A 144,179-nucleotide genomic window follows, 5' to 3' on the forward strand; every position below is an offset into this window, starting at 1 on the left:
AAACATGTTCTGTATTTTTGATCTTTTGGATGAATTTTCCTCATTTCTTCTGGAAACCGTGGAAGTATAATTTATTTGTTTATATTATAGACCGATTATTGACCGACCTATTCGAGGTCGTGGTGGTCTTGGAAGAGGTCGAGGGGGCCGTGGACGTGGAATGGGCCGAGGAGATGGATTTGATTCTCGTGGCAAACGTGAATTTGATAGGCATAGTGGAAGTGATAGATCGTAAGTCTTACTGGTTTTTATTTTACTTTAATATTTTAATCTATTTAATAAACAAACTTTGAATTTCTAGAACTAAAGAGTATTATGTTAACTCAGTTTTGTTAGTTCTTTTTCACATTACAGTGGCCTGAAGCACGAGGACAAACGTGGAGGTAGCGGATCTCACAACTGGGGAACTGTCAAAGACGAATTAACGTTGGTATTCTGATTTTCTTAAAAATTCTATACCTAACTAGAGGTTAATCCATACCTCTGTCAAATTTTACTTGTCTCTGGATAAGAATGAATGCTCTCTTCTGAGAGTTACTATATTACCAGATAATGTCTTATGGGATGGGTTTGGGTTAAAGTATATTGAATGACCGGTTTTTTTATATTTCGATATATTTGTTACTCATTTTTCCCCCCCCATATGTATTTGTAGCTTTTCCTGAAACCCCACAATAAGGTTATTTGGGTATTCTGATTATCTTAGTGTCCTTAATAGTTCCTATTCTAGCTTTTGACTTTGTTGTCATTACAAAATTTGATAAGCTAGTAAAGCTTCATTTTATAATTAACTGCCTTGTTCTGTTACTTTTTAAGTATGAAGTATATGAACTAACTAGTTTATATTGTTTACTTTTCGACGTCTTCTGGGGAGTATGTTTAGTAAGAAAGGAGTTAGAGAATGTGAGAGCTTATGGTATTTTTGTATGAAGAACTTTTCAGCTACATGTAAATGGACCTAGATGCCTTTCTTTTTCTTTCTTTCCTTAGAGAGTCCCCCAAATACATTCAGAAACAAATATCTTATAATTACAGTGACTTGGATCAATCAAATGTGACTGAGGAAACACCTGAAGGTGAAGAACATCATCCAGTGGCAGACACTGAAAATAAGTAAGTGGTATTGCGTGTAATAGTAATGACCCAGAATTGAAAGCACTGGAGTTTTACCAATAAGATAACCCATAGATTTAATGCTGTTACTTGATGGCTTTTTGTTTTTGACAAGGGAGACTTACTGTACCCTCATCCCTCAAAGAGTATTTAAAAGAATGCTTTTTTTTTCTTTTTTTTATAGAGACAGGGTCTCACTATATTGCCTAGGCAGGTCTCCAATTCCTGGGCTCAAGCGTTCCTCCTGCCTTGGCCTCCCAAAGTGCTGGGATTACAGGCATGAGCCACTGCACCCAGCCCTTAAAAGAGTGCTTTATGTGTATATATTTGACTCTAATGCTTTGAAAAATAGAATATTTTAATGTGGTTATTTCTGTTTGATTAGTCATTTTACCATTGTCATAGAACTGTACAAATTTTACTTTGAGATAGTTAAAACTAGAAAATGTGGCCATTTTAAGATTAGTTCTATCTTGAAGTTATTTCCAATGTAGAGTTTGGAACATAGCATTACTGGCCTGTTTTTAAATGTATGAAGAGAGCAAAGATCAGAGTATGTTATTCGCAATCTTTTTTTTTTTCTTTTTTTGAGACAAGATTTCATTCTGTTGCCCAGGCTGGAGTGCAGTGGAGTGATCTTGGCTCACTGCACCCTCCGCCTCCTGGGCTCAAATGATCCTTCCACGTCAGCCTCCTAAGTAGCTGGGACTATAGGTGCCTGCCACCAGGCCTGGCTAATTTTTGTATTTTTAATAGAGACAGGGTTTCACCATTTTGCCCAGGCTGGTCTTCAACTCCTGAGCTCAGGCAAGCCACCCACCTTGGCCTCCCAAAGTGCTGGGATTACAGGCGTGAGCCACCTTGCCCAGCCCTTCACTAACTTTTTTTTGTGTGTGTGTGTGAGATGGAGTTCGCTCTTGTTGCTTAGGCTGGAGTGTAGTGGCACTGTCGGCTCACTGCAACCTCCGCCTCCCGGGTTCATGCGATTCTCCTGCCTCAGCCTCCGGAGAAGCTGGGATTACAGGCACCCGCCACCATGCCTGGCTAATTTTTTATATTTTTTAGACCAGCTGGCCAGGCTGGTCTCAAACTCCTGACCTCGGTGATCCACCCTCCTCGGCGTCCCAAAGTGCTGGGATTACAGGTGTGAACCACCACACCCAGCCCTTCACTAGCTTTTAAAATTACTTGGTTTTTTGTTTTGTTTTGTTTTGTTTTTTTTTTTTGGAGACATTCTCGCTCTGTTGCCCAGGCTGAAGTAACAGTGGCGCTATCTTGGCTCACTGCAACCTCCGCCCCCTGGGTTCAAATGATTCTCCTGCCTCAGCCTCCCTAGTAACTGGGATTACAGGCGTGCATCACCACGCCCAGCTAATTTTTTGTATTTTTAGTAGAGACAGGATTTCACCATGTTGGCCAGGCTGGTCTCAAACTCCTGACCTCAGGTGGTGCATCCGCCTTGGCCTTCCAAAGTGCTGGGATTACAGGCATGAGCCACCACGCCTGACCTAAAATCATGTTTACTTTGCCAGTTAATTTGTTACAGTATTGTGGTTTAAAGTCTTGGATTACAGGTTATTTAGGACAGTGATTCCTAACCAGAAGCACATTCAAGTTAGTTGGGGGGTGGGAGGGGCAGATGTTTTCTAAACTTTTTCTTTTTTCTTTTTCTTTTTTTTGAGATGGAGTTTTGCTCTTGTTGCCTGTGCTGGAGTGCAATGGCGTGATCTCGGCTCACTGCAACCTCTGCCTTCAGGGTTCAAGCAATTCTCCTGCCTCAGCTCCTGAGTAGCTGGGATTACGGGCATGTGCCACCATGCCCGGCTACTTTTGTATTTTTAGTAGAGATGGGGTTTCTCCATGTTGGTCAGGCTGATCTCTGACCTCAGGTGATCCGCCCTCCTTGGCCTCCCAAAGTGCTGGGATTACAGGCGTGAGCTGCCGCACCTTAAACTTTTTCTTTTCTTCAGGAAGAATTTGCTCTTATGGTGAGCACTGTTAATGATGGGAATATCATATTCCGTGGATTTGTTGGGATAAGGAAAAATGATATACTATTGGAGGGAGTAGATAAAAATACATGGTATTGGGTGATGTTTTGAACTTGGTAATAAAAATTTATGCAAAACTATAATGGAATCAATTTTGCATAATAAACAATGAAATTGTGATTGGTGCCTTAACAAATGAACCCTATGCAACGTTAAGTTTCTCATAGTGGTCAACACAACTTTTTTTTGTTTGTTTCTTTGAGACACAGTCTCCTGTCTCCCATGCTAGAGTGCAGTGGCGCGATTTTGGCCATTCTGAAGTTCAAGCGATTCTCCTACCTCAGCCTTCCGAGTACTGGGACTACAGGCATGCTCCACCATGCCCGGCTAATTTTTGTATTTTCAGTAGAGACATGGTTACACCATGTTGGCCAGGCTGGTCTTGAACTCCTGGCCTCAAGTGATCCTCCCGCCTTGGCCTCCCAAAATGCTGGGATTACAGGTGTGAGCCACCATGTCCAACCACAACTGTTTAATAGAGCCCATGTTCAATCACTCAGTGATCTGCAAAGATTATAACTGTTTACCAAAAGGTACTAATGTATTGATAGGCTATTGGTAGCAAATCCTTAGCTCAGTGCCCAGGAGTGAAACTGAGGGTGTTTGGTTTAAAGAAAATAATTATCCATCACATTAGAACTGTCTGTAATCTTACTCCAGACTAGGGGAGAATCTGGGCATAGCATATGGAAGTATAAATTTAAGAAACACAACATTGGCTGACTTTGATGAACTAACTTATATATAGCTTCCAGAGCTTCTGTTTGGTTTTTATTTAATCCTTGCAGTAATTCCTGAAAGGTAGGTGTCATGCCTCCATGATATGATAAAAGGTATGCTAAGTTCTATTCCTGGCTGTGTCATAACATATGGGTAACCAGGACTTTTTTTATATTCTTTAGATTTCTCATCTGTAAAATGACTAGGTGGACTCAGTACCCAAGATCCCAAGATCCTGTCAATTCAATATAAACTTGCTCTAGGAAGTTTTTTAGTTTTTTTGTTTTTTTGTTTTTTTTGCAGCATAGATGTAACTGGAGGAACTTTTAAGATAGCATTTGTCAAACAGTAAAGGGCAGCATCCAGGGAGATATTTGAGCTCTAAGGCTAACTGAATCACCTGCTATCTTTGGAAAGAAGCAGGGCTCCCCAAATAGCAAATGACTTGTTTGGTGACAATTGCAAATTGAGATTATACTAAAATAATGGATCCTTAGGCCTGTGCTTTGTTTCTGTAAAAAGAGGAAAGGATCATATTCTATAGTTATGACCTGAGAATTATATTTGGAAATAAATGGTTTAGTATTAAATAATGAAACCAGTGTGTGTTTGTGGATAGTTCTATTAGTAGTGAACCCGTGGCCTCCTTTCCATATACAGGTTGGTTTGAAAATTGGAGTATAAGGATTTTAGGATTTGTAGAAACATGGCTATTGTTTTGATTTGCTCTAAGTGCTAGGTGCTGAAACAAAGCATAGAGGAACAGTTCTTTTATATTCCAAAATTTGAACCCTGGTTGCTGACAGACATCCTAGAGGATTACCTTCTTGTATATTATTAAGAGTTACATATTGTGGGGATTATGGAAATTAAAAATGTGGTTTAGGAGAAGATAGGCTGAGGATTTTACATAAGAGGGTAGTTTTTAAACAAGGTAGTGTTTTTAAGAAATGTATATTTTAGTATTGGTAAAGCCAGTTCTAGATTGTATTGCTGATAAATGATCATTTAAGAGTTCATAAGTATGAATTCCATATTCCTTGCAAACACTGAATTCGTGGTCTCTACCAAGTTGCTTAGTTACATAGGAAACTAGGATACCCTCATCCTTGAATAATCTTTCTCTAAAAGATTACAAGGTTAATTTTCTCAATTAAAATCATAAATTTAAAATACTTTTATGTAATATCAGCTCTCTACCAGGTATAAAACTTGAAAACCTTTTCACAGGGAGAATGAAGTTGAAGAGGTAAAAGAGGAGGGTCCAAAAGAGATGACTTTGGATGAGTGGAAGGCTATTCAAAATAAGGACCGGGCAAAAGTAGAATTTAATATCCGAAAACCAAATGAAGGTGCTGATGGGCAGTGGAAGAAGGGATTTGTTCTTCATAAATCAAAGAGTGAAGAGGTAAAACTAAGTTTTGTCGTGTTTGAAAATGTTCAGATGTGACTTGAATTGTATTTATAATTTTTGTTTTAAAATTTCACATGGGTTATTTGTCTGTAAAAAAAAGGTTTACATAGGATCATTTGGGGCAGATAATTTGCTTTATAAGGAAAATAAACTGTATTATCACATATTCTAAGAAATTTAGTCCTTTGATCAATTTGTAATTATGTTTTATGTGGTAGAGTTACTTTTTCCTAAAAAGCTGTTAGTGGAGTATCTTGTAGTTATTGGTGTTCAGAAATATGATAGTTCTTTTCAAAGTTGTGGTTGTATTTTTGAAATCTTGCCAAACTGGGGATCATTAAAGGGCTGTGGTATTATGGTGTTAGGTTGAAATCTTGACATTTTCATATGGTTTAACCTAAAATGTAAGTGACTTCATTTAGAATTCAACTTTTGAAACTGTCTGCCTATACCATATATAATGGCCAGGACACTCAGTAAATGGCAATGTGCATTTTGTCTAAGGAATGACGACTTTAAAAACCAAAGTATATGTGGGTTTTACTTAAGAAACATGGAAACTAGTGAAAATACAATTGACTTGTTGAACAACATGAGGATGCTAGGGGCACTGACCCCGCAGATCAATGCACATGTAACCTTTGACTCTCCCAAAACTTAACTACTAATAACCTGTTGACTGAAAGTCTTAGTGATAACATAACCAGTTAACACATTTTGTATGTTGCGTATTATATACTGTGTTTTTACAGTAAAGTAAGCTAAAGAAAATGTTGAGAAAATATATTTACTGTTCATTTAGTGGAACTGGATCATCACAAAGGTCTTTATTTTGGATAGGAAGAAAAGGGATTGGGCTTGCTTGTCTCAAGACTGACAGAGGCAGAATGTTGAAAGCCACGTTGTTCAAGGGTCAACTGTATTGGAGAAAGTCACATTGATGGCTTTTGATCGGTAGCTTCCGTTTAAGCTTTGGGGTGTGTTCTTAGAGGAATGTTTCAGTGCGGCTTCCTGTTTGGCTTTAAAAACTCATACAAGCCCTAACTATATTATTTCTTCTCCTAAATTCATTTTCTCTGTCAGCTTCCTTTAACCTTTTGACATTTGTGTTTGATTATTCATATCATAAATTGGGCTGTGCCAGAAATCCAGACTGAGTTTTATCATCCTAAGGTAAAGTTAAATTAAAATATTGTGAGGGCAAACCCTTTCAATAAGGTATTAGTTATTTTTATTTTTTTTGAGACAGTCTGGCTCTGTCGCCCAGGCTGGAATGCAGTGGCACCATCTCTGCTTACCGCAACCTCCACCTCCCGGATTCAAACAGTTCTTGTGTCTCAACCTCCTCAGTAGCTGGGATTACGGACACTCGCCACCACGCCCGGATAATGTTTGTATTTTTAGTAGAGATGAGGTTTCATCATGTTGGCCAGGCTGGTCTCAAACTCCTGGCCTCAGTGATCCCCGCCTGCCTCAGCCTCCCAAAGTGCTGGGATTATAGGCGTGTGCCACCATGCCCAGCCAATAAGCATAATTTTTTAAACTGCAAAATGGCTATAAGACAAACTTGGAAACATTTTAAAATAAAATGGAAGTTAAAAGATTAAAAGTTTTTTTTAGGTTTAGAGATGATTTTTAACATTTACTTCATATGAGTAGTAAATGAGGACATTGTCTTTTTTAAGTCCTGTAGAAAAAAAACTGCATTAGAACACGTGGTTTCAGCCAGGCGCAGTGGCTCACGCCTGTAATCCCAGCACTTTTGGGAGACTGAGGCGGGCGGATCACCTGAGGTCGGGAGGTCAAGACCAGTCTGACCAACATGGAGAAACCCCGTCTCTACTAAAGATACAAAATTAGCCCGGTGTGGTGGTGCATGCCTGTAATCCCAGCTACTCAGGAGGCTGAGGCAGGAGAATCACTTTAACACAGGAGGCAGAGGTTGCAGTGAGCTGAGATCACACCACTGCACTCCAGCCTGGGCGACAGAGCAAGGCTGTCTCAAAAAAAAAAAAAAAACCAAAAAAACAACTCTTTAACTTTCACATGTCTTCATTCTCCTGACAAATGTGAGGTAGTTAAGGGGAAGGAAGAAACTATTTACAAATGGAGAACTGTGTTACCGTGTTATTGACAGAGCTCAGAGTTTTTGTTTTCTGCTCCTCATTCTCTGAGTGCTCTAGAAAAAAGGTTGGACACAGTGGCTTACACCTGTAATCCCAGCACTTCGGGAGGCTGAGGTGGGCAGATTGTTGAGTTGAAAGTTTGAGACCAGCCTGGGCAACATGGCAAAACCCTGTTTCTACAAAAAATATAAAAATTATCTGGATGCGGTTGCATGCACCTGTGGTCTCAGTTACCTGGGAGGCTGAGGCGGGAGAGGATCACTTGAGCCCAGGAGGCAGAGGTTACAGTGAGCCAAGATCGCATCACTGCATTCCAACCTAGTTGACAGAGCAAGACTGTTTCAAAAAAAGGAAAAAAGAAAAAAAGAAAAGGATCCTCCTGCCCTGACTTTATCCCAGTACAGTTTCTTGGTATCTGCAGGGGATTCGTTCCAGGACCCAGAGATATTAAAATTTTCAGATGCTCATGTCCATTATATAAAATGGCATAGTATCTGCATATAGCCTAAACGCGTTTTCCCTATACTTTATTTTTTATTGTTTCTATTTTTTAAAATATAGAACAATTTACAGTTTTGCGTGTCATCCTTGTGGGGATCATGCTAATAATCTTTGTATTTGTTCCACTTTTGGTATATATGCTGCCAAAGTGAGCACTCCCTCATACACTTTATTTTGAGACAAGGTCTTGCTCTGTCATGTAGACTGGAATGCAGTAGCATGGTCACAGCTTACTGCAGCCTCAACCTCCCCGTGCTCAAGCGATCCTTCTAGCTCAGCCTCCTGAGTAGCTGGAACTACACACCTGTGCCAACTCCTGGACTCAAGCAGCCCTTCTGCCTATGCCTCTCAGAGTGCTGGGATTACAAGTGTTAGCCACCACACCTTCCCTACTTTTTATTGTTATATGGTTGGTTGGTTTTATTTTTTTCTGAATATTTTCGATCTGTGGTTTGCAATAAATTGAAAGCATTGGTTTGAAATAGCGAACATTTAAAAATCACACAATTAGTATATATAATTGATTCTAATTTGCTGGTGTTTTGTGAATTTGTTTTTATGTTTCTAGCCTCCTTTAAAATTTGTATTAGAACATTCTATTGCCTTACAGTGTGTTGGTGTGGTACAAAGGAGTGACATTTAATACTAGTATGAGTTCATGTAAGGGGTGAAAACATGGATAAAAACAAAAATTTATTTGTACTTTAAAGGCTAGTTATTAACAGCTGTAATATTTTAAGTTGAGTCTAATGGAATTGTAATAGTACAAGTTCTAATGAAAGAACAAAATGTTCTTTATCCCTTTAGAAAAGAAGATTTCTTACATGTATTTAGGAAAAGAAAGCTGTACTTTCAAGTCCTATAAGTAACAGTTTTCAACTAGAAGATTAAAACCCATCCCAAGCGTACAAGAAGACATCAGGCATGAAGCAGTATAGAATTGTGTGGCTTTTTGCTTTTTTCCCCCAGACTGGGTCATGTATCTTAAACACAAATAGAAAAGAGGATCTGAATTTCACAAACATGACTTCATTTTTAAGAAGTTTCTAGCTGGGCATGGTGGCTCATGCCTGTAGTCCCAGCACTTTGGAAGGCCAAGGCCAGCGGATCGCTTGAGCCTAGGAGTTTGAGACCAGCCTGAGCAACACTGTGAAAACCTGTCTATAAAAAATACAAAAAAATTAGCCAGGTGTCATGGCATGTGCCTATAGACCCAGCTACTTGGGAGGCTGAGGTGGGAGGATCACTTGAGCCTGGGAGGTGAAGGTTGCAATGAACCCAGATCATGCCACTGCACTCCAGCCTGGGTGACAGAGTGAGACCCTGTCTCAAAAAAAAAAAAAACAAAGGTTCCTGTGACACATTTAAGGTGTGGTTTTATTTGTGCATAGCTTTACAAGATTCCCCTCTTTATGTAAAGTGTGTAGTGTTTCACTTGAATTTGTAGCTCTCCAATTTGTGTAGAAAAACATAATGGTTGTGTATTAACAGAAAATGCTTCTGAGAAGTTTATATGTAATAAGGTCTTTACCCTAGTTGTAGTTGGAATAGTGTAGAACAGAGGTTTTCTTTTTGAGTGTTCTTTTTAACTTCAGTGTTAGTGCTAGTAGTAACCTTATATGTCATCTCTCCAGAGGTCTTCATCAAGGATTCACATTGGAGTCCTGATCTGAAGGGCATATTTAAAATGTACTTGTCCAGATTTCACTGCTAAAGATTATGATTCAGTAGGTCTAGGATGGGCTTCAGCCATTTGGGTTGATTGTGATAGCATACATGTCTTTAGTTGAGGACTGCTGATATTACCTGCAATTTTGAGATAGAGAAAAGTGCAGGAAAATCTTCCTCCAGGATCACTAAAGCTGAGCCCTAGCTTGTTACCTATGGAGGCATTGAGACATTTGTTCACAGAAAGTACAGTTTGGATTTTTGGTTTTTTTTAGAAGAAAGCTCATTATTTAGAAATTTTGCAATGTTACTTTTCTACTAATAACCCAATCATCTTCACTTATATTTTTAGGCTCATGCTGAAGATTCGGTTATGGACCATCATTTCCGGAAGCCAGCAAATGATATAACGTCTCAGCTGGAGATCAATTTTGGAGACCTTGGCCGCCCAGGACGTGGCGGCAGGGGAGGACGAGGTGGACGTGGGCGTGGTGGGCGCCCAAACCGTGGCAGCAGGACCGACAAGGTAATTTAAGACTTTCTTTTCCTTTTACATAATTTAAGGACCTCTTATAAGTCACTGGCTGGGTCAGACTTATGTCACTTTTGGGAACATAAGTAGAAGTAGTAGCAGTGTCTTTAAGAAACCGCATGTTAGGTTATATTTATGTTTAAAGCACTTAAATGCCTTTTTGTGTAGTGCTGTTAGTAGTGTTAAGTTACCACCCTTTTGAGTTCTTTCTAGGTGCCGATCATGGTGCTGGGCTAGGCATTTTATGTACTTAATGTCATTTAATTCTTGTTACTGTGATGACATTCTCATTTTCCAGATGAGAAAATTCTGGTACAGTGAATCAGGTTAACTCTTGGCCTTTGCTAAGGCTTACCTGAAGACCAATCTGTTCACTTAAATAATTCCTAACTGCTTTTTAAAAGGTCTCCACTTAATAACCATTGTGTTCGTTGTATAATTCCTCTTACGACACTTAGGATTGTTGACACTTTTTTCTTTTACTAGACTCTTCTGTGAGAGCTGGGATTCATTTTTGGCTTACTTTCTATAATCTCTCCAATGCCTTGAACAGTATGTGGCACAAAACAAGTTCTTAGAGAAATATTTTGATGAATTCCCAAGTAATTGATAGATATGAACTCAGATCTGATGCTTGGAAACAACCATAATGTCCTCCTAAATTCTCAACACCTTACACACAAATTTGGGGACCCACCTGCTTGATTGAGTCTGTTTTTGATGATTACAAGGGTAACTTACCATTGCCAGTGTAATGATACTTTGTTCCTCCCTCTAAGACCAATCTTTTTTTTTAAGGTGGTGGTTGTGTTGATGGGCTTTTCCCATACTTTCTTTTTTAGTTCTGTTATTTATACTTTAGGCTATAAAGAGCAGTTTGGATTCCTTTTTTCAGACTTTCAACCTTGATGATTATTGCTACTTAGATATTAGTTTCTTAGCATGCTTTCACATTGGTGCCATTCTTATTTAGCAAGTGGAAAAAGTATAAGACTACTGAACAATGCGAATTCACATACATAATTGCTTGTGAATCTACTTGTATGGTTTATTGGAAAAAGTAAAACAACTGGGCTGGGTGCACTGGCTCATGCCTGTAATCCCAGTACTTTGGGAGGTCTGGGTGAACAGATCACCTGAGGTTGGGAATTTGAGACCAGCCTGGCCAACGTTGTGAAACCCTGTCTCATTAGCCAGGGGTGGTGGCACACCCCCGTAACCTAGCTACTTGGGAGGCTGAGGCACAAGAATCACCTGAACCCAGGAGGTGGAGGTTGCAGTGAACTGAGATTATGCTACTGCACTCCATCCTGAGCAACAGAGTAAGACTGTCTCCAAAAAAAAAAAGAGAAAAAGAAAACAACCCATATTATTACTCTGGAATGAAAATAGGCCTTGGTAGAAATTTAGGACAGGGCTCATTGCAAATACATGTATTTTTTTTTCTGATCCATAATTTTGTCTTGATACATTTTACCTAGAATTTTAACAGTAGGATTTTTTTTTTTTTTTTGAGATGGAGTCTCACTCTGTTTCCCAGGCTGGAGTGCAGTGGCACAGTCTCGGCTCACTGCAACCCTCGCCTCCCGGGTTCAAGCGATTCTCCTGCCTCAGCCTCCTGAGTAGTGGGATCACAGGTGCCTGCCACCACACCCAGCTAATTGTTTAAATTTTTAGTAGAGACAGGATTTCACCATGTTGGCCAGGCTGGTCTCAAACTCCTGACCTCAGGTGATCCACCCGCCTTGGCCTCCCAAAGCGCTGGGATTACAGGTGTGAGCCACCGTGTGTGGCCAACAGTAAGATTTTTTTAGAGTTCTGTCTTAATGTAGACACTAGCTAACAATGTAATTTTGAAGAACTGAGAGAACTGTGGTTAATTTTGGTTTTTCTTTTTCAGTCAAGTGCTTCTGCTCCTGATGTGGATGACCCAGAGGCATTCCCAGCTCTGGCTTAACTGGATGCCATAAGACAACCCTGGTTCCTTTGTGAACCCTTCTGTTCAAAGCTTTTGCATGCTTAAGGATTCCAAACGACTAAGAAATTAAAAAAAAAAAGACTGTCATTCATACCATTCACACCTAAAGACTGAATTTTATCTGTTTTAAAAATGAACTTCTCCCGCTACACAGAAGTAACAAATATGGTAGTCAGTTTTGTATTTAGAAATGTATTGGTAGCAGGGATGTTTTCATAATTTTCAGAGATTATGCATTCTTCATGAATACTTTTGTATTGCTGCTTGCAAATATGCATTTCCAAACTTGAAATATAGGTGTGAACAGTGTGTACCAGTTTAAAGCTTTCACTTCATTTGTGTTTTTTAATTAAGGATTTAGAAGTTCCCCCAATTACAAACTGGTTTTAAATATTGGACATACTGGTTTTAATACCTGCTTTGCATATTCACACATGGTCAACTGGGACATGTTAAACTTTGATTTGTCAAATTTTATGCAGTGTGGAATACTAACTATATGTATTTTAACTTAGTTTTAATATTTTCATTTTTGGGGAAAAATCTTTTTTCACTTCTCATGATAGCTGTTATATATATATGCTAAATCTTTATATACAGAAATATCAGTACTTGAACAAATTCAAAGCACATTTGGTTTATTAATCCTTGCTCCTTGCATGGCTCATTAGGTTCAAATTATAACTGATTTACATTTTCAGCTATATTTACTTTTTAAATGCTTGAGTTTCCCATTTTAAAATCTAAACTAGACATCTTAATTGGTGAAAGTTGTTTAAACTACTTATTGTTGGTAGGCACATCCTGTCAAGTGAAGTAGTTTTATAGGTATGGGTTTTTTCTCCCCCTCCACCAGGGTGGGTGGAATAAGTTGATTTGGCCAATGTGTAATATTTAAACTGTTCTGTAAAATAAGTGTCTGGCCATTTGGTATGATTTCTGTGTGTGAAAGGTCCCAAAATCAAAATGGTACATCCATAATCAGCCACCATTTAACCCTTCCTTGTTCTAAAACAAAAACCAAAGGGCACTGGTTGGTAGGGTGAGGTGGGGGAGTATTTTAATTTTTGGAATTTGGGAAGCAGACAGCTTTACTTTGTAAGGTTGGAACAGCAGCACTATACATGAAATATAAACCAAAAACCTTTACTGTTTCTAAATTTCCTAGATTGCTGTTATTTGGTTGTAAGTTGAGTATTCCACAGAAAGTGGTAATTATCTCTTCTCTCTTCCTCCATTAGAAAATTAGGTTAATAATGGATTCCTATAATGGGAGCATCACCACTTATTAAAACACACATAGAATGATGAATTAAAAAGTTTTCTAGGATTGTCTTTTATTCTGCCACATTTATTGATAAACAGTGAAGGAATTTTTAAAAAATTTTTAAGAATTGTTTGTCACGTCATTTTTAGAAATGTTCTACCTGTATATGGTAATGTCCAGTTTTAAAAATATTGGACATCTTCAATCTTAAACATTTCTATTTAGCTGATTGGTTCTCACATATACTTCTAAAAGAAACTTTATAAGAGTTACTTTTTGGATAAGATTTATTAATCTCAGTTACCTACTATTCTGACATTTTAGGAAGGAGGTAATTGTTTTTAATGATGGATAAACTTGTGCTGGTGTTTTGGATCTTATGATGTTGAGCATGTTCTGCACTGGTGCTAATGTCTAATATAATTTTATATTTACACACATACGTGCTACCCAGAGATTAATTTAGTCCATATGAACTATTGACCCATTGTTCATTGAGACAGCAACATACGCACTCCTAAATCAGTGTGTTTAGACTTTTCAAGTATCTAACTCATTTCCAAACATGTACCATGTTTTATAAACCTCTTGATTTCCAGCAACATACTATAGAAAACACCTGCTACTCAAAACACAACTTCTCAGTGTCATCCATTGCTGTCGTGAGAGACAACATAGCAATATCTGGTATGTTGCAAGCTTTCAAGATAGCCTGAACTTAAAAAGTTGGTGCATTAGTTGTATCTGATGGATATAAATTTGCCTCCTAGTTCACTTTGTGTCAAGAGCTAAAACTGTGAACCTAACTTTCTCTTATTGGTGGGTAATAACTGAAAATAAAGATTTATTTTCATGCTCACTTCTTAAAAGTCATAAAAACAATCAAATAGGATCATGTTTATTGTCCTGTGTTTCCTGGTTTCTGACCTGTGTGCACACCCCTTTGTGTTTATAATTTTTAAATTGAATTTTATATGGGGTTTTTATTTGCTAAAAACCAGGCTGTTGAATCACATTTGGGAAGGGTACTTATCTTAATGACTAATGACTTAATTGGGAAAGTTGAATTCTTGTAAAATACAAAATCCAAGGACTTCTTGGATTTAATCTAATTGTCACTTCTTAGCAGATCACTTTCTTGATAATGAAAGTTAAGCATACTGAATGCTACTTTTGATTGACAAACTGGCTATGATAGTCTAGGGGAAAAAATCCCTAAACAGATAAAGATTCCTAAAGTAATGGTGGCAGCTGATGTTTCAGTGAACTTTTATCTTGATGCGTTTAAATGGAAGTAATGCCAGAGCTGACATTTTTAAGGCATTTTTACAGCTTGTATTGAAATGATTGGAGACATGATTTCTTTATTAGCTATTTTGAGACCTGTGGAGTTAAGCAAGAATTTTAAAAAGTGGCACCATATACATCTAGTTAGTTCCTTTACTCTTATTTTTTTAAATAAAAGTAGTACACATCATTTCCAGGGTTGTAAATATATTTGGGGCTTGTTTTTGGTATGGATTTAAAAGGAGGATATTAAGTATTCATTCTAATTTTGTTATTTTTCTAGTTGCCAGAGATGGTTGCACTGAAATAGAACAGGGAGTTGCATACAAAGCCTAAATGTGTATTGGATTTCAAAAATACTAGGTTGGTGCAATTGGTTTTGTACCAACCTCACATGTCTTTAGGAAAGTACCATCATGTGGAAGGAAACAACAGGTGTTAAAAGGTTCAAAGGAATGAGAAATAGGAAGTTGGTAGAACCTAACTGATGTTGACCTTAGAGGTAAGATTATTCAGGTATATTAGTGGACCTCTAGTCCAATGGTATAGCAAATTCCAGGGATCTCAGGTGCATGCAATTTTACTTTCTAAAGTAAACACTTAGAAAATAGATTATAACCCAGACGTTTTGGATTATACTGAGACAAATACGTAAATAAGTTTTAGCAAGTCTGAACATGTACAAGCGAGATCTTCAGGTTAACTATGAAAAGCCCAGAAACTTCATTATTTACTGTGCTTTGTATGGCATAACTGGTAACAAGGCAGTAAAATGATACATATTTGAACTGGACCATAGTAATTAAATGATTTATCAATATCATTTGCAAGATAATTGTCAGGTTGAGTTAATAGTAAGTGGCAGCTTCCCAGAAATTTGGGGTATTTGGCCTAAGCTGTGCCCTGGGATTACCTCTTCATCTTCCTTGACTTTTAAGTTCAAATTTGGAGGTTATGTGAAGTGATTGAAATAAATCTTTCAGGCTGAGGAAGTCGGTAATTTCAAGAATATAGTGAAAACAAGGTTGTAATCAAAACATGAGAAGCTTAAGTTTAGGAAATGGTTAGAATATAAATTGCTAAAGCCATCAAGATTTTGACCACAGATGAAAATATGAACACTGGAAATGAGCGCCATTTAAATGAGATGCTGTATGTAAGCCAGGGGTCAGCAAAGTTCAGCCTGTGACCTGTTTTGTGTGTGGGTGTGTGGGTGTGTGTGTGTGTGCGTGCATCCCTGAGTTAAGAATGGTTTTTAGGCTTGTATAGGATTAAAAAAAAAAACCCACAGAAAAATGTAGGCAGCCCAGCATAAGATACCGCCTTTCACAGAAATGTTTGCTGACCCCAGAACTGTCACTCTCGGGTTACAAGGGTTTGTTTTTTTGAAACAGTCGGGCTCTGTCACCCAGGCTGGAGTGCAGTGGCATGATCTCAGGTCACTGCAGCCTCCACCTCCCGGGTTCAAGCAATTCTGCCTCAGCCTCCTGAGTAGCTGGGATTACAGGTGTGCACCACCACACCCAGCTAATTTTACAGGTGTACACCACCACACCCAAGAATCACTTGAACCCGGGAGGTGGAGGTTGCAGTGAGCCAAGATCATAGCACTGTACTCCAGTCTGGGTGACACACACTGTCTCAAAAATAAAAGTTTAGTTCTAGGTACAAATTAAGTGGTCTACCCAACAGGAAGCTGTGAAATTAGAAGTAATTTTAAAGCAAACTTTACACCTCTATATAATCAAAGTAAGGGCAAGATAAAACTTGTTAGTAAAACATGTTTTGTTATTTTTTAGATAGGTAGCCTGCAACATAAAATATATTTTGAAAGCTGTTAAGGGGTGTATAATCTGTTACAAAAATACCATGATTATAGTTTAGTATTTCACATTTAGTGACCCACATCCCTTTGTGTAAGTCCTTTGCGTTGTGCAAAGAGGTTTTTCTATGAGATGAGAATTATGAACACTTCATATAGGTAAGTAAACTCCATAGGTTGAGCTGGGGCAGAAATTAATGGCTCCTGGAGATTGCATCTTTTTTTTTTTTTTTTTTTTTTTTGAGCTTAGAATTCCCATTTGGACAGAATTTAGCTTTTGTGCTATTGATTACCTCTGTACTAAACTGGTAGCCAATTGTTCACTTCTAAATGGAAGGGAAAAAGTTACCCACACAAGTTAGAAAATGATTTACCAAATTTTTTTTTTGAGTTAGTATGTATATACTGTTTTAAATCAGTAATGTTTGTTCCTTTTGCTGACCATTTGGGAGTATGTGGCAATTCCTAGTGCTCTTGTATGACATTACTCTTCTTGAGACTTGTATATGCAAGAAAGTATATATAAAAGATACCTGGTGGTAACTTTGTATCTGAGTTCTGATTCATTATGGACTTTTAGAAATCTATTTAGATAATTGGTTCATACTAGGTGCTCAATTACTCTGACCTTGTGTGGCTTAATCCTTAAATAGTTGCTTTAGGTGTTGCTGGGTGGAAGCATGGAAAGTGAAGGGCTAATATTAAGGATTTTTATGTATTACTGAGTAGGGAAAGTGGGAAGTAGCTTATCTTTGGACAGTTGTATTACTTTGCACTAATCACCTTGTTTGCAGTTGTAGCTGATTCAGTTCTAGATTTTAGGACCAAAAGATCTCTAATTTAAAGAAACAGTTTTTATATACCTAGAATGAAGATTCTGTTTAAACCGGTCTTGGTTAACTTGGTTCTTGACATTTGCCTAAAATTTTGTTGGATTGGGACTAAAATGTTCTATTAGCCAATGAATAATGTCCAAGTAAATTTTTGTTTTATTTTGGGAACTTTGTATATTGAATTCTTTGTTTTACACGTAACCCACAAAGAAATGTTGCTTCATATGGCAGCTGCGCTCAGAGTACTAAGATAAGCATGTGTTTAGACATTGTCAGAGTGCTCCGACTGCTGGGTTTCTTTTGGAAAGAAATGGACTGAAAGTGGGTGGGTTTTGTATTTTTCCCATTACATGACAACATGTTTATTTAGGCCTTCATGATTGGTGTGAACTAAACACATATCTTTGTTTAGAGATAAGATAATTGGTTTGTTTACTTACCCTGAAAATTCATAATTTCGTGTTTTTTGTTTGTTTGTTTTTTAGATGAGTCTCACTGTTGCCCAGGCTGGAGTGCAGTGGCGCGATCTCGGCTTACTGCAACCTCTGCCTCCCGGGTTCAAGTAATTCTCCTGACTCAACCTCCTGAGTAGCTGGAATTATAGGCACCCGCCACCACGCCCGGCTAATTTTTTGTGTTTTTAGTAGAGACGGGGTTTCACTATGTTGGCTAGGCTGGTCTCGAACTCCTGACCTCAGGTGATCCACCGCCTTGACCTCCCAAATTGCTGGGATTACAGGCATGAGCCACCGCACCTGGCTGTTTTGTTTTTTGAGACAGGGTCTTGCTCTGTTGCCCAGGCTAGATTGCAGTGGCATGATCTTGGCTCACTGCAACCTCTGCCTCCTGGGTTCAAGCAGTTCTCATCCTTCAGCCTCTCAAGTAGCTGGGACTACAGGTGTGCACTACCATGCCCAGATAATTTTTGTATTTTTGGTAGAGGGGGGGTTTCGGCATGTTGACCAGACTGGTCTGGAATTCCTGGCCTTAGGTGATCCACCCGTTTCAGCCTCCCAAAGTGCTGGGATTACAGGCATGAGCCACTAAACCTGATCAAAATTCAGAATTTCTAGTGAAACTTCCACTTTTTTTAATAAAAAGAACTTTTCATTAACAACTACAGATAATTTGGTTTTAATTTGATTTTGTGTTCTAAGCTTTGTAGTATATTTCTTGCATATTTGCCAAGCCTTTAACTTAGGTGCTAAAACCTAAATCAGGATCTTCTGAAGAATGTATCAGAAGCCTGGACTGGATAAAGCTTTTCTTAAGGCAGATGTTCATTGGTCACTAGTCACAGGCAAATCAATACACATGGCAGGTATATTGTGTGTGCTTCAGACCTCTGTATTTTGTTCATAACAGTATACGTTGAAGATGGAGTGGCACTTAGTCACAGTATATCAACGAAATTCAGTAGATTTTGTTGATACACAATCCAGTATTAACAATTGGACTGACCTCTTGCATCTTTAGTCAAATGCTAGACCTGGAAGTCATGTTGAATTAAGAAATGCTTTGTATGCTGAGTACTTCTAAGTGAAAATACAAACAACATGAGAGGTTCTCTTCAGGAGAAAATTGACAGTTTATTAAGAGAAAATTTCCAGTAAACTTGATTGAAGAATTTAACCAGCACTTCTCAGTTACAGGAGAACATGGATGTTTCCTTTTTTCAAGATCATCAATCTCTTGCTGCTGAGGGTTATTAAACCTTAAAAATAACTGCAGATTTTTAGATGAAAAATTTTGAATTGAAGATTGCAGCTGTAGCTGATAAATGACTTACTGATTATCCTTGCAAATTATTTTAATCTCACAAGCAGGTTAAAAGTGGGTGTAATTCTTTTTAAGCCATCTCTACAGCTACTCTGCCAAAGACAGATTAGAGTCGGTAAACTAAATTAGAGACTCTGAAGTGTTTACAGGAAGGCAAAGGAATCCAGTCAATTTAAGTATGAGAGTTGGAAAAAAAAACTTTGGAAACAAGTGTTGTGAAAAGAAGGAAATGCTCTTTGTTACTAATTTTCATCCAATTTTGTAAGTGTTTTTACAGTTTTTCTAACTAGTGAAAATGCCCTGAGGGTGAGTGGGTGTTCTGCCCTTCCTTGAAGTGTTTCCTTGGGTCCTATTACCTATAGGTGGTAAAACGCCTGAAATTGGAAGGTATCTTGAACCTCACCTGTCACGGTCTTGCATAGGCAATGCCAAGGTCTCTTGATGGAAGAATTCCTTAAAGTTGTGGAACTTGAAAAGAGGCCTGAATTGACCTACAGGGACCCTTTGGCAGCATATGAGAGGTTTGTATCTTAGTGATGTGATTGAAGTCTCAGAGGAGCCAACTTTAGAATAGTGTTGACACTTGTAAATAAGAAGTGACCACTAGCAAAGTATGGAGCCAGTTATCACAGAATGAAGGAAAGGCACTTATTTGTTTCAACAGCTCAGCAACAAAATTGAGTTAAATACAGCCCTAATTCCTTTTTGTTTAAGAAATAGCCTTAATTTTTAGAAAAAGTCAAGTAAATTGGGTGGAATTCTAGATATTTCAATTAAAGAGGGAAGAGCATATTTTCTGGTTCCTGTTTAAAAGAATGTTTTTATTAATGACTTAAAATACTCCATTTATCAGTTTACTTCAAATAGTTCTTTTCAAGGAGTGGTGCTTCCTTTTTCGTGGCCTACCTGTACCTTGTATTATAGGATTTAGATTACCTGGGTAGATAAGTTAGCAAATTCAAGAGTGCCAGATTTGTCCTGGTGTCAATTTGTTTTTAAATTTATCTGTTTTTTAGGTTGATTTCTCAAGAGCCAAGAATGAACTAGAACTTCAGAAGTATGGAAACACCAGTTTTTGGTTGCCTCATAAAAATAACTTTTTTTGGTCTGAGTTTATTTCAAAGGTTTTTTGGAGACTTCAAAGATTTGTACAGAATCACAGTTACAGTCAACTACAGTGAGAATCCCAATTGATGTAAACTTGTACAACATTTGCATAGAATGGAATTCGAGAGTATTTAAAAGTTACGCTTTGAAACTAGACTGTCTGGTATAAGGTATTAGTTGTGTGAATTCCATTATTATTTAACCTTTGTATTTGTTCCTCACCTGTGTGGTGGTCAGAACTGATTTACAGTCCTTAAAAACTCTATGCACTAAGTACTGTTAGTGTTACTGACTATAATTAACAATTCCTATTAGAATAGGAATTGGCAAAAATTGGCTTATTATATTTTTTTTTATTTTGAGACAGTTTCATTCTGTTGTCCAGGCTGGAGTGCAGTCACATGATCTCACTGCAACCTCTGCCTCCTGGGTTCAAGTGATTCTCCTGCCTCAGGCTCCTGAGTAGTTGGGATTACAGGCATGTGCCACCACGCCCAGCTAATTTTTTTTTTTCATTTTTAATAGAGACAGGGTTTCACTGTGTTGGCCAGTCTAGTCTCGAACTCCTGACCTCAAGTGACTCATCCGCCTCGGCCTCCCAAAGTGCTGGGATTACAGGCATGAGCCACCACGCCTGGCCTATACATAAATTGGATTTCAAAGACTGATGACCTCAAATACTACCTTAACACTCCTATCCCCACATCACTTGATTGTGTCATGTGCTTTGCCTTTTCTTGGTCTGACAGAAGCACTAAGGGTCAATGCAAGTGCCAAACACAGAAGGCAGAGGGCAAAAGAAACATGGGACAGGGCCACAAAGAAAGTAGTCAGCAGTATCTGTTTCTAGACCCCCTGTCCCAGGTCTTTGAAAAGAAATTGGTAATATTTTGAGTATCCAATTATAAGAGTAGTGAGTAGGTGTGATTAAAAGAATGCAAAAATTTAGTTAAAAACTATGGCTAGAGGTAACCATGGTTAGCATTTTAATGTGTATTCTTTACAATTTTTTGCATTGATTTATGAAAGTGAAATGATTCTATTCAGCCTTTTTTCCTTTTTCTTATTTTTTCCAGACGTCATTGCAAATATTCGGCCTTTTGTAAATGACCATTTCCATGTCAAATATTGATATAGATATAGATATAGATATTTTTTTAAAGAGACAGGGTCTGCCAGGCATGGTGGCTCACTCCTTTAATCCCAGCAGTTTGGGAGGCCTAGGCGGGTGAATCACAAGGTCAGAAGTTCGAGGCCAGCCTGGCCAACATGGCGAAACCCCATCTCTACTAAAAATACAAAAATTAGCTGGGCATGGTGGCGGGCACCTGTAATCCCTGCTACTCGGGAGGCTGAGGCAGGAGAATCACTTGGACCCGGGAGGCGGAGTTTGCAGTGAGCCAAGATTATGCCACTGCACTCCAGCCTGGGTGACAGAGCAAGACTCTGTCTCAAAAAAAAAAAAAAAAAAAAGAGGTCTCACTCTTGCCCAGGTGATCCTCCTGCCTCCACCTCCCAGGTAGCTGGGACTACAGGTATAAGCCACCATACCCAGCTAATTAAAAAAAAAAAAAAAACTTAGTAGAGATGGGGTCTTGCTATGTTGTTGCCCAGGCTGGTCTCGAACTGGCTTTAAGTGGTCCTCTGGCCCTGGCCACCCAAAGAGCTGGGAATATAGGCATGAGCCACTGCACCTGGCCTTGCTTATACTAAAAACAAAACAAAACTGCATAGAATGCTTTTTATCAATTCTAAGATAAATCCCAAATTTAAGGCGTATTAACATGTTAAATTGTGCATCATAGATATCAATGGCATATTATCGTTTTATTGGCATTTTTTTCTACTTAGAACATAAACTAATGAGATGTCTTAAAACTGCTGGAGTCTTAGATTCCTTGAAATTCAGTGTTTCATTGTACAGATATATCATGATTTAACCAGGTCTCTACTGAAGGGCATTTAAGGCTTTTCCCCCTCACTCCCTGCCCCTCACCATTTTATAAAATCAAATGCTGTTGAGGAATCCTGTATTCAATTTAATATAATTATACTGTTCCTTGGGCTATAGTGTAGGAGTGGAGTTGCTTATTCAGATTTTATCGAATATTGCCCATCTGCCCTCCACAAAGGGGCCAACTTACACTCCTGATTTTTATTTATTTTTATTTTTATTTTTTGAGATGGAGTCTTACTCTATTGCCCAGGATGGAGTGCAGTGGCGCAATCTTGGCTCACTGCAACCTCCGCCTCCCAGGTTCAAGCAATTCTCATGCCTCAGCCTCCTGAGTAGCTGGGATTACAGGCACCCACCATCATGCCCAGCTAATTTTTTTTTTTTTTTTTTTTTTAAGTAGAGACAGGGTTTCTCCATGTTGGCCAAGCTGGTCTTGAACTCCTGATCTCAAGTGATCTGCCCACCTCGGCCTCCCAAAGTCCTGGGATTACAGGCATGAGCCACCATGCCTGACCTGTTGCAAATATTTGTGTGTGTGTGTGTGTGTGTGTGTGAGAGAGAGAGAGAGAGAGAGAGAGAGAGAGTTCTGCAAGGCTTTAATTTTAATCTATTTTGGAAATTCATTCTAATTAGGCTGTGATGTAATGATCCAATTTGTTTCCATCAGCCAGCAGATTGATTGAATTGCTTATCTTTTTCTAGGGTGGGAAGAAGACCCTCTGATCTCTTGAGAGGTGCTTTACTCATGAGGGTTCACCTGTAAGCCTTTCATAAAGGTGGATAATGTGAACTTCCATGAGTCCTGCAAGTTAGGAAGAGGAAAACATGCCTCCTTTAGAGGGCTTGAGTGGTGCTATTGGGACAGGTGACAACTGCATTAGATGCAAAATTTTTAATTTAGATTAAAAAGAGTAGAACCTGGTGGAGAAAAACCAAGAATCGTACACGGGGAGCTGACTATAATAGAATGTGCCTAGTTTGGCATTGCTTTCACAGGTCTCAGGGGATTGGTGACTTAATGCTGAAGCTGAAAGGCTATTAATGGAAGCTGAAAAATTGGGATAATGTGAAGAGAAGGAAGAGAAAAAAACTAACACTAGTTTAATTTTCCTATTGCCTATAAGGTAGACAGAAACCCAGAAAATAAAATCTCTGGCTTCAGGGAAGGAGAGGTCCTTCAAAGATACCCATGGTGACGATCTCACAGTTGATGGTGAGGATTTCCATGAATTCATTAAGAATGAACTCAAGGGCTGGGTGTGGTGGCTCACACCTGTAGTCCCAGCACTTGTGGAGGCCGAGGCAGGCGAATCACTTGAGTTTAGGAGTTTGAGACCAGCCTGAGCAACACTGCAAAACCCTATCTCTACAAAAAATACAAAAATTAGCTGGGCTTTACTCTCAGACCACAAATAAATACAGAAGCAACTTCTGTGACCAGATGGTGGACATCAGGGGGTGTTTCCCCACACCAAGCAGCAGACGTCATCCGGGTGTCCTCTAATTCAGTGCCAACACTATTCTGGGTATTGGGAACCCAGAGATAGTGTCAGATCCCACAAGTTGCGGGCTCAGTCCCCAAGACTGTCCCACTCCCACCGGTTGTAAGTCCAGCCCCGTGGAACTTCTGACCGATCAGCTTCAAGTTGTTCCCACAGCCCCCTCTTTGGGTTTGATTAATTTACTGGAGCAGCTCACAGAACTCCGAGACACGACTTTTACTGGTTTATTCCAAAGGATACAGATAAAGAGATATGTAGTGCAAGGAATGGGGGAAGGGGCATGGAGCTCCCATGCGCCACCTTTTAGGAATCTCCACATGTTCAGCTATCTGGACGCTCTCACGCTCTCTGAATCCAGTCCTCTTGGGTTTTGCTTTTTGTTGTTGTCTTTTAAGACAGTCTTGCCCTGTCGCCCAGGCTGGAGTGCAGTGGCATGATCTTGGCTCACCCCAACCTCCACCTCCCTAGTTCAAGCGATTCTCATTCCCCAGCCTTCCAAGTAGTCAAGATTATGGGCATGTGCCACCATGCTTGGTTAATTTTTGTATTTTTAGTGGAAATGGGGTTTTTGCCATATTAGCCAGGCTGGTCTCGAACTCCTGGCCTAGAGTCATCCACCCACCTCGGCCTCCAAAAGTGCTGGGATTACAGGTGTGAGCCAACTGCGCCTGGCCCTCTTGGGTTTTTATGGAAGCTTCATGACATCAGCCTTCCTTCTCCCAGGGTATGGGTGGGACCCTCTCATGGGAGGGTCTTAAGACTCACAATTGGAAAGGCAGGGGAATGTTAGAGTGAAAGGAGGGTAGGAGAAGGTCAGAGGCCGGTCCCTGAGGCCTGACACACCCAACATAGCAAAAGACTAAGGAGGGCTACGGGAGTTATTGTTATGGGACATCCATAGCAATGGATGGAGTCCCCATCCAGACCCCAAGAGGGGATTCTTGGATCTTGAGCAAGAAAGAATTTGAGGTGAATCCACAGAGTAAAGCGAAAGTAAGTTTATTAAGAAAGTAAAGGAATGAAAGAATGGCTACTCCATAGAGCAACAGCGTGGGCTGCTCAATTGAGTATACTTACAGTTTTGTTGTTGTTGTTTGTTTGTTTGTTTTTTTGAGACAGTCTCGCTGTGTTGCCCAGGCTGGAGTGCAATGGTGCAATCTCGGCTCACTGCAACCTCCACCTCCCGGGTTCTAAGCGATTCTCGTCTCAGCCACCTGAGTAGCTGGGATTATAGGCGCATGCCACTATGCCTAATTTTGTATTTTTAGTACAGATGGGGTTTCACCATGTTGGCCAGTCTGGTCTGGAACTCCTGACACCTCAGGTGATCCACCCACCTCAGCCTCCCAAAGTGCTGGGATTACAGGCGTGAGTCACCATGCCTGGCCTGAGTTATTTCTTGATTATATGCTAAACAAGAGGTGAATTATTCATGAGTTTTCCAGGAAAGGAGTAGGCAATTCCCAGAGCTGTGAGTTTCTCCCCCTTTTAAACCCTGTGGGGTAACTTTCTGACGTTGCCTTGGCATTTGTGAACTGTCATGGAGGGAGTGTCTGTTAGCATGCTAACATATGCATATTACATGCTAAGTATATGCATTATAATTAGCATATAATAAGCGTGAGGATGACCAGAGGTCACTTTCGTCACCATCTTGGTTTTGGAGAGTTTTGTTTGGCTTCTTTACCACAACCTCTTTTATCAGCAGGGTCTTTGTGACATCTTGTGCCAACCTGTCTCATCCTGTGACTAAGAATGCCTAACCTCCTGAGAATGCAGCCCAGTAGGTCTCAGCCTTATGTTACCCAGCCTATATTCAAGATGGAGTTGCTTTGGTTCAAACACCTCTGACATCAGGAGCCCGCAACCATGGATGGAAACCAATATATATCATTATAAGACCACAAAATTGCAATTTTCCTGAGGAATGAAAGCCTAGCTGTAAGTTGGTGAGTATCACCTAGATCTGGTGAACCTAGCAACTTGGTTTGGGGTTTTTACTAGTGGTGGGGGGCAGGGGGGAGAAGGGCAGATTGTGAAAACCGCTTGGGGCAATGGCAGAACAGAGTTACCCGTCTTCTGTCATTTATGGAAAGAGGACACCTTATCTGGCAGAGTGAGCTGCCAAAGACATGCTCAAATACGTCTTTAAAACGAGAAACACCCCTCCATGCATCACAATGGTTCTGTCAACAAATGGGAGAGAATGGGGTTTGGGAAGGAAAATGAACAAATGCAAACAATTGTTCCAATAAGGAGGAAATGGGCACAGACGGGCTGGCTTCTGGAATAGAAAGAATAAGACAAAGCAGTGGCAAGTGATACCGCTGCGAAAAGAAAATCAGTCTAAGCCAAAGGGAAAAGTCAAGCTGGGAACTGCATCAGGCAAAGCTGCCTCCCATTTTATTCCCCTTCTCCCCTGAAAAACTGCATACTTTCCTCACAATTTGCCTACAAGGGCTTCAAGATCTTTACTCTAAAACAGTTCTGTTGAATTTCACCATAGCTGATCTTCACAAGTGTGGGACAAAGGATACACAGAACTCAAAGTCATCCCTCTGTTCACCTGAGCTACCTCCTTCTCACATGTAAATTGTGTATTTAGTAAAAGGCTGATCAAAACCCCAAAAGAATGCAATCTTTTGTCTCTTATTTACCTATGACCTGGAAGCCCCCACTTTGAGTTATCCTGCCTTTCCAAGCCCAACCAATGTACATCTTACATATGTTGACTGATGCCTTATAACTCCCTAAAATGTATAAAACCAAGCTGTGCCTTAACCACTTTGGGCACATGTCCTCCGGACCTTCTGAGGGTGGGTCATGTGTGTGTCCTTAACCTTGGCAAAATAAAAACTTTTTAAATTAATTGAGACCTTTCTCAGATACTTTTGGGTTCATGATGCTTACTTTTTTATTGGTAGCTACTATGGACCAGGCATGATGCTGGTGCTTGGGAAACACTGCCAAAGTTCCTGCTTTCAAGTTGTCTGCAGTCCAACAGAGAAAGTAAGTATATGGAAATCATGCTGAGGAGGCCTCAGCATCCTTAGGAGTCTTTAGGAGTCAAGGAAGGATTCCTTAAAAAAAAAAAAAATTCTTTTTTTTTTTTTTGGGAAGACAAATGAGGACTACAGTATCATATGAGACTTTAAGGGAAAGAAAAGGATGGGGAGGTTAAATGGGAGACTTGGTAAAATGGGGTGTTGTAGACACAAGGGAGGGGAGGAGAAGAGTGGCTGAGATGGATGAGAGATAATCAAAAGGAAAACAAAGATAGGAAAAGCCAGGTATTGTAAGAAAACAGTGAAGTTAGCTCCCATTGCCAAAAGATAATAGGTTGTTCCGCTTCTGAGGAGGTGGCCTTGTCTGTCATGGTTTGTGCCAGTCAAGGGCATGTCTGTCACGGTTTGTGCCAGTCAAGGGCATGTCCTGGGTACAGGCAACCTACAGCGATGCTGAGAGGAAAGAAACCATTGGGGGTGCCGCACAATAATAGCTAAATAGAGTGGAATAGAAAAGAAAGGAAGGAACTTTTCAAAAAAAGCCTGAGAAAACTATAGGTGTTAAGTTTGGAATTTCAGGAAACAAGGATGTATCAAGAGTTCCAACCTGAAGAAGCAGAGCAACTGTCCATCGCTCAGTTTCTAGAGCTCTGAGGGAAATCTGGAAAACCTAAAGCCCGAGAACAGTTATTTCTACAGGACTGGGGTATGCATGGACAAGTTTTTAGTTCCACACGTTAGGCAAGAAGTACACATTTACAACAAGTACTTTGTTAAATGAAAATCCAGACGATGATGGGGAAGCCATCTCAGTTCCAGTGTTCATGTGGGAAGGGGTAGGGGGTGGACCCCAGGCTTGACAGGAATTTAAGAAAAAGTATTTTGGATCTTTTATCCTGTTCTTTAGGGAAGAGCATTATTAGCAGTTTAGACCAAGACTTTTCTCCACTAGTTTGGCAGAAGTGCCTAGGGTGAAGAGACAGAGGCAGCAATGGGCTAGGGAGGGTGGCAAGCCAGGGGCCACAGCTTTAAAGAGCAAAACATGGATCATGTTCCAAGTCCATGTTGTGGAAAAGAGAGTTATCTTCCAGCCTCAACTTGAGCTGGCAGAGGACCAGCTCAATATCTTCTCTGGGAATGAAAGCTGTGCCTTTGGGAACAGGGGACAGACAACTTCTGAGGACAACCTCAGAGGTTGGGGTCTTAGACCCTGAGACAGCCCTGGTCCTGAAGGCAGGGCCTGCTGCAGCAAAAAGGAGAGGAAACAAGGGTTCAGGGAGCCTTTGGTCCAGCCCTTTACAAGACACCCGAGATTCAGAGGGGGAGGCTGGGTTGCCCAAGGTACTATGGTACTATGGTGAGTTTACAATATAGGTCTTCACCATCCAGCTGCCCTTGATTTGCTGAAAGAGGATGAAGCCAAAATAAAACAATAAACCAGCAAATCTAGGAAAAAGGTACACTCTTTTTTTTTTTTCTTTTTTGAGACAGAGTCTTGCTTTGTTGTCCAGGCTGGAGTGCAGTGGCTCACTGCAAGCCCCACCTCCCAGGTTCATGTCATTCTCCTCCCTCAGCCTCCCGAGTAGCTGGGACTACAGGCGCCCGCCATCACACCCAGCTAATTTTTTTTTTTTATATTTTTAGTAGAGATGGGGTTTCACCATGTTAGCCAGAATGGTCTCGATCTCCTGACCTCATGATCCGCCTGGGATTACAGGCATGAGCCACCACGCCCGGCCAGAAAAAGGTACGTTCTTAGACTTCTACAAATGAGACCAGTCATGACCACCTTGGGGGCCCTTTTACATTGGTGTTTACCAGTGTCTTCTATGTCTTCATCTATAGAACTAGGTTGATTTGTTTTGAAGGCTCTCAATAATCTAGGAGCCATCTAGAGCTGTGCTCTCCAATACAGTAGCCACTAGCCATGTGTGGCGATTTAAATTTACAATCAAAATTTAATTCCTCAGTGAAGCTAAACACATTCCAAGTGATTAACAGCCAGTGTGCCTAGTGTCTAATGTACTGGACAGTGAGTGCAGAGGCAGAACATTTCCATCATCTCAGGAAGTTCTGTTGAACAGTACTGATCTGCTGTGTACAGCCTGCTGTGTAGCAGGTGCTTTAGAAATAGTCATTGCATGAATGGTCCTCTAGACTGTATGCTGTTACTACTAAGAGCTGTGGTTTCTACTCTCCTCCTCATTTCCCTTTCTGGCCAGCATACCAAGAAAGTTACTAGGAATTCAAGTTGGAGTCTCTAGGTCCACACAGTGAAGGATGTAATTTTAAGGCCCTGGGAAAGGCAAGATGAGGCATCTGGGTGAAGACCAACTCCCAGTTCCTAAGACTTCCCCAGAGCTGGCTTGCCTGTCCTCTAGCTGCAGCCAGACCGATGGTGGCACCCAGAGATGACAGCTGCTGAAGCAGGGGCTGGGGGAATTGGGGCAGGCTGTGCTGGTTGAGGGCACACTGACTTTAAGGCTTCAAGCCTCACCACTCAGAGCATGAGGGAGTCACACCTCATCTTTAACTGATCCAGAGTCAGCTTATCACCACAGGAGAAGGTGAGTGGGTGAAGAGAACTTGAGGGGAAAACAGAAAGGGAGATGTGCTGAGGCTCCAGTTCTTCCAGAGAGTCAGCGAGAGGCGCCTCATGTGAGGGGAGGTCATCTATGTTGGAGGGTAAGTAGCCATCATGGGTGGGAAGGTCACCTGCTGGGAGCACCGTCCAGGGACAGGCTGGATTTTCTGGCTTTGGGTCGGAGCCCCTGCTCTCCAGCACCTTGTACAGATCCACCAGTTGTCTGCTCTCAGCTTGGAGAGCTCTTGGAGGTGGTGGGCTTGAGGCACTATGCATCATGTCTTTCTCAGAGGCCTGATGACCTTGGATTCCTTTTTCCCTTTGTGGCCAGTTGGAGCCGGGGGGACGTCTGAAAACTGGGGTCACTTGATGAAGGACTTCACTGATGACCAGCGGTTCAGGATCTTCAGGCGTGGGCCAGTCTATCAGGAGCCTGTCCAAGGGCAGCTGTGTCTTCTCCTGAGAGAAAGAAGGAGGAAGAGGCTCACACTGCTGTAGAAGTGACCTTCACAACCTATTTCTCCAGGGTTCCCAAAGGCCTCACAACCTGCACTGTCTCCTCAGCCCTGGCTGGAACATGGTGGGCACTGGAGTTTGCGAGGTAAGAGAAAGAGTTAACATTGTTGGGGAGGCAGAGGGGCAGGAGACGGAGACTCCTCTCAACCCCCAGCCAGTGAGTGATTCACTGCCCTGCTCAACCTTCAACCTGTTTCTTTCTTTCTTTTTTTTTTTTTTCTTGAGACGAAGTTGCCTTCTGTCACCCAGGCTCAAGTGCAGTGGCATGATCTCGGCTCCCTGTAACATCCACCTCCCAGGTTCAAGCAATTCTCGTGCCTCAGCCTCCCGAGTGGCTGGGATTATAGGCGTGTGCCACCATGCCTGGCTAATTTTTATATTTTTAGTAGAGACAGGGTTTCACCATGTTGGCCAGGCTGGTCTTGAACTCCTGACCTCAAGTGATCTACCCACCTTGGCCTCCCAAAGTGCTGGGATTACAGGCATGAGCCACCATGCCCAGCCCCATTTCTAATGTGAACCAAGCTGTACTACCTGCTTTTCCTCGAGGACAGAGGGCACCGGAGATGCAAAGGAAAGGCTGAGACTGCTTCTGTCTTCGGGAGGAGGCAGTGAAGCCTTTAGGATCACACTAAACAGGTGATGAAGGGACACGAGAGCTGAGCTGAGTCCTGAGAGATGTGTGGTGTTTTCCAGGTAGGGAGGTGCTGGCAAGGAGGACTGGTGTATTTTGGAACCTGCTAGTTATTTCTTATGACTGGTAACCCGAGGCTTCAGAAATAGGAGGCGGTCACATCACACAGGGCCTTTTAAGTGATGCAAGGGTGTTTGTGCCTTGAGAGAACTACCGAAAGGTTTCAGGCAAGGTAATATTCCTTGTCAGATCTGCTTTTAAGAAAGACTACTTTGGAATAACATTTTTAGAAGAAATTTTCATCTTTTTTTGCCTTTAGCTAATTTTGTTTGTAACAGACAAAATTAGCTTATACTTTTGTTACTTAATTAATTCTCTCACTTATTTTCTCTTAGCATTCTGCCGGTGACCAGCTCTTCAATGTGCTATCTCTTTCCTTTCCGAACTTGCTGCCAATTCTTGAGTCCAAGTCCTTGGCACTTTATTAACATTTTTAAAAAACTGGGCTTTAATTGGGGTCTCTTTGCATCCTAGAAACAATCCTACACACTGGCTGCCTGATCTTTCCCAAGCAGAGGGTCCAGAGCCTCTGCTGACTTGGCTTACATGCACAGTCAAGATTCCAGCATTGGCCTGGCAATTGGTTCCTGCCCTTCCTCCACCTCTCTGTCTTTCTCTTCAGAAGCTGCTCTTTCAACCACTGTCCCGGTCTTACTAATCACGCCCTTCTCTCAGTGCCCCACACACTTTTGCTTCCACTGCCGGCCTTCACCCTGCTTGTGTGTGCCTCCCACTGTCCCCTGCTTCGTGCCTTCTCCTTCCATGAGGCCCCTGGTGACTGTTCCTTCCCCTGGATGCCTGTTCAGTGAAGAAACCACCGTTAGGTTCTTGGCATGTGATACTTTGTGCTGTCACTTTTTTTACTTGTCTGTAAGCCATGTGTGCACAGGGACCATGTCTTATAGGAGGAGTAGGATGACAAAAAATAGCCGTGGGACAAGGCACACCCTGGGGACTAGTCCCAACTCCAACACTGTAGCCTGGGAAAAACCAGTCAACCTCTCTGGGATCTCAGTTCTCTCATTTGTCCAATGACAAGTTGTGCAAGAGGGGTTTGGTCTGGATCTTCTTCTTACATCCCCTCCCTTGCCTTGGACATGGCAAGTGTCAGGAAAGTGAACAATGGCACTGTCTCAGAACAGATTTCCACAAAGGGCCCCGCCAAGCTAGAGGATGTGTGTTTGCGTTTCACTTCGGGGAGACTGCTCTTTTCTGATCACTACCCAAACTGGCCCTGGCACGTGGGTCTGGCTCGGAACACAGCTGGCAGCTCTGGGAAGTTGAGCCGCCAAAGTGCTGCTACCACAGATGTGGGAAAGATTACACCCTGTGCGGAAATGGCTTGTCGTTTTCACAAGGTGAGGTGTTTGCTCTGCCGTCAGGAGAGCAACTCTCACGGCTTTTACAAAGCGGGCCCTCTGGCTGCCAAGTCCTCGGGGGCAGGCCTCTTAAACCACTATCAGTTCAGGAACCTCATGGACACTATTTTAAGCTTTTACAAGCTAGATAACACTCCAGCAATCCCCTTTATGATTTGGCCTTTTCCTTCAGAGCTTTAGGGCACATGGTGGTGTAGCCACATCTTAAGAAACAGTAGGGGAGGGAAGGCCTGAGAGCTCAAAGCACATTTGCTAGGAGGGGAGGACACACTATTGTGTTTCTGTTGTCTGCCTCTGCCTAGCACCTGGAGAGCAGTTTCCTTTCTAAAAACAGTCCACCTTCTTCAAGGGTCAAGCCACATGGGGTTCTAAGGCCATCTCAAGGCCTTCATCCTCAAGGCCATATTTAAGCTGCTTAATTTTAAAAATTTTCTAATTCACTGGTTATTTTTGCAAAAAAATTATATGCACACAGTTTTCTTAAGATATTCTAGGCTAGGTGTGGTGGCTCATGCCTGTACTCCCAACACTTTGGGAGGCTGAGGCAGGTGGATCACTTGGGGTCACCAGCCTGGCCAACATGGTGAAACCCCATCTCTACTAAAAAAATACAAAAAAATTAGCCAGGCGTGGCAGTGTGCCCCTGCAGTCCCAGCTATTCAGGAGACTGAGGCAGGAGAATGGTGTGAACCCGGGAGGCGGAGCTTGCAGGGAGCCGAGATAGTGCCACTGCACTCCAGCCTGGCGACAAAGCGAGACTCCGTCTCAAAAAAAAAAAAAAGATATCTAAAAGTTCAAAGGGACTATGTAATGAAAATTAAGTGGCCTACATACTCTCAACCCTCTCCCTGGAGGCAACCACCATTATCCATTTCATATGTATCATAGTGGGCTTCCAGAAATATCCTGTGCCCATGCTGCAGATGTATGAGTGTGTGTAAAATCGCCCTCATTTTTATATAAATAAACCCACTTTGGACAATTGTGATAAATATTGCTCTTTTTACTTTTAAGTATCTTGTAGATCTTTAGGCACATATAGATCTATCTCATTTTTTTAGTTTTTGCCTGATACCCTATTGTATGGATGTACCCAAAAAGTTTAATTTGCATCCTGGTGCACCTTTACATTATGCCCGAGTTTTTGCTTCTATTGCTAATGCTGCAATGAATACACTTATACTACACAACTTTGGGCATATGTATACCAATTTCTATCACCTTCCTCCTGTCTTACTTTTAATAAGTCTCTTCAGCTCAGAGGTGTAGACTGCTAGAAACTCTCTCCTCACCCCGTGTTTAAAGATCCTTTAAAATGTGTAGTGCAATGATAGGCAGCATATCCTGCTTGGATATGAGTCCAAGATCCACCATGTACTCGCAGACTAACATTGGGCAAGTTATGTAGTCCTCTGTGCCTCAGTTTCCTCATGCGGAAAATGGAGATAATCATACAACCTCATGCCGGGCACGGTGGCTCACGCCTGTAATCCCAGCACTTTGGGAGGCCGAGGCGGGTGGATCATGAGGTCAGGAGATCCAGACTATCCTGGCTAACACAGTGAAACCTCATCTCTACTAAAAATAAAAAAAAAAAAATTAGCTGGGCATGGTGGCGGGCGCCTGTCATCCTAGCTACTCGGGAGGCTGAGGCAGGAGAATGGCGTGAACCTGGAAGGCGAAGCTTGCAGTGAGCCGAGATTGCGCCACTGCACTCCAGCCTGGGCAACAGAGCAAGACTCCGTCTCAAAAAAAAAAAAAATCATACGATCTCATAGAGATGTTTATGGGTTAAATGTTAACGTATGAAAATGTTTTCAAAAGTGCCTGGTACATAGAAGATAATATATCTAAATTATAATAATGAATGTATAATATTATTATATAATTATATATTATATGACAGAATATAGAAAATATATAATTATATAACCTGTATATTATATATATAAAATAGTAATAACAGCAGTTTGTATACATATATATAAAACAGCAGTTTGTGTGTGTGTGTGTGTGTGTGTATAGACACACACACACACACACACAAACTGCTGTTATTATCACTATTTTTGCTGTTGTAACTTAATAGGGATGAAATCCCTCAGAGGAGACTTAAATTATGGGTCTTCTTGGGAAGAAAGTGAATGATCTTTGTCTTATATGACCCATGGCATTAAATAAGATGCTTTACATGGCATCTTATTTAATCCTCACAGTGGTAAGTAAGAATGATACTCTCAACTCCTGTTTTATTGAGGCTGAAACTTGGGCTCAGATAGTTGGGCAAGTTGCCCAAGAGTCACACACATAGTAAGTGGCAGAGGCAGGGGTGGCCTCTGGGCTTGATTTCAAAGGCACTAAACTATAGTGACTTAAATGCCTAAAGAAGCTGTGGCTGGGATCCACTCTTTTTTTTTTGAGTGGAGGTTGGGACTATGGACCACTGGCTTCTGACCTGAGGAAGGGTGTGGATGACAGAACATACTCGGTAGTTGGAGAGAAGCATCTTGAGCAAGGAGTGTTATAAGGTCTTGGAAAGGGAGCCTGGAGTTGTCAAAGCCCCAGGTGATGGGAGGAATATTGACTTGCCACTTCTCTCTCCTATTTCTCCCCTTAAATGTAGTCTTCATATTCAGATACTTTCAACTTCCAGACCCTCCACCAGGAATGGCCCATCTTGCCTACTGTGAGTTTTCTCACCTCCTTTCCTGGGCTGCAGCAGTTCCCTTCACTTCCTTTACTCTCCCCTCTCTCATCTGCCAGCTGATCAACCTCTCCTTTAAAACCTTTTCTTTGCACAATGGAATGATGTACTGGCTTCTTGCCCAAACCAAAATAGTATGGGTTCTATTTATCTTTTCTATGCTTAGACAGGAAAATCAAAATCTTCAATTCTCTTGAATTTTGGATGAGTCAATGCTCAGGCTAGTACTCAACAAATGGCAAAAAAAAAAAAAAAAAAAAAAAAGGAAAGTTTGCTTTCTTCTTTTGAAATAAGTTAGGTGAGGAGAACAGGAGAGCAGTTTGGTGAGAAGGGGAAAGTGAGGCATACTGAGGAATAAAAAGCTAGGGGGTTTTAGTCTTATGATCATAAACTTCAGAAGATTCCTGTGCCTGGTTTCTCTTAAGTTCAGGAAGAAAAATGAGAGTGATGACTCAGTGGTAACCAAGCGTGAATAACTTAAACTCAACCATAGGATCTCAGCACCCAGGCTTCCTCGTAACTACAATGGAAAACTTAGATGTGGTGATCACTAGAACTCCACTGACTGACCACAGAGGAATTGTACCTTACCTCTGCAATGGGATATTTCTTAGCGCAAGTGCTATTTGCTGGATCTGGAATTTCTCTGCTACACCACTGAGGGCTGAGGGCTGCTAGGAGAACAAACACCCTATAGATAAAGAAAACAGTGACATTTCCTTAGGTGTGCACACAGTGGCATGGAAGCACAGGTTCTCAGTGCAGTAACTTCAGTGTAAGGGCTGCTTTTGTATGCAAATAAAAGATAAACACTGAAAGACAAAGATGATTTATCATCCAAGGCTACGGTAGTTTTCTGTAAAATTACAACACAGCCACTTGGGGTTTGCTAAATAAACCATGGAACTTTTGATCAACCTAATATTTAGCAATCTATCACTAGCCAGCTATGCATTCATTCAACAAATATTGATTGAACCCCTAATATGTGACCAGCACAATGCTACCTGCCAAGTATTGAAGATGACATGTTCCCTACCCTTACTATTTAGCTAATTAGAATATTTACAAAGAGTTTGTAATGACAGGTAAATTATGTGAACAGTTGAAAAAAAGACGGGATTCAAAATGGTATAAATAGCTTGAACACAACCATGTTAAAAATGCCAAGAAAAAAGTATTATAGGGAAATATCTGAAATATCTATTAACAGTGATTGTATTTGGCAATAAGAGGAAATACAGGTCTTTTATGATGTAGAAGGAAAAATCCTAAGAACATTTCTTATAAATGCATGTGACTTATTTTTTTTAAAGTTCATGAACAATATGAAACATTTTTAAAGACTTGGCTTTGATAAGCTTTGATTTTTTTTTGTTTTAAAATTATGCTTTACAATTTGTCTAACCTTTTGAAGTAAGAGATGTGGCCATGTGACTAGGTTTTCTCCAAAGAAATATGAGCAGAAGTGTCTGTGATCTCATAGAGATCATGCAGATGAGGACAATACCTAAGGGATGGTATGCCAAAAAGATGGAAGAAAACTGAGTCCCCAAATAACTATGGAGCACAGCTGCCCACCAGTCTGGATACCTTACCTCAGGGCCGTTATATGGAAGATAAATAAAGTATTATTTAAGCCACTGTGCTTTGGGTCCTCTTTTTTTGTTTAAGGCAGTTTAGCCTGCACTGTAACTGATCTTCACAATTTCCATGAAGAGGATGCATGTGATCCTAGTTGACTCCTTTTGAATTAAACTTTTTCAAAGTCTACCCAAAGAGAGCTTCATGTTGAAGTATCTATCACACATTAGATCTTCAATAAATGTACAGCCTGTTAGACAAGTTCAATGGCTGGTAGAATGACTTTGAGTTAGAGGTCAAAAGACCTCTTAACTTTACACAGCATTTGAAGAAAACTTTGTATTGAATAACCAACTCATTAAAAATCTTTTCTTTGAAAAATAACACATGTTTACTAAGGAAATTCTAAAAATATAATTAAACAAGAAAAACTAAAATCACCTACAATTATATCCCCAGATATAAACACCATTAATATTGTGGCTTAGGCTGGGTGCGGTGGCTCACGCCTGTAATCCCAGCACTTTGGGAGACTGAGGTGGGTGGATCATGAGGTCAGGAGTTCGAGACCAGCCTGGCCAACATGGTGAAACCCCATCTCTACCAAAAATACAAAAAGCTGGGCGTGGTGGCGGGCACCTGTAGTCCCAGCTACTCAGGAGGCTGAGGCAGGAGAATCGCTTGAACCCAGGAAGCAGAGGCTGCAGTGAGCCAAGATCATGCCACTGCACTCTAGCCTGAGCGACAGAGTGAGACTCTGTCTCAAAACAAAACAAAACAAAAATATTGTGGTTTATATCCTTGGGGCACAGAGTAATTGCCACCCAATATTCATTTTCCCCTCCTTCTTAGGAAGAGGACCCAGATTTACTAGGACGACAATGCACTTGGCTAAAGTACCACAGTTTTGTTTTCTTTTCTTGCAGCTCTACCTCAAAGGAAAGACCACAGTGTTTTTTTTTGTTTTTATTGCCATTTTAGGCTGGAGTGCAGTGGCGCAATCTCAACTTACTATGACCTCTGCCTCCTGTTCAGGTGATTCTCATGCCTCAGCCTCCTGAATACCGGGACTACAGGTGTGCACCACCATGGCTGACTAATTTTTGTATTTTCAGTAGAGACAGAGTTTCACCATGCTGTCCAGGCTGGTCTTGAACTCCTGACCTGAGGTGATCTGCCTGCCTCAGCCTCCCAAAGTGCTGAGATTACAGGCATGAGCCCCGGCGCCCAGCCTCAGTCATGTTATTTTGACTTTTATATTATATATAACCAAATTTAATGCTAACTGATATATCTTACATTTGCATCTGTGTGTATGCACTATTTTTAAGAAATGAAAGTACATATTGTTTGGCAGGCTGCCTTTTAAATGGAACATGGTAAATATTGTTCATACCATTTAATTTCTTTCTTTTGAGACAGTCTTGCTCTGTTGCCAGGGTGGAGTGCAGTGGTGCAATCTCGATTCACTGCAATCTCCACCTCCCAGGTTCAAGTGATTCTCCTGCCTTAGCCTCCTGAGTCTCAGCTGGGACTACAGGCTCGTGCCACCACACCCAGCTAATTTTTGTATTTTTAGTAGAGATGGGGTTTCAACATGTTGGACAGGATGGTCTCCATCTCCTGACCTGGTGATCCGCCCGCCTCAGCCTCCCAAAGTGCTGGGATTACAGGTGTGAGCCACTGCGCCCGGCCTGCCATACTATTTAATTTCTACATCATCTTTCATGGACACATAATATGTTATAGTACAAGATATATCAGGATTTAGTTAACCAATCCCTTATCATTGGGCATTTAGGTTGTCTCAAATATTTTTCTTTTCTGAAAATTATTACAGTGAACATATTTTCCACTAAATATCTGCAGACATCTATAATAGAATAGGCTTGGCGCAGTGGCTCATACCTGTAATCCCAGCACTTTGGGAGGCTGAGGCAGGTGGATCACTTGAGGTCAGGAGTTCGGGACCAGTCTGGCCAACATGATGAAACCCTGTCTCTAATAAAAAATACAAAAATTAGCTGGGCATGGTGGTGGGCACCTGTAATCCCAGCTACTCAGGAGGCTGAGGCATGACAATCGCTTGAACCTGGGAGGCGGAGGTTGCAGTGAGCCAAAATCACACCATTGCACTTCAGTCTGGGCAACAACAGTGAAACTCTGTTTCAAAAAAAATTTTTTGGGAAAAAAAAAGAATATATATATATATATATATATATATATATATGTATATATAAAATACATTTCTAGTTAGAGATTATTAGATCAAAAGATATATTTTTAAGGATTTGACACATACTGTCACCCAAAGTGGTTAAATAAGTTTAGTCTCTCACCAGGAATGTGTGAGAGTGTCCATTTCCCTGACCCATGGCAGCAACAGCTATTATCATTTTTTAAAAGCCTGATTTACCCACTTGGTAGGTGTAACCAACTCACTTTTGCTGGAAGTAATGCGTTGAGAAAATGCCCACCATGATGATAGCAATGCAAATGCTTGGTGCCACAAACGCCATCCAATTGGCTTTACCTGAAAAGTTAGGAAATCCTGTGACTGAGTGAGTTATCGTCAATGAACATTTCAAAATCCTGATTGGTGTATGAGCCCTCTGGGCCTTACCCACAGTTCCTGGGCAGCTGTGCTCAAGAACAAGGTAAATTCACTTTTGTCTATGCAGTGTGGGAAATGGGACCCTAAGGGGACCAATTCTATGGTTCTAAGAGGAGCTCTGGCCCTACAGGGCTCCTCCCACTCACAGGGTCAGAAAGAAAGGAGGTACGGAATGCAAAGTACAGTTGTGAATTGGGAGCCTTGTCTTAGTCCTGGCTGTGCTGCTAGCAGATGTGTAATCTGTGGACTTCAGTTTCTTTCCTTCTTTTTTTTTTTTTTTTTTTTGAGATGGAGTCTCACTGTGTCTCCCAGGCTGGAGTGCAATGGCGCAATCTCGGCTCACTGCAATCTCCGCCTCCTGGGTTCAAGCGATTCTCCTGCCTCAGCCTCCTGAGTAGCTGGGACTACAGGCGTGTGCCACCACGCCCGGCTAATTTTTGTATTTTTAGTAGAGACAGGGTTTCACCATATTGGCCAGGGTGGTCTTGAACTCCTGACCTCATGATCTGCCTGCCTCGGCCTCCCAAAGTGCTGGGATTACAGGCATGAGCCACCGTGCCCGGCCTGGACTTCAGTTTCTTGATCTATAAAATGTGAATGGTGACATGTACCTTGCTGGTTGTTATGAAGATCAGAGATGGTATATTTAAAGCACATGGCAGTGTGTCTGAATATAGGAGGTCCTCAAGAAACAGTAGCTATTAATTTTAGCAAAGTATGGCATGAGCCTTTATCTAGCTAGGGTGATTGTGAAATGTTTGAAATTGTGCCTATTCTTTCCTATGAAAAGAACTACAGCATTTTACTACTTATTGGAATTGGCCATTAATTCATCCAGCACTCGCTGAGTAGTAACCAGGTAACAGGCTCTGTTAGGTGCTGGGATACAAAGATAAATAGGACATGGCTCTGCTGTCTAAAGAAGTCATGAATATAGTATAGGATACAGATGTGTGAACATGTAAACAATAAGCCATGATGCCATGGTGATATGGTTTGGCTGTGTGCCCACCCAAATCTCATCTTGAATTGTAATTCCCATAATCCCCACATGTGGTGGGAGGGACCCACTGGGAGGTAATTGAATCATGGGGGCAGTTACCCCATGCTACTCTTCTCATGCTATAAGGGAGTTCTCACAAGAATCTGATGGTTTCATAAGGGGCTTTACCCTTGCTTTGCTCTCATTCTTCTCTCTCCTGCTGCCTTGTGAAGAAGGATGTGTTTGCTTTCCCTTCAGCCATGATTGTAAGTTTCCTGAGCCCTCCCTAGCCATGCTGAATTATGAGTCAATTAAACCTCTTTCCTTTATAAATTACCCAGTCTCAGATATGTCCTTATAGCAGCATGAGAACAGACTAATATAGTAAGTAAACTGGTACCATAGAGAGTGGGGTGCTGCTGTAAAGATACCTGAGAATGTGGAAGCAACTTTGGAAATGGATGAAGGCAGAGGTTGGAACAGTTTGGAAAGCTCAGAAGAAGACAGGAAAATGTGGGAAAGTTTGGAATTTCCTAGAGACTTGTTGAGTGACTTTGACCAAAATGCTGGTAGTGATGTGGACAATGAAGTTGAGAATGAGGTGGTCTCAGATGGAGACGAGGAGCTTGTTGGGAACTGGAGTAAAGGTTACTCTTGCTATGCAAACAGACTGGTGGCATTTTGTACCTGCCCCAGAGATCTTTGGAACTTTGAACTTGAGAGAGATGATTTAGGATATCTGGCAGAAGAAATTTCTAAGCAGCAAAACATTCAAGAGGAAGCAGAACATAGAAGTTTGGAAAATTTGCAGCCTGATGATTCAATAGAAAAGAAAACCCTATTTTCTGGGGAGAAAGTCAAGCTGGCTGCAGAAATTTGCATAGGTAATGAGGAGCCAAATGTTAATTACCAAGACAATGGGGAAAATATCTCCTGAGCATGTTAGGAACCTTCATGACAGCCCCTCCCATCACAGGCCTGGAGGCCTAGGAGGGAAAAATGGTTTTCAGGGCTGGGTCCAGAGCCCCCACTTCTGTATGCAGCCTTGGGACTTGGTGCTCTGCATCCCAGCCACTCCAGCTGTGGCTAAAAGGGACCAACATACAGCTCAGGCTGTTGCTTCATAGGGTGCAAGCCCCAGGCCTTGGCAGCTTCCATGTGGTGTTGGGCCTGTGGGTGTGCAGAGGTCAAGAGTTCAGGTTTGGAGAACTTTGCCTAGATTTCACAGGATGTATGGAAGTGCCTGGATGCCCAGGCAGAAGTTTGCTGCAGGGGCGGACCCCTTATGGAGAACCTCTGCTAGAGCAGTGTGGAAGAGAAATGTGGGGTGCAAGCCCCTACACAGGGTCCCCACTGGGCACTGCCTAGTGGAACTGTGAAAAGAGGGCCACTGTCCTCCAGACCCTAGAATGGTAGATCCACTGACAGCTTGCACCATGCACCTGGAAAAGCTGCAGACACTCAATGCCAGCTATGAAGGCAGTTGGGAGGGGGCTGTACCCTGCAAAGCCACAGAGGTGGAGCTGCCCAAGGCTGTGGGAGCCCACCTCTTGCATCAGCATGACCTAATGTGAGACATGGAGTTAACCTATTTATGCCTGAGGTTGCAATTTTTTGAATTTTTGCATGAGTGAAAAATCTGACCTTGGCAATGACCTTGAGCAGTAGGATATAAACAACTTCCACATGCTTAGCATTCCAATAATGGAACACTAGGCATAAGTGGGTCTAGGCAGGAGATCATTTTGGAGCTTTAAGATTTAATGATTGCCCTACTGGATTTTGGACTTGCATGGGGCCTATAGCTCCTTTGTTTTGGCCAATTTCTCCCATTTGGAAGGGGTGTATTTTCCCAATGCCTGTACCCCCTTTATATCTAGGAAGTAACTAGCTTGTTTTTGATTTTATAGGCTCATAGGTGGAAAAGACTTGCTTTGTCTCAGATGAGACTTTGGACTTGGACTTTTGGGCTATTACTGGAATGGCCTAAGACTTCAGGGGACTGTTCAAAATGCATGATTATGTTTTGAAATGTGAGGACATGAGGTTTGGGAGGGGTCAGGAGTGGGATGATATGGTTTGGCTGTGTCCTCACCCAAATCTTATCTTGAATTGTAGTTCCCATGATCCCCACATGTGGTGGGAGGGACTTGTGGGGAGGTAATTCAATCATGGGGGCAGTTATCTTCATGCTGTTCTCATGATAGTGAGTGAGTTCTCACAAGAATCTGATGGTTTTCTAAGGGGCCTTTCCCCCACTTGGCTCTCATTCTTCTCTCTCCTGGCACCTTGTGAAGGACGTGTTTTCTTTTCCTTCTGCCATGATTATAAGTTTCCTTAGGCTTCCCCAGCCCTGTGGAACTGTGAATCAATTAAACCTCTTTCCTCTATAAATTATCCAGTCTCAGGTATGTCCTTATAGCAGCGTGAGAATGGACTAATTCACATGGGATATGTATGAAAACAGGGGTGTATGCAGTGTCCACAGCAGTGTAGCAGAGAACAGCATGGAAAACTGGCTCACAAGTAGCAGAGGAAGGTTTTGCAAAAGGCACAATGTCAAAAGTTTAGAGTTGATTAGCTGGGCATGGTGGCAGGAGCCTATAGTCTCAACTACTTGTGAGGTTGAGGCATGAGAATCACTTGGGCCCAGGATTTCGAGGCTGCAGTGAGCTATGATCATGCCACTATACTCCAGCCTGGACAATAGAGTGAGACCCTGTCTCAAAAAAAAAAAAAATGTAGAGTTGGAGGATGAATAGGAGCCAGCTAAATGGATAAGCTAACAAAGGAAGACCAGACCAGAAAAAAAAAAAAACTATGCAAAGGCATGGAAGGAGGGAACAGCCAGTACTTTCAGGCAACTGCAGAAAGTCTGGTCTTGCTCCATAATGAATGCTGAAGTGTGTGGCAAAGGATCAAACTAGATGGGTAAACAGGACCATGTGTACCTGGCAAGTATGGAGTTTGAGTTCTAGCTTGAAGGCCGTTGGGGAACCACTGATGAGTTACAACAAGAGAAGTAATGCCAGCATCTGGAGTCTTGCAGAAAGACTTCTCTTCTGATTGAATGAAAAACAGGCTGGGAGGGAGAGTGAGCAGGAGGAGCTAGAGGCCAGAGACCTGTTAGGACCCATGAGAAGTGTCAACAGGGCTGAATAGGGAAGTTAATGGAGGTAACCTTTTTTCTACTCCATACAATCAGGAGGATCTGGCCTTCCTTTCTTTTTTAATTGAGATGGGGTCTTGCTATGTTGCCCAGGCTGGTGTGGAACTCCTGCGTTCAATCAATCCTCCCACCTTGGCCTCCCAAAGTGCTGAGATTATAGGTGGGAGCCACGGCACTTGGCCAAATCTCACATTTCTTCAGCATCTGCTTTGCTTTCTGGGCAGATGGAACAAGTTTGGAGTAAAACCAGTAGCAAGATGCTGAGTCCTTTTTTGTTTTTATTTTTTTTTTATTTTTGAGACAGAGTCTCGCTCTGTCACCCAGGCTGGAGTGCAGTGGTGCGATCTCAGCTCCCTGCAACCTCTGCCTCCTGGGTTCAAGTGATTCTCTTGCCTCAGCCTCCCGAGTAGCTGGGATTACAGGCGTGTACCACCGCTCCCAGCTAATTTTTGTCTGAGTCCTTAATCCACATTAATCGAGCAAGTTAACTTTCTTTCTTTCTTTTTTTTTTGAAACATAGTCTCACTCTGTCGCCCAGGCTGGAGGGCAGTGGTGCCATCTCGGCTCACTGCAAGCTCCGCCTCCTGGGTTTACGCCATTCTCCTGCCTCAGCCTCCCGAGTAGCCAGGACTACAGGCGCCCGCCACCATGCCCGGCTAATTTTTTTGTATTTTTTTAGTAGAGACGGGGTTTCACTGTGTTAGCCAGGATGGTCTCGATCTCCTGACCTCATGATCCGCCCGCCTCGGCCTCCCAAAGTGCTGGGATTACAGGCACGAGCTACCGTGCCCAGCCGCAAGTTAGCTTTCATGGGAGTGCTGGGGAGATAAGAAGTCTTGTCAATTTCCCAGTGGAGAGTTTCCTGGCATAGAACAACAAAGTCTCTTGAATGATCAACTTGATGCTTCATGTCACAAAGCAAGAACAGCTTGTTTTATGCTTAGAGCAGATGCAAATGAGCATTGCTAGAGAGAACAGTGTAACTTAGCTGGTGGAGGGAAGCCCATGCTAGCTGGGTCACTTATTCATCAGACTCAAATTTAACTTAATTTAAGCAACTCAAATCTGAGTTTGATTTGTAGTTCTGCCACTTACCACTTCCATGACCTTGGGTAATCTTTCTGTACCTTAGTCCCCTCACTTTAAAAAAGGCATGATAATCCTTCATTTTAAAATTCATTTCATATTGAGTGTCTGGTAGGATGGGGTAGGTATAACCATGTAATTTTGGTAAGGAAATATTAGCAAAAGTATGTGTTGTAGGTTGAACTGGGTGATCCTCAAATTTGTATGTTGAAGTCCTAAACCCCCAGCCTCAGAATGTGACCTCATTTGAAATTAGGATCATTGCATATATAATTAAGATGAAGTTATACTGGAGTAGAGTGGACCCCTAATCCAATATGACTGGTGTCCTTATAAGAAGGAGACAATTTGGACACATGGAGAATGCCAGATGAAAGCAGAGACCTACAAGCCAAGTAATATCAATGACTGCCTGCAAATTACTGGAAAAGAGGAAAGAGGCCTGGAATAAATTCTCTCTCATAGCCCTCCGAAAGAACCAACCCTGCTGACACCTTGATCTTGGACTTCTAGCCTCTAGAACTGTGAGACAATAGATTTCTGTTGATTAGGCCACTCAGTTTGTGGTGCTTCGTTACAGCAGCCCCAGCAAATTAATGTGTATACAAAGCGCTTAACAGAATGACTGTTGCATATGCAATAGCTGCTATTATTATTGTTGATGTGATTCTCATCATTTGTGTACAGATACTTAGTAAGCGAGTACTGTGTGCTGGCCACCATGCTAGGCCTTGAAGACAGAGGTAAACAGATATCAGTCCTTGCCTACAGGATTCAGAGTTTTGAGTAGGAGTTAAATGTAAGTGCATTATGTAAGGAGCATTTGGGAAGGCTTCCTGAAGGAGGAAGGATTTCCGATAAATTTTGAAACATGAGTAGACATTGTCTCCAGGAAGATAGTAGAGTGGTAAAGTATTCTATTTAGGAGAAACAGCAAGTGTAAAGTGACAGCAAGAAAGTTTTTAGTGAATTAAAGAAAATCTGATTATCTCTATACCAAATGTAATAGGAGTGCATGCCTGTGCAAGAATCCAGGGTGGACTCATCATCCTTAACACTGCCTCTCACCTTGCAGACAAAATTCCCTCTCATTTCCGTGGGAACTTTCGCCAGCAGCTGTCAGAGCTGTCATCCACAGGACATATGTCACTCGGGGCTGCAGGCTGTTTATTGGATGTGAATTTTGGGAGACTCTATAGGGAATTTCTGAAAGGAAGATAAAGGAAGAAAGGCACGTATTAAAGGATATGGCTTTTAATGTAGGCTTCTACTCATTTTTACTCTTTAATGCTTCATTTAATTTGGAAGGAAAAAGCATTTTGCTATATTAAAATAGTCCAAATTCCTCAGTACTTAATACCTTAATAGGCCCTAGACATCGTCATTTATGGACATCTCACTCCACAGCATATTAAACAAATTATTTTTTTGTAGTAAAATCTTTTATTTTTACTTTTATTTTCTAATTTTCTTTTCTCTTTTTTGTGTTTTGTGGTAAAATCTTTTGAATAAATTTTTGTTATTTTGCTTTTGAAAATATTTAGCTAAAGTTAACTCCCTTTATTTCCAATGATGATAACATTTCTAGTATTTATCAGGCTTATTTGGGAGTTCTGGAGGAGAAATGTTAAATTTACAAATTGTTTTCAAGGCTATGGAACTTTTTTTTTTTTTTTTTTTTTTGAGACAGGTTCTTGCTCTGTCGCCCAGGCTGGAGAGCAGTGATGCGATCTCGGCTCACTGCAACCTCCGCCTCCTGGGTTCAAGCAATTCTCCTGCCTCAGCTTCCCAAGTAGCTGGGACTACAGGTATGTGCCACCATGCCCAGCTAATTTTTGTGTTTTTAGTAGTGATGGGGTTTCACCATGTTGGCCAGGCTGGTCTCGAACTCCTGACCTCAAGTAATCTGCCTGCCTCAGCCTCCCAAAATGCTGGATTACAAGTGTGAGTCACTGCGTCCGGCCAGTTATGAAATTTTGTATTTTGTATTTTTTTTGAGATGGAGTCTTGCTCTGTCGCCCAGGCTAGAGTGCAGTGGCACGATCTTGGCTCACTGTAACCTCCGCCTCCTAGGTTCAATCAATTCTCCTGCCTCAGCCTCCCAAGTAGCTGGGACTACAGGTGTGTGCCACCATGCCTGGCTAATTTTTGTATTTTTAGTAGAACGGGGTTTCACCATGTTGGCCAGGCTAATCTTGAAATCCTGGCCTCAAGTGATCTGCCCACCTCAGCCTCCCAAAGTGCTGGGATTATAGGCGTGAGCCCCCACACCCAGCCTATGTAAGTTTAACAATTAATGAAACAGACATTCACTTAACATTTTTTTTTTTTTTTTTTTTTGAGAAGAGTCTTGCTCTGTCACCCAGGCTAGAGTACAGTAATACGATCTTGGCTCACTGCAACCTCCGCCTCCCGAGTTCAAGCAATTCTTCAGCCTCAGCCTCCTGAGTAACTGGGATTATAGGCACACGCCACCATGCTTGGCTAAGTTTTGTATTTTTAATAGAGATGGGGTTTCACCATGTTGGTCAGGCTGGTCTCGAACTCCTGACCTGGTGATCTGCCCACCTCAGCCTCCCAAAGTGCTGGAATTACAGGCATGAGCCACATCACCTGGCCTCACTTAACATTTTTAAACTTTGATTTTGCCCTTTTCCATTTGTAGGCTCTAGGCCCTGAGCTTAATGAGGATCTTATTCAGTCTGACATAAAATCATTAAAAACTAGAGCACCGATACTTAGATTAGATTTATTTGGCAGCTGTAAACCTAGATTACCAGTTCCTTATGTTCTCAACACCCCTGCAGTTTTCTCTGTAGGGAAGATTTTGTGTTTTGAGTAATACACTGATGCTGTTTTTTAATCTAAGAAACATGAGTGTAGGTAGCCTTTAATGAATAGACAATCTTCTCCAGTGGCCTGTTGGGTTTGGATTTTGGAGTGACCTTTCAAAAGCTGGGGAGGATGGCAGAGTCAAGGCCAGCACTCTAGCAGAAGTAGCCTGTGTCAACTAAAAACAAAATAGACAAATTTCAATAGGTTTTTGTTGTTGTTGTTTGTTTTGTTTTTTAAGAGGGAGTCTCACTCTGTCACCCAGGCTGGAGTGCAATGGCAAAATCTCAGTTCACTGCAACCTGAGTTCAAGCAATTCTCCCACCGTGGCCTCCCGAGTAGTTGGGATTACAGGCATCTGCCATCATGCCTGGTTGATTTTTGTATTTTTGTAGAGACGGAGTTTCACCATGTTGGCCAGGCTGGTCTTGAACTCCTGACCTCAGGTGATCCGCCTGCCTCAGCCTCCGAAAGTGCTGGGATTACAGGCGTGAGCCACTGCACCCCGCCGAGTTTCAGTTGGTTTTGAGGTTCATTTTGCCAACTTTGAGGTTGAGGTTGAAAAAGAAACACAAATTACAACAGGATCTGTGACCTGTGCTGAGGACCTCAATATTTAAAAAGGAAAGAGAGGGGAAACTGGGAAGGAAAAAAATGGGTGGGGGGTGGGGAAGATAGGCAATGAGGCAAAGTGGTCTTGTGAGGCTTTGATTAGCATTCAGTGAATCTACATTTTACATGTGAAAGGAGGGGTAAAGGGTCAATTATGCATTTTTCTGGAACTCAGTAAATCTATGTTTGACATAAAATAAAGTAAGCATGTGAAGTTACAGCTATCTGTTTGGTAACAAAAGAAAGGCAGTTTTTGCATGACTCAGCTCCCAAGCTTATCTTTTCTTTTGGCATAGTGAGTTTGGGGTCTTGAGATTTTATTTTCCTTTCACACCTGCTAGCTCATTGAGATGACTTCATCTATGCTGGTGATCACAGGGAAAACTAGAACTCAGCGTCATATACTCAACATATACTGGCTCACAAACTCCAGGGCAAGTCAGAGATGTCTTGCATGCTGAATTTATTTCAACAGTCATAAATATGAGTGCCTACACTGGACAAGGCACTGACAATACAAAAGCATAGAATCTGCCTCAAAGAGTCCACTATCTAATGGGGAAAAGAGACCCCTTCCATTATCCCGTCCCTGCTTACTATGGGTAATCAGCAAGATGAAGTCCTATAATATTACCTCTACTCCACCCAAAGGGGTTGAGGCTCATGCAGATAATTTATTCACCATGACTATCACAGAATTTCTATAGTTTACATCCTGTTGAGAAAAGTCCTTGTAGAAAATTCTCAAGTCTACTCTATCCTGGTGAGATTGCTTGCATAGACTTAAGCTATATGATTGAGCTCAAAAAGCCCTTTCTCTATTCCTAACACAGGGGATTAAAAAATTAATTTTAGAGAGACCTTCTGTTCCTCCTGCTGCAGCAGAACATCAGCAAGCGTCAGGGAATCAACTGTCCAACTCTGTGAGGGCATCCTTAACTCTGGGAGTGAAATGAGATATTGGAACAGAAGGGAAGGGATTTGTGTGGGTTGCTGGGCCAATAAAGTTTATCCAAACACACACACGCACACACACACACATACATGCACACATATTAGGAGAACAAAAATAGAAGCTCTATGGGAAGAGGCAGTGAGGAAGATGATGGTGTCAGCAGTTTGGTTGGCAAAATAGGCTGAATAGAAGAAAGAAGTCAAGAAGTCAAGCAGGAAATACTGGTCCTGCTCCCTCTGGGCTGTGATCTCTGGCAGAGATAAAAGAGGCCATTCAATCCTTGGCGGTCTGAAAACTTACACTCAGGGTGGTTCAATGATAAAGGCACCAGTGTAGGAAGATGTGATAGTTGCCAGTCATTGGAAAGGCTGTAGATAGGAAGGTCAAGTGGTACTAGACAAAACAGCTGCACTGCTACTGGAAACAAGTTTTTAACGATCTACATTGGATTTCACAAAGGGTAGAGTGGTATTCAGCTGTTTATTTTTATGAAGCACCTACCATGTGTCTGGCTGTATTCTAGGTATGAGGAGACAATGGTGAGCAAATTGCCATGGCTTCTTCCCTTAAGATGCTTAGAGACTGTTGGCAAACACTACTAGGCAGTAGCAAAGTATAATGTGTTCTCCAGTAGAAAAATGTGCTGGCCAGCCAGGCGCGGTGGCTCACGTCTGTAATCCCAGCACTTTGGGAGGCCGAGATGGGCAGATCACGAGGTCAGGAGATTGAGACCATCCTGGCTAACACGGTGAAACCCCGTGTCTACTAAAAATACAAAAAATTAGCCGGGCTTGGTGGCGGGTGCTTGTAGTCCCAGTTACTCGGGAGGCTGAGGCAGGAGAATGGCGTGAACCCGGGAGGCAGAGCTTGCAGTGAGCTGAGATCGCGCCATTGCACTCCAGCCTGGGCAACAGAGTGAGACTCTGTCTCAAAAAAAAAAAAAAAGAAAAAGAAAAATGTGCTGGCCATGGCTCTACTGGTGCACATGGCAACATGGCAATATGGACAAGCTTCCAGAGGAGTGGCTGTGCACAGAACCACCCATATAACTCATTACAATCCAGATACCTGGGTTCCTCCCTGGCTCTACACCTTACCTCCTCTGCCAAGGCAGGTCCTTCATTTTTTGCCCTTACTGTGCTCCACATATGCCCTTAATACTGCTGCCTGGTTAATGGTGCTGAAACACCAGTAAGATGGGGCCATCAAGGCAGAACACCTTCCTGCTTTGCCTTTCTCCCTCCTCCTCAACCTACCACCTCCTACCACTCTCTAGAAAGTGCCCTTGTGAATTCACCAATGATTTCTGGTTGCCAAATGCAATAAGTAGTTGTCGGTCCTTGATTATGACAGTTACATCCCTTTTGTGTACTTTTCCTTTTTATTTTTCACTCTTTGAGACAGAGTCCATCTCTGTCGCCCAGGCTGGAGTGCAGTGGTGCGATTTCAGCTTACTGCAACCTCTGCCTCTTGGGCTCAGTGATCCTCACACCTCAGCCTCCTGAGTAGCTGGGATTGCAGGCACACACCACTATGCCTGGCTAATTTTTTGTAATTTTGGTAGAGACAGGGTTTCACCATGTTGCCCAGGCTGGTCTTGACCTATTGGGCTCAAACGATCTGCCCACCTCGGCCTCCCAAAGTGCTGTGATTACAGGCATGAGCCACCATGCCCAGCCTCCTTTTGTGTACTTTTCTATCTCCCTCATAGACTGTGAGCTTGTTGAAGATAGGGAATAGGTCTTATCCATCAACAGATACTTACTGAATTAAATGGAAATTTAACCTAAACTAGTATAAAATAGGACTGTGAATCTGCACTCTCCCTCCCCTTTTAGCTTATTTTTAAATACCCTTATGCAGGCTTTAGAGTCATCAGATTTGTGACAAAATAAGGAAGGCATTTTCTTCAACATCCATAAGAGCAGCTTTAAGAATCAACAGACTCAAGAGGCTTTGACTATTAAAGTAGATGGCTTACTGTTAAAAAAAAAAAAAAAAAAAAAAGAGGCTGGGCTGGGTGGCTCACGCCTGTAATCTCAGCACTGTGAGAGGCCAAGGCAGACGGATCACCTGAGGTTAGGCATTCAAGACCAGCCTGGCCAACATGGTGAAACCCCTCCTGTACTAAAAATGCAAAAATTAGCAGGGCATGGTGATACATGTCTGTAATCCCAGCTACTCAGGAGGCTGAGGCAGGAGAATCACTTGAACCCGGGAGGTAGAGGTTGCAGTGAGCTGAGATCGTGCCATTGCACTCCAGCCTAGGCAACAGAGCAAGACTCCGTATGAAAAAAAAAAAAGAATAAACAGACCATGTGGTTGCAAACAGGTATCTCAATTTAAACTCTGCCAAAATGAAAGTTATTTGGGAGGCAAATTTCACATGAGGAATTCCAGATGGCTGAAGAAGAGATCAATTGATTCCTTACCTCTTGGGGTGCATTTCAGAACTGACTTACTCTGGGACAAGTCCAGGGGGAAGCAGTTCTGATCAGTGATATGTTCTGTTTATCAATGGTGGATTTGTTCAACAAATGACCATAAGCCCTTATGATGCCATACTACAGAGATGATAAAAAAGAATGACATAAGTTCACATGGATGGATGTAGAAAGGTCTCTACCACGTATTATTGAGAGGTAAAAGCAAGGTGTAGATCAGAATGTTGAAAAAGATCTCAACTATATTCTTGTACATGCATCAATTGTTTTTTTCTGGAAGACTACACAAGGGACTGTTAACAGCCTAAGTGTGAAGGGAAGATGAATTTTCTTTCTATATCTTTCTGAACTATTTTTATGTTTTAGTATTATTTATATAATAAAAATTAACCAGCTTTTAAAGTCACACTGCGGACCTCTTAAAGTCAAGAGAGAAGACCAACTCATAAAGCTTCCCAGGTGAAAATCACCCCTGCAGGCAGCTCTCTGGCAGCTGCATCTTAGGGTGGCTTTGTTGCATTGTTCTTGGACCTACTAACTCTCATTAAGAAATACAAATGTTCCTTCTTTATGACAAATGTTCCTGAAAGCTAGCTGCTTACAAAATAAAGAGAAGGTCAAGTCAAGAAAAACAAAAACTCTGAATAAATCAAAGATTGGAACATCAAGTGTGGCAAGTGACTTGGAGCTGTACATGAATGAGTGATCCATGACATCATTTGAGACAACACTCTAGCTAGAGTTTATTTTAATTGCTTTAGTTTTATACTTATAGAATAATTTTGGGCCATAAAGGGTTACTTAACTGTATCATATTTTATCCATTTTAAGAAGAAAATAATATGTCATAATAGTAATTGCAAATGTGGGGATTTAAAAGTTCTCCAGAGGCATTTCTTGTGAACCTCAAGGCCTATACAGGATTGGCGGGGCACTGTGGCCCATGCCTGTAATCCCGGCACTTTGGGAGGCCGAGGTAGGCAAATCACTTGAGCCCAGGAGTTGGAGGCCAGCCTGGACAACACAGGGAGACTCTGTCTTTACAAAAAAATTTAAAAATTAGCTGGACATGGTGGCATGCACCTGTAGTTCCCACTACTTGGGAGGCTGAGGCAGGAGGATTGCTTGAGCCCAGGGAGGTCAAGGCTGCAGTGAGCTGTGATTGCACCACTGCACTCAGCCTGGGCAACAGAGTGAGGCACTGTCTTAAAAAAACAAAGAAGTCTATACAGTACTGAAGTGACTTTATTGTTTGTTGAAATTCTGTCTCTTCATATGAGTAAGCACCTTGAGAACTAGTCCATTTACTTCATTTCTGTATCCTTAGCAATTTGCTTGGCACATAACACATATTCAATAACCTTCTGTTTGTGTGTTTAGATGTCTTTTCTAATTCTTCATTCAGTTAACTTTACAAGTATTTATGGAGTACTTACTATATGCCAGGCATTGCGCTAGCACATGTGTGTAGATGTGCACGCACACCTCCTTGTGTTTTCCTGACATCCAAACAAGAAGGCCCCACTCACTGCATTTGGTTCTCACACATACCACAGAGCTGAGGCTGGGAGTTGGAGTCCCGTTCCTTCCAGTATATCCTGTAATGGAGGAGGCAGCCCATTTGCTCCTGGACTGGAATGCTGTTCCATGAAATTAAAATGCTCCCCTTTTCCTCTGTGATGGCATTAATGTGGGGGCCACTCAGTGGTGCTGTAAAGTAGGGCACAGGAGGCTTCTGTCACCCTCCAAATCCAAATCATTAAACTAAAGCAAAATTTGGCAAAAGATCCCAAGACTCACCTTTGTGCTTAGAGTTACCCAGGATGGAGCTGCATCCTCCTTGATCCCCTGAGAGTGCACACACACGGATTTCATAACAGATGTAGGATTTTATGTTCTCTGCAAGGAAAAGGGAATTCCCATAACAGCCGTGCCATTACTGGTGAGTCACTAAAGGGAGCCATTTTATTATCTGATACAAATGCTTTCAAGGTGTTTCTTGCCTTTTCCTAGTTTAAAGATGGTTCAAGCACAGTCTGGACTGATGACCTATGTTACAAATTCTCAGCATCTGATTTGCCATGACGTTGGCTTCTGGAAGTTACTGCTCCCAACTTCAAAGGATGAGATCAACCAACCAACCAACCTGAGTTTCTTTCCATATAAACAAACAGGATCACCATGATTAAGAAGGAAACAAAAGCTATTTGAGTTCCAACACAGATTTAAATATAACCACACACACACACACACACACAGACACACACACACGCACCCAGACTGCTTTTGAAACAAACAAAACAACTTGCCTTCAAGAAAAAAAACCTTTTGATTCCTACAAATAAAGCATTTGCTGTTTACAGGAAAGTGAGGCTGGAATTTTGCAGGCATAGAACCTGAATAGCTTTTCTAATTCTGCGATGCTTATCAAGATCTGACAGGGCAGATGACACACTCAGGCATAACTAACCAGGGTGCTCTGGGTGCAATCCGACCCCTTGTTACCCCATCTCCTCTCCCTGTATGTTCCAGTTAGATTTCAGTTGCTTCCCAGCCTGGAAGATTTAAAAGGTACTTGGGAATGTTAATGCTCCTTCCTGGCTTTTAAAGCGCCGCACTTTCAATTTTCTGTCAGTCATGAAGCTTATTGGCAAGTCTTTCTTCCCCACCAAAATTCCTTATTTCCATGAATCTCAGATTTCTACTACTTGTGAATAAAAGGCCCCTTTCATAGATACCTCTCCTGAAATACTTTTACATTTCAAATGAACATTTAAAGGAAAAAGAGATAAGTCCTACTAGGTAACTATAGTATCAGGGAGTCAAAGTAAGAACCCTATCCAGTATCGATTAATGCCCTGCCGATAGGTAGCCAAGGTCCCCTACGCTGACAGTTGATTAGGGTTTAACTTTTTTTTTTCCAGGAAGAATAATTTTATATCATAGAAAAATTTATTAAATTATTTGTGTTTTATATGAAAATCCATTGCTCATTAAATATTCCAGCAAATAGACAGCACATAAAACTCAGTTGTGCAACCAGTGCTGTCAGAAGAGACCATGACAAAATCAAAACACATGCCATGGGTAAATTCCAATTTGAGTTCATGAACCAAGCGAAGTGGAGAAAAGGACACAGTCAGCTTAGTATGGTAATCCAAAGATTCCTCATGGGTGGCATTGACACCAAGAAGCCCAAAGGGCAACATGGAATATGAAATCATATTTAATGTGGGAGGGGCCAGTGAGTAGCTTTCAGCCCCCAGTGCCTGGCTGTTCTGCCCCTAGTCGTGAAAGGGGCCAACCAACCACTGCCTTATGGAGGCATGGGAGTTCCAGATGAGCTCATTAGGCAGACAGTTCCATTGTATTTTGCCATTCAAAATGTGAGTTCAGGGCAGAGGCCTTGGGAACTGCTGCATTAGAAGTTGTGGTTTATTTTTGTGAATGGCTTACCTTTAGTGGAGGAGAGAAGACAATGTGGTTCTGTAATTCAGTTGACATTTCCCTTTCCACCAAGAGTAGAGCCCTCCTAGCAAGCTTCTTCCCCAGTTCTGGCCTCAAGAACTCCTGTTTTACTGGCTGATTCTTGTATGAACACTCTCTAACAATATCTGCTCCCCATCTCAAAACCTTCAGTGTATGAAGCCCATACTCCTCAGACTTTTATTTCCTTTCTAGAGTCTGGCCACAATTTCCAGACTCATTTCCCACCACTCCCATACATACATACATACATACCTAGTACCCTTCAGCAAAGTCCCTGCCCCCATGTTTATAAACCATCACTTAGGTGGTTTTTCTGCAGAAAGCTAATTTCACCTGTTAAGTGTGGGAGAAGGCAAACATTAAATGACCAGTAACGAGGAAGAAGAAGGCAGAAGAGGGCCCCCAACAACTCTAGGTGCAGGGAAGGTTTTCTAGACACCATGATGTTATGTATTTGTAAAAGGAGTGGCTCTATACGGTCAGAAGCATTTTCACCCAGACAGGACAGGACAGGACTGGTCTCTAGCCTAGCCTCCACCAACCTATAAATCAGGAGCCGGGCTGTATTCTGGCCCACTCCAAAGTGTCCAAATCTGCCCCAGCCAGATGCTGGGAAAAGGCTGGTGAAAATCAATAACAATGAGTGATCTTACTGACTAGAGGGGGCCATTTTGAATTAATAATAACCATGAATTGCTTAATTTTTAAGTGTTTATTTCCAGACTGTAACATCAACATAAGCTAATAGCTAACCAAGTGTTTCCAAGCAGGAGAACAACTTTAATTTAATAAAGTTATTTTATTCATTAGTATATTGATTTTTTTTTTTTCAGATGGAGTCTCACTCTGTCACCCAGGCTGGAGTGCAATGGCATGATCTCGGCTCACTACAATCTCTGCTTCCCGGGTTCAAGCAATTATCTTGCCTTAGCCTCCCAAGTAGCTGGGATTATAGGTGCCCACCACCACGCCCAGCTAATTTTTGTATTTTTAGTAGGGATGGGGTTTCACCACGTTGGCCAGGCTGGTCTTGAACTCCTGACCTCCGCCTCCCAAAGTGTTGGGATTACAGGCGTGAGCCACCGCGCCCAGCCTAGTATATTGATTTTATTCAAATGAATATTACTTCTAAAGTGCATAAAGACACTTATTTCACTAAGTATGGAAAACATCTCTCTTGCCATATAGTTCAAACTATCCCACAGGGGTAAGTCCTAATACAGCTTATAATAATGTTTACAATTTCTTAGCAGCTTAAAGTTTGGTAAATGCTTTTTCTATTCACTTTCACCTGATTTGATGGGCATAACAGCCCTGAAAGAAAACTGGTTCTACTGCAAAAACTCTAGGGACAGGGAACACACTGCCTTGAGAGGTAATCGATTGTCCCATTAGAGAACATCAAAGGCAGGAAACTTCTTTTTCAAAATTGAGCTGATAGCTACTTCTTTTATAATTTCCACACAGGGTTTTAGTTTTTCTCTCCAGAGCAACAAAAGAAAACATACTCTTTTATGTGTAATGTCAAAACCAGCAACAGCCGTCAAGCCGTCCCATCCCCATGCCCATCTAGAATTCTCTTTTCTAGGCTAAATGGTTTCCAGATTAGAAGTTCCAGGCTCCTAATAACTTGGTCGTCTTCCTCTGGATGCTGACTAGGTTATGTAGGCAGCATTCTATTTAAGGGTAGTGATGAAAAATTAACCTGCTAGAACTCTGAGCAGTCAGACTACAAAAGGGGTACACAGTTAAGGATGGACTCATGTATGATTATGCAGTGTGCTATTTATTTCATTTGTATAAATCTTGTCACCTTAAGCAGGGTGTGTATTTCCTCCTAGACAGGTGTAATGATTGTTATAGAAACATTATAGGATTTAGAGCTTGAAAACCTTAAAATATTAGCTCTGTCTCATGTAACAATAATAATGATGAGAGATAAATTACTGAGCCCTTAAAATGTATTAGGCATTGTTCAAAACATTTTCCACAAAGTAATTCAGCTAGTCTTCACAATAACCCAACGAGGTAGGTAATATTATTATCCTCATTTTTCAGATGAGGAAACTGAGGCACAAAGCAGTTAAGTAACTTGCCCTAGATCACACAGACAGAGCCAAGACTCGAACCCAGGTAGTATGGCTGCAGAGCCAGAACTTTAAACCACTGATTCAATTCAGTGCTGAATTTATGCTTAACAAGGACATTAACTAAGTTCTGCCCAATCATTTTAATATATTTTCAGATGCGTTCTCTCACTTGATTCTCACCACTGACAGATTAGGAAACTGAGGATTAGAAATACCAATTGTCATATAGATAATTCTGGATTTAGTATTACACAATTAATAAGTAACAGAATTGGGAATGAAGGATTTCCTGGTTTCCTCATTTATATAATGGCCATACCAACTCTTACTGAACATGATTGCTTTAAGAGTTATTAAATAAATGAACTCCCCACAGAGTTAAGGATGGCCTCATGTATTATCATGCAGTGTGCTGTGATAAATAAAGGTGTCTATTACACTGGCCAGTTAACTTAGCTCTCAGCCATACTTGTTTGGTTCAATTATTCATTCATCTTCTTTGGCATTGTGCTAGGGATATGGATTTTCCATAAATAAGAGAGTTTTTAGTCAACCAGTTGGTCATTTATGTCTGCAATGGAGTAGTCTAAAGTGCTGCTGGATGGACTCTATCTAGGTCATCAGTCTCTCTTATCATGTAGCCACCTGTAATTGAAGGCAGGGTTCTGGCTCTTGCCTGCAGTTTCCCCAAACAAATGAGAACTTAGTAACCCTCTAGAAGGAAGGTGAACAATTAGATACCTGAAATCAGAGCAGACACATTGTAGGGTGGACTCCGTAGCCAGTTTAGAGGGACCTGTGTGTCACCCCCTGGATGGAGCTCTCTCCATTCCACCACGTACTGCTGAACAGCAGAGGGATCTTTCCTGGGAGACTGCCAAGTCACCAGAATGTTGTCCATGCCCTCTGAGTTTGCAGAGACCTGGCGAGGAGCCAGCAACCCTTTATCGGACAGAAAGAGGAGAAACAAAATAAAAAAAGAGGAGGGATAAAGATTTAAACAACAAAAAAAGCCAAACAGCTTATCCCAACGAAAAAGTTTTAGGAAGAATCTGTTTACTTTTAACGACTTTGGAGTCACAGATTTAAGTTCATTTCATTTCTCAGTTCATGGAGAACTAACAACATCAGCTTGTTCAAACATTATGTAAAATGTCATATGTACAATTTTCCCCTTCTTTTCCTTTCTCTTTCTTTTCTTTACTTTTCCTTCCTTCCCTCCCTTCCTCCCTCCCTCCCCCCTTCCTTCCTTCTTTCCTTCCTTCCTTCCTTCCCTCCTTCCTTTCCTTCCTTCCTTCTTTCTTTTTCTTTTTCTTCTCTCTCTCTCTTTCTTTTTTTTCCTTGAGACAGGGTCTTACTTTGTCACCCAGGCTGGAGTGCAGTGGCATAAGCACAGATCACTGCAGCCTCAACCTCCCAGATTCAAGTGATCCTCCCACCTTAGCCTCCTGAGTAGCTGAGACCACGGGTGCATGTCACTCACACATAGCTAATTTTTTTTTGTATTAGAGACAAGGTCTTGCTACGTTGCCCAGGCTGATCTCAAACTCCTGGGCTCAAGTGATCCTCCTGCCTCGGCCTCTCAAAGGGCTTGGATTACAGGCATGAGCCAACACGCCCAGCCCCATTCCTTTTTCCATTTCTATAGCCTCAAAGGTGCCTAATCTTTGTGAATATATTAGACATCTTTCTAATCCACCTTTCATATATTTGTTTAGACAAATTCCTATCCTTGAAATTTAGTGTTATTTTGTGCGTATGTGTTGAATTTTCATGAAATGTATTGGGAGATAAATCTAATGCTTTTTCTTTTTTTCACTCAACATGTTTCTGGGACATATACATCCAGCTGCTATTATGTAAATCCGACTCATTTTTTCAGACTGCTACCTAAACCCTTTACTTGTCCAATGTTTGAGTGACAAGCAGTAAGTTCTTTTGGAGTGTTTGCAAACACAAACAAGGATGCAATGAATATTCTCTTGCATGTTCTCTTGTGTGCCTGTGCAAGAATGTTTCTGTGTTTCTGGATATATATGCATAGAATTGCTTGATTATAGAGCAAATTCACATATTATTTTACAAAATACTGCCAGATTTATCTCTAAAATAGCCACTTGACACTCCAGCAAGAAAAGCATGAAGGCTCTCATTTCTCCACCAATATTTAGTATTTTCTGATTTTCTAATTTTTATCAATCTGGTATATATAAAGTGGTATTTAATTGTGGTTTTATTTTCATTTTTCTGATTTCTCTTCTTTTTTTTTTTTTGAGATGGAGTCTTGCTCTATCTTGCCCAGGCTGGAGTGCAGTGGCACCATCTCGGCTCACTGCAGCCTCTGCCTCCCAGGTTCAAGCAATTCTCCTGTCTCAGCCTCCTGAGTAGCTGGGACTACAGGCGTCTGCCACCACACCCAACTAATTTTGTATTTTTAGTAGAGACGAGGTTTCACCATGTTGGCCAGGCTGGTCTCGAACTCCTGACCTCAGGTGATCCACCCGCCTCGGGCTCCCAAAGTGCTGGGATTACAGGTGTGGGCCATCGCACCCGGCCATTTTTCTGGTTTCTTATGAAGCTAAGCTTCTTTTCATATATTACTAGTTATTTGACTTTCCCCTTCCATGAACTGCCAATTCATGTACTTCACTCATTTCCATTGGGTTTCCTGCATTCTTTCTGATTTGCAGACAACTTTTTATATTGTAGATTTTAGTCTTAACATAACAGTTTTCAACAGTATCTTACCTAGCCTGTCAACTCTCTGATAACTTAATGACACATATATAGCTACTTTGATGTTGGTAAATTTATCCATGGCTTGTGTACTTTACATCTTATTTATGACCCTTCTATCCTATGGCCCCTTAAGATGACCCTTCTATCCTAGGGTCATGAAGATACTCAACTACATTTTCTCCCATTGGTTTTTAGTTTTACCTTTCACATTTAATGGGTTTTTAAATTCAAATCCAACAAAAGGTTTTTTTTTCAGGGGCAGAATACATTTTACTATTTTTCCACATGGTGAGTCAATTTTTCCCAATGTCATCACATTTGGCATCTCATCCCTGTCATATACCAAGTTTCATATCATCATGGGTCTGTGTCTGGGTTGGCCACTTTACCAGAAAACACTGTTCATGTTACCAGGCTTTGTAATGTCTGACTATTGGTCCATTTCATCTAGATTATCAAATTCGTGGGCACAGAGTTGTTCATAGTATTTGATTATTATCCTTTTCATGTCCATGGGATCAGTGATGATAGCCCCTTTTTATTTATGATATTGGTAATTTTCATCCTCTTTCTCTCTTTTTTTTAGTTAACCTGGCTAGAAATTTTATAAATTTTATTGATCTTTTTAAAGAATCAGCTTTTGGTTTCATTAATTTATCTCTTTATTCCAGTTTTGAATTTCATTGATTTCCGCTCTTATTATTACTATTTGCTTACTTTGGGGTTATTTGATCCATTTTTCCTTTAGTTTCCTAAGGCAAAAGTTTAGATTATTGATTTTAGACCTTTCTTCTTTTCTAATGTATTCATTCAATGTTATAAATTTTCCTCTAAGCACTGATTTTGCTGCATTCCATAAATTTTGATGTTTTATTTTTATTTTCAATTAGTTCAAAATATTTTAAAATTTCTCTTGAGACTTTGACCAATGTGTTATTTAGAAGTGTGTTGTTTAATCTCTATTTTGGGATTTTCCAGCTATCTTTCTGTTATTGATTTCTAGTTTATTTCCCCTGTGGTCTGGGAGCGGACATTGCATGATATCTATTCTTTTAAATTTGTTAAGGTGTATTTTATGACCCAGAATATGGTGTATCTTGGTGAATGTTCCATATGAGCATGAGAAGAATGTGTATTATGCTGTTGTTAGATGATGTTGGCTACAGATGACAATTATGTTTAGTTGATTGAGGATGCTGTTGAGTTCAACTATGTCTTTAATGATTTTCTGTCTGCAGTCTTTGTCCTGTCTGCAGGATCTGTCCATTTCTGACACAGTGGTCTTGAAGTCTGACTATGATAGTGGATTCATCTATTTCTCTTTGCAGTTCTATTGGTTTTTGGCTCATGCATTTTGATTGTTGTTAAGTCCATACACATTAAAGATTGTTATGTTTTCTTTGAGAATAGATTCCTTTATCATTAAGTAATGCTCCCAGTTACCACTGACAACTTTCTCTGCTTTGAAGTCTGTTCTGTCTGAAATTAATACAGCTACTCCAGCTTCTTTTTCATTAATGTTAACATGGCATATCTTTCTCTATCTCTTTACATTTGCTCTATATGTGTCAATTTTAAAATTTATTTATTTATTTTGAGATAGAGTCTCCCTCTGTCTCACAGGCTGGAGTGCAATGGTGCAATCTTGGCTCACTGCAGCCTCCACCCCCTGGGTTCAAGTGATTCTCCTGCCTCATCCTCCCAAGTAGCTGAGATGACAGGCGTGCACCACCACACCTGGCTAATTTTTGTATTTTTAGGAGAGACAGAGTTTCACTATGTTAGCCAGGCTAGTCTTGAACTCCTGACCTCAAGTGATCCGCCTGCCTCAGCCTTCCAAAGTGCTGGGATTACAGGGGTGAGTCACTGTGCTGGCCTATATATGTCTATATATTTAAATTTGGTTTCTTACAGACAACTATAGTTGGGTCTTGTTTTTTATCCACTTTGACTATTTGTTTTGTAATTGCTGTTTTTAGTCCAGTGATGTTCAAAATAACTTGATGGAGTTGGAGTAATATATACTACATGTGTTACTATTTTCTGTTTGTTGCCTTTGTCATCTGTCCCTTGTTTTGTTTGTCATTCTTTTTCTGCCATTTGTAGTTTTAATTGATCAGTTTATATGATTTCATTTTCTGCCCTTTTTTAGCATATCAGTTATATTTCTTTTAAAATGGTTTTTAGTGCTTGCTCTTGCTCTACTATTTGCAATATACATTTACAACTAATTCAAGTCCCCTTTCAAATAACAATATACTGCTTCATGGGTAGCAGAAATACCTTAAATAGCAAAATAATCCAAAGTCCTCCTTCTTATCCCTTGCTGGGATTCATTGCTATCTTTCATTTCACTTATATATAAGCATGCATAAGCATTTATAATACACAAAGATATGTAATCAAATACATTGTTACTATTATTGTTTTGAATAAACTGCTATCTGTTAGGTCAATTAAGAATAAGAATAATTGGCCGGGCACAGTGGCTCATGCCTGTAATCCCAGCACTTTGGGAGGCTGAGGTGGGCAAATCACCTGAGGTTGGGAGTTCGAGACCAGCCTGACCAACATGGAGAAACCCCGTCTCTACTAAAAATACAAAATTAGCTGGGCATGGTGGCACATGCCTGTAATCCCAGCTACTAGGGAGGCTGAGGCAGGAGAATCGCTTGAACCTGGGAGGCGGAGGTTGTAGTGAGCCGAGATCACGCCATTGCACTTCAGCCTGGGCAACAAGAGTGAAGCTCTGTCTCAAAAAAAAAAAAAAAAAGAATAATTGGCCAGGCACAGTGGCTCATGCCTGTAATCCCAGCACTTTGGGAGTCCGAGGCAGGCAGATCACGAGATCAGGAGATCGAAACCATCCTGGCCAACATAGTGAAACCCCGTCTCTACTAAAAATACAAAAATTAACCCGGTGTGGTGGCGTGTGCCTGTAATCCCAGCTACTTGGGAGGCTGAGGCAGGAGAATCGCTTGAACCAGGGAGTTGGAAGTTGCAGTGAGCCGAGATCATGCCACTGCACTCCAGCATGGTGACAGAGCAAGACTCCGTCACCAAAAAAAAAAAAAAGAGTAATTAAAGTTTGTATTTTGTCTTCACTTATTTTTTCCTTGATGTTCTTCCTTTTTCTATATAGTTCCAAGTTTCTGACCTATCTCATTTTCCTTCTCTCTGAAAAACTTCATTTCACATTTTTTGCTAGGCAGGTCTGCTGGCAACAAATTTCTTCAATCTTTATCTGGGAAGTCCTTATTTCTCCTTCACTTTTAAAGTATAATTTCACAGCGTATAGACTGCTAGGTTGATGGGCTTTTTTTCTCTCAATACTTTAAATATTTTACTCTACTCTTTTCTTGCTTGCATGTTTCTTTTTTTTTCTTTTTCTTTTTTGAGACAGAGTCTAACTTTGTTACCCAGGCTGGAGTGCAGTGGCGTGATTTTGGCTCACTGCAACCTCTGCCTCCCAGGTTCAAGCAGTTCTCCTGCAGCAGCCTCCCGAGTAGCTGGGATTACAGGCACACGCCACCACGGCCAGCTAATTTTTGTATTTTTAGTAGAGACAAGGTTTCACCATGTTGGCCAGGCTGGTCTTGAACTCCTGACCTCAGGTGATCCACCCACCTCGGCCTCCCAAAGTGCTGGGATTACACGCGTGAGCCACCGCGCCAGGCCTGCATGGTTTCTTTGAAGAAGTTAGATGTAATTCTTATATTTGGTCTTATAAAGTTTTCTTTTTCCTGTGGCTTCTTTCAAGAGTTTTTTCTTTGTCTTTGATTTTCTGCCGTTTGAATGATGTATGTAGGTATAGTTTTTTTTGTGGATGGAGGGTGCCATTTACCCTGTTTGGTGTTCTTTAAGGTTCCTGGGTCTGTGGTTTGGTGTCTGACATTAATTTGATAAATTCTCATTCATTATTGTTTCAAATATTTCTTTTATTCCTTTCTTTTTTTTACCTTCTCATATTTCCATTATGTGTAGGTTACATCTTTTGTAGTTGTTCCACAGATTTTGTATATGCTGTTATGTTTTTTCAGTCTTTGTTCTCTTTGCTTTTCAGTTTTAGCGGTTTCTATTGACATATCTTCAAGCTCAAAAACTCCTCCCCCAGATATGTCTATTTTACGAATCACCCATCAAAGACATTCTTCATTTGTTACACTGTTTTTGATCTCTAGCATTTCTTTTTTGACTCTTTCTTAGAATTCTAATTTCTCTGATTACCCTGTCCATCGGTTTTTGCAGGTTTTCTACTTTATCTGTTAGAACCCTTAGCATATTAAACATAGTTGTTTTAAATTCCTGGTCTGATAATTCCAACATCCCTGCCATATCCAAGTATGGTTCTGATGCTTGCTGTATCTCAACTAACTGTTGTTTTGTTGTTGTTTGTTTGTTTTTTGCCTTTTAGAATGCCTTATAATTTTTTGTTGAAAGGTGGATATGATTTACTGAGTAAAAGCATATGCAGTAAATGGGCTTTTAGTAATGTGGTAGAAAGGTGTCGGGGGAAAGAAAGCATTCTATAACCCTATGATTACATCCCAGTCTTTTTGTGAGGCTGTGCTCCTGTACTGGGAACTTGCCAGTGCTTATCAGTTTTCCCCCCTTAAGTGGGATAGAATGGCTACAGTGGGCTCGAGTTGGGTATTTTCCTTCTCCCACCTAGAAGAATAGAGGGGATTGGAGTTGGGTATTTCCTTTCCCTCCACATAGAAGGCCAGACTAGGATGGAATTAGATATGTTCCTCCCACCAGGCTGGTTAGGTTCTGATAAAACTCCAATAGTTTAGCCCTATTAAAACAGTTTCCTTGGAGGGCAGGCCTTGTTAAGAACAGAATGCTCTGGTGTATTATTATTATTTTTTTTTGAGATGGAGTTTTCCTCTGTCACCCAGGCTGGAGTGCAGTAGAGTGATCTTGGTTCACTGCAACCTCTGCCTCCTGGATTCAAGTGATTCTCCTGCCTTAGCCTCCCAAGTAGCTGGGATTACAGGCACGTGCCACTATGCCTAGCTAATTTTTGTATTTTTAGTAGAGACAGGGTTTTGCCATGTTGGCCAGGCTGGTCTCAAACTCCTGACCTCAAGTGATCTGCCTGCCTTGTCCTCCCAAAGTGCTGGAATTACAAGGCGTGAACCACCACACCTGGCCAACTCTGATGTATTTTATAACGGTTCCTTTTTCCCTCCCACCGAGAGAAACATGGGGGATTTTTCTGATATTCACTGTGATAACCTGGTCAATCTCCTTTTTTTTTTTTTTTTTTTCTGAGACAGTCTTGCTCTGTCACCCAGGCTGGAGTGAGTGGCGCCATCTTGGCTCACTGCAACCTCTGCCTCCTGGGTTCAAGTGATTATCCTGCCTCAGCTTCCCAAGCAGCTGGGATCACAGGCACGCACTACCACGCTGGCTAATTTGCATTTTTAGTAGAGATGGGGTTTCACCATGTTGGCCAGGCTGGTTTCAAACTCCTGACCTCTACTGATCCGCCTGCCTCAGCCTCCCAAAGTGTTGGGATTACAGGTGTGAGCCACCGCGCCCAGCCCCTGGTCAAGCTCCGTAAGATAAAACTCACAAAACTGTGAGGACCTCCTATGACTGATCCCCAGTGGAGATTTTAACTCTCAGATTTGTCCGTTCTGAGCCTCCAGCAATTTGTGAGTTACAGTTCAGGTTTTCTTACCTCAGCACTGGTTCCCATGAAGTTTTCTGCTTGGGGATTTTTGCTATGGTAATTTGTGATTCTCTGTATTTACCTGTCTATCTCTTCAATTTTCGGGGCAGTGGCTTGCCATATAACCTCACTTCTCATAGGTCAAAGAAGAAGTGTTGATTTTCCAGTTTGTTGAGTTTTTACTTGTTATTATGACAGAATGATGACTTCCAAAGTGCCTTAGATGCTAGACTGGAAACTGAAAGTATCACCACTTTGTGTTTTTTTTTTTTTTTTTTTTTGAGATGCTCTGTTGCCCAGGCTGGAGTGCAATGGCATGATCTTGGCTCACTGCAACTGCCACCTCCCAGGTTCAAGTGATTCTCCTGTCTCAGCCTCTGGAGTAGCTGAGATTAAGGACATATGCCACGACTCCCAGCTAATTTTTGTATATTTAGTAGAGACAGGGTTTCACCATGTCGGCCAGGCTGGTCTTGAACTCCTAACCACAAGTGATACACCCGACTCAGCCCCCCAAAGTGCTGGGATTACAGGCGTAAGCCACTGTGCCCAGCCTCCACTAATTTTTAATACATGTGTTGAATTTACATCTGTCATTCATCAGGTTATGTGTCAAGGTTCATAAGTGATTTAGGCAATAACTTTTCTTGTGCTATCTTTACCTGATTTTAATACCAAAGTTAAATTCGTCTTAGAAAATAGGTTGGACAGCTTTCTTTATTTTATATTTTCCATAGCAACTTGAACTAACATTGAATTCAGAGTTCAGTTGTAAAACAATGTGGGGCTGGGGCTTTTTTGGAGGGCATGTTGTATATAAATAAGTTTTTTATTTTTATTTTATTTTATTTTTTCAGACAGAGTCTTGCTCTGTCACCTAGGCTGGAGTTCAGTGGCACGATCTTGGCTCACTGCAATCTGCCTCCTGGGCTCAAGCCATTTTTGTGCCTCAGTCTCCCGAGTAGCTGGAACTACAGGCGTGCACCACTATGCCTGGCTAATTTTTGTATTTTTGTAGAGACGGGGTTTCACAATGTTGGCCAGGCTGGTCTCGAACTCCTGGCTTCAAGTGATCTGCCTGCCTTGGCCTCCCAAAGTGCTGAGATTATAGGCATGAGCCTCTGCACCTGGGCTAAGTTTTTTATTCTTAACAGTTATTTATTTAAAATTTAAAAATATTTTTGTGCCAATTTTTTAGCTTTTACAGTATTTAACCATAAGTTTATTTCAGCTAGGTTTGAAAGTTTACTTTTACTAGGGGAAATATTCTTTCCCTCTTGTTTTGCTTGGTGTTTTATTTGCATCTTCTCTCTCTCTCTCTTTTATCCTTACATCTTGTTCCTCTGAATTTACTCTATTACCTAAGTTCTCTCTCATTTTTTTAATTTTAATTGTAATTAATTTTTTTTTAAGATGGAGTTTCAGTCTTGTTGCCCAGGCTGGAGTGCAGTGGCACAATCTTGGCTCACTGCAACATGTGTCTCCTGGCTTCAAGCGATTCTTCTGCCTCAGCCTCCAAAGTAGCTGGGATTACAGGCCCACACCACCATCCCCAGCTAATTTTTGTATTTTTAGTAGAGACAGGGTTTCACCAGGTTGGCCAAGCTGGTCTCAAACTCCTGACCTCAGGTGATCTGCCTGCCTTGACCTCCCAAAGTGGCTGGGATTACAGGCGTGAGCCACCGTGCCCAGCCAATTCTCTCTCATTTTTAAATGATAGTTTAGCTGGAGAAACATTTCCAGATTTAAAGTTCTTTCCTTTCTTCCATTTGAAGGTATTACGTTATTGTATTTTTATATGTTTTGTTATTGACATGTCTAGTGTCCTTTTGATTCTTTTTCTTTAGTAGGTGATTTGCTTTTTTCTCCCCAAATATTGTTATACTTTTTTCTTTGGCTTTAAGGTCCTTACACTTTACAATAAAATGAAAAAAAAATTATGTTGAGTTTAGCACTCTGAGGCCTTTCCACTTGAAATCTTATGTTTTTCTTTCATTCTGTAACATTCTTGATCACTAGTCTTCAAATATTTGCTCCCCTCCATTTTTTTCCTCTACTCTAACTCCTTTTAGATGGTTGATATAACTTCTATTTCTGCTCTTTCAGTGTTTTAATTTTTCTTTCTTTTTTTTTTTTTTTTTTGAGACGGAGTCTGGCTCTGTCGCCCAGGCTGGAGTGCTGTGGCGCAATCTCAGCTCACTGCAAGCTCCGCCTCCCGGGTTCACGCCATTCTCCTGCCTCAGCCTCCGGAGTAGCTGGGACTACAGGCGCCTGCCACTACGCCGGGCTAATTTTTTGTATTTTTAGTAGAGACGGGGTTCCACCGTGTTAGCCAGGGTGGTCTTGATCTCCGGACCTCGTGATCCACCCGCCTCGGCCTCCCAAAGTGCTGGGATTACAGGCGTGAGCCACTGTTTTAATTTTTCTAATCTTTCAATTTCTTACCCATTTTTTTACACCTTATGGAAGAATTTCACCCCTAGTCTTCCTCTCACTAATTTAATCTTCAGATCAGTCCTCTCTGCTATTCATCCCATCGGCTGAGTTAGCTGTTTCAATAACTAAACTTTCCTTGCGTTCTCTTAAATATATTGGAGTTTGTATGCTGGAAAAGATAGATGTAATTGACCACTCTCAGACAAAAGTAGAATAGTATTCTAGCAAAATGTTCAAACCACATGAAGCCCTAATATGAAAAGATGTTTGAAGAATGCAATGCAACTGAAGTTTAAGAGATGGAAACAACTAAATGTGTTTGTTTTCTAAATAGACAAAGTATATTAGAAACTTCAAAGGTTAAAAAAATGACTTTTGCTAGCTTCTATTATTTGTTGCTATACAATACTGAAATCATTTTCTTTAATGGCCCTTTGAGGTTATTCTAATAAAACATGCTTTTTTTTTCTTTTCTTTTCTTTTCTCTTTGAGACAGAATCTCACTCTGTCACCCAAGCTGGAGTGAAGTGGCATGATCTCGGCTCACTGCAACCTCCACTTCCCAGTTTCAAGCAATTCCTGTGCCTCAGCCTCCTGAGTAGCTGGGATTACAGGTATGCGCCATCACACCCAGCTAATTTTTCTTTTTTATTTTTATTTATTTATTTTTTTAGTAGAGACAGGGTTTTGCCATGTTGGCCAGGCTGGTCTTAAATTCCTGGCTTCAAGTGATCCGCCTGTCTCAGCCTCCCAAAGTGCCAGAATAACAGGCATGAGCTACCATGCTTGGCCTAAAACATGCTATATTTAAGAGTGAATAAGCAATCTGTTTAACATCACATAAAAATCCCCTAAACATTCCATGTTGACTCTGTTTGGGTTTTCTTCATAACTACCTGTTTCTGATTCATGTTTTGGTATTCTCTCTTATCTTTCTAAGGATGCTTTTTACATTTATTCTAATCTTTTGTACTATCTGTTGCATTAGTTCTGTCTCCTATGATACTGATTTGTTGCCTGTCATTCCCAGGGCTTGTGGTCTTCACATTTGTCTTGATGTTTTCTTTTGGGATCATGTTTTATTTTCTTTGATTGGTCAACAACCTTGGCTTTTCTTTTTTTATAGGGAGAGGAGTCAAAGTACAGCTATAGCTCATGGTCCTCCATGTATGTTTAGGGTAGAGAGGAGGGCTTTTCAGCTTGGAAAGCTCCAGGCCAGAGACCCTGCAGTGATACAAGCTGAGCTCTTTGTCCCCAGGCTCCCCTTAGGCATACATGTACCTCCAGAATCAAACTAGTACCTCTGTGGTAGGCACTGCTTTTCGTGAGGGAATTGGGCTATTATTCTTGTTTGAAACTGCCAGGCCCATGGGATGGGTGGCAGGAAAAAAATGCTGAAGGGTCAGCCAGCTCACAGGCACTCTTTGCTCCCAGCTCTCCTCCCCAGTGAGGTTCCAGGGCTTCCTTGACAGTGACTCTGCACTGCTCCCCAGAATTTCCTACCCCATCATAGAGATGCCTGGGCAGTGATCACAACAGGATAACAAGGGGAAAAAACAAAGAGAACAAGTAGAAAGCTCCCTTGGTCCTCCCCACTTCATCACTATTCCCCAGAGGGGGAACTCAGCCATCCATATGTTATCTCTCTGCAGCAGCTTCAGGGCCAGGTTTAGTGGTAGAGCCTGTAGACAGTGTACTGGACATCTTGTCAGGAACTGGAATTCCCAGCAATGGTTCCTTGTCTTCACTTGCCTTGGTATTTGATGTCCCAGTTATACTGTGGGCTTTTTATTTTATTTTGTTTTTTGAGAATAAAATTTACTCATTCAGCAAGTATTTATTGAACACTATGGTTTGCAAGATCCTTTGCCAAGTATTGAGGTAAAAAAGCCAAAGAGCCTTTCTAACCACTGCTTTCTCTGGAATTAGCTAAGTAAATCAACTTAGCATTGCCTAGGGTTCTTCTGTCTCTGAGTCACCACACTTGCCAGGAACCAACCTAGAATTTCCTCTCTCATGATGTTTGCTGGGGCATGTTCTTTCCTTCAAAAGTCTGCTAACAACTCACCTTCTCCCTGTCACCTTTCAAAATTATTCCTTTAGCCTCAATCATTCAACTTCCCATCTCCATTTTCACTGAGAGCTTCTGTATGAAGTTATAACGTTCAGAAGGCATTTGGAAAAAGTGCTCACCCAAGGGTGGTCTGGTTTTCCATGTAGCTCTGCCACTATTGGATGTATGATCTTGGCTCAGTTACTTCACCTCCTAGGGCCCCAGTCTCTGCCATCTCTGTGAGCCTGTGTTTATGACCATACTGGCTTCTGACTCTTCCTGTAGTTTCAAGAGGTCTTGAGTAGAAGGGCTGGGTCTTTGAAATATTTAATACATTTTACTAGTTGACTGGTAGGTTTAGCACACATTCCTTTTTTTTTTTTTTTCTTTTTGAGACAGGGTCTCTCACTCTGTTGCCCAGGCTGGAGTACAAGTGGCATGATCTTGGCTCACTGCAATCTCCACCTCCCGGGTTCAAGCGATTCTCCTGCCTCAGCCTCCCGAGTAGCTGGGACTACAGGCGTACACTACCACACCTGGCTAATTTTGTATTTTTTGGTAGAGACAGGGTTTCACTGTATTGGCCAGGCTGGTTTTGAACTCCTGGCCTCAAGTGATCTACCTGCCTCTGCCTCCCAAAATCCTGGGATTACAGGCGTGAGCCACGGCGCCTGGCCCTGGCCTTCTCTTTTTTAGATAATGTCTTGCTCTGTTGCCCAGGGTGAAGTACAGTGGCACGATCATGGCTCACGGCAGCCTCCAACTTCTGGGCTCAAGCAATCCTCCTGCCTCAGCCTCCCAAGTAGCTCAGAAAACAGTCATGTGCCACCATGCCTGGCTAGCATGTAACTTTTATCATAAGCTAACAAAATCATTCTTGTGCCTCTTGATATACAATGCTATGGCAGGTGCTTTTTACAATAAATTTGTCTCTGGTCTCTCAAAATGAGCATAAATCAGCCTAAATAATGTTGGGGCATTATTGTATCCTTTTCTTGAAGGAAAGATACATATGTAAATAGTATGACTGTATACTGAAAGAGGAGGAGGCACAAAGTCGTGTTCTACCCCTACAGATCATTCAAGGTATGTGTGAGACAAAGTCCTCAAAGACAGGACCATGCAGTTCACCAATTTGTTCTCCAGGTCCTTCTGGGACACACAACTACTTGTGTTGAATGGCTCAGGTGTGATCTTAGGAGAGGCAAGAGGCCCTTGAGATTCCAGCACTTCTAAGACCCTCTTAACGACAGCTCGGCTCTGAAGAATTGCCTCATGTCCTTCTTTCCCTCCTGACATGATCTCTGCATCAACCTCATTCTTAGCATTCTATGATCAATGGTCCTCTGTCCACTCTCAGAGGATGAAGTGTTCCTCTTCCCTCTTTTGGTCACTGGCTCCTCATCATCTCCCATCTCCCCAGGGACTTTATTCTATTATTCCTCCCTCTCCTTTGTCTTCAACTTCTTCCTTATCTCTGGTTCTTCTTTTCAAGTCCTATGCCTGCTCAGCTCTCACTTTAAAACAAACCCTCACGCCTGCACACCTGCTCTCCCTCACCTGGCTAGCACCACTTTGTCTCTCTATACTTGGTACGTATGCCACCAGCTCTCCTGGCCTCCTCTCCAAGCTCATGCTTTGGCTTTTCTCTGTTCCTAGAGCCCCCATGCATACCTCTTACCTCATGCTTATTCTACTGTACTGCACTTTACTTGCTCATATGTCTGACCCTCCCCCTTGGCTAAATATAAGTTGAGGACCTCGACTGTATCTTTCACCTATGCTGGATTCCAACTGCCTTATATAGTGTATGCTCAAAAATGACTGTTGAATGAATAAAGTAGAAATGAACTCTAACATAATGAATGTGACATTTGAGAAGTTGTCACCAAATCTAACTAAGGAACCTGGAATGGGACCATAGAATTCATGAGGTTTAAAACCTCAAGACCCGTCTGCAGTGAGGTTTGAAGAAGTAAGTTATTCTGATTTATTTCATTTTAAAAACAGCAGAATAGAACCACAGAATTCACTTTAAAAATTACACACGCAGTACTTAGCCACCGAAGAACAAATTTTTAAATATAAAAAGCAAAGGGAAGAAAAATAACTTGTAATTCCAGATGTACAAATGATCTCTGTTAACATTTTGATCTATATTCAGCTAGATATTTTTTAAATTTTACCCTTCAAAAAATACATGCTTATGTAAATGTTTATTTATTTTTTATTTACTTTTGAGACAGAGTCTCACTTTTTCACCCAGGCTGGAGTGCAGTGGTGCGATCACAGTTCACTGCAATCTCAACCTCCTAGCCTCAAGAAATCCTTCCACCTCATCCTCCCAAGTAGTGGAACCACAGGCGTGAGCCACCACAGCTGACTAATCTTAGTTTTATTTTTTTTAATATCTTTTTCCTTATGTTGGCCTGGCTGGTCTCAAACTTCTGGGCTCAAGCAATCCTCCCACCTTGCGCTCCCAAAGTGCTGGGATTAGAGGTGTGAGACACTGCGCTAGTTGTAAATATGTATTTAAGATGGCATCACCTCATATACACTTTTAAAATCTTACCTTTTCACTTATAATGTGTATCTGTCCATGTCAATGAAAAACATAGCTACAACATCCCTTTAATGTTGGTGTAGGATTAAAGCAGGTGAGGGTCATGATGAGTTTAACCAGTCCATTCTTTACTATTATACACTTAGGTTGTTTATGGTGTTTCACTGTTTCAAACAATTTTTCAACAAACATCTTTGTACTTACATTTTTAAGCACTTATCCTATGATAATGCTGAGTATATATTTCTAAGGCTAAAATTACCTGGTCAAAAGATACAAGTTTAATTTAAAGTTTGTTACATATTGCCAAGTTGCTCCCTAGTAAGTTGTACCAATTTACACACTCACTAGCGTGTACAAGAGTATCTTCCCCACACCCTCACCAACATGGGTATGTTCATTCTACTTACTCTTTCTCAGTCTGATTTGGTTTCTCAGGTTTTCTCAAAATTTGTATCTCATTAATTGCTAGTTAGGCTAAACATTTTCATATCTTTGTTGCTCCTTTTATACTTCTTTTTGAGTTGTTTGTTCATATTCCCAAGTTTCATATATTTGAAAAATTATATAGATAAATATAGAGAGAGATTACCAGTTGCCTACAAACACCTTCTCCTCATCTTTTTTTAGCAAGGGAACATTGCTGCCTTAATATATTTTTGAGCCTCCTTTGCAGCTGGGTGTGACCAGGTGACCAGTGGGCTGATGAATGCAAGTGTTGTTGTGAGACCTGGGGTAAAGCTCCTTAAAAGTAAGGGCTGAGCCCTTCTTTTCCTTTTCTGCTGTCTAGAAGGAAATAGCTAGAGCCTTGGCAGCCATTTTGGACCATTTCCATCATAAGGATGAAAGCCAAACTTGGCAGAGGGAACAGAAAGGAGGACCCTAGAGCCCTGATGGCATCATGAGGCTGTCACACCAGCCCTAGGCTGTCTACCTCTGGACTTCTCTTTTTTTGAGAGGATAAATAAGTTCCTATAGTCAGGCTTTTGGTAAGAACAACCCTAACCCCAAGAGAAATTCCTAACTCATACGCCAACCCAAGGTTATATGCATATACTATACATATACTGTTTACTTGTATATATACATTAATACTTACCTGTATTTTCTTCTAAGTATTTTATCTAATACTTTATTTCTATGTGTACAGATATATGACTGAAAAGATATATAACCAAGATTTAACAGTGTATATTAAATAATAGTATTTTGGTAGACTTTTTCAAAATGAAGATTGCTAAACCCACTGGTAGATAAAATTATTATACTGAATTTTAAGAAAGGATCTCATTACAGAGTTTTACTCTATTAGGCATTTTTTGAAGTTAGGCCAATGAACTTGACATGGAATTCTTTTATAATACAGATCTTGAGAAATAGGATTAATATCAATTTCCTTGCCTAATTGTGAGCTTTTATCCTGAGAAGTTAATTTTCAGAGGATATGACTATAAAATGTGAGACTCTACATCTAGTTGGGAATTTTCTGATAAAGGTAATTGGATACGTGTCTAAACTTGTGCAATAAAGGGCTATGGTAAAACAAACTTTCATTAGAGTCAGAATTTCAATATTATTGGTTGTATTTATTTATTTGTTTTTGATGAAAGGGGTCTCACTGTGAGGCCCAGACTGGCGTGGAACTCCTGGGCTTAAGCAATCCTCCCATCTCATATTCCTAAGTAGCTGGGACCATAGGTACACACCACCATCCCCGACTTTGGTTTTAAAAAGACATTTTGACTTTAGGTGTAAAATGTTTTCTGAAATGTAACACATATTTCTCCTGCTTCTATAAAAGCTAGTCAGATATTGGTGTTCAATTTAATGTAACTAGTATTTCCTTAACTACAAGGTATTAAATACCTGCTATGTATTAATATTTAGTTTCAAAATGACCTATGAGACAGGCAATATAATTCCTATTTTAGAGAGGAGGACATTGAAGCTCAGAGGTGTTCATTCACTTGTCCAAGGCTACTCATAGGCTGATTGGAAAAAAAAAAAAAGCCTCTGAAAGCTGTTGACTCCAAAGGCTTAACTCCTAGCTACTCATTTTAGGTCCTGGGTTGGGCCTGCAGGAGATAAGAGATGAGTAAGACACAGTTTTCCACAGGCAATGTTAAAGAAAAATTAGAACTTACCTGCCTCACACAGGTTCATTATGTTAATACGAGTGGGCAGAGAACTGCCTTTTGAATTTGCTGCAGACACAGCCACAGCCCAATTTCCGGTTCTAGGAATGACTGTGGTCCAGGAGGTGTGTCCTGTGATGTTCTGTGTCATGGCTTTCCCTCCTGTCAGCTCCTGCAAGGTCACCTGATAGTGGAGAATTTTTCCTCTTGCCTCTGAGACACTCAGATTCTGCAACAAGACACATTTATTCACTATTTACTCCCAGACAAGATCACTGATGCTCTGTGCCTGGACCTCATGGGTACAGATGTACTAGGCAGCTACAGCTGAGTGACCTTTTTGTTCATATCATCTCATGTTCCCCGCTACACACTTTTATGCAATACCCACCTTCCCCTCCCTGCCATTTAGGAAATAAAAAATCAGTTAACGTTTTTAAAAGATAATTCTTAAGAACACATTGATTTTCTTTTTTGCTTTAAAATGAAACTTACTAATAGTAGACAACTTTGTCACATCCAATAGAACAAGTATAGAATCCAAACTCAGAAGATCTGGATTTGAGTTCCAGCTCTACTGTTTACACAGTCCAAGGGCAAGGCACTCAGCCCCTCTGAGTCTCCATTTCTAAATTTGTAAATCACACACACACATATAACCTTTTCTACAGAAAGTGCACTGCTGCTCAAGACATCAAACAGAAGATTTTCAAGAGCTAAACCAGTAAAATCTTCATTTAGGGAATTGAATTAGCCATCTGTGCTAGGAAACTAAGACACTGTTCATAAACGTGTGACTAACAACTTTTGGAACTGCAAAAATTCCAATTGAGATCATTTGGGAGCAATCCCAGAAAGTAAGCAGAGAACTAATTATTTGTATTATAACCCTGTTTTGACAAGGACCATGGGAAACAGAAGCATAGAATATGGAGAGTTGTCAAGTCTAGCATTGGTGGTGCCCATCCATGCCTCATGCAAGGTGAGGAAGGCTTGCTCACCAGATTCAAGTGCTACAGTTTTCTTGGCAAGGCTGTCCCTTCCATGGGTGGGGGGCCTCCGGCTGCCTTTGCTGAAAGATACACTGTAGTCAGCAAATGCCCCTTGCCTGGGTTCCCTGCTCACCAAGCACTCTTCTAATAATTTGGTTTCCTCTGTCGATTATCTGTCAGGAAAGGCTGGGCTAACGTGAACATCTGGTTCACTTATAATTTGTATTTTTCACTTTAAGTGAATAAATTGGCCTTCTGATTATAATTTGGCTTCTGAAACAATTAGCATACTGGGAGAGAATGTTCCTATCTGCTGACTCAAGCCTTCTGGTTGGCCCCACAGCTGCATTTCTTGCTGAAATTAATCCATGAGCATCTAGTTTTTATATTTCCATTTCTGGAAGCTTGATTAATGCAGGTCCATTCTGGTGACCCTTCTGGATCCAAAAGGCCCAAAACTAGATCTTAAACCATAGTCAATGCACGAGGTGGATGTCATGTTGCTGTGGGCCCTTTTGTGTGGACATTCTGCCTTTCCCTAAAGTCAGCATTTCAAATGTCTGTCTCAGCCGATCTCATAGGCCTGTTGTATGGATTAGAATAAGCAAGTGCTTTTTAAAGTAGGATGTTCTAAACTGTTATTATTAAATATGCCCTTTGTCAGAGGAGAAAAACAATAAAGCAGACACTAGCAAGGGAAGACCATCCCCTCAGCTATCTCTCACTCTGTTGTTCCCTATGTGTCTCTTCTGCAAGTCCAGAGATAGGACTGTTACCTCCACTCACACGCCAAGTTTTCCAACCCTAAGGTACTTCCGAAGAGTTAACTAAGCTCACAAAACTCTTATTTCTGGCCAGGGACCCAAGAGGCTTCAGTCCCAAGCTAACATTGCAAACCAGTCTTATTATCTCCCTCCCACTGTCCTTCATAGACATCCCAGAAATCTCATTTGATATAATAGTAAAGTGCTAAAGGAAGGGGTGAAATGTTATCTTGGATCCAATGGCTGTGCATAGTGACTGCTGTGAAAATCTAGCTGATCACAGCAGTCTAGTAAATAGGGGTGTGGCTCTGACGGATCATAAAGATTTCCAGAGGGCATGGACCCAGACTCTTACATTTTCCCCTTCGCATCCCATATTTTAGAGTTGAAAATATCAATGAAAAGGTGGGAGTGGGATGGAAGTAGGTGGACAAGTAAATATGGTATCCCATGGGTTAGGCTGATATAAGATGTCAAACTCAATTTTTGGAATAACGATTATCCTTTCTTAGGTAATTGGTCTCCTTAATCAAATTGAAAAACAAGCCTAACTGGTCTGACAGGGTCGATGGAACAAAAACTTCAATGAGCTAATAGGAAAACAGATATTTAGCCACTTAGTCTCCTGAAGCAACTGAAAACAGTATAATCAGTTCAGGGGTTTTTTTTTTTAATTTTTTAAAGCAACATAAAGTTTGCAAATGGTGTGTGTAGTCCATTACTCCTGGATTATGCCTTGTCCTGATGGAAGGGAATATCATCAAGGAACCACCAAACTGGAAGTGAATCTACAGATTAACAGTTAATTCAATGATTCATTTTATAAGTGGGAAAACAGGGGCCCAGGGACATGACGTGACTTGCTTAAGGCCATTCAATGGACAGATGAAGAAGGTAGGCGCAGAGCCCAGAGCTCTCGACTTCTAGGCCAATGTTCCCTCTGTTATGACGTGCTGCTCCCTATATAGACAAGCCTGAGACAACGAACTGGTAGGTGTGGGCAGCCGCGTTTCATAGTTGAAATCCTCAGTCACCCTTCCAGCCCAAAATTGCAAAGCAACTTCTCTAATTGTGAGGTTTGGTACATTCTCACATGCAGCACGAACAGGCAGCATGAGTTCATCAGTTTGGGGAGGGTGGAGACCGAGAATCCCTTTTTTTCCAGAGTTAGCAGGTTCTGAGTCATAGGAGACAAGCTGTGAGCTCAGAAGGACTGCAAACCGGAGGAGCCCGCCGACTCTTCCCAGATCAACTTATTTGTATGCTGGTGCTGCTGGTTTGGGTGAATGATAAAGGAAAGACCAACATTTATTGGGCTATACCATGAGCCAGGAGTTTTATGTCTAATGTCCCATTTAGCCCTTGTAACTCTCCATTCTGATTTTGAGGATGTTGAAGCTTGGGGACATTAAGGAACGGTTTCAAATAGTCCCCACAGAAAAGTAATGTGAGATTTTTGAGTGCCCTCTGGTGGATGTGAGAGCGGTGAGCAGTATCCAGAATGTGTCTTGCATCCCTGGGAGTGTCTCCAAGACCTGCCACCTCTTTTTCCTTCTCTGACAGTGCTAAGAATGGGTCTCAGACCAGTGTTCCTACTGTCATTGTCACCTTCTCCTATTGGTAAGAATATGCTATAAAGGAACCACAGTCCCATTGCCTCTCTCCTTCAATTTTCTTTCTGCTCTGACCTGTGGGAAATGATTTAAATTTACTATGGAAAGCCTTTCTGACTTGGCTTTGTCTGAGAACTGAAGAGTGAACAGCTCTCTCAGTAAACCTACTGTAAGAGTTCTGCTGCCTGAAAAAGCTTTCAGCATTAAAAATGTGGTAAATGTAATCCATGACAGGACAAAATCTGACACATTTCAGAATGCAATGCATCTGTTTTTATTTTTAATTAAAGATCTATTGGAGGAGGGGTGTCTCCATGAATTGATAAATCATGTCTTCTTAAGATTTAAAAAACTTACTGAACTTCTCATAAAGTAATGCTCTACTTCTGAACTTCCCCTGATGCAAATAATAAAGAAAAAATCTGTTAGCGCTTAGCCTGTATCAAAGAAGAGGATCTATAATCTAGACCTTAGAAAGCTGGAGGAATCTGAACACTATTAATCACAGCTTTTATTTCTTTTGATTTTGGCTTTGGAATACTGCTGACTTTGATTTTTTTCTTATTAGAGCAGATCCTTTGCTTCCTTGCTCTACCACATAGCAGCTGTATGACCTTGGGCAAATTATTTTCCCTTTTTGAGCCTCAGTGCCCTTATTTATAAAATAAGGATACTGTCATGTACAGTGTAGGCTTATTGGAGCATTCAATGAGTTAAGGGAGGTAAACTGTTTTAAAGAGTGCTTGGCACATGTTAAGACTCTTGGTGACTTCCCTTCTCTCAGTTACTCTAAAGTAATATAAAAATATCATGATTGTCAGTTTTGCTAATACACTTACATGACTCTTCTACCAGTCTGTGAAGAGCTAGGTCATCTTGACTCTTGGCTTACTCTTCTGTTCTATATGGAAGTCTCACCAATGCCATTCAGTTGGTTACAAAATACATGTAATTTGTAAGTTTTTGTGAGCATCTTGATTTTAAAACTCATGACTGCCTTTTGCAACCCCAGTCCAAATGAAGTGATTCAAAAGACAACCCTTGGCCGTGCGCGGTGGCTCACACCTGTAATCCCAGCACTTTGGGAGGCTGAGGTGGGCAAATCACTTGAAGTCAAGAGTTTGAGACCAGCTCAGCCAACATGGTGAAACCGCTTTCTACTAAAAATACAAAAATTAGCTGGGCATAATGGTGCATGCCTATAATCACAGCTACCTGAGAGGCTGAGGTGGGAGAATTGCTTGAACCCAGGAGGCAGAGGTTGCAGTGAGCTAATATCGCACCACTGCACTCCAACCTGGGTGACAGAGTGAGAACCTGTCGCAAAAAAAAAAAAAAGACAACCCTCACCTGGACATTTTAGAAAACACTCCATTGAAACTATCTAAGGATCTATTTTCCCACTAGCACCTTCAATGTCATGCACAATGTTTGCCTCATAACAATAACTTAACACTTTTCACAACGATTTCATTAATCTTCACAACAACTTCATGTGATCTGCACCTTACTCATGAATAAAATAAGGAACAGAGAGTTTAAGCACTTTGCCCAAGAACATCCAGCCAATAAGTAGTGAAGCTGGAACTCAAACCCAGGTGGCACAGCTCTACCAAGAGGTGAACTCTTAACTGCTGGACCATGCTAGCACTTCCTAGATACTCCCCAGTGTTCTGCTATGCTAAACTGACTTAACTGATAGTCAAACCTCTTGGTGGTGACCGTGGCATAATGATTTCTATCTTGTTTGGCAGCTAGAAAAACAGAAAAATAAGAGAAACTTTCATGAAAGCAAAACTTTAAAATGCCCTTCCCATCTCCTCTTTCTATCTTCTGTTAATTCTTGGCTACCTACTCTCTTATTTTTTTGCACTGGCCACATTCTGCTATCCAGTCAAAATTCCCTACTTTCAGCTGGCATAACATGTGTGACTAGTAAACAAGGAAAAGCAGCCCTTTCTTTCCAAAAATATCTTTGGAAATGCTGTGCCTGCCTGTGATGGGCCAGGATTGGGAAGGGGGAGATAGAGTTGAATATTGCAACAAAACAATCTAAATTATGCCATCTGCTGCTTTTGTATTTAAATATTGATTCTGAGATCGGATAGCTCCTATAATTATATAAATGCCCCAAGGTCCTGGCAGCCAATCCTCACTAGGGATTTACAATAGACCTTTGTCCTACATCAATATAAATCAGGTCCCAAATAATACTTTCCACTTTTAACAAGCTTTTCCATATGAGGAGGCCAAAGAATTCATCACTTCAGTGCAGTGTGATATAGGTTGGAATATTCTGCATATGAGAGAGAAATACAAGGAGAAAGAGACAAAGTGAATGTACTGAATAAGCTGTTCCTTTCACAACAGTCTCTCTGAGGCTGTGCCGTAAATTGGTATACGGGGCTTGCTATCTTCTCTTTCTTTCCATCTTCTGTGGTTTGAGGGTAGCTGTTTGTCAAAATGAATTACTTCGTCTAACAAATAAAAAACACTAAATCTTTTCCCCACTTTTGGAACTAAGAGTTTTCTTTCTTTTTTTCTTTTTGAAATGGAGTCTCACACTGTCGTCCAGGCTGGAGTGCAGTGGCGTGATCTCGGCTCACTGCAACTCTGCTTCCTGGGTTCAAGTGATTCTCCTGCCTCAGCCTCTTGAGTAGCTGGAATTACAGCCGTATGCCACCATGCCTGGCTAACATTTTTGTATTTTTAGTAGAGACAGGGTTTGGCTGCTCTTGAACACCTGACCTCAGGTGATCCTCCCACCTCGGCCTCCCAAAGTGCTTAGATTACAGGCATGAGCCACCATGCCCGGTCCGAGTTTTCTTAACTCTCTCTGTATTGCTCTGAAAACACAGGAGCTGTGCTGTTGAATATGGGAGGGAGCCCCTAGCTGTAGGAAGTCATGGAGCCCTTGAAACATGGCTAGTCTGAGCCAAGATGTGCTACTGTCTGGAGGGTGAAGTCTTAACCAATGTGCCCATACTGGTGCTTAGTAGACTCACCAGTTTTTGAAAACTTGGTAGGATAAAAAGGTTATAAAATATCCAAATAATTTTAAAAATTGATTACATGGTGAAATGACAATGTTCTGGATCTACTGGGTTAGATAAAATGTATTATTAGGCCGAGAGCCGTTGCTCATGCCTGTAATCCCAGCACTTTGGGAGGCTGAGGCAGGAGGATCACTTGAGGTCAGGAGTTTGAGACCAGTCTGGCCAACATGGCAAAATCTTGTCTCTACTAAAAATACAAAAATTAGCCAGGCATGGTGGCACACACCTGTAATCTGACCTACCTGGGAGGCTGAGGCATGAGAATCACTTGAACTTAGGAGGCGGAGGTTGCAGTGAGCCAAGATCACGCCACTGCACTCTAGCCTGGGCCACAGAGGGAGACTCTATCTCAAAAAAGAAAAAAAATTATTAAAATTAATTTCACCTGTTCCTTTTTACATTTTAAAATTTGGCTACATAACAATTTTTAATCATGCATGTGGCTCACATTTGTGGCTTGCTTATATTTCCGTGGAACAGTGCTTCACTAAAGTAATCCTTTCCATGCCAAATCCATAGAGGTGTCCCTCTCTGATTGCCCACCACTCCCCTGCTCCACTAGGCGAGCTCAACCATCATCCCTCCACCTGAACCTGGAACTGCTCCCTAACACCCAAATGTCCTCAGCATCCTGCTCCTACTCCTGTCCTCTTGCTGGACTGTGAGCTCCAGGACATGAGGACTGGATTTGTCTTGTTCACTTTCATATCCCAGCTATGCAGTACACTGTCTAATACTAAAGAGGAGCTTTCATATGTTTGTTTGAGCAAATGAATGAGCTTAACATGAATATTTCTCTTCCAGACTCATGGCCTCAAACAAATTTCAAAAGTTTGTGATTTGCTATGATCAAGATAATGAGAGGATGCTAAAGAAATTAAGGGAGGAAACTAGAACGGTTGATGTGGCTTTACCTGGTTCTCATATCTTTTTCATATATATATGAAAGGTGGTTTTCTTCTTAAAAGATACATGCTGTTTTAACTAGAAAAGAAGTATATTGGAATCATGGATTGAGATACTTAATTAAGGAAAGGATACAATATAAAACAGTACAGAAGGAGAAGAGAAAGGAAGTTTGAGGGAGAGGATTGCTAAAAGCCCCCTTTTGTAAAGGGGCCTAATCCAACCCTGGGGCTGTTTGTAATCAAGCAACATTTTTTACTTTTATTGCATTTGTGGTTTTAACAATACCCAGGTGTTTTTCTTTCATTTCATAGATTAGGCTGTACTTTTTGGCTTCAACATTGAAAGTATTTTTCCTCTTAAAAATAGCTATGGGCCAGGTGTGGTGGCTCACACCTGTAGTCCCAGCATTTTGGGAGTTTGAGGTGGGCAGATCACTTGAACCCAGGAGTCTGTGACCAGCCTGGGCAACATGGTGAAACCCTGTCTCTGTGACAAACAAAAATTAGCTGGGCGTGGTGATGGATGCCTGTTGTCTCAGCTACTTGGGAGGCTGAGGTGGGAGGATCACTTGAGCACAGGAGGTGAAGGCTGCAGTGAGCCAAGATTGTGCCACCGCACTTCAGCCTGGGGGACAGAATGAGACCAAAGCAAAGGTCTCCTTCACCAACATCCTCACATCCTCACACACTGACACATGCTCCCATTCATACATACACACACACTCACATACCTACATATTCACACCCTACTCACATCCCTACACTCCCACGCCTTCCACACACTCACATCCTTACACTCACATACATTCACACCCACACTCACACACATACTCCCACCCCAACCCCCAGGGGCTGCACCCAATCAGCACGGAGTTGTCCTCCTCTATTGTAAACATCCTACAAAAGTGAAAGGTCATCTCACATTTCCCCATATGCAAGAGAAAAGCGCTCTCACTTCATTCACAGGCAAATGGGGTTTTACTTGGGGCTTCCTTTGATGCCAAGGCATGAGATTTCCTTCTTTGCAGTGGTGGGTGTTTCTTGCATTTGGTTTCCCAGAGTTGCTCAAAGGAAAAAAACAAAAAACAAACAAAAAACAAAAAACAAAAAAACCCACCACACACACCCTTGCTCCCTTTCCCCAGTGGGGTATGACTTGGGCCCTGTCACAAAGCGATCTGGCTGCAGAGTTTTCCTTCTAGCCTGACACTTAGATGAGTCCCTTGTACCACAGCATTCCCTTGAATTCCCAAGCCTGCCTGAGAGTGGCATGAGGAATCCCTGTTAGAGGCTGGGATAAGAGCGGACTCAAATCACCTGAAATCCCCTCACTGGAAATCACCTCTTGAAACCTCAGTTTCCATGTTTTAAACTGTGGGGTGAGACTACATGACAGTTAAATCCCTTTGGCTCTAGAGGTCTATAACTCTGTGGTTCTGTGGTCCAAAGCAGGACTGCTCAGTAACTCTGGTCAGTGTTTCCATTCCCACCCTCAGTTGAGTGGCCTGTTTGGGGCCATTAAAGAAGCCCAGGTTTGACAGAAAAGGACTTAATCCTGTGACAATATAGGACTGCATCCAACTTTCCTTGGGGAGCCTCTTAGAGAGTCACTGAAGGTTTTGAGGTTGGCTTTTGATGACCACCATCTGACATCAATTTATAGAAGCTTCTAGTGCTTACCTTTTTGCTTTCTCTTTCTTTCCTTTCTTTCTTTTCTTTCTTTCTCTCTTTCTCTTTCTTTTTTCTTTCCTTCTTTCTTCTTTCTCTTACTTTCTTTTTCTCTTTCTTTCTTTCTCTATTTTCTCTTTCTCCTTCCTTCCCTCCTTCCCTCCCTCTTCCCTCCTTCCTTCCTTCCTTCCTTCCCTTCCTTCTTTGTCTTGCTCTGTCACCCAGGCTGGAGTACTATGGCGCGATCTCAGCTCACTGCAACCTCTGCCTCCTGGGTTCAAGGGATTCTCCTGCTTCAGTCTCCCAAGTAGCTGAGATTACAGGTGGGCATCACCACACCCAGCTGATTTTTTTGTATTTTGGTAGAGACAGGGTTTCACCATGTCTGCCAGGATGGTCTCAAACTCCTGGACTTCAGTGATCTGCCCACCTCGACCTCCCCAAGTGCTGGGATTAGGGATTATGGGATTATTAGTGGCATAAGCCACTGTGCCTGGCCCTTTTTGGTTTCTTCTAAGCCAGTTCCAACCCCAAGCATCCTTCTTGGGCCCACAATTCTGGCTACACAAAAGGAAACATTTTCTAAACAATAAGAGATGTTCAACCATGGCCTGGGCAGACTACAAAGTGAGATTCTCCCTGTCCCAGAATATCCCCACTGAGACATCTGTCTGTCCTGGCAGGAGTAGGAGCCATGTTTATAATGAAAGGAAGGCTGAACTAGAAGAGCTTTGAAGTCCCTCCAAATTCCAAGACCTCATTATAGAACCTAAGCCTTGTGAAGATAGAAATAAAATCAGGGCAGCAGAGAAGAAATCGCATACTCACATTTACCAAGCATCACTCATGGCCAACACATACTTATTTTGACTTCACTCTGGTGCTGGTTTCAGAGAACCAAGATGATGTCCACTATAAACTCTTGTTTGTTACAGTGAAACGCAGGCATGGAGCTTTCACTGTCAGGATAAACATGCATCATGCAGCACTGCTGAATTTTACACTGGTGGCCCTCGTGATTTTTACATTTGTGTCCTCTCATTTGCTGATCCCCACAATGGTCTTGTCAGCTTTGCAGATACCTGTATCATTACCCTCATTCTACTGAGAGAAACCCTTGAGTTGAGAGGCGTGGAATAGATTAACATGTAGCATATCTTTCCAGATCACTGTTGAGGACATTTTTGGAGGAGAAACCTTTACATGAGAGGAGGAATTTTGGTTTTAACCAGTCACTTGCTCGTGAAAAGGAAATAATTAGGCTGGGTTCTTCTATAATATTCACAAATTATGGCTGTTCTAAATGTCCTGCTTTGAGAATTGTCTTGCTATTAAAAGTAGATTCATTTTAAAATAAATTTTGAGCTGCAGTGTTAGTTTCAAAGTGAAGAGCCTGATCATGATTCACCAGGCTATTTATAGTAGTCTCTTCTTATACCAGACATTTTGTGTGTGTGTGAGAGAGACAGGGAGGAGAAAGAAGAAGAAATAACTCATTTCTTAAAACTGAAGAAGAGTGCAATGATCAAAACCCATCATGTGAACCCCATCAGAGGACTTTATAATTGTTATTCTTACTCTTCTGGTTTTGTGCTCATTCAGATTCATAATTCCCAAACTTTCTATCCTCAACTGGAAGAGGTGTAGTGAAGAGGATGTGAGTCCTGAGAAATAAAGAGTGCAGTTCACCAGGAAACCTCTTATGAGCATGCCAATCAGTAGCTCAATTCGAATCGCACAGCATTTTCCTTCAACAAAGATGAGTCACGATGCAGCAGTTCTGGATAAGGTTTCAGTCTCAGGTCTGTGCTTAGTAGCTGCGTGACTTTGGGCAAGAACTTCCTCTCTTTCCTCTCTCTGATACTCGTTTTTTCATTCACTCATTCATTCGTTTTCTCATTCACTGGTAAGTGGGCGTACCAGTACTTACCTCAGGGGATTTTTGTGAGAATTAAATAAAATGGCAATGCCAGCTTTCAGTGCTTTGTGAAACTTTCACATTCTATGATAATGTCAGGCTTCACTGTTTTCTGGAAAGTTGTCTAATTTACTACTGTTTTATTACCATTCCTGAGGAAGGGCTGCTTTCTATTCCTGTTTGTATGATTTTCTTTTTTTTTTTTTTTGAAACGTAGTCTCACTCTGTCACCCAAGCTCCAGTGCAGTGGCATGATCTTGGATCACTGCAACCCCTGCCTCCCCGGTTCAAGTGACTCTCGTGCCTCAGCCTCCCCAGTAGCTGGGATTACAGGCGCATGCCACCACGCCCGGCTAATTTTTGTATTTTCAGTAGAGACGGGGTTTCACCATGCTGGCCAGGCTGGTCTCTAACCCCTGACCTCAAGTGATCCGCCTGCCTTGGCCTCCCAAAGTGCTGGGATTACAGGCGTGAGCCACCGCACCTGGCCTGTTTGTATTATTTTCTACCACTATTACTATTCCTAAAGTAGAGCAGCTTTCTTTCCTCCTTCTCCCTCTTCAATGACTCAACAAACATTATTAAATATCCACATCCACAGCTTTTTCATCTTTTGTTTCCCAAAGAGTGAATAAGTGAAGTGACATGGTTACTGCTGGGCATAATTTATGTAGGAGAGATGGGGGTGGGCAGAAAGGGGACAACAGTCAGAAGAGATGATGTAGTTGGGGTCAGAGGGTGGAAATGCCAGGGATGGAAAAAGACCTTGATCTTATAGAAAGTGGGATTGAAATGATGTGACTGTGTGGAAGAAGGAACTCAGCTCTCACCCCTATCCACCAAAGGCACATGACACTGTGGTGTGTCATGAATGTGTCTGAGAAAATGAGCTCTAGCAAAATCATTGAAACTTCATATAAAAGCCACTATGCAAATAGGTCTTTTTCTGCCTTCAGTTTTATTCCCCTGAGTTTTAAGTTGACGCTTAAAACTCACCTTCCAGAAAAGAGAAATCTGTTGTCTACTGTAGTCAATGTGCCGTTTCATGTACCAGACATCTAACATCCCAGTAGGCTCTGTTTCAAAGGAGAAAAAAAGACATATTTTCATATATTTACTACTTTGAAAGTTAACTGGTCATTCAGTAAACAATTCTGGAAGAGTAGAATTAGAGGATAACTTCAATTATTTGTGTGTGTCCCAGTATTTTTTCTTTTTCTTGTTTAACAATGAACATATATATCTTTGGCCAAAAAGTCAGAAAAACAAGGTTACCTTAAAAACAAATTAAAAAAAAAATGATGAGGAATTTGTTTCTTAACTTACTCTTTTTTTTTTTTTTTTGAGACAGGATCTTGCTCTGTTGCCTAGGCTGGAATGCGGTGACGCAGTGGCACGATCTCAGCTCACTGCAACCTCCACCTCCCAGGCTCAAGCAATCCTCCTGCCTCAGCCTCCCACATAGCTGGGACTACAGGTGCGTACCACCACGCCTGGCTAATTTCTGTATTTTTTGTACAGACAGGCTTTCATCATGTTGCCCAGGCTGGTCTCGAACTCCTGAGCTCAAGAGATCCACCCACCTTGGCCTCCCAAAGTGCCGGGATTACATAGGCATGAGCCACTGCACCCGGCCTTAACTTACTCTTAAAACGTGTTATTAAAATAATCCAAGGAAAGTACATGTGGCTTTAGCACCATAAGACAGAGCAAAAAAATAAAAATAAAGTATATGTGGTTTGTTTTTTGTTTTTTTTTACTAGAATGCAGAAAGAATTCTCAACAGAGAAGATACAACTCATATAGAAAAACACTTTTTGGTCTTGTAAAAATATGCTAATATAAAGGACAAACCGTGTGTTCATCTCCATTCCTAGACTTATCATGGTATAGTACAATTATTTGGTGTGTGATCATTAGACAATGATGTACTTAAAGGGAAGTCCTATCTCATTTAATATGCCACATACCCAGCGCAGCACTTAGAATATAATAGGCTCCTAATAATTGTTAAGTAATGAATGAACAAATCACGTGATATTATCTATTTAATGACAAAACACAGGCTGAACTGATTAAATAAATAACCACCAATCTGTAAGACAATGGTCAAATATGGCCCAACTTAATTTCAACCAAACATACTTGCAAAGAGACTAAATAATCAACTCCTGTATGTGTAAGTGTGAGTGTGTGTGTGCATGAGTTCATGCTCACGTGAGTGAGTGAAATCATTTTGTTTCCTCTACCATCAAGTCACTTAGATTTGTTTTGATTTACAGCCAGGAGTGGAACCAGCAGAAACAACTCCCGAAAACAGGCTTCAGCTGCACCAAGCTAATTTCCTCAACAGTGAAACTTAGAGTGTATTTGAGGGGAGGCTGCACTGGGGTTTTTTCCTAGGTTAGAAAGTTCCATCTAACCAGATGGAAATTTCTAGAAAATTAAGTCCCACCACCTGGATAACAGGAGATAAGAGAAGAGCAAAAGAGAAAGAAAGGGAGCGTAAGTACCCACATGTAGAGGGCAGGTGCTGTGTGGGCCCATCCACAGCTCATCTCCCCTCCTCCTGCAGTAGTCAGTGTGAGCTTCAGAGCCAGGTCTGCGGGGTAAGCCCAGCTCTGTGACTTTGAACAAATGCTAACCACATCCTTCGGCTAGCTCCCTCATCTGTCAGATGAGGGTGATAATTCCACATATCACACAGGGTGGAGTGGGAATTTCAGTGGAGCGTGCTGACACATGGTGAGTGCTCAGCAAGTGTAGCTCTTGCTGTTTCCCGCATTTGAAAACTGAAGTGCTGAAAGGTTAAGGAACTGGCTTAAGGTCCCAGAACTAATCATCAGAGATGCCAGGCTTTGAACACAAATCTGTTTTATCCCAGAGCCCATAGCCTTGGCTCTGCACCGTGCAGGTGCCTGGCTCTGAGAAAGCTAATGGTTTCTCTGCGATACTTCCATCCCCCATCAGGTGGGCCTTCTTTTTGTTCTATCCTCTCCTTTGTTACTTCCTTTTCCTGCCTTTCTTGCTCTACTTTCTTTTTTGTTTTTTTCTAAACATTCACTTCTTTTCTTTTCTCTACTTTGCAGTAGTATTTACCTTTGCAGTGAGGACTTAGAGGTAAGCAACGCTTATGTAAAACATTTTGAAAATGCTCTTAATTCTCCAGGAATATGAAGAGTGGCCCAGGAATCAAACCTGGGACTTCTATCTGCTAGCTTAGATGCAAAAAGAAAAAAAGTACAGGCAACAAAGGAAAGGGGATATGACGTTCACTAACCACCTACTGTCAGGTGGTGTCCGGACACTTTATATACATCATCTCATTTAACCCTCACACAACACAAGGGTGCATATGATTACATCTGCTTTAAAGCTGAGGACAAGGAGGCTGGCAAAAGTTAAATGATTTACAAAAGACCTGGGTCTGGTAAATGGCAAAGCTGAGGACTGAACCCAGGTCTTGCTTTCCCCAAAGACCGTGCTTTTCCCATTACAGTTCACTACATTGACCAAGACCTGACTACTCCACAAACTAGATAATCCAGACATTTGTAAAATCAGGGTTTGGAAACCTGGGTGTGCTCAGTGTCAAAGCCAGTTGACTTGTACCACAGCAGTACATGTCTTCAGTTAATTACATATTGGTAAGAAATCTAAAGGGGACACTCACTGACTCATTAAAAATCCACAACCTAACAGATTATTACAGAGCTAAGAATCAAATTCTAGAATTATATTCTTTTCACAAGGTAAATTGCAAGTAAACTGAAATGTAACCATTAACATTTGCCTACCTGCAATGTATACCTCCATGGGAGAGAAATCATTAGTTGAATCTGCATGAGTCTCTAAAAAGTGTAACATTTCATGACCAGGGGTGTACAATCATTGCTGCTTAAAGCAACACAAGGGCTAATAGTGAGGAGAATCTTTGACATTCAACTGTCACAGAGTCACTAAAAGTTCTAACCTCAATGTTATCTAGCCAAATACAGATAAAACTATTATAGGCACATGAGAAAAAAAAAGCCAAAGGCCAGTATGTTCAAGTGATTTCAAAAGAAATGGGTACAAATGACTAAGCATACAAATATGAGAAATGGAAGTCAGATGAAACTACTTTGTCTGTAAAGGAAAAAACTGTAGGGTTAAAGTGGAAGAAGCCACCAATATGAAAAAGAGATGACCTTGCCTCAGACTTCACCGAGCAAAAGGAAGAAATCAGATGGAAATTCCCTTCTCTTTCCACCATGAAAACGTTCAAACTCCCCCAACCAATTCCCTAACACAGCACTGTTAATGATGTCCCAGTGGATGAATCATCCCTACTTCCATCACGGTCCAACTCTTTAGCTAGAGTTCTGGACCCCACTCCCTCTTGCTTTATCAAAGACGTCTCTCCAGTCATTATTCCCACCTTCCCCGTGTCATTAATTTCTCCTTCTCTGCTGGACTCTTTTCATCCCCTTGCAAATACACTGTATTATCTCAGATCCTAAAAACAAAAACAACAAAAGATTGATATCTCTGCTCTTCTTCATATAACTTCTTGAAAAGAGTTCTGAATTATCATTCCTTCCTTCCAAGATAGGTGCTGAGCTTAGAGGAGAACAAGTGAAGGAGAGAAGGGTTTAGGGACTGTTACTGAATCTTAAACATAACACTTTCCTGTTAGTGAAAGTGTCTGATATAAATCTCTTTAGAAGAGAAAAGAATCATTCATTCTCAAGCCTCAAGCAAAAAGACACAAATATGATGCTTTCGAGTATAGCTAGCTTAGGGGTCAGCAAACTACGGCTCATGGGCCAAATCTGGCCCTCTGCCTGTTTTAATACATCCTGTAAGAAAATGGTTTTGATAATGGTTGAAAAGAAATCAAAAGAAGAATCCGGCCGGGCGCGGTGGCTCATGCCTGTAATCCCAGAACTTTGGGAGGCTGAGGCAGACGGATCCCAAGGTCAGGAGATCGAGACCATCCTGGCTAACACGGTGAAACCCTGTCTCTATTAAAAATACAAAAAATTAGCCGGGCGTGGTGGCGGGGTGCCTGTAGTCCCAGCTACTCGGGAGGCTGAGGTAGGAGAATGGCGTGAACCCGGGAGGCGGAGCTTGCAGTGAGCCGAGATCGCACCACTGCACTCCAGCATGGGTGACAGAGCAAGACTCCGTCTCAAAACAAACAAAAGAAGAATCCTTTTTAGTGACATGTGACGATTACATAAAATTCCAATTTCAGCATACATAAATAAAGTTTTGTTGGAACACAGCCATGCCTGTTTGTTTAGGTATTGTCAATGGCAGCTTGCATGTGACAATAGCACATTTAGCAGTTGTGACAGATCGTATGATCCGCAAAGCTGAAAATATTACTATCTGGACCTGTAGAGAAAATGTTTGCCAATCCTCCAAGCTTGACTGTTATCAAATGTTTGCTATCCAAAATAATCTCTAGTATTTAATTGTTCACACCTATCTTATCTTGGCAATATTTTTAAATTACAAATGAGTGCATGAATTTCCTAGCTTCTCAATGTGGGAAGAGGTGGCTGCAGCTGGTAACTCTTCATTTTCTCCCCCTTTAGGGATTATTCACCCCTCACCCTTGCTGTCACCATGATGGGGGAAGGTTTCTCCTTTACCACTCTGCCCCTCCAAAGTACGAATGAACATGCAACGATTCCTTTGTTTGCTGTAATAGAGTTGAGCAAGATCACAAACTGCAAATAAGACTTTTTAAAATGGCGGATTAACAGACAGAGACATATTGGTAACATAGCTCTAAGGAATAGCTGATTAATCAGTATTTTGGCATCTCTTCCTGGGTGTTCTAAGTGGTGAGAGATCACCTTCCCTCAATACCTGTGCATATTCTTAGGCATGTCTGGGCACCTTGAGCTCAAATTCAAGAATGTTTTCCCACTACAAGGAAAATGTGGCTGCTGTCTTCCCAGTGTCACTATCAGGCCTGCCTTTGATGGATGCTGATTTCAAGACTGTTCTCTTAAACACAGCAAAGTAGTTTCTTTCCTCCTATCCCTTACTTTGCGGTCATTTAAAAAGTGTTTTTCAGTGATAGGAGCTGAATTTAATGACATAGTAAAGGGCCCTATGGAGTAAAGGAAGCCCTAACCCACTGTTCAAATGATATAAACAACTACACCAATCCACCCGGAGATGTTACGTTTCTCTCAGTTTTGAGAAGCAAAGGCTGCAAAAAGGCTGACTCTGTTATAGAGTCATTCACAGTTTTAGAGAGTACCTAAAAAAAAAAAAAAAAGCTTACTATTAATTTTTTTTAAATGCCAAGTTACATATGAGTACACATTGAAAGGGTTAAAAGGAAGACGTGTTAAAAAAAATTCACACCTTTTACGTTTACATCAGTTGGTGTTTCATAAAGAAACTGATGACAGAAACAGCGGGTAAGGGGTGAAAACCAAGCAGCTTAGAGTAAGAGAAAAAAGACCTACAACAACCCACAGAAAAATCAAACATAGAAAAGGGAGGTTCAGAGACAGAAATGAAGCCAACAGGGCTTGGTAAAGGTGGTGTATCTCAGAGTATGGGTTTCTCTCTTTATGAATACCTTCAGTGACTGAATAAGCCAGCTTCCAAGGTTCAATTCATAATCATCCATGAGTTCATAACCATAATGAGTTGCTATGCTCATTGTTATGATGGTGGTTTATTTTATAGGAAATGAGAAAGTTACTGTGCTGCCTTGAAGGAATTTTAATTCAAAAGACAAACACTTTTTAAAAAAGAAAAGAAAAACCTTTTCACACATCTCTAACTAGGTCATTATCATATGTGAGTAAGAATGACAAGAATTCACAAGCCCAGAGTTTCCCTAGTTTATAGTTTAGCTTAATGTGATATAACTTAAATATTTCTCAGACTACTTACTACCTTGAACTTGGATATAAAATATAGCCCATTTTCAGAAATTTTATCTGTACCACATATATAAACAAAATCGAATTCATGAGATGGTCTTTAAAAAAATTACTTTGACTATATATAATAAAAGGATATTATGAGTAAGCTCTGGATTATAAAAGTAACAACCAGAGGGCAAGTGGTTCAACATTAAGAGATTTTATTATAAAATGAGTGGTAATAAATTATCATTTGTTGGATAAATTCACTTTTAGACAATTTTTAAAATATATTCTGTAATCCCAGCACTTTGGGAGGCCGAGGCAGGTGGATCACCTGAGGTCAAGAGTTCGAGACCAGCCTGGCCAACATGGTGAAACCCGTCTCTACTGAAAATAACAAAAATTAGCCGGGCATGGTGGTGCACGCATGTAATCCCAGCTACTTGGGAGGCTGAGGCAGGAGAATCACTGGAACACAGGAGGCAGAGGTTGCACTGAGCTGAGATTGTGCCACTGCACTCCAGCCTGGGCGACAGAGCAAGACTCTGTCTCAAAAAAAAAAAAAAAAATGCAATTAATACAAGAAGTAAGGAAGAATATAAGATTATTCTATGAATCATATATTAGGTATTATATTCTGCTAAAGGCCCTTCAGTTCCTTGAATGTCATTGATGTATGATTGCTAAGGATCATCAGTTATCAAAAGCCATTAGTAGCTCACAGAAAATAAATGCAACTTAACTATGAGGCTAGTTTACATGCACACATATCCATAAATTTCACAAATAAGAATTTAGATTTTGCACGTTGTTACAAAAGCTCCAGATAATGAACAATGGATTATATGCCAAAAAGTTTTTCTCTGAGTCAAATTTATATAAATTATGAAAGGCTCTCTACTATATCACTAAATGAGTGCATTTATTTATTTATTTATTTATGAGTTGGAGTCTCGATCTGTTGTCCAGGCTGGATTGCAGTGGCACAATCTTGGCTCATTGCAACCTTTGCCTCCTGGGTTCAAGTGATTCTCCTGCCTTAGCCTCCCGAATGGCTGGGATTACAGGCATGTGCCACGATGCTTGGCTAATTTCTTGTCTTTTTGGTAGAGATGGGATTTCACCATGCTGGCCAGGCTGGTCTCGAACTCCTGACCTCGTGATCTGCCCACCTCAGCCTCCCAAAGTGCTGGGATTACAGGCGTGAGCGACCATGCCGGCCTAAATGAGTGCTTTTAAAAACTAATATTCAGATGGCTATTTCTTGTGTCTCCAAAGATTTAATATTGGCATAAAGTTTACATAGGCATTTTTGCTTCAATAAAATATTTTCTTATACTTCAATAACATTCCCTTCCCAATAATTACTAAAAAAGAAAAATTCATCAGACTGAAAAACACATTTGATATCCTTTTCATAGCTATGGGTGGCCAGGTGGTTCTCATTTGTGCAGTAAATATCAAAGGCTTGAAGTACAGTGTTATAATATTTGGACAAGAGAGGATTGCTGGATGCTAAATTTTATTTTGAAATATGTGTCTCCAGAGCCTACTTTCTTTCAAGCTTTCCATATAGCTTATTGAGCCACATTACTTTTCATAGAATCAAAAATATAAAACATATGAAGCTTTAACAAGAAATGAGATTAATTACTGGTTATAGCTCTGTGAAATAAGCTACTGAGATAGTAAGAGAGATTAGAGTTATAATCAAGCATTATAACCAACATGACTGATAGCAAACAGGAGTAGAACTTACCCAATGTTAAACATTTCCTTGCAATACAAACATATTTCCTTGAACAGTTTCAGCACTTAAGTTAATATAAAAATTAACTTGTTAACTAATGCAGTCATGCTTTTTGATTCAGCACCAGTAGTTTAAAGATTCTATTCCAAGGAAATCATTACCTCTTCCCCCTCTCTCCCCTTTATTCCTCCCCAATATGTATGTATATTTTGGACATATACCTTCTTCTGGTGTTTGTGCTGTCAATGATTCACTCCAATCACTCCAACTTCCCTTATAAAGATGTAGCTTAGAGGAAATCTGAAATTCATATTCTGTAAATGGTTTCAGATCCAGCAAATCATGTCTTCCTTTGGCCTTTGTGACATTAACCTTGAAACAGACATTTTTTTAAAGTGCCTATTAATACTAGATTGCTAATTTAAGGAATTTTAACATAAAATGAAAAAAAAAAACCCAGGCTATTTGGTCTTATTTGTTTTTCAGACCTACCATTAAATGAGAAGAAATATCAGTGACTGTCTTACCGAATAGATATGATATTAATCTGAAATGATAGCGTCTCATTAAAAATAAAACAAAATCTCTGGGGACTAAGAACCCATCTATGTAGGTTCTCGAGGGGAATCCTGAAACCAGCTGAAAAATAAGATTGAAAACTACAAAGTTTCTACACTAGAGATTTTTTTTATTTGATTACAATTAGGATGTGATGAATGTTTTAACACAAACATACAACTGGCTTTTTTTTTTTTTTTTAAAAAAAACCCTTTAATTAGTTATACTCTCTTGAATATCAGCTATCTGTGGGACTGATCCTTTGTTATTATAAGCCGTTGAATTTTACAACAATCCTGGAAAGAATCATAATCCTATACCTTTTATTTTAAAACATGCAATGCCTAATATTATATTAAATTGTAGACCTTTTCTTTGGAATATTAAATTCTATATAAATCTCTGTGGACATTTCTTAATATTTCTATTTTCAATATCTTTTTTAAATGCTAAAAAATAATAACAGGACGGGGTAAATAATAAGGAGAAATGAAGCCTCTGTTAGAAATAAACTATAGAAAATTAATATTGGTTTACAAAAGCTTTAAAAATTTCAGAATCAGAGATCAAAATTCAAGATATTTCTTAATCAACAGAGGCATACATGACTTTCTGATAATTCTCTCGTGTGTACTTTTGGGATAAATATTCTTAAACTCTATATTTTGCTGTATGAAAAGACAGAGGTCTGCGCAGCAATATTAAGAATGCTTCAGTGTTTTTTCCTTCACTCTAAAGATCATTACCATATTCCAGAGCCTGCTGTTACTGGGCCGATATCTGAGTCGATTAAGCAGTACCAGTCCCTCATCTCTCCAATAAAGGGTACATCTGCTCACGGAAGCCTTTTGAAATTTGATTCTAATGTCCCACGGAGGAAGAGGCCTCACTAGTAACCAGGACAAACAAAAAAGTGTGGTTCAGGATCTGTGATCAGCAATTGTCTTATGTACTGGCATGAGCTATAAAGAGTTTGACAAAACTCAGTTCTGAGATGCACAACCATCAAATTTGGTAAAATATACAAGAGAAAAGTTCCAGGCTTTAAGAAAGAACTTTTTTAAAAGCTGGATTCACTTCTGAATCTTTAAAATAATCCCCCTTAATCAAATCTCATTTTCACCAAATAACTACTACCAACATTAGTGGTAAGTTTCAACTCCACTTAGTCCAATGGTTTTTCAAAAACCAATGTGCCAAACCCAAGAGTTCCAATGACTGAGAAGCCAGAGATGGCTAGTGATGACTGCCTCAGGAGGAGAAGAAATGTTGGTAGGAAAATTCATAGCAAAGGGACAGAGGAAAAGAACAAGGGGGCGAGAAGGTAGCCTAGAGATGAACGGTCTATGAAAAAAATGGGAGGAAGCCTGAGAAGAAATATGGTGGAAAAGTGTATAGTAAATGCCAATGATCAGACTCATCGTTAGCAATATGTATGCAGAGAAGTGCCGTGGAAAGAGAGGCGAGAAGCACATAGTGTGAGGTTGGAACTTCAGGCAGCCCAGTTCTGCCTGGATGGTCAGAACTTGGAATGCTTGAGATTGGCCTCTGATTCAACTGGACCAATTACATTTGCTCAGAAATGTACTGGCTCACTCCAGGGATGGAGGTAAGTATTCTCAGAGCAAGATGCATCTGTGACTTGAGAAATTTTATTTATAGTTTGTACCTCGCTGCTCTAGCCTAGCAGGCCCACATGTAGCCTATCTCACAACAATGGGAGTAGCCACGGGGATGAAAGGACACCTCCTCCAAGAAGGGCTTGCACTGAGCATCTTGAATGACCTCACAGGACCCTCTCCTCAGTCAGGTGGTATCATTAGTAGCTGGTCGTTTCATGGGATTTGAATCCAGGGGCTAATTTCTTCAATAGAGAGAATAATGTTGAACATCCCACTTTGTATAGCCATCTTTAGATAGCTCAGAATCATGCACCCTTTTACTTGCATCAAAGTAACTTCTATCTTTTGCTTATGCCTGTTGGCCAATTTCCATCAATCTCTGTCTTTCTTGAAACAACCATATAAAAAAGATTTGAGTGATTTTAAAAATAATTATAAAGTACCAGTGAAATAGTGAAATAAAATGTACCTATGTCCAAGAATGTGAATGTGGATGGAAGTGAAGAGGAGCTTCCAAGACTATTGACAGCAGTAACCTTGGCTGTGAAATTGGATTCAGGTGATTCAGGGGTGAGGTTGATTCCAAAGTCCAAATAGTCACAATAAGTGTCTTTACATTGCTTCTGCCAGGTTAAATTTTTTGGTCCACTTAGCCTGTAAACAAAACACAACCACGTGTAGCAAGATGTTTTATGTGCCACTTTCTACTTACAGTAGAAAGAAGAAAATGTTTAAATGTTTAGAATTCTAGACAATTTTTAAATGTCAATCTTATGACTAGGGGATACACCCCGGGAATATTTGTACTATATGGTCATGTAAGACTATACTTCACCCAACTCCCTTTTTTGGTAGAACTGAGATGTTCTTCCACATTCATGTAGATAGGTAACCAAGCCTACGCTGCTGAAATTCCCCAAACCCTGCTTGTCATCTTGGCTCCCCAGGGCAGTTCCAAACATTATCCTAAGCACTGTGGCCACCTTGACATCTGTGGCACAGAATTGTCAGTTCCTAGTACAGCAGTGGCCAGAGTAGAATCCTGGGCTATTTTACCCTAATACTGAGACCCACGTGTCAATAGATGTTTCCTTTAGGTTAGAAAAAGTAAAGGTACTACAGAACCCCTCCTTTCCTCCATCTCCTCCTCACTCAGGAATAGCACAAATCAGCTGGATCTTTAATGGGATCATGAAATCTACTTCAAGGAACAGGATCTCCCAGACTCTCTCTTCTCATGGACTCTTAGGTCAGCCAATGGTGCTTTAAAAAGAAACTTATCCAAGCAAATGGAAAACTACCACAAGGAAGAGTTTGTTTATGTATCATGACCCCAAGAGCCTACAGCTGCAGAAAAGAGAAGCGATCTTATGCAGCCAGTTTAACCCTACTAGAGTGGGAAAGAACAGCTATAACTTGGATCTTGGATGCACTGAAGAGAACTCTGAGTTAGAACTCAGACCTAAGACATTCGGTCTCTCATACTGTAGATGAATGAACCAGTTTTAACTATAAACATAGAAACTTTTTAAAAAGTATCTAATTGTCTAGAAGTATCTTTTGCTTCTCCTCTCTGGTAAAAATAAAACAGATAGGCCGGGCACCGTGGCTCACACCTGTAATCCCAGCACTTTGGGAGGCTGAGGCGGGTGGATCACGAGGTCAAGAGATCGAGACCATCCTGGCCAACATGGTGAAACCCTGTCTCTGCTAAAAATACAAAAATTAGCTGGGCGTGGTGGTGGGTGCCTGTAATCCCAGCTACTCAGGAGGCTGAGGCAGGAGAATCACTTGAACCCAGGAAGTAGAGGTTGCAGTGAGCCGAGATTGCGCCACTGCACTCTAGCCTGGTGACAGAGTGAGATTCCGTCTCAAAATAAATAAATTAATTAATTAAATAAAATAAAAATAAGTAAAGAAAACAGAATTTCTAAATGTCATTTAAGAGAAGATCTACAAAACAGCTGCAAAAATACAGCCTCTCACTCACTGTAGAGTATACTCAGTGTATAAGTGGGTGTCTCGTCCTCTTTCCCAGGTGCAGGCCACAGTCCCCTGTTCTCCCTTCTGTATGCAGGATAAATTTTGAGGCTGTTCTGGAGCAACTTTAAAAAGAAAAGACAAAACCTTATATATCACACAGGTGATATTTCAACCAAATTGTTATTATCTGCCATCAACATGACAATACGTCCCCCACATGCCGTAAACCCAGGTAAACTGGAAGCTATTTTAGATTCCATTCAAGTCCCAGTTTGCCATTAAGGTGTAAATTTCTCCTAGAAACAGTAATAATAGTAGTGAATATGGATCAAATACTATATGCCTAGCCCAGTGCTATGTTCAGTTTTTCTGAATTAAACAGCATCGCACCCCATGAGGTAGATACCATTATTATCTTTATTTTTTCAGAGAGGAAACTGAGAGAGGTGAAATATCTGGCCCAAGATCATAAAATTATGAAGTGGCAGATTCAAGGCTCCAGCTCAGCTGTGGGTAACTCAAGTCCAAGCCTTTTACTCCATATTCTACCATTTTCCCTGACAGGTGAACATCCAGTGCTAGCTCCATTACCCCTGGTAACAATAAATTAATTTCTTTTAGAGTGATGCCCATTCAAATATTAGAAACCTTTAAAAATGAGAGACTTATTTGCTTTCTTCACCAGATATTTGCTGTCAAGACACTTACACCCAGTTGCCTCAGTCATGTCCTCCCGGGCTATACCATCTAAATCTAATTTCTGCATTGTCTCTTGGAGCACTTTATGGACATTTATAAATTAATTCTTTCATGTACGTAGGCATTGAGTACCTCCCACGAGCCAAGCACAGTGCTAGATGTGGAAATACAAAGATGTACAAAGCAAGCATGGGCCCTTCTATTGTAAGGTGTGTATTTTTAAATAAAGCCATTTTATGGTGAAAGGACCCAAACTAGGAATTTCTTGGACAAAATGGAGGTAAGAGAAATACTCAGCTATTCAGTCATCCCATTTTACCCTAATACCCAGACCCACGTGTAGATACATATTTCCTTTAGGTTAGATAAAATGAGTATACTACAGAAGTCCTAGCTATTGTCTACACTGAAAAAATCTGTTATTGATTAAATAAATGTCTTTTTTGTCCTTAGCATCCACCATAGACATAGGCACAGGAATGCCCACTGTGTGACCTTGGACAAGTCAGAGCTTCAGTTGAATCTATAAAATGGGTATAATGATATCTAGCTCATATAGTTTTAATAGAATAATAAACTTTTCCTTTAAAAAAGTCTCCTTTCGCTGGATGTGGTGGCTCACGCCTGTAATCCCAACAATTTGGGAGGCTGAGGCGGGCAGATCACTTGAAGTTAGGAGTTTGAGACTAGCTTGGCCAACATGGTGAAACCTCTTCTTTACTTAAAATACAAAAATTAGCTGGGTATGGTGGCACATGCTGTAATTCCAGCTACTGAGGAGGCTGAGGCGTGAGAATCACTTGAACTCAAAAGGTAGAGGTTGCGCCAAGCTGAGATTGTGCCAGTGCACTCCAGCCTGGGTGACAGAGTGAGACTTTGTCTCAAAAAAGAAAGAAAGAAAGAAAAAACACAAAACCACTGGAGGCTCTTGCTGGAAGTAGAATAAAGGAATGTTGCCAATAAATTCCAACAACAAACCTTTGAGCTCTTACTACGTGCCACACTCTGTGCTAAGCACACTAGGTGCATGACCCCATTTGATCTGTATACATAACTCAAGAGGGATGCATTCAGATTAACCTCATATAATGGATGAAGAAGCTGAGGCTCAGAGATGTTAGGTAACATGTTCAAGGTCACATAGCTAGTAAGTGGTAGAGCTGAGTTTGAGCTAGTTCTCTCTGATTCAGCATCTATTCTTGTTCCATTTTATGAAGCTGCCGGGGGCATCAGCTTCCTCTAAGACATATAGACTGGAAACATCAGAGTCTTTCTCAACATTTCCTCTTCATTTCCTACATCCAGTTAGTCATCAGATTCAGTGGATCCTACTTCCACCAGGTTTGAGCTGTCTGTTCCCATGTTTGGTTCCCATTGCCACTGTCCTAGATAAGGACTTGATCACTTCTCCCTGGACTATTAAAATAGTTTACTCTTTTCTCAGAGACTCCACACAGGTGGTCTGAGAGTCATTTTAACTTACAAGTTCATACTTAAAAGTTAGAGTCCTGGGCCAGGCACAGTGGCTCATGCCTGTAATTCCAACACTTTGGGAGGCCGAGGCAGGCAGACAGCTTGAGCCCAGGAGTTTAAGCCTGGGTAACATGGTGAAACCCTGTCTCTACTAAAAATACAAAAATTAGCCAGACATGGTGGTGCGTGTCTATAATCCCAGCTACTTGGGAGGCTGATGGGGGCGGATCACTGAGATTAGGAATTAGAGACCAGCCTGGCCAACATGGTGAAACCCCCTCTCTAATAAAACACAAAAATTAGCTGGGCATGGTGGTGCATGCCCATAATCCCAGCTACTTGGGAGGCTGAGGCAGAAGAATTGCTTGAGCCCAGGAGGCAGAGGTTGAAGTGAGACGAGATCGCGCCACCACACTCCAGCTTGGGCAACAGCCCGAGATTCCGTCTCAAAACAAACAAACAAACGAAAGTCTCTTCCTTGTGTATATATACGTACCCATGTACACATATACATTTAGATATGTTTATATATATATTTACACAGTGTATACTTTTGCATACACACACTACTTGTGACTGAGCCATATAGAATACTATATTAACTTTTCATTTTCTGTACACCTTTTACTCTTAGAATTAGTAATTATTTTGTTTTTCCATTTGTTTAGTTTTCTTGTTAATAAAATTTCAAACTTGCAAGCCAATTATCTGAATCACTGTTCAATATACTGCAATGTATTGGGACTTCTATCCATTTCATCTGCTTGAGGATCTCTCTTGGAGCCTTGTGAATTTTCCAATATAAGACAGGTTGTCTCCATGCCTGGTACCCAGCTGTCATTCTGGGACTGCTCATCCTCAATGTCTCTTAAGTTCCTTCTTTTTTTCCTTTGGCTGTCTTGTTTCTTAGATTTAATGTTTTCTTCCTTCTTGTCTAATTACTTGGGTTGGTAGAGCATAGCCTCCAGTAGTTCCCTGGGAAAGGGTGCATGCGAGGAAATATTTTGAACATAGTTTAAAATGTCTTTATTCTACCCTCACGTTTGACTGATACTTTGAGTATAGAATTCTAAGTTGAAAAGAGTTTGTAGTCAGGACTCTTGTTGCCTCCCACATTCCAGGTTGCTGTTGAGAAGCCTAAAAAGCCATCACCTGAATGCCTCCCATGTGCCTTGCATGGGATTAAGCACTTTGCATATAAGAGGTCTTCTAATTACTATGACCATTTTATGAGGTAGATGTTATTATCGTCATAACACAGATGGAGAAACTGAGGCTCAGATAATTTAAGTTGTCTAAATTACACTGCCACTGGCAGAGTTGACATTCAAAGCCCATGCTACTTCTACTATACCGCAGGCTGTCAATGCTGAGAGTATATGACTCACAGTGGTATAAACAGGAGGCCCTGAGCTGGAAGGTGAGTACTTGGCCTAGTTTATACCTCCTTCCTACCAATGATCTGCTTGGCCATTTGCTTGGTCTTCTGCTCCATGCTTTTGGTGGCCCTCCAGGAAAATTGCCTGGCACCAACTATACATATATATCCTTATAGGTCACAGAGAGGAGGTTTCCATCTTTCCTGGACAGAGTCTCATTGAGCTCTATATCACTGCCTTTATGACAGAGACGATGTCTATGAGGCTTGGTCAGCCAGCCTGCTAGAGCAATTCTTCCTAGTCTCTTCATGACTCTTGTCTGTCACCCCAAAGCTTCCTTGGAACCACTGAGGCACAGGGTGCCACGGAATCCCTCAGGGCCCATGCTTGCTTATAGGATTGCCTGGTTGGACCTGCAAGGCTATGGGCCACAGGTTGCGAACTGCAGGTAGGTGTGCTGCTGGCTGCTGGTTCATCCTGTGCACTGTGGCTCATGCTGCAGATGTCAACTCTGACACTTTAGTTCTAATCCCCCAGCAGCTGCCTGAAGGGACCAGCAATGCAAGCCAGCAGTGTGGGAAACTGAGCCCCTGTCAGGTGGACTTTGGCCAGTGGGAGATAGTTAAGTTCTTCCTTCTTTCTCTTGTCATGAGATTTCTATATGCTCTTTCTGGGAATGTCCCTAAGTGTATAAACAACCAGCTGTATTTTCTGTTGAAGCTGTGGCCAGTCCAGTGATGTTACCACCTGGCATTTGCTTTTGTCCCTTTCCTGGCTCACTCCTTCCCTCTTGCCTCCCTGGGGCTGTGTAACTCCTCTGCCCCACGCCCCCTTCCCATGAATTGTTAGCAGATTTTTTTTTTTTTTTTTTGCTGGAGTCAGTTTCCTAGAGAACTGAGGAAAAGATAGTAAGTATGATCAATGTTTTCTTTTACCTTCTGTTAAGTACGAGGACCAGTGGTCCAGGTGAGCATGGATGGAAGAACTATTTTGGGAGGCATTAAGTTAGATAGGACGAGAGGTGCTGTTCAACTCTGTGTAGTCATCCTGGGCTGCATAAGTCTAAAAAGACATCTCTTCTTTCTTTTTAGAAGGCTGTAGCTTTAAACATATTCTCGTAAGTCAAAAAAGCATAAAGACCCACCTGCAGAGATCCATTTTTTCTGCCACTGGAGTTAAGGACAACAGATAAATGGTTTTAATGGCAAGAGAGAGAGAGAGAGAGAGAGAGAGAGACTTGCCAAATAAGATTCCAGTTTCTGAACTCACATTGAAGCTCTCAGGTCAGTATCAAGATAAAATACTTCAATGTGGTGGGAAAAGAAAGAACATTAACCTGTATTTGGGTTTCTGTTTAATACCAAATACCAAAAGATCAAAAATACCAAAAGATCACCAAGTTTTAAAAATTCAAAATGGAATGCTCACCACCAACGAAGATCTCTGCTCCACATATTTGAATTTCATCACTATTGATACAGGCCAGTTTGCAGACAAACAAGGTTGTACCAAGGGGAAGACCTGTGACTTGAGAATTGAGGGAGTGGCCATGGTGAAAATTGATGCTTCTGTCAAACTTGTACAGGATTAACTTGTTACGTCTGGAATAGTGAAAGCAGCCTTGTCTGGGCTTCAAAGAGCATGAAATATTGACAGTGGATCCAAGTAAAATTACATGGGAAGGCTTCACAGTCACATCACCTCTCTTGCACGCATCTGCAATAAGATACAAATGCAATATTTAGTTGGTGATAATAAACCCATTTCAAAATGAAGAATTTATGTAATTCCCCAAAACAGGGTAAAATTAACCCCATCAGATCATGCAAATATAATTAACCTACATGTCTCTGGTTATAATGGTGATGTACAATGAAAACAGAAGGTAAACATATTGAAGTCTAACTATATTTGAATGAAAATATGCATCCGTCTCATAACAGTAATACTATAATCAGAACTATAACCAGGAAAGTGGTTAGAAAGCAGGATTGGAAGAACATTCAGGAACACAGTTCTGGGAAAAACCAGCCTCTCTTATATGCAAATTATTTACCAGACTACTAAAGGCTTCCCAGAAAAAAAACACATTTGTTTCCATCACCATTTATGATTTATAATTTTTACTTAAATACTTGTACCAAGAAAAAAAAGACAGTTTTAAAAGAGTATTAAAAAAGTATTGCAAACATTGTGCTACTACACTCCAGCCTGGGCAACAGAGCCAGACCCTGTCTCAGAAAAAAAAAACAAACAAACTTGTGGACGGCGGGAGGCAGGAAGAAAAATGTGCTGAACAAACCAACACAAGAACAGAAAACCAAACAGTGGATGTTCTCACTCTTAAGTGGGAGTTGAACAATGAGAACACATGGACACGGGGGTGGGGGTGGGCATCACGAACCAGGGCCTGTCATGTGGTGGGGGCTGGGGGAGGGATAGCATTAGGAGAAATACCTAATGTAGTTGACGGGTTGATGGGTGCAGCAAACCACCATGGCACAATGTATACCTATGTAACGAACCTGCACATTCTGCACATGTATCCCAGAACTTAAAGTATAATAAAAAAAAGAAAAGAAAAAAAGAAAAATGTGCTGAAATGTAAAACATGTATTTGTGATGCCTAACTCGGTTACCAAGCCACTTTCTTAGGAAGAAATAAAATAATTGGACCCTTATATTAATCATTAGTGCAAATTAAATAAAATAACTATCAGTTATAGACAGAACCAGACTTATCCACTTAAATGACAGAGATTGACTACAAAAGACCAACTACCAGAACATTTACCACAAATACATACTTCATCTGTAACTGAGAATTTAAACCACAAATTCTTCCACAGAGTAACTTACAGAAATATCTTACCTATTTTTGCTTTAATCAACAGCCACGTGATTATAAAAATAAACGCCAATGAGCATCCTCTAAAAGTATGTGCCATCAACAATCAACTCTGGTATAGAACTTCGTATTTTTCCTTGCAAAAGAAGACAAATTCATTCATGTTAAATATGCTCAGAAAATACCAGAGCCAAAATAGCTCAGAAGAGCTTCAAGTGCCGCTTTATTTTTCTCCACCTTGTTGAGATCTTGTTATTTTAAAAAATGACATGTGCCTTTAAAACTAGTAAATCGAATATCTTAGCCACCTTCCAAACCCCATCTCAGTGAAACTTCTTGGGGTCAGCAAAGGATTAGAGAAGGAATTTGGATGTCTTAGTTCATTTGGGCTGCTGTAACAAAATACCATGAACTGGGTAGATAACAAACATCAGAAATTTGTTTCTCACAGTTCTGGGGACTGGCAAGTTCGAGATCAAGAGGTCAGCAGATTCAGGGTCTGGTGAGGGTCCACTTCATAGACGGTTCATAGATGGGGCCTTCTTGCTGCGACCTCACATGGTGGAAGGGACAACGGAGCTCTCTGGGATCTCTTTTATAAGGTCACTAGTTCCATTCGTAAAAATTCTACCTTCATGACCCAATCACCTCCTAAAGACCCCATCTCCTAATATCATCACCTTGAGAGTTAGGATTTTAACATATAAATTGGAGGGGGACATAAACATTCAGACCACAGCAATAGGCTTTGGGGTCCTTTAGAACTGGGTTTAAATACTTGAGACCATGTGCAAGTTGCTTAACCTGTCTGAGACTTAGTCCCACACAACACTTTTCTTTTTCTTTTCCTTCTAAACAAGGCTTCATCATCATACCATACACAGTAGTTTGACTAATGAGAGTTTCTGATCCAGTCAAGTGATTCTGGAATCAGTAGATTGAAAAATGGCTCATAACCCACCTGGAACTTCGTAAAAGATTGATCTCTTTGGCAGTAAAAAAGGAATTCCAAGTGTTGTTTGGGTTTTGTAGAGAAGCTTGTTTACTTATTTGTTTTTTAATTACTTATTTTACAGAATGATATTATCTTGAATAGGTCAGAAAACATAAGCTGGCAATTTCTGATCTGTTTCAAATTCAAACCCAAGGAATGGCTCTACTGGTCAGTAACAAATTCTTTAAATTCTAATAAAGATAGGCCAAAAATTCATAAAGTAGGCTGGAAAGTTCTGTGATGTCAGGCCACTAAAAAGTAGTCAGTGCAAAGCAAAAGTTTACCTCTTAACCCTATACCTAGACATATGCCAGAAAATATTGAAGAGCTTCAGAAAATTTCACTTATTCATTCAATATGGATGGCTGCCTTTCATGTGCTAGGCACACTAAGTGCTAGAGACAAAGCACTCCTGTCCCTGTGGGGTTCTAGGAAAGCGCCCTTTGTTTCCTCTACCTCTAGCCTAGCCATCATTCAGGAAAACCCTAAATAATGTTAGTATAAGTCTTTGCTGGCTACTCTTTGTTTTCCTCTTGATTTTTAACTCTTGGAGGACCTTAGCACACTCAAGGTATTTTTTTTTTTTTTTCCATTTCTACTTTCTCCATAGGGGATCTCACCTGGTCCCCTGGCTCTAGATGTCATCTGCTAGCTAAAGATTTCAGAGTAGATCTTCAACTCACACATCCCCCTGAGCTCTAGTCTCATCCATCTGTCTCCTTGGCATCACCTCTTAGATGTCTAACAGATTCTCAATATTAAGGTGTTCAGTTTAAATTCTTGGCACCCTTTCTCCAAATTCGTTCTTCCTTCAGCCTTTTCTATCTCAGTGAATGATATTCTTACCCCAGGTGGCTAAAAACACCTAGAAGCCATCTTTGATTCTAACCTTTTTCTCACCTCCTACAGCTAAACCATCTCTAGTCCCATCAACTTTACCTCCAAAATACGTTACAGATCAATGCACTTCTCTCCATTCCAACTGTCCCCTCACCCTAGTCCAAACCACTGTCATCTCTCCCCTAGTCTATTCTAGCTGTCAACATGTCTTTCCAAACCATCCTTGCCCTTTCTAAGCCATTTTCACAGAGCCAACTATCTTTGAAAAACATAAATCAGATCATGTTACCCCCTGCACACCACCACTATTGGAAACCCTTCAACAGGTCCCTACTGCTGTTAGAAAAATATCCACAGCCCATACCACACACAATCTTTCAGCCACTGCATGGCCTCACTTCTTCCCATCTTGCCATCATCGCTTACATTTTTGCCTGGTTCACTCTGCTCCATTCACACTGGCCTTCAGACTGTTCCTTGAACAATGCCCTTTGCTGCCTAGAGGACTTTGCATTTTCCATGTCCTCTGCTAGAATCCTCTTCCCTTGCTTCTTTGTGTGGCTGACATATTTACATCCTTTAGATTTCAGTTCAAGTGTTACTTTCCCAGAGAGCCCCTCCCTGACCACTGTCTCTATCCCTCCGACGCCCTCCCTGACCAATGTGGTCTTCCCCAGTTGATTTTTTACTCATCACCTTATTATTGTCTTCATGGCACAATCTGTAACTACCTTATTTCTTTACTTAATTACTTGTTTGTCATCTGTCTTCTATGCTAGAATATAAGCCCCATAAGAGCAGGAACATTGACTACCTTGCTCACTGTTGAATACCAGCACTTAACACTGGGAAACAGTAAGTACTCAACAAATGTCTATTGAAAGAAAGATGCGAAGGAGGGAAAGGAATATGATCTTTAGAAAACTCCCTATAAACATCCCTGTGGTAGACAGGAAAATGGCCCACCAAAGATGTCCATGCCCTAATTCCCAGAATCTGTGAACAGGTTACCCTACATGGCAAAGACACTTTGGAGACGTGATTAAAGTTAAGGACCTTGAGATGGGAAGATGATTCTGGATTAAACAAGTGGGCCCAATATAGTCACAGGAGCCCTTAAAAGTGTACAAGAAAGGCAAGAGAGTGGGTCAGAGAGATATGATGTACCAAGGACTCGCTCTGCTGCTGCTGGCTCTGAAGTGGTGGAAGGAGCCACGAGCCAATGAATGTGACAGCTTCTAAAAGCTGGGGATGGATCTCAGTTCAGATACATAAAATGTGTTTCTTGTGAGTCATTGTTAAAATGTTTGAGAAGCACAGATTTAAGCCAAAATCTGCAGGTCTCCCTATCTCTAAACCAAAAAGTCCAAGGTCATGGAATACAACGGCCTCTGTGAGCTAATTTCTGTCTTTATCACCAGCCACATCCACCACTCTCTGCTGACACTACCATCTAGTGACACTGAGCTGCTTATACTCCTGCCCGTCCCATGCCTATTCATGCCTCTGTGTCTTCCCTTCATGCTATTCTCTTTACTTTCCCACTATTTTTAGACTGGGTGAGTCTTATTCATCCATCTAAACTCAGTTCAGACACCTTTCATTCAGTTATTCATTCAATAAATAATATGTATTAAGCAGCTGCTAAGTGCCAAGGCCTTGAGATACGGTAAAGAACAAGACAGAAGGGATTTTAGCTCTCATGGAAACAACATCCTGGAGTAGACAGGCAAAAAACAAAAATATAAGCAACAAACTGTGAGTTCAGGTAATAATAAAAGAAGGACATAAAAGAGGAGAGACCCTGGGGAGGATAGAAACTTGTCAACAAAGGTGTTTCCAGGAGGCGAAGCTTGGGCTAAAATTGGTGCTGGCCAACTGAAGTTGTGGGAACACTTTTCCTCACAGAGGAATGGTGAATGCACAGCCTGGAGGCAGAGGAACGAGCTTGCCAAGGGAGAGGTACAGAAATAAGGTCAGGGCGGTTGGAGAAAGTGACTGCAGGGAGAATGGTATGTGATGAAATTAGAGAAGACATCAGGAGCCAGATTTACTATGGACTTGTTTGCGAAAAAAGGGAGCCTAGATTTTACTCTCAAATGTATGGGAAACCACTGGTGTTTAATTAGGAATTTTACTTATTTAATTGAGTTTTAATTGAGGGTGTAATGAGATACGAGTGACATTAACACACACACACACACACACACACACACACACACACACACACACACACACACACACTACTCTGGGGACTAGGGTGGATGCAGGCAGACCAGTTAGGAAATGACTGCAGAGGCACAGGTAAAATGATGATGATGTGGTCCTCAGGTGTTGTAGTGGCAATGGAAAGAAGTGGTCAGATTTCAGGAAGCCTTACTTATGTCTTCAGGTCAGAGTGAACCCTCCTACCAGTATCCTCAGAGCACCCTGGCATCTTCCTATCTTAGCACGTACCATAATTAAAGAGAACTAATTTATTTAGATGCCTGTCTATCTCCTCCATTACCTCGCAAGCTCCTCAGGGGCAGAGGCCACAATTTGTGGCACATAGTAGGCATGTGCTGTCCTGGATAAAACTTAAATTGTGTGTGTATGTTCATCTATTTTACTTCTAGTTTAGTTTAATGCAACTACATTAAAACTACTTACATTAAATCTTATTCTACTACATTGTGGTTGGATTTTTTGTTATATTAGTAAAGGTGTTAAAATATACTCTTCTGACATATTGACTATTTGAGTTAAAGGCACCTGAAAAACAGCAGGGGCAAGAAGATCACTTTGACTTTCCTGTTGTTTCTTAAAATCAGAAGGTGAAATTCCCATATGAAAGACACTCCCTGTACTAGAAAGAAAGTCAACAACATCTTTATCTTCGAGAATGAGAAACTGAGACCAAGAGAATTCTGTACAGACTTTGGCATCCCCACATAATTTAGTCACATTTTTATAGGTTACTATTCTTTGCTCAATCCAATATTTAAGTAACTGACTCTACTTCTTTGGGTCTTCATTTTTTCATGTCTCCCATGTCCCATAATATTTGTTGAGTAAATTTGTATTATTTTTTTCCTGTTAATCTAATGTCAATTTAATTCTCAGACTCAACCAAGACCCTAGGAGGATGGAGTGGAGTTTTTCTACCCCTATACTAGCTATGTTAGCTGCTGCATTAAAATTTGGAATATTCTGCCGTAGATAAAATTGTGGATTGAACTGGAAGATAACTGAATGAATGGCTACATAGGGATTAAGTAGGTTTCTGCTTCCTAACTGCAAAAGATATCTATGGCGCCCCTTTGTAGAAATTTTCAACATGGATCAAAATTTATGAAGCTATAACATTCTCCAAATAGTAAAATACTCATATGATAATTATAAGGATTTTAAGAAATGGATATATATGAAATATGTTTTCATATATATTATGTCCTATTATTAAATAGGTTAAAATATATGTGTATATTATATAAACATACATATTTATATGAAATAGGTAAAATGGAAGATAAATTTGAGTTTATATAATGGTACATTGATCCAAACACAAACTTGCTCATTTTCTCTACCAGGTAAAAATAGCTTCTCCTTTTATGAGAAGTTCAGAATCCCCAAAGACCTTCAAGTAAATGAGGTATCTTCCAATAAAATGAAACCTCCTGTAACTGTAAACATCCTTCACATACCCTGCCTAGAGGGTAAATATTAAAACAACAACTCTGTCTTGAATCAGAAAATCAAAGAGTGTGCTATGTCATTGACTCATCACTCAAGTTGTGACAGTTTCCAGATGGTGAAAACAACGTCTCAGATCGGGGATGGGGGTGGGGTGGGCGGGAACAAGCCAGAAATACACCGACCGGCAGGAAGACAGAGACAACAATTACTCCCTGACCAGCCTCTTTCCCCATTGCTCTAGAGAGAAGCACAAAGCATGAAGCTACTTCAAAATTGTATTGTGCTAGGCTAGGAAAAAAGAAACTCTTAAGTTTCCTTTCGCAGGTGATAATCTCATGTCGGCAGAAACACTTTCCACTTCCAAATTATTTTTCTTCTGTAGCACTGTATTAAGGTCAAGGGAAATAGTGGTATTAAGGAAAAGAAAAAGGTGAATGAATCTCAGTTCTGCTATATGCTATTGACTGTGAGAGCACCATTTCCTCATGCCTTACAATAGGTATAGTAATACCTAGCTCGACAAAGTTACGGTGACGATTAAGGCAAAGTTATTGTGAACAGTCCATAGTGTCATGGATTCATGAGAATACTTAGCACAAAGTAAGAACCCCACTGAGGCTGGTTCCTATTTCCCCTGCTGATTCCCTCATTTGTATTTCTTTGCTAAATCACATATGATTTTCAGTGTACTAGAGTTGTATGTTTTGTTAGGCCAGGTAAAAAAAAATCTTAATTCCTAAGATGATCAAAGAACTGAAAAAGTCAGGGGAGGAAGGAGCCACACGAGTTACTAGTAACTACTGTGTCCTGCTGCTCCCTTCCCCTCCAACAGCTGACATTTCAGTCTGGGCTACCACAGACAACCAAATGATTGTTTCAAGTGTGCCTCAAGGCTGGTTGTCATATAAATGCATGTCGTTAATGATCAGGTCACTAAACGAGGCAAAGAACAAAATTCTTCCCTTCTGCCTGCAAAGCTACTTACAGAGATATGTTTTACTGGTAGCAGAGCAATATACAGACAACACTTCAGAGGTCATTTATTCCCGACTTTACAAATGGATCACCGTGACCTAGAAAAAAAGAGGGGACTTGCTCAAGTTCACATTAATAGCAAAATCCAGATCAGAACCTCAGCCTCTCTCTCTCTCTCTTTCTCTCTGATGCAGTCTTGTTCTGTCACCCAGGCTGGAATGCAATGGCACCATCTTGGATCACTGCAACCTCCACCTCCTGGGTTCAAGCGATTCTCTTGCCTCAACCTCCTGAGCAGCTGGGACTATAAGCATGCACCACCACACCTGGCTAGCTAATTTTTGTATTTTTAGTAGAGATGGGGTTTTACCATGTTGGCCAGGCTGGTCTTGAACTGACCTCAGGTGATCTGCCTGCCTCGGCCTCCCACAGTGCTGGGATTACAGGCATGAGCCACCGTGCCTGGCCAGTCTCCTGATTTCTAATCCAACATCACTTCTAGATGTGAGGCTGCTTGTAATCAATAGCAACAGTAGCGGCATAATACTAAAAATAATGCTAATCTTAACACTATACTAATATTAATGCTGCAATTTTTTGATCTCTTACTATGTTTCAGGCATGATGCTAGGCACCTTACATACAATCTTTATGATATCTATCTAGTAAAGCATTTATAATGCCTAATGCTTTACTCTTCAGAAGGTTGACTCATTACTTCTGAGGCCCACCTCCCTCAAAAGAGGATGAAACAACAAAACTCAGCACACGTACAATATGTAACCGTATCTAATGCTATTCCACTATGGTGATGGAAAAGGATAATCAAATCAAGTTACCAATTAGCTAACTTTCTCTTCTTCATGAAATTTCCTGAGTTATGGTCATGAAAATGAACCTTTTTTCATTCCAAGTCTACCATTTGGTGAAAGAATGTAACAAGCCATTGCATGGGCAAAAGCCCGTCTATCAGGCCCCATCATCAAACCAGCCCCATTCATAATGTCATGGTAAATGGCTTGAAGGGGAAGGAAAGTAAAATGCATAACCTTCTCTACTTTTTCTTCTTTCTATTCAATAGTCCAAGCACTGTTTACATGAGCCAAATTTAACACACACACTTGTTTTCCTTTTTGTGCAGCTGACGAGGCTGCCTGGAATTTTCTCTAATTTCATTGGTAAGCATTTGCTGTCCTATGGTTCCTCTTTAATTTCACCCAAGTACAGGAACTTTCTTTTCTTGCTCAAATTCAGGAGACTTCCGAATTTTTGTTCCTTTTTTTTTTTTTTTTTTAAATTCAATGTGTTTTCTCCTTTCCCTCTTTATGGCTTTTTTTTTTTCTTAACTTCCTTTATTCTTTTCTCTCTTCTTTTCCTACTTTTTCTGGAATGTTGTTTCTGTCAATTCTGTTTTTCTTTATTTCCATTTTAGATATATCCCATTTGACATAATAGACTCCTGAAATGTTGTGTGTAAACAAATCAAAGTTGAAATGAATTTATCCCACCCCAACCCCTCAATCATCTTTACTGAGAACTATTTTATCCTATAGATTGAACAAGCATTTCTCCAATATAACAGTAAAAAGAAAGAAAGAAACAAGACATGAATGGAGTCTTGGAGAAACAAGACACTTTCAGATAAACTACATGACCTCTTTCTTTCTTTGAATAGCTCCCATAAGCCTAAAACTTTCATGGCAAGTGTTCAATAAAGCTTCAGAAACTCCAGCCTTCTCTGATTCACTCTCTGTATCCTGCTAGGCCTATCGATAAAATAAGCTGTCTTCTATTGGGAAGGATGATGTGCTGGAAAGAGGCCCCAGGCACCATCCTTGGTTCCTCAACTTCTGCCTCTGTCACCATGGCAGGTAACTTCATACTTCAAAGCCTCCTTTCCTTATTTTAAAAATAGCAATGGACCTTTATTGAGAAAATTAAACCTCTTTCACTAACTTTTCTTCCTTAGTTCATTGGAAAGGTTTTTTCTTTGACATCCTCAATCTGGAAGTCTCTGTTTGTGGACAATGGCAGGAGGTTTATCTTTGGATCTTGGGTATTGCAAAGTCCTGGCCAAGTTTTGCTTCACCTTGTAAGCAACCACTGCGTATTTTCATAAAGTACTACAAGGCATTAACATATTAAAATAATTGCATTGTTTTGAGAATTTTCTAAGAATTTCACAATTATCTTAAGATAATTGGAGGCACACTTGGGAGGGGAGTTAAAAAACTAAGGGTAGTGATCACCATGCCACAATATTTCCCCAGGTTTCTCATATAAATTAAGAATTCAGCTGAAGTCTCTACACTAACAACCCTCCATCTCAGTATCTCCTGATATTTTACTTAATGTGTTGCTTTTCCTGCATATCATTGCAAAATAGAGGTTAATTAAGATTCTAATTTTAACAATCTTTTGTAGGCATTTACTTAGTAGTTTATCACTGTGCAAAGCATATAATTTAGTTGTTAATATTTGGTCAAATACATAAAGTAATGATTAGTATCCTATTCTACAGATAGAAAAATCTGTAAGTTGACCAAGATAACCCAGAAAAACCACACATAAATCCAGAATTGGATTCGAATTACATTCTATGCTTCCCTTCCCCATGAGCACCTGAGAAATAAAAATCCAAGCTTGATGCTCTGTTAGTCTAACTGCTTTCCCTCTTCTATCGGTTTAAATTCTGCAGGAACAGGCTTATCCCCTCATTTATTCTCAGCATGCCTCAGGGCTCCCATGTTAAACCCACAAAGCTACTACCTCCAAGAGGCATTGAACCATGTTTACGCTCATCACCTCAGTCCAGGCTGCTAGAAGAGCCTCCTGAGCAACTGTAGGAGTAATGAAAAGAGCAGTGGATCCGCTCAGGACACCTGAGTCTTGGCTCGGATAATTCCAGCTACATGGCCTGTGACAAATCACTTGACCACTCAGCCTAAGTTCCTTCATCTGTAAAAAGGGAATAAAAACAGCGCCTACCGGACAGACGTGGTGACTCACACCTGTAATCCCAGCACTTTGGGAGGCTGAGGCGGGCAGATCACGAGGTCAAGAGATCGAGACCATCCTAACCAACATGGTGAAACTCCGTCTGTACTAAAAATACAAAAATTAGCTGGGCATACTGGTGTGCGCCGGTAATCCCAGCTATTTGGGAGGCTGAGGCAGGAGAATCACCTGAACCCGGGAGGCAGAGGTTGCAGTGAGCCAAGATCGCACCACTGCACTCCAGCCTGGCGACAGAGCAAGGCTCCATCTCAAAAACAAAAAACAAACAAACAAAAAACCAGCACCTACCTCACAGGATTATTGGGAAGGTTAAATGACAAGCTGTTAGCAGAGTACCTGGTATATAGCAAGAGCTCAATCAATGTTACCTGCTATTATTATGATAAGAAAAAAGGCAGTATCACTTCTTTTCAGTGACACTACGAGAATTAAGTTAGATGGCCTTGCTTTTGACTCCTCTCTTTGCCCATTCATCTGATTTAACACTGAAAGACTGATTTGATTAAAACTAGATTCCATACCTCCTAACTTCATGCCACCTATCATTTAAGACATATTAAGTATTCTCAAAATTTTCCCAAACAATTTTGACTTCGTAAGTCATGAACTGGGCCTTACATTTCTTTATATTCACTAAGTCTAAGTCCAGCAAATGCACTGACCATAATGTACATGTTCAATACTTATTTGGAAAACAAAAACAAAAACAAACCACTGTTACACTAGCGAAGAGCACTAGAAACTTCCAAGGGCAAAGGAAATTGTATAAGACTTCCTTTGGGATTTGGCTTTTTTTTTTTTTTTTTTTTTTTTTGAGATGAAGTTTCATTCTTGTCACCCAGGCTGGAGTGCAGTGGCGTGATCTCTGCTCACTGCAACCTCTGCCTCCCGGGTTCAAGCGATTCTCCTGTCTCAACCTCCCGAGTAGCTGGGATTACCATGCCACATGGTGTGTGCCACCATGCCCCGCTAATTTTTGTGTTTTCAGTAGAGACAGGGTTTTGCCATGTTGGTCAGGCTAGTCTCAAACTCCTGACCTCAGGTGATCCCCCCGCCTCGGCCTCCCAAAGTGCTGGGATTACAGGTATGAGACACCGTGTCCCGCCATTCTGCACAAATTTATTTGTAGGAGTTGACAGCAGTGCTGTGAGCGTAATTACAAAGATGACAAATAATTTGGTAGAGAACAAAGCAGGTGCAGCAATACAAAAATAAGTCCACAACTGAGAAATGATGCCCAATACCTACTGTACTTGGAGGATTCTTCTACCTTAAAAATTACATGTGTGCTTTCGAATTTTTTTTTCACACTAAAACTCATTCTAATACAGAAAAGATTCCATTTGTCAAAGTTTGGGAATTTATCAGCCTATGTAATGAACATGACATTCAAGAGGCATGACATATGGAAAAGAGCATATTGCAAACTTTTCTGGAGGCTGTTGTGCCTAACAGATAGTGTAATGTATTGAGGATTTCACATTAAAATAGGGAAGGAAAGTGTTAGCTCTTAGCCACTAAGGTCCTTTTAGTTATGTGTTGGACAGAGAAATAGGGCACTGTACCATTCCTATTAATGGAAAATGAGAATCCAACGTTTGTTTGTTCAAGTGGAGGTGGTTATAAGGTTCTGAGCCAGAGAGGTGGAAACAGAAGGAACAGTTTTGAGCCAGAAACTTGTAACTCTCTAACTGTGTGAAACATGTAAGTTTCCACATCTGTAAAATGGGAATACTAATAACAATTTCACCATGTTTTTAAGGAATTAGATAATATATATCCAAAAACCAAATACATAGTAGGTGCTCAACAAAGATGTTCATCTACACAGAGCACACACATAGCAGATTATAACAATTATCTAGAGTTTTAAAAATGGGGAAAAAAGGACTAATTTTGCTTTATTCTTTATATATATGTGTATGTGTGTGTGTATATATATATATATGTATATGTATGTATGTATTTATTTTTAAGACAGAGTCTCGCTCTGTTGCCCAGGTTGGAGTGCAGCGGCCCCACCTTGGCTCACTGTAACCTCTGTCTCTCGGGTTCAAGCAATTCTCCTGCCTCAGCCTCCCGAGTAGCTGGGATTACAGGTGTGCGTCATCATGCCCAGCTAATTTTCGTATTTTTAATAGAGACAGGGTTTCACCATGTTGGCCAGGCTGGTCTTGAACTCCTGACCTCAAGTGATCTGCCCACTTTGGCCTCCCAAAATGCTGGGATTACAGGCGTGAGCCACCGTGCCGGGACCCTGTTCTTAGACAAGGTCTATTTGTATGCTTTTAGGTTACTATTTGTAAGACCTGGATCTAATGGTACAGATACATAATCCCGTACAATGCTGACACTGATATTTAGTGTGTCCTAGGGAGATGAGAAGGGCCTCATAGTTCACAAAGGAAGGGGCATTTCACAGAAGAGAAAACTGAGGCTGGCCAATTTGCTTGCACCAGAGCATCTTGCTAGTAACTGGCCAGGCAGGGACTCGGGGTCAGTCCAGAGGCCACAGGAAAGCCTGCTGAGACATGGTTAGCTCACCCTCATCCGGGACTACGGAAGGCCCCCCCAATATCTTACTCACATTTGATACATTTTCAAGCAACGGGAGCCACGTCTGTGGGCCTGAACCAAGGCTGGACCCTCAGGGGTGCCCTCTGCCCTTTTCCAGTCGCCGTCCCCTCCCTTCCGTTTGAGCCCACCACTCTGTGCCCCGGCCCAGAGAGTACCTTGGAGGCTCAGTCCGCGCGCTCCCTCTCCTCCATCCAGCCAAACCACAACCCAGTACCTCCAAGTGAACATCTGTGCCCAGGGCGTTAGGACTGTGATGAAGAGAAGCCATTTCGGATCGTATTGGAAGACTTTAAAAATATATATATACATATATATATAAAGAGAGAAGCCGTCGCCGAAGCCCCCTCGGGAGACGCGAGGCACGGAATCCCTCCGGGCACGCAGACACCCCGCTGGTCCGGGATCCTGGGGTTCTCTCTGTCCCCGACCCCGAGTCACTGGTCACTCACCGCGTGTCGCCTGCCAGCGGGCGCGGTCCCGGGCCTGCGGGGACCGGGTGGCCCCGGTGCTCTGGGCCGCACGTGTCGCGCTCTCCGCGCTCTCTGCCTGCGCTCGGGCGTTCCCGGTGCCAGCGCCCGCCCTCCCGCCTCCGCCTCCCGCCTCCCGCCTCCCGCCTCCGCGCCACCAACTCCGGGGTGGGCGCGGGGAGCTGGCGGCGAGTGAGGATCGGGCCGGGGCGGGGGTCGGGGCTGGGCGGTGGCCGCAGGGCGGAGAGGACTCGCTTCTCAGTTCAGCTCCGGACGCGCAACCGGGCGGGCGCCCGTGGTTTCCACCCCGCGGGTCGAAGCGGGCTCGGGTGGGATTCTGCCACCTGTGGGCTCTGCTGTGTCGCCTTGAGCAAGATAATTCTCTCTCCACCGTCAGTTTCCCCTCATATAAAATGCGGATAACAAAGCCTGTCTCATAAGACGGAGCAAGGGTTGACCGAAGTGAGGTGCGTTTATGCACCAAGATAGGCGCGATAAAATCGTGTGCTCAGCGTTCACAGCCATAGAGACGTGGCACTTTGTTGACAGCCATCAGGGAACTTTCCTCGCAGATGTCCTTTCTCTGTGCTGTGCACCGCCCAGCTCTTACCACACCTGAGCGCCGAGGCCTCCCAAGTGGGCTGTGCACAAGACCGCCCACTGGAGTGCGGGCAGAACATACTGGAACTTCCATTTGTATTTGCTGTCTAAAAAATGAGAAAAAAGTTAAACTTGAACAGATGGCGTGTCACCACTCCCGTATAGGTCCCGTGTTATAAGTGGTGTTCTCAGGCAAGAGGGAAAACTGCCCAGAGTACAGAGGGGTCGGCAGCTCTGCATAATATTTATGACATAATATTTATGACAATATTACTTAGAAAAAAACTTTTATTTAAACCTGTAAAGACAGACTCTCACTCTGTTACCCAGGCTGGTCTCAAACTTCTGGCCTCAAGCAATCCTCCCGCCTTGGCTTCCCGAAGTGCAGGGATTACAGGCCTGAGCCTCTGCACCCGTCAGCTTAGATTTCTTTAAATCTAAGACTTCCTTAATTATAAGACATACCATTATTTATGCGCTAGTAAGAAATAAAAAGAACTGCCAGGTAAACAATAACAATGCTTTCTCAACATTTAGAATCTTTTAAACTAAAATTTTATTTAGTTTAGAGATTTTATTTAGATATCTCTAAATAAAATTTAGATTTTAAACATATGTATATTATCTACCGAATTTTTTTTTAAGTCCCCCCCTCCCCCACCCCGTTGTCTCTGGAGTTTTCTTCTAGTCCACTGAGCCCAATACAGGTTTGCTGAGCCCGCAGAAGCGGACAACTGCATACCACGCTTCTGGGCATTACCTTAAAACCGCTCTCAATGTTTGAGATGTTAAATATGAAAAATGTACATCTTGGAATCAACAAGGTACAGTAGATTGTCTTTATGGGATTGTGACATACTGTAGTTTACATGCTTTAGTAATTTATCTACATGAATAATTTTACTAAAATCTTTTAAATCGTAGAATCTAGAATCTTAATATTACTTTGTAATGAGATGATACATAATTGTAAAAATCATTTGTAACAAAGATTTTAAAAGTTGTCTTAAAGTGAGTTATTTTCTTTATTTTTACAAAAAAACCCCAAATATCCTAAAGTTGCTGATCTTTTCTGTATTGATACATGGCTCTCAGTATATGTTATCTAATAGATCTTTTTGAAGAACAAAAAACCCCAGAGGTTTATTTGTTGTTGTTTCTTCAAGGTAATTTTCACACCAAGTGATACGTTGTTATGAAGAGACGATTTGAAAACAAATATTTCGAAGTGTTCCCATTATTGTGTGTTTTTCTTACTGAAGATTTTATGATTGTCATCACAGAAAATGCTTTTAAAAACTCGGAAACAATTTGCTATTTTGTTTCAATCTTTTAATTGAGCAGTTCAGTGGATTTTAAATCCATTTGTTAAAAAATATAAAAATGCAGCAGCTTCTCATTACTTTAAAAACTGATTGATATCAGGAATAAGATTATGATAGCCAAATGTTATAACAATCTTGCATAATTCATGGATTTTTCAACACTTTTTAGTGAGAAGGAAGGCTTTTAGTTTTGTTAATAAATCAATAATTTCAAAAATGCATTTTACTCTTTATCTCATTTAAAAATTTAATTTATATATTTGTGTGTGCATATGTGTGTGTGTGTGTGTGTGTATACACACATATAAATATACATATGCTTTTCTGTTTTTTTTTTTTTGAAACAGCATCTCACTCTGTTGCCCCGGCTAGAGTACAGTGGCACAATTTCAGCTCGCTGCAACCTCCACCTCCCGGGTTCAAGTGATTCTCCTGCCTCAGCCTCCTGAGTAGCTGGGACTACAGGCACGCGCCACCATGCCCGGCTAATTTTTGTATTTATAGTAGAGATGGGGTTTCACCATATTGGCCAGGCTGGTCTCGAACTCCTGACCTCGTGATCTGCCCACCTCAGCCTCCCAAAGTGCTGGGATTACAGGCGTGAGCCACCGCGCCCAGCATACATATGTTTTTCAAGGAAATAAAAAAACAACCAAACATATGTTGGGGATGTTTCTCAAAAATGTTTTTTTTTTTTTCTGAAGGAGTATACCATCTAAAATGTTGAAAGACCACTGCTCTATTAACTTCTAATGGCAGCATCTTACAAAATTGCAGAAGTCAGACACAAAATGGTGTTTCAAATGCATCTAAGGCATATTCTTTGAGGGAACAGATGAGAGCTATTGAGGAAAGAACTTGAATCTGGTTGTTAAGCAAGCACAACAAATTATGAGAATACAGTAAGATGCAGGTAGCAATGATAACCTTCTTTATTCTCTTCTTTTCCCTAGATGCAAGAAAAAAAAAGTCAGAAGATGACAACTCTTACATAAATATTATTTGAGAAATTATCATGCTCTAGGTCCATCAGTATATTGTTTAACTTAGACTTACATTATCAAGTGAAGACTTGCACTGATTGCCATTGATAACAGTGGTTCTCTTATCATGCATGCTCCCTGGATTATAAACTCTATGCACGCAAGGATCCCTCATCTTCAGCATCTGGCACACTGAGTGGTACAGGGCAGGTAGTCAATAAGTATTTACTGAGTTGAACTGACTTGTTCTGGAGAGATCCCATTCTTTTTGGCCAGTTCAACAGGATTGTAGGTGTTGTTCAATCTTCACACTTTTCGACGTTAAAAATTAGTTGGAAAATTAAATATAATTTTTCTTAGCAAGTCGGTAACCTTTCTGTATGAAATCACCATCTGTAGAGGCCTATTTCCCTACTTCTTTTTTCTGCCTTCTCCTCCTATTAATATCTGGGAGTTTCACTAATACAGGCATGGCTTTTGTCAGTGGTTGCCTGTCTAGTTAGATAAAAAAACAAAAACAAAAATAACAATGAAAACAAAAATAACAACAAAGACAAACTTGCTTCTGTGCTTTCTAAAGAATAAACCCTGGATGGTAGACGACGCCTGATGAAGCAAGAGCCTAATATACAACCCCAAATGTCAACTATGATTGTTAATGTAATCATTTTTAAGTCTATGGGTGTGATATGGTCTTCTGTGTAGCTGTTAGGTAAATGAATGTACTTGTACATCAAAAGCTCAATTAAGTGGATAACCACAGTGACAGTGGCAAAGTCTTTTCTAGGAAATACTAGTTCAGTTTCCATTTCTGGTATAGTTCCATTATTTTAAATGTCTAATTTGGTTCATTGCTGATACCAAACACCCTGAAAATACGTAATCACACTATTCTATGAATAACTGAGATGTGCTTTTCCTAAAGTGCCACTTGTCAGGATAAATACTAAGAGGTGGTTGCTAACATAGTCATTTAGGGCATCAAATGAATGCTGGCACTCGTTAAACTTGGTAAGACGGTTTTAACATCATTTTAAACTTTTACTTATAATGAGGAAACTCAGAATCTAAGATTAACTGTTCAACCTTAACTGCCTCATTTTGTAAAAGTTTCATTTCTAAAAGTTTTTACTTTGTTAGTTTTACTCATCTCTCCAAAGTATTAAACTTATAGGACAGCAACATAACTCCTGAATATATTCGTAGTGTTATGTATTGAAAAAGTTTATATAAAATTAAAATAGTGCAATACCAGATTCTCAGATTATGAATAATCTCCATAATTCTTAAAATGTAGACTTATACCTTCTCCACAACTGACATTTAACAAGCACAAACATTGTTTATAGAGGAACAAACTGGCCAGGCTCAGTGGCTCATACATATAATCTCAGCATTTTGGGAGGCTGAAGCAGGTGGATCACCTGAGGTCAGGAGTTCAAGACCAGCCTGGCCAAAATGGAGAAATCCCATCTCTATTGAACATACAAAACTTAGCCAGGCATGGTGGCACTCACCTGTATGTAATCCCAGCTACTTGGGAGGCTGAGGCAGGAGAATGGCTTGAACCCAGGAGTCAGAGGTTGCAGTGAGCCAAGATGGCACCATTGCACTCCAGCCTGGGCAATAGAGCAAGACTCTGTCCAAAAAAAAAAAAAAAAAAAAAGATGAACAAACCACATGGAAATTGCCATGTCTTGGAGAGCAGCAGGGCGTTTTTGAGAGGTCTTTAGATTGCTGGATGCCTTGTTAAATGAACATAAAGGTTAAAGAGTAAAGTGAGACATGAGGTAAATTTAAAGCTGTGATAGCTGCAGGGTCCTACACAACATAAACTTTATTCACAAACTGGCTCTGCTATTCTTAGCAGCTAAATCTAAACATATGTTACAGGATTCACAGATTCCATCATGTCATGGCTGGTTACCCGATCATCAGAGCCAGAACTTTTGGTGGTGCAAAACTTTGGCAAGTTCTTATAAAAAGGAGAGTGATTTGCATAAAAGGCAAATTTCTCACAAACATTCCCACATAAAACCACACATATGTTCCTCATTTTTGTTGTTGTTGTTTGTTTGTTTTTGGTTTGTTGTAGAGTACATCAACAGAAGCCCTATGAGAAGTACTCTGAAATGTGGATGTATAATCATTAAGATTCTTTTCTACATTCCACTCTTCCGGCTTCAAATGTCCTTTTTTTCCATGCTTCTCATACATAGAAAATACTCTGATTTCCCAAATGAGACAACCCAAAGTCCTGTCCAGTCATGGCATCCAGCTGAGATCCAAGCTCTCTGAAAAATGAGCAGTGGTGGCTACCTAGTGAGATATGCCTCCTCTGGGTCCACAGCCTATAAACAAACAAGCAAAAAACTCAGGTTACCTGCACCTCCCACCTCGCCCTGCCCCGCTCCAAGGACATAAAATGGTGGAACAGGGACAATGAATGCTCAGCTTAGGAAACAGAGAAGCATGTGACACATCAGAAGTCACTGGTCCAAAGTACCACTGTCTTCAGTGGGGAATGCATTAGTTTTTTTATTTTGGCCTGTAGGACCTCTGCTAAAGAGGCAGGAAGAATCTCAATTAAGTATCCTTTTCTACAAATCAAACACTGCAGAGTAGTATCAAATGTTAATAATATTTCCTTTCCCCTCCAGTCTCTCCTTCCCAAATAATAGTTTTATGAGAATCTTTCCACATTTTTCTTCATGCCTTTATAGATGTATAAAAGCGTTTTAGGTTTTTTTTTTTATATTTAAGCCATACAGAAAATATATTCTAGGTTTAAACAAATTGAGCTATTCTATTTCCCTGTCTATCCATCTATCTTTCGTTTTCCTTTTACCACATGACACAAACTTCATTCCATAATGCACGTAGTAGCGCCCTCATTTTTTTCCTTTTTTCCTCTCTCTTTTTTTTTTTTTTAGACAGAGTCTCACTCTGTTGCCCAGGCTGGAGTGCAGTGGCACGATCTCAGCTCACTGCAGCCTCCGCCTCCTGGGTTCAAATGATTCTCCTGCCTCAGCTCTCAAGTAGCTGGGACTACAGGCATGTGCCACCACACCCTGCTAATTTTTGTATTTTGTATTTTTAGTAGAGCCTCGGCCTCCCAAAAGTGCTGGGATTACAGGCATGAGCCACCGCGCCTGGCCTCATTTTTTTTTTGAATAGCTACAAGTATTCCATACCATGCATGTACTAAGATTTAGTCAACCATTCTCTTATTTACAGGTCTTCAGGTTTCTAATTCCCACCTGCCCCCTTGTCTCCCCCAAAATGCAGCATATTCACCAAAATAAAAATATTCTTACACATATACTTGTACAAATATATGGTGCTTTTATTTGTGGGTAACATAATCTCACATGTAGCTTGTTGAATCAAAGGATATGAGCTTTTTCTCTTTAATGGATTATGCCACATTACTATCCAAATTATAGTAATTCATACTTCCACTAGCATGCCACATTATCACTAATAGTGAATGCTATAAATCTTCTGTAATTATCAATCAATCTAACATGTAAAAAATGATATTTCATTGCCTTACACTGTGTATCTTTGACTGCAAACATCTTTTCATATGTCTGATAGTTTAAAAATATGTATTATTATTAATCTATCACAGTCTACCTTCAAATAGTAGGCCAGTTTATGTATAATACAAAAACTTTACAACAGTATGCTTCTATCCTTATATCTTTTGTACTATTTGATTGCACATTTTACTTTCATTTATGTTTTAAGCCCCATGATACATTGTTACTATTTTTGCTTTACTTAGTTATCTTTTAAAAAATTAAAAAATATAAAACCCCAAATTTTCTATATTTCCTCATATATTTACAATTGCAAGTGCTATTTATTCCTTTGTATAGATCAAAGTTTCCAGCCGGTATCATTTCCCTTCAGCCTAAAGAACTTATTTTAATATTTCCTATAGGACAGGTCTGCTCTTGACAAACTTTCTTAGCTTTTGTGTTCTTAAAAATTGTTTTATTTTGCCTTCATTTTTGAAGAATTTTTTTTACTGTATGTAAAATTCTAGGTTTACTTCTCCTCCTCCCAGCATATTAAATATATTATTTCATAGTTTTCTGGCTTGCATCGTTTCTGTTGAGAAGTCAGTGTTAAGTCTAATCTTGCATTCCTGTATGTAATTTTTTTTCTCTTAATGCCTTTCAGATCTCCTTATAATGGATTTTCAACTATTATATTATGATGTGTCTTGGTGTGGTTTCCTTTGTGTTTATTCTTAGTATTTATTGAGCTTCTTGGATCTGTGGTTTTGTAGTTTTTGCCAAATTTGGAAAACTTTTCAGATTTATTTCTTCAGTTGTTTCTTCCACCTACCATCGCTAGATTCTAATTACATAATTTTGGTGTGTTTGATACTGTGCTACAGGTCACTGAGGCTCTATTCACTTTTTTTTCAGTCTTTTTTTTCTCTGCTTCAGTTTGCTGATTGCTATATCTCCAAGTTCATTGCTTTTTCTTCTGCAGTGTCAAATCTGTGAAATCCATCCAATTAGTTTTTTACATAAGTAAGATATTAAAGTATTTTTCAGCTCTGGAAATTCCATTTATTTTTTATAGTTTCAGTTTCTCTTGTTATTAGTTTTTCTCTTTAAATCCTTGAGATTTTTATAATAGTTGTAAAATCCTTGTCTGCTATTTCTGTTATCTCTGTTGTTTCTGGGTCTGTTTCTATTGCTGACTTTTCTCCTAGTTATGAGTCTTATTATTTGTGCTTCTTTGCCCATCTAGTAGCTTTTTTCTACTGAACCCTTGAGATTGTGAATGTTGCATGACCTGCAAAGCCTAAGATATTTGTTATCTGGCCCTTTAAAGAAAAGTTGCCGCACCCTGCCCTAGATGTACAGAATTGTGTTGAGTAAAATTGTCAGTATACAGAGTTCACAGTATGCAATTGTCTTTTTAAATCCACATCCCCTTTTAATTTTTTGTTTTATCTTATTTTCTTTTCCCCTCATTTATCACTCATCTCAATGCTATTCTTCTTTTTACTCCATTGACACTCTTATTTATAAATATCTTCCCAATTCACATCCCTTGTGTTTATTTACATACATATGGATCTGTGATAAAATACATTGCTATATGCTTTAAAATTTTAAATAAATGGTAGTATGTTATAGATTTAATGCTGCTTTTAAGTTTCTTCTCCATCAACATTATGTTTTTATAGTCAATCCATGTTGCTACAAGTAGCTTCATTCTTTCAGCCTGCTGCATAACATTCCATCACCAGCATAAGCCACATTTACATGGCCGTGCTCATATTGATGGGCTTCTAGGTTGCCTCCAATCCCTTGCTACCACAAATAATACCTTGATAAAAGAACATCCTAATGTATGTCCCTTGTGTGCATATCTGGGTGTTTCTATGAGGTGCATATCCAGAAACAGAAGTGCTGGGTCATAAGAGATGCACCCACTCAATTGTACTAAGTACTACCACATTGCTCTCCAAAATTGGCTGTGCCAGTTGGCACTCATATGAGTACCACACAAAAATATGTTTGCCCACATCCTTTCCAGAATTTTGTCTTATCCAACTTTATTTGTTTCCTGTTGCTTTGCAACAAATTACTACAAACTTACTGGCTTATGGCCGGGTGCAGTGGCTCACGCCTGTAATTCCAGCACTTTGGGAGGCCGAGGTGGGCGGATCACGAGGTCAGGAGATCGAGGCCATCCTGGCTAACATGGTGAAACCCCGTCTCTACTAAAAATACAAAAAATTAGCTGGGCGTGGTGGTGGGCACCTGTAGTCCCAGCTACTTGGGAGGCTGAGGCAGGAGAATGGCGTGAACCCAGGAGGCGGAGCTTGCAGTGAGCCAAGATCGCGCCACTGCACTCCAGCCTGGGTGACAGAGCGAGACTCCGTCTCAAAACAAACAAACAAACAAACAAAAAAACAAAAAAACGTACTGGCTTACAACAATACAAACTTTTACAGTTCTGAAGGTCTGAAGTTTGAAATGGGTATGGTTGAGCTAAAAACCAACGTGTTGGCAGGGCTGCATTCTCTTCTGGTGCCTCTAGGAGAGAATTCTTTTTCTTGCCTTTCCTAGCTGCTAGAGCTACTGGCACTCTGGCTTATGATGGCTTCCTTCCATCTGCAAACACAGCAATGGCCAGTCAAATCCTTCTCACCTCCTATTACTCTAACACTCTTTCTTCTCACTCCTTCTTCCATAGTACAAGAATGCTTGTGACTACATTGGGCTCACCTGAATAACCTCTCAATCTTGAAGTCAATTTAGCTAACAACCTTAATCCCATCTACAGCCTTAATTCTCTTTTGTCATGTAACCTAACATATTCACAGACTCTGGGGATTAGGATGTAGATCTCTTTGGGAGGTCAGTTTTTTTCTGCCTGCCACATCAACTTTCTAATTTTTGCCAATCTGTAAAGCATCTCAGTGAAGCTAAAATGCACAAAGAACTCCTGTACATTGATAAAGAAAAGAAAATGAATAGGAAATAAGTAATTGATAAAAATAGACAATTCATAGGCGGAGAAACCTGAAAGGCTAATAAATATATGAAAAGATGTTCAACTTCACTATTAATAATGGAAATACACATTAAAACTATACCGAGACCATTTTTGCAATAGTTTCACAGTTGTGCAACCATCACTACAGTGAATTTTCTTTCCTTATTTGAGATGGAATTTCCCTCTTGTTGCCCAGGCTGGAGTGCAATGGCGTTATGTTGGCTCACTGCAACCTTCACCTCCCGGGTTCAAAAGATTCTCCTGCCTCAGACTCCTGAGTAGCTGGGATTACAGGTATGTGCCACCACACCTGGCTAATTTTGTAGTTTTAGTAGAGACAGGGTTTCACCATGTTGGTCAGGCTGGTCTCGAACTCCTGACCTCAGGTGATCCACCCACCTCGGCCTCCCAAAGTTCTGGGGTTACAGGTGTGAGCCACCGTGCCTAGCACAATCAATTTTAGAACGTTTCATCACCCCCAAAATAAATACAGTAGCCTTTAGTTATCATCCTTAGCCCCTCTCTCCCTGCACCCCACATTCTTGCAAAACAGTAATCTACTTTCTGTATCCATAGATTTGACTATTCTAGATAGTTAATGCAAATGAAATTATGTAATATGTAGTCTTTTGCAACTGGCTTATTTTACTTAGCATAACGTTTTCAAGGTTTATCTGTATTGTGGTATGTATCAGTACTTCATTCCTTTTTAGAGACGAACAACATTCCATTGTATTTATACATTGCTTTTTGTTTATCCATTCATCAGCTGATAGACATTTTGATTATTCTACTGTTTTAGTGGAATGATGCTGCTATGAATATTCATATACAAATTTTTCATGGACATATGTTTTCATTTCTCTTGAGTATATTCCTAGGAGTAAAATTGCTGGGTTAAATAGTATGTTTAAGTTTTCAAGAAACTGCCAGACTGTTTTCCAAAATGGCTGCATCATTCTAAATTCCTACTATCAGTAGTATATGAAGGTTCTGAGTTTTCCACAGCCTCACCAAAACCTGTTGTTATATCTTTCTGATTATAGCCATCCTACTGAATGTGAAGCAATATTTCTTTCCCTGTTTTATTTGCATGAGACCATTTTTTTACATATCATATTGATAAAGATAAAAACTTGAAAAAAAACACTGAGATGGAGAGAAAAATTGAGAGAAAACAGTACATTAACCTACATTGCTGGTGGCCATGTACATTAGCGTAACCTCTATGGAGGGCTATTGTTTTAGCTATCAAAATTTTAACTGCATATAACCTTTGACTTAACAATTCCTCATCTAGCAATTTGAACTTAAAATATTCTTGCACTTGGAAATGTGGAAAATGATGCATGTCCAGGGATTTTTGCAATAACATTGTTGGTACCAATTTCCATTTATATGGTGTTGGTTATATACAAGGAATATGATGCTTCACTTTAAAATAATGAAACAACTTTATTTGTACTGATGTGAATTATCCCCAAGATATATTCATATGTGAAAAAAGTGAAGTGCAGATGAATGTTCTACTATGCTGTCATTTTGTAAAACAATAAGAAAAAAAATATTTGCCTGGGCATGCCTAGGATATCTCTAAAAAAAATGCAAAAGAAAAAAAGAGTAACTGCCCCAGAAAAGGAAATTGGATGGCTGGGAAAGATGGGAGGAGATTTTAAAGTTATATTTTTTTTGTATCTTTGAATTTTGAGCTATATGTATGCTATACCTATTTTGTAAATAATGTTTACTTAAAATTTTTTACACACAAAATTCTGGCATTACTTATTATGTTAATTCTAACTTTGTTGTTTGTCATTATGATAAAAGAACTCTTTTGGTTACATTTTTTAATTGGGTGTTGCTGGAACCAAGGGACACTTTTTTTTTTTTTTTTTTTTTTGAGACAGAGTCTCGCTTTGTTGCCCAGGCTGGAGTGCAGTGGCACGATCTCAGCTCACTGCATCCTTGACCTTTTGGGCTCAGGTGATCCTCCCACCTCAGCCTGGTGAGTAACTGGGACTATAGGAATGCAACACCACTCCCAGCTAATTTTTTTGTATTTTTAGTATAAAAGGGATTTTGCTATGTTGCCCAGGCTGTTCTTGAACTCCTGGACTCAAGCAATTCGCCTGCCTCTGCCTCCCAGAGTGCTGGGATTGTAAGCATGAGCCACCACGTTTGGCCCACTAGTGCTTTTTATATACTGATCTTGTTTTAGTAAACTTTATAACAATCTGTTATAACAGTTTATTTTATTGGTTATAATAGTTTATCTTGTATCTTTTAAATGCAAATGATTATATCACCTAAAAATAGTGAAACCTTTGTCTCTTCACTTCTAATTCTTCTTATTTCTTTTTATTGTCTTATTGTGTTGTTTTGGTGGAGTTTTCTTTTTCCCGTTCTCACTAACGGGACAGCCCTGTGTGGTTCCCAGGGTTATGCAAGCTTTCCATCAAGCACAGGTCCAAGAATGATCACTTAACTCTCCTAAGCGGTATTAAAACTCCAGTCCTAAAGGCCTATAATTGTTTCTTTTACTCCTGTGAGCTGTTCTGTTTTCTCTCTCACTTGATGCCCTTACTTTGGGCCTCTTTTCATTTCTGGCACATGGGGTTGTTCTTTCTTGCTTTTTGCGTGGCTATATATTTTAAACAATTAAAAAACATGTTTAGATCATTGGGAAAAAAAAGAAAAAATAATAGGATTTCTATCTGTTTGGAGTTAGAGAGAGCTTCCTGTATCAGTCTAGTCTGCCATATTATTTTCTGGATGTCTCTGCCTGATCATCCTCCCTTTTGATCCCCCTTACTGTCCTTATTTTTTTCCCCAGTCATTCAAAGGCAGGTACGTTTGTCATTTGTCAGAATTTTTTTTTTTTTTTTTTTTTTACCATCTTTGCTTCTCTCCATATTCTCTTTCCTTTGCTGTATCAGTATTCTACTGCTACGTCATGAATTGCCTTAAATGTAGGGCTTGGAACAATACATTATCATCTTATGGTTGTGGCAGCTCAGGAGTCTAGGCACAACTTAACTATGTTCTCTGTTTGGAGTCTCACAAGGCTGCAGTCACTGTGTGGACCGGGGCTATGATAGCATCTGAGGTTTTTGTCCTCTTCCAAGTTCAACAGGGCTGTTGGCTGAATTCATTTCCTTGCATCTGATGAACTCTTGATGGCTTGCTTCTTCAAGGCAAGCAGGAAGATTTCTTTGAACTCAGGGAGGGCTTCAGTCCCTCTTTTAAGGGGCTTCTCTGATTAGATGAGGTCTATCCTAGATAAGCTCCCTTTTGATTAACACAAAGATAACTGATTAAGGACCTTAATTACAGCTGCAAAATACCTTCACTTTTGCCATATGAAGTAGCACAATTACAGGCGTGATATCCCTATCACCTATACCATATTCCGTTGGTTAGAAACGGGTCACAGTTTCTACCCACACTCAAAGAGGAGGGCACTACATACGGGTGTGAATACAAGGGAAGGAGAATCATAAGCTATCTTAGAATTCTGCTTATCACATTTAGTAATCTCACACTTAGATCTGTTGAAATGCACTCCTTAGCAGGAAAGACTCTCAAATCACAATCCTAATTTCAGTTTCTTTTCCAGTGCTGTTTCAACTTAACGAACACCTCTGTCTCCAAACTCAAATGCAGTAAACCTTGAGAGTCAACATGAATTAATATATCTACAAATTCTCTCATGGAAAATGCTTGTTTCCGTCGATAATTTAAACTTATCCTTTAGAGTTTTGAGTTTCGTTTGCATATATCCACTTCATAAACTGATCTTTTTCACTTTGGTAGGACCAATATATAAATCAGTTGAGGTTTATTTGCTAGGCTCCCAGCTGGGCTACTAAGTGAGTTGCTGTTTTGTAGCAGTGCTTCAGGATTCGAATGTGCCTTGGCATCACTACAAATTACTACACATCGTGCACCTCAGGTATCTCCAAAACAGTCAAATCTGTGAACACTATAGGGGCTTCTATTTAGGTTGGTGCAAAAGAAATTGCAGTTTTTCCATCACTTTTAATGCAAAAGCTACAGTTATTTTGTACCGACTTAATATATGATTAAAACCCAACTTTCCTCTACTCCTCTAACCCAGCTATTTTTCAAGATGTTCATAGCTCAGTTAATGGTATCACTACCTTGCACACCATCTAGTCTCACAGTTTAAAGTGGTCTGTAAACTTGAGTTGAGGACATTTAAGAAAGGAATCTCCTCATTTAATACGCAAAAAGGCATACGTGCATTTTTTTTTCTCAGGAATGAATGTTTTTAACTTCCTTTAGATTTTCAAAAGGGTGTACAACTAAAGAATTTTGACATGGAGTCAATTCTGTGTAATCCTCTCTCCTTCCTTTTACTTGATTGTTAAATCCTTTTAACTTTGCCACCTTGATATTCTATGTATTCCTATTGTCATTACTAGTATTTGATTTCATTGCCTTTGTATTATTCTCCTAATCATTCTTGCCAATTTAATCTTCCTCAAGCTCATATTTGAACATTTGTTTAACCAATCATTTAGTGTGCAGTGCTAATTGCTGAGCATATCAAGATGGGTAGAATTTAATGTCCTCAGTGTGTTCTCAATTTTGGGAGGAAAACAAATATAAAGATTTTTCTAAAAGCATGATATGTGCAAGAGTAAGTTACAAAATGTACATACTGCTATGGCAATAATCCGAAGAGGATCTGACTCATTCCTAGGGAATCAAAAACAGAGTGGCACTGGATGTGACACTTGAGGTGGGTCCAGGAGGATGAATAGGAACTTTGCAGGCACAAAAGATTGCGGAAGGACCATTTATGGTGTTGGAATAGTATGGTTAGAAGCAAGAAGTCAAAGTGCAGGTTGAGCTTGGGGAGGTTTGCATAATTCCTGTGAGACACAAAAATTCACGAGGTGTGAATGGCGGTAGAATAGGTCACCTCAAAATATGCCACTTTGGCATAAAGATTACTTTAAGTTCAAGGTACCTTAAAAAAAAAAAAAACAGCAGGTGCAAGAAGGGTTTTCCTGGCAGAGGACAAAGGCAGAGAGGCATGTTACCTCTAGGGAAGATAGTTGTCCTTTGTCCTGGACTATAAAGAGAACTATTGAGGGACTGAAAACATTGAACTAATCCTCTTTTTAAGTCACTCTTGAAACAGAGAGGAGAATGACTTGGAGGAAGAAGAGAATGGGTACTCTGTGGATGGGGCAGAAAGATGCAGAGGGGGCCAGGCGTGGTGGCTGACACCTGTAATCCCAACACTTTGGGAGGCCAAGGAGGGTGGATTGCTTGAGGCCAGGAGTTCGAGATGAGGCTGGCCAACATGGTAAAACCCTGTCTCTACCAAAAATACAAAAATTAGCTGGGCGTGGTGGTCTGTGCCTGTAATCCCAGTTGCTGGGGAGGCTGAGGCAGGCAAATCACTTGAACATGGGAGGTGGAGGTTGCAGTGAGACGAGATCGTATCACTGCACTCCAGTCTGGGCAACAGAGTGATACTCTATCTAAAAAAAAAAAAAAAAGATGCAGGGAGAGTAAGGTGGCACACTCCACAACTTCACAATAAGACTTGACCAAGCGATTGTGAAATGTCACAGAAAACAGGAAATAAAACTCTCATATGGAAGATGTCCTCCCTGTACCAGAAGGAAAGTAACATTGTTATCATCAAAGTCAGAAAGTTGAGATCAAAAGAATTCTGTACAAACAGACCTTTTTTTTTTTTTTCCCTGGTGGAGTTACCCAACCTTCATGGGTCATTTGTAGTCCTGCCTGGATTGAGCTGTTATAATTTCCCATTGACCTTAATCATGGGGCATAGTAATACCAAGAGACACCCTAATGGATCTCTTGTATTCCATGCATACTCTTTCTCACCTCTGTAATGGAATAATAGACTGATTTCATCTTGATAGTCTGGGTCAGTCACCCCAGCCAACACTGTAACTCCCTTCTTAGTCTGTTGACTTAAAGGTAGGAGGAGCCCAAAGTGTCCAGGTGGCAATCTTAACTTCCACTTTAATGAAATCATTGTTGTGTCTCCTGGTGGCAGCGTACCTCCCTCTGGAACTAAGACCTCTAGGCCAGAAGAACATAATGTTGCAGGAACAGGAAGCAAAAAATTTGCTAGTGGATCACTAGGGGTGATGGTGAGGGGTGCCACTTCCACTTCCACCCCTTGATTCCTGGACCTGTGAATCCTGGCTTTGGGAGAAACACTAACATATTGGACACTGATTCAGAGCATACCCGGCCTTCTGGAGAACTTTGCCCCAGCCCTGCAAAGTACTGTCATCTAGTTGGCATTGTAATTGTGACTTCAATAGGCCATTCCACCATTATATCAATCCAGCTTCTTCAGGATGATGGGGAACATGGTAAGACCAGTGAATTTCATGAGCATGAGCCCACTGCCACACTTCTTTACCCCTAAAGTGAGTCCCTTGGTCAGAGGCAATGCTGTGTGGAATACCATGATGGTGGATGAGGCATTCCATGAGTCCATGGATAGTAGTCTTGACAGAAGTATTGCATGCAGGATAGGCAAACCCATACCCAGAGTAAGTGTCTACCAGTGAGGACAAACCTCTGCCCTTTGCATGACGGAAGAGGCCCAATATAATCAACCTGCCACCAGGTAGCTGGCTGATCACCCCAAGAAATGGTGCCATATCGAGGGCTCAGTGTTGGTCTCTGCTGCTGGCAAATTGGGCACTCAGCAGTGGCCATAGCCAGGTTAGCTTTGGTGAGTGGAAGTCCATGTTGCTGAGCCCATGCAAAACCTCCATCCCTGCCACCATGGCCACTTTGTTCATGGGTCCATTGGGCGATGAAAGGGGTGGCTGGGGAAACAGGCTGAGTGGTGTCCACAGAATGGGTCATCCTATCCACTTGATTATTAAACTCCTCCTCCACTGAGGTCACCCATTGGTGAGCATTCACACAGAATACAAATATCTTCACAGTTTTTGACCCCTCAGAGAGGTCCATCCACATATCTCTTCCCCAAATTTCTTTGTCACCAATTTTCCAATCATGCTTCTTTCAAGTTCCTGACCATCCAGCCAAACCATTGGCTATAGCCCATGAATCAGTATATAATTTCACATCTAGCCATTTCTCCTTCCATGTGAAGTGCACAAGCAGGTGCACTGCTCAAAGTTCTGCCCACTGGGAAGATTTTCCTTCACTGCCATTCTTCACGGATGTCCTAGAAAGGGGCTATGGTGCTGCAGGTCCACTTTCAGGTGGTGCCTGCATGTCATGCAGAACCATCTGTGAACCAGGTCCTAGTCTTCTCTTCGTCTGTCAACTGATCATAGAGAACTCCCCATGAGGCCATCAGTGCAGGCTGGGGGAGAAAAGGCAGGGTGGCAGGAGTGGAGATCATGGACATTTGAGCCACTTCCTCATGTAACTTACTTGTGCCTTCAGGAACTGCTTGAGCCTGATGACGTGTATACCACTTCCATTTCATGATGGAATACTGCTGTGTGTGACCCACTTTATGGCTAGATGGGTCAGAAAGCACCCAGTTCATGATAGGCAGTTCAGGTCGCATGGTGACCTGATGACCCATAGTCAAACGTTCAGTTTCGGCCAAAGCCCATTAATTACCTGACCTCCATAAGCACCTACTTTAACTGGAGGACCACAGTGACATTTTGGATCCCCTGGAATCAACATCAGCTCAGAGCCAGTGACAAGTAGTCTGTGAAATATCTGATCATTTCCCTTTCTCCAGTGCACAGTTACTCTGGTAAAAAGTCAGCTGTCTCCTTGGGGAAGGATGGGAGAAAAATTCACTGAATAAATTGTCAGTAATGTAGTGGGGTCCTTCTCCAAGGGGATGCGGCTCCCCTTCATTCAAGGGGTTCTAAGTCTGTAAACTGGCTCAAGTCTGGAAATTGATTGAGGGGCTGTGACTCTCTGTTTTTATAATTCAAATTAGTCTTTTGTCCATTCGACCTAAAAGTTTTCTGTTTGTGTACTTTAAATAGGAATGCAGTAGGCTTCCTGTCAATTTCACTTCTAGGAACACCATGATTAATTAGCCAATGCCAGAGTTCTACATGAGTCAGACTATTCTGATTTCTGCTTTGCCTCTGCTGTCCATTACAGGAGCTACATCCACCTTGCCTTTGACAGTCGAGTGCTGCTACTTGGCCCCTGCCACCTTGTGATCTGATCATTCCCATTGTATTTAAATTTTGTAGTTCCCACTATTAGATCTGACATACAGAGAAGAGCGATTACAGGATTCTTCAAAGATGCAGGTGCCGCCCTCGCAAATCTATTTCACAAGGCATTAGTTAAGGGTATATCTTCTGGATCCTCCCAGCTGGGATGAGAGGTCTAAAGTGACTAATCCACTCCACTGTCCCAATCTCCCTAAGCCTTTGGATCCCTTCTTCTCCATTAAATCAAGAGAGATCAGGCATTTCCAGCTCGCTCACAGTGGGCCATATTTTAATCCATATTTCAGCTAACCAAGCAAATAAACTATTAGAACCTTTTTTAACTCCCTGAGCTGCAACATTAGATGCAGAGTCCCTACTTAGTGGGCCCAAATCAATAAATTCAGCCTGATCCTACTCTATGTTCCTTCCAACATTATCTCATACCCTTAATATCCATTCCCATGCCTGTTCTCCAGATTGCTGTTTATATTAATTAGAAAACTCACAGTTTTTTTCAAGTGTAGTACACCTCCTCATGGGTCACACTCTCAACCTCACCTCTAGGGGCCCGCCAGGACTTTCATCTAGTTGTAAGTCTAGAAGCAAACAGAGGTGATGAGGGTGACTTCTGAGGAAAATCAGCATTACCTTGCCCGGCAACTGCCTCAGGGGAGGCCATCACTGTTGCCTCAGGCAGCACAGGGTTTATCTCCTCAGACAAAGGTGGAAAGGCTGATTGCAGTGTGGGTCCAGGAGGGGATGTTGCCACTACTGGGGATTGGGAAGCTGTTCCTTCTGGCAAAAAAGTTCATCAGAGTTTACAAACTCAGTGTCCTCAGCTTCATCAGGGTCCTCCCACACGTCCCCATTCCAAGTTGCAGGGTCCCATTCTTTTCCAATCAATGCCCTCGCTTTAACAGTAGACACCTGGCGAGGCTGTGCACGCATCTTTCACTGCAGGTCAGCCACTCACACAATAAGAGCGCGTGTCTGTTTTTCCACAATTTCAGCTCTTTCTCTACAGGAGACAAGACTCTCACTCAGGGAAATCTTAGCAGATTTGAGGCTCAGTATCTGCTTCTGAAGCCAGGAGACAGAATCCCTGATTTCATCATTTTCTTTAATCACTTTGTCCACTGAGTTTAGGAGCAACCAACCAGCTTCATTATGTTCCTTGGTTCTCCACATATGGTCAAAGGTACTATGTATAGAGTCACTAAACTCCTTGCCTCTCATGAGTGGTGAATTAGGAGCATCAAATGCATTTATTTTGAATAACTCTTTAAAGAGCTCATGCCAAGGACTATCAGTGTTATCTATACTATTGGAAGTACAGTCCCTAGCATTTTGGGGTCTAATCATATTAAGCAGCCAACTCCAGAAACCCCAAAACCAACTAAAGAACTCCATCCTTAATATTCTGTTCCTCTAGAACCATTCCTGGTACCAAAATCTGTATTAGTCAGGGTTCTTTTAGAGGGACAGAACTAATAGGATACGTTCATGTGTGTGTGTGTGATGTACACACACACACATATATATATACATATATGAGTTTATTAAGTATTAACTTACACTATCACAATGTCCCACAATAGACTGTCTGCAAGCTGAGGAGCAAAGAGAGCCAGTCTCAGTCCCAAAACTGAAGAACTTGGAGTTTGATGTTTGAGGGCAGGTAGCGTCCAGCAGGGGAGAAAGATGTAGGCTAGGAGGCTAGGCCCATTGTCTCTTTTTCACATTTTTCTGCCTGCTTTATATGCGCTGGAAGCTGATTAGATTGTGCCCACCAGATTAAGGGTGGATCTGCCTTCCCCAGCCCATTGACTCAAATGTTAATATCTTTTGGCAACACCCTCACAGACACACCCGGGATTAATACTTTGTATCCTTTAATCCAATCAAGTTGACACTCAGTAGTAACCATCACACAAGGATTGGTGATGACGCTCTTTGTTCAAGAGGCAGTACCAGGAGGCAACCAAGAGACAGACACCTGAGTGCAACTCAACAGACCTGACAATAGAACCATCTCAGAAAGTCAGCTTCTAAGAAACCAATTCTAGTTATATATTTTCCCATCCAAACCTAATTGACAAGAGACCAGGGAAGACAGAGAATTTGCAGGACCAAGTCTTGGAAGAAAAAGAAAACCTAGATATGTGAGCCTGGTATTTGGACTCTCTTTCCCCTTAGAGGAACCCAACAAAGTGGCTGGTGGCTGAGGAGCTCCATGAGGTGTCCTGTGAACTGTAGGGACAAAAAAAAAGTGGAGGAAAAAAAAGACAAAGCTAGAAAAGGTTCCCTGGTAGACACTTCAGGCATTCAGCGGGGATCCTGAAGGGCATCATCTCAGGAATAAATGTGAATGAGAACAGACTTCACAAGAACTCAGGCCTAGCTTTGGATTATTTTAATCCCAGATTGCATTAAGATGACCTACTTCTGGCCAAACTTGCTACCAGAAGCAAATGTTAATCCTCTGTTGAGGAAGAGAACATTTTCCAAAGCCTCAAATTGCTCTTATAATTTTTCACATACAAATGTTTAGAGGTGAGTTAAGAAATAATTAGGCCTATGAAAATAATATATAATTGACCCCTAACTGGAAAGAGCCATGGGAGATATAAATATTGGAATTTTTAAATGTGTATTTTAATGAGCATTTTAGTTCTCATAAAACTAAACAAATTAAATTAAGAAGTTAATGTTTAAGAAATTAAATAACAAAATGGAAAAGTTTGGCAGAGAAGTGAAAACTATAAAAATTAATCAAATGGAAATTCTAGGACTGAAAAACTACAATTACAAAGCAAGAACTGATGCAGCTGAAAAGAAAATAAGTACATTGGAATACAGGCCAGAACAAAATATGCAGACTGAAGCAGGGAAAGACAAAAAGATCTAAGAGACATATGAGACAGAATAAAAAGGCCTAGCATACATGTAACTGGATTCCACAGAGAGAAGAAAAAGAATATAGCAGAAGAAATACTTGAAGAGATGATTTCTGAGAGTTTTCCAAAATGACAAAAGTTATCAAGCCACAGATTTAAGAAAGATAAATATCAAGAAGTCCTAAGCAGAATTCATGATAATAAAACCATAGACTTAAAGACTTAATGTTATCAAAATACCAATTTTTCTGCGGAATAACTTATAGATCCAATGCAAGAGCAGAGAGGAAAATATGTTTTTTTTTCAATCAGTGGTGCTGGATCAATTAAATATATGTTTCGAAAAATACATATTGAACTCTTCCTTACACCATACATAAAAAGAAATTTCAGGTGGATCATATGTCTAAATATAAAATGTAAAACACACAAAAGTTTTGAAGAGACATAGAGAATGTCTCACTACTTTGGAGGAAGCAAAGATTTTCTAAATAGAAAAAAGAAAAGCACTAGTCGTAAAGGGAAACATTGACAAATTGGACTATATTAAAATTAGGGACTTCAATTTATTGGAAGATATCATTAGAAGAATGGATGGAGATAGTTGTAACCCATGTAACCAACAGCAGAGGGCTTGAAGCAAAGGCTCGAGTCAAAGAGATATCAAGAGCTTCTATCAGCAGATAACTCAAAAGAAAAATGGGCAAGAGACTTGAAGAGACACTCATACAAAAAAGATGTTATGAGCTGAATGGTATCCCCCCAGGTTCATATGTTGAAGCCCCAACTCCAGTACCTCAGAATGTGACTGCATTTGGAGATAGTGTCTTTAAAGAAGTAATTAAGTTAAAATGAGGTCAGGGGGTGGGCCCCAATTCAATATGACTGCTATCCTTATAAAGGGAAGATTAGGACACACACAAACAGGGGAAGACCGTGTGAAGACACAGGGAGAACACAGCCCTCTACACGTCAAGGAGAGAGCCTTCAGAAGAAAGCAAACCTGCCAACACCTTAATCTTCTAGACTTCTAGCCTCCAAAATTGTGAGAAAGTAAATTTCTGATGTTTGAGTCACCCAGTCGGTGGTACCTTGTTATGACAATCCTAGCACACGAATACAGAGGGTATTCAAAAGGTCAATAAATACATGAGATGGTGCTCAACCTTATTAGTCATCTGGGAAATGCAAATTAAAACCACAATAGGATACCACTTCTCACCCACCAAAATTGCTAAAATTAAAACATCTGACAATGTCAGATATGTTAACTATTACTCTAATTGTCAACTCAGTTGATGTATATTTGAAGCATTATTCCAGGCACCATACTAAAGAAAGGGGCCACAAAGATAAACAAGACAGACACTGTCTCTACCCCTCCTCGAACTTATAGTGCAGGAGGAAAGACAGACGACCAAACTAGTTAATGGAAATAATACATGCGAAGAGTTATGGTTGTGAAAGTGTAAAGGCCTTTGGAGACACAGAGCAAGAACATCTAGCCTAATATGGAGGCAAAGTCAGTGGCAATTAAGAATAAAAGGTCAGCATTTCATGGATCTCCTGACGAGAACTGGATTGAGATATATGGGCTCCACAAACAGGCGGGTAACTAGTGCTCCTGCAGAAAGGTGGTTGGTTTTCAAATGTTCAACATTCATTCAAAGATGAGGCCAAATCTGTCTGGAGGAGAGCAGAGAAGGACCACAGGTTCTGCCTCTGCCTCTCCCCTACTGTTTACAGCAATCCTGCTCTGGTTCCAACGCAAACTCGTCAAAACAGAAGGCTACAATCAAGGCTGGCTCCATGGGCATGTGACCTGTGAAGCTGCACACGCTCCAAGAGTAGAACAGCTCTGTGTTTGGTTAAATGCTTTGTTATCACTTTTTAAAAATTCTTAATAATCGTTGACTGATGGGCCCCACATTCTCATTTTGCACTAGGACCCTCATATTAGGGGCCTAGTGCAAACTAACTACTGTGCTACTACGACTGCTACTACTACTGTAGTGACTTCAAGTAACTACACTCGTAATACGTAGCAGATTAGTACGCACCTTGGGCGTCTGATCTGAAAAAGGCTGTTGGAAATGCAGCCTCTCTGGGCCTATTCCAGAACAGCTGAATCAGAATCTGCATTTTATTTTTTATTTTATTTAATTAATTAATGAACTTTTTTTTTTTGAGACAGGGTCTCGCTCTGCCACCCAGGCTGGAGTGCAGCGGTGCGATCTCAGCTCACGGCAACTCCCACCTCCCAGGTTCAAGCGATTCTCCTGTCTCAGCCTACCTAGTAGCTGGGACTACAAGCGCACACCAGCACGCTCGGCTAATTTTTTTATTTTTAGAAGAGACAGGGTTTCACCATATTGGCAAGGCTGGTCTCAAACTCCTGAGCTTAAGTAATCTGCCCACCTTGGCATCTCAAAGTGCTAGGAAAAATCTGCATTTTAAAAGCTCCCCTGGCAATTTGAAGGCACATTCAAGTTTGAGAAGTGTTGACTGAGAACATCTCCTCCCCAATACGCGCAAGAGTGGAGCTAGTTCCCCATCACCTCTCTGGTGAGCATGTGACTTGACCTGGCCAATGAGAATACCATATTTCCTGGCAACAATGATTATTTAGTTCAGGGATAAGCATGTGACTCCAGTTATGCCAAACAATCTAAACATTGGAATTTGTATGGGAACTACTGAGCTGAGGCTGTCTTGTTTTTCCAGGACCGTAACAGTAAGGATGACCTGAGTCTGGAGGTATATGTGTAAGCCTAGAAATGATGCCAACATTGCAGAAAGACAAGTCAAGAAATGGGAAGAAACAGTCTTGATGCTGAAGAGGTTAAGGATATAATGCTCCAAAATGCTCAGCTTGCACTTTATTTCTAGCTGAAAGCACTTGAGAAGCAGCAGCTGCAGAAAGCACCATCTGAACTGCCCTTTCTTACCTATAGCAAGCCATAAAAATTCCTGTGAGAAAGCTGCCTTCAAGCCAGGCGTGAAGGTGCACACCTGTAGTCCCAGCTACTCAGGAGGCTGAGGCAGGAGGATTGCTTGAGCCCAGGAGTTCAAGGCTGCAGTGAGCTATGATCACAACTCTCCACTCCAGCCTGAGTAACAAAGTAACACCTCATCTCTTAAAAAAAGAAAGGAAGGTGCAGCCATAAAAAAGAATGAGCTCATGTCCTTCGCAGGCACATGGATGAAGCTGGAAGCCATCATTCTCAGCAAACTAACACAAGAACAGAAAACCAAACACCGCATGTTCTCACTCAAAAGTGGGAGGTAAACAATGAGAACACATGGACATAGGGAGGGGAACATCCCCTGACAGGGGCCTGTCAGGGGGTGGAGGACAAGGGGAGGGAGAACATTAAGACAAATACCTAATGCATGTGGGGCTTAAAACCTAGATGACGGGTTGATAGGTGCAGCAAACCACCATGGCATGTGTATACCTATGCAACAAACCTGCACATTCTGCACATGTGTCCCAGAACTTAAAGGAAAGAAAGAAAGAAAGAAAGAAAGAAAGAAAGAAAGAAAGAAAGAAAGAAAGAAAGAAAGAAAGAAAGAAAGAAAGAAAGCTGCCTTGCCTGTTCCAGCATGAGAAGATAATCCTTATTAGCCATGACTGAGAAGTGATGCTGCAATGGATCCGAATAAATAAGCTTACTAAAATAATCCTCCTCATTCACTAGCCTTACAGCCCTCCATATATCTCTTAGTGATTACCCTAGAATTTACTGCCCCTAGCCCAGACTGAGTCTTGTCATTTCTTCACAAAATGTATCATTCTTTGCCTGAAAGGTATAAAAGCTTTCTGCTTTGGCCATTTCTTTGGGTCTTCCCTCTCTTGTGAGGATCCCCATGTATATGTAAAATTAATAAAACCTGTATGCTTTTGTCCTATTAATCTATCTTGTATCAATTTGGTTGAGATGGAGCAGGGAACCCTTTTAGGGGCCTCCTGGGGACTTCCTTCAAACATGGAAATAAAGGAAAGTCTTGAGTTCCTTCAAGGGAAATTCCAGGCACCCAGCTAGCCTTGAGAAGTACATGAGCAACCTGATAAGCAAGAAGGTAATAACAGCTTAAAACAATAGCCAGGAAAGTTAAAGTCCCAAAATGTTTCGCTCCATGTAGAAACTAAAGATAATATCTCCGTCCCCAAGTTGTTTTTCAGAAACCTGGACCGCTACCCAGTGGAAAATGTCATCTGCTGGCACATAGACCTCAGATAAGGGGGCACTGAGGACTGAACTCTGATCACCATCCTTTGTCCTAAATTTCTTCCTGAGGGTCCTGAATGAAGTCCTGCCCACAGGCCAGAGCTCAACATTTCTTCCTGCTGATGCCAAGTTTTTAGACAAAGCTTTGCTTCCCTAACAAATCAAAAATCAGAGAATCTTTTTGAATCCACCTATGACCTGTGGGCCACCACCACCCTGCACCCCAGTTTGAGAGGTCCTGCCTTTTTAGGTCAAATTAATATATAACCTCCATGTACTGATTTATGATTTTGCCTGTAACCTTTGACTTCCCATCTTTTTTAAAAAAATGTTATTTATTTATTTATTTTTTTAATAGAGACACATTCTTGCCATGTTGCCCAGGCTGGTCTTGAACTCCTGGGGTCAGACAATCCTCCCACCTCAGCCTCCCAAAGTTCTGGGATTACAGGCATGAGCCACTGTGCCCAGCCTGCCTCCCCATCTTTAAAAACTCTTACCTATAAGCCATTAGGGAGTTCTGATCTTAAGCATAAGCTGCCAATTCTCCTTGCTTGGTGCCCTGCAATAAATGCCTCATTTTCTCCAGCTGCAAATCCTGATGTCAGTGTTTGGCTTTGCTGTGCCACCAAAGTTTGGTTCAGTAACAGCTCCTAGACCCAGCAGAAGATTTCACTTAAAAACGAAGATGGGCAAGGCACGGTGGCTCACGTCTGTAATCCCAGCACTTTGGGAGGCCGTGGCAGGCAGATCACTTGAAGTTAAGAGTTCGAGAGCAGCCTGGCCAACATGGTAAAACCCTGTCTCCGCTAAAAATACAAAAATTAGCTGGGCGTAATGGTGTGTGCCTGTAATCCCAGCTACTCAGGAGGCTGAGGCAGGAGAATTGCTTGAACCCGAGAGATGGAGGAGAGCCATGAGCCGAGATCGCGCAACTGCACTCTAGCCTGCGCAACAGAGCCAGACCTCATCTCAAAAAAACAAAACAAAACAATCAACGAAAACAAAAAATCAAAAACCCAAAACCCCAAAGATGGGTAGAGGGGGTCTTTAGGCTCCCTTACAATGCCATAGCCTGAGCTCCTGGATCAAGGTGTGCTTGAAGTTAAAAATCTATCCTTGGACCTTTTAGTTTCATTTAAGTTCATTGGAGTCAGGTTTTCTGTTTTTTGGTACTAAAAGAGCCCTGATGGATAAACGCCTTCTGTTCACAATTGCCTAAGATGACTCTCAGAGATAGAGAGAGATGTTTTGCTGTAAGGGTGTGCACACATCAATAGATGAATTCCTTGCTCAAATTATCCAGTTTGGTTGTTAAGTTGCAGAAATTCACAGGATAATTACCAAATTTCCACTTTGTTTTGCTTTGGATACTAGTCCTTGATTAAAAATATTTTCTATTTGTATGTGTTTTTCTGCTGTTTTAATACACAGAATTCAATTGTAGGTACTCATGGAGGACCAGTCGATTCCCATGTGTAATAACATGTTTCCTTCTGGAATGTAACTTCCTAGGCCATTCACTGAGCCAACAATGCTAAGAATAAATATTCACATAAGGAATATATGCCTAAAAGCATAGCGCTAACAAAGTCCTCCCTCCCTGATATGTCCATTTTCTCCTTTAATTGTAGCTTATGTGCCATTATCTCAAGGAAATGATTAACCAACCTTATCTTTAATACCACATCAGAGTCCTCTTTCCCTCAAAGTATTCCAAACCATGTTTTATTTCCCTCTGACTATACTGTAGGTAGCTCAATGCCCTGGGTAAAGAATTTTCTCAGCACGTGCTTGTTGAATTCTGTTAAATCTATACACACTCACAAGCAGGGTAAAGGCTATAATGTATTTTAAGTTTACAAATCTAACTTAATTATAAATCATTAGCGCTGGAAGACACCAAGAGTCGTTAGCTGAACCCACCCTTACCGTAGATCAGTCTCTCACTCTCTAAAGAAGAAAAAACATAGATGTAACTACAGCCCACTCTACTCCTTCCTTCTTCCTCCCTTTCTGCCCAGAGGTAAGCTCTAAGGTGATGTTGGCATATATCAATCTGATGTATGTTTTTGTACTTTTATGATGTATGTTAGTGTCTGAAAATTTACATAAATGAATCATATTTAATGTATTTTCAGTGTGCTTTTTTTCACTCGATGTTACATTTTTTAGTTTACCCACATGGATCAACATGGCTGTGCCCTAGGACACACCTGCACATGAGCACACGGAACAATGAATACAGCCGTTCACTGCAGCACTGCTCATAACAGGGAAGAAATAGAAACCACTCAGTTTAGAGGAATGAGTGAGCTATTTGTTTCTATAATGGAATGCCAATCCACAGTTAAAACAAATAACTTTTGTATTTTACAGAAGAGGGGCGTGGTCCAGAGAAATTCTGTGAAATGACAAATGTCACTCAGATGGATAATGGGAAATCTGAACCCAAAACCAGGACTCCTGACTCTAAGCCTAGTGGTCTTTCTAATGAACCTTATCTTTTGTAATAATTTAAACTTCCAGAAAAACTGTGAAAACAATACATATAAAGAATTCTCCTATACTTTTTACCAAATTAGCTATTTTTAACATTTTGCCACATTTTCTTTTCTTTTCTTTTCTTTTCTTTTACAGACAAGGTCTTGCTATATTGACCAGGCTGGTCTTGAGCTCCTGGATCGCTTGAGGCGATCCTCCCATCTCGGCCTCCCAAAGTGCTGGGATTACAGGCATGAGCCACC

General features: G+C 40.9%; 2 protein-coding genes and 1 non-coding gene across 10 annotated transcripts in view; 1 reads left to right on the top strand and 2 right to left on the bottom strand.

The window, feature by feature from the left end:
• The window catches only part of SERBP1 (SERPINE1 mRNA binding protein 1), a 19,985-nt gene extending 5,756 nt beyond the window's left edge, over window positions 1-14,229 (top strand). Inside the window, exons 3-8 of one of the 4 annotated variants that reach the window (XM_004025942.5) lie at window positions 91-231; window positions 337-426; window positions 1,036-1,113; window positions 5,115-5,292; window positions 9,946-10,119; window positions 12,026-14,229. In XM_004025942.5, the coding sequence (XP_004025991.3) occupies window positions 91-231; window positions 337-426; window positions 1,036-1,113; window positions 5,115-5,292; window positions 9,946-10,119; window positions 12,026-12,082 (718 nt within the window). In that variant the 3' untranslated portion in view covers window positions 12,083-14,229. Of the gene's footprint in view, window positions 1-90; window positions 232-336; window positions 427-990; window positions 1,114-5,114; window positions 5,293-9,945; window positions 10,120-12,025 lie in introns of all 4 variants that reach the window. The other 3 variants (XM_004025943.5, XM_004025944.5, XM_004025941.5) reach the window with 3 other exon arrangements.
• On the bottom strand, window positions 7,976-8,081 carry LOC115932232 (U6 spliceosomal RNA). Its single transcript, XR_004068547.2, has one exon. It is a non-coding gene; the product is annotated as a U6 spliceosomal RNA (small nuclear RNA).
• A 10,411-nt stretch (window positions 14,230-24,640) lies between the features above and the next one.
• On the bottom strand, window positions 24,641-117,252 carry IL12RB2 (interleukin 12 receptor subunit beta 2). Of its 5 annotated transcripts, XM_063697790.1 has the most exons (17): window positions 116,652-117,252; window positions 110,618-110,705; window positions 104,142-104,253; window positions 102,698-102,985; window positions 97,726-97,840; window positions 96,205-96,389; window positions 94,860-95,002; window positions 93,777-93,927; window positions 85,918-85,997; window positions 74,012-74,231; window positions 57,138-57,338; window positions 52,618-52,716; window positions 52,369-52,527; window positions 45,043-45,180; window positions 38,566-38,656; window positions 35,131-35,230; window positions 24,641-29,705 (listed from the first exon to the last, which is right to left on the bottom strand). In XM_063697790.1, the coding sequence occupies exons 3-17, from the start codon at window positions 104,215-104,217 to the stop codon at window positions 29,163-29,165; spliced, it is 2,589 nt and encodes an 862-aa protein (XP_063553860.1). In that variant the 5' UTR covers window positions 104,218-104,253; window positions 110,618-110,705; window positions 116,652-117,252; the 3' UTR covers window positions 24,641-29,162. The 5 variants fall into 5 exon arrangements, with proteins under 5 accessions (XP_063553860.1, XP_063553856.1, XP_063553862.1 ...); XM_063697786.1 differs by lacking the exon at window positions 110,618-110,705; XM_063697796.1 differs by lacking the exons at window positions 24,641-29,705; window positions 110,618-110,705 and adding an exon at window positions 38,032-38,124 and having other exon boundaries at window positions 35,168-35,230.
• Between the last annotated feature and the right edge of the window lie 26,927 nt (window positions 117,253-144,179).

This window comes from Gorilla gorilla, chromosome 1, assembly GCF_029281585.2.
Source record: "Gorilla gorilla gorilla isolate KB3781 chromosome 1, NHGRI_mGorGor1-v2.1_pri, whole genome shotgun sequence".
Classification (NCBI taxonomy): Eukaryota; Metazoa; Chordata; class Mammalia; order Primates; family Hominidae; genus Gorilla; species Gorilla gorilla.

Excerpts from the sequence above, each read along its gene's own strand:
- IL12RB2 (XM_063697786.1), bottom strand. The coding sequence starts at position 104,217 with ATGGCACATACTTTTAGAGGATGCTCATTGGCGTTTATTTTTATAATC. Across the intron at positions 97,841-102,697 it reads AGCAGAGATCTTCGTTGGTG|TTGCTCCAGAACAGCCTCAA; the intron begins GTGAGCATTCCA and ends TTCTTTTTAAAG. Across the intron at positions 52,528-52,617 it reads GGGTAACTCTAAGCACAAAG|CACCACTGAGTGGCCCCCAC; the intron begins GTGAGTCTTGGG and ends CCTACTTTACAG.